The 121,503-nt window shown below is 43.8% G+C and overlaps 1 protein-coding gene across 4 annotated transcripts; it reads left to right on the top strand.

The window, feature by feature from the left end:
* The first annotated feature begins 23,796 nt into the window (after positions 1 to 23,796).
* On the top strand, positions 23,797 to 118,545 carry LOC115153489 (caskin-2). Of its 4 annotated transcripts, XM_029698976.1 has the most exons (22): positions 23,797 to 24,191; positions 30,927 to 31,066; positions 31,282 to 31,501; positions 74,521 to 74,572; positions 77,078 to 77,175; positions 77,575 to 77,720; positions 78,643 to 78,738; positions 88,859 to 88,992; positions 100,786 to 100,894; positions 101,926 to 102,034; positions 102,400 to 102,494; positions 103,698 to 103,815; positions 106,612 to 106,743; positions 108,134 to 108,223; positions 108,591 to 108,745; positions 108,913 to 108,994; positions 113,188 to 113,273; positions 113,604 to 113,714; positions 113,882 to 113,983; positions 114,278 to 114,416; positions 114,676 to 117,106; positions 117,183 to 118,545. In XM_029698976.1, the coding sequence occupies exons 3-22, from the start codon at positions 31,408 to 31,410 to the stop codon at positions 117,277 to 117,279; spliced, it is 4,476 nt and encodes a 1,491-aa protein (XP_029554836.1). In that variant the 5' UTR covers positions 23,797 to 24,191; positions 30,927 to 31,066; positions 31,282 to 31,407; the 3' UTR covers positions 117,280 to 118,545. The 4 variants fall into 4 exon arrangements, with proteins under 4 accessions (XP_029554836.1, XP_029554839.1, XP_029554838.1 ...); XM_029698979.1 differs by lacking the exon at positions 108,134 to 108,223 and having other exon boundaries at positions 23,798 to 24,191; positions 30,927 to 31,501; positions 108,594 to 108,745; XM_029698978.1 differs by lacking the exon at positions 108,134 to 108,223 and having other exon boundaries at positions 23,798 to 24,191; positions 30,927 to 31,501.
* The last annotated feature ends 2,958 nt before the right edge of the window (positions 118,546 to 121,503 follow it).

Raw genomic sequence — 121,503 nt, 5'->3', positions numbered from 1 at the left:
GAACAGGTATAAAGCCAAGGTTAGTGATTTACTGCCACCTGCAGTTATGGAATGTTTGCTCACAAGTATAATTCCTTGGCTGATACCTCCTGGATGAAATGTGATCCTTCCATAACCCATAGGAAGTCCCACCCAGTTGAATACTTCCAAATGCTGAAAGTCCTCAATGGCGCTGCCCATGCTAAAACAGGCTTTTGGGCACTAGAGTCTTCTATCTATTTCTATGGGTGCAGCTCGTCTAGGGTCACCAAGAGCCAGCCACATGAGCTTCAAGGGAGTGTTCAACAAGAGGTGACCCCCCCCCCCCCCAAACCAGGAAGTTTTCACAGGGACTGGATGTTCTAGGCCTCCAGATGCACAACAGTCTCTCACAGGCACTTACAGGAGCTCCATGGTGGGACAAAGATGGGGAAAGAACATGTCATGCTCAGAGATTTTGGATTAGCGCAATGGGTCACTGCCCTTGAACCCAGAAGGAAGTTTTGATGCCAGATCATATGTGAGCCATATGACTATATTGTGCACAGACTATATTTCAATTACTTTTTAAATTAATTTGGTCATTTGTATTTCACCAGCCTGAACTACAATATAATGTATTTTGTAACAAGATACTTTCGAAACCTGTAATTTGTATTTTCAAAATACAAAATACATTTCTATATAATTTTTTTTATAGTGGTTCACAATTTCGTGGCCTCCTTTCACCCTGCATTGGTATCAGAAGTCTGATGGCAGTATGGTCTGATAAGAGTGTCTCCTAAATAACGAAATGTAAATGTTAAAATTAGTATTATTGGGTATTATTCTAAGGAGCTCCGTCCCCGAAACGAGGCCAATAATAACAATAATAATAATACTCAGTGTGCTTTGCAATTGTTTATTTTTACATTTACATTTTGGTCATTTAGCATTCAGTGCATTCAACTAAGGTAGATAAACAACCACATATCACATCAATGGTAAAAGTTTATTTTTTGTTACAGTTACTGAGAATGTTGTTGTAGTGAAGGCGTATACTTGCAAATGTATTTTGTATTTTAGTTTGATACATTGGTCTTTAGAGTATCTTGTATTTAGAACAAGAAACATTTTGATGTATATTTTTCCCATCTCTGATTGTGCATAATATGTTTCCAGAAAAACGATGAACATATGTACTGTGTAAAAATATAGTACTAAATAGTACTATTGTGTATAATATTTGTGGATGATCTGTGGTCCTTTTTGCACTGTTTTCTCACCCACTGCAATCAATGACACAAAGCATTCAAATTAGTTTTAATCCTGTGGTCTAATTTCACAATGAAAGAAACATTACTGGACTGGTCTTATAAATGGTATACTACACACCTCTGCCTTTAAAAGAAATACTGGACAAAGCCTTTTTAAGATCTAGCTACTTGTTTTACACATACTTTTTACAGCAAAATACTATTCTGCCGAAGTCATCTGGAACTTCAAGTCTGCAATTCTTTGGAGAAACCATTTGTGTAATGAATTTGTATGATATGTACAGTTATGGCAATGTTGTTTGATACAATGTATTTTTTTCTGTTATTTGGGTTTGTATTCATTTCCAAGTGTACAGTGATAGAGATTATACTATTTCAGATAGTGACACCAACACCAAAGACTTAGTAGACTGAGGACGTTACTGAACGAACAAGTGGTTTTGTACAGTAAATATCACCACACGGATTTACAATAAACTTCACAAACAGGAACTGTCTTCTCTGCTCAGATAATAATAATTAAAATACAAATAATTGATAGCATTTATATTACACTTTTCCACATGCTCAACGCTCTGTAAGGAGGGAAACTCAGCTCATCTCACTTGATCATGTTTTTACCCACATGTCCCTCATGAAAACCTGAAAACAATTGGTGCATTCCATGTCACCCACTAGCTTTACTAGATAGCGCTTTACAAAGAAGGAGGTATGTGTATTTGTACATACTGTATCTAATGAAGACCTTTATGGTCTCATGGCTGTTTGCAAATGAGGTGTGACAGGCTCAGCCATAGAATAAGAACAGGTACTGTAAATACATTGCTTTTAAAATCTATCAGAAATGCTGAGAAATTGACCCATGAAAAGCTTTCCTGATTATTTTGGTCTTGTCTGTACTCTGGTCTCTTTGTTTATGTGTTGTTCTTCAATGAGAGTGTCAACGAGAGGATCAGCATTCGGTAAGTCCTCATCATAGCAAAGACTCCATAGATCCAGAGTTTCAGAAGACGTTTATTACCGACATACAGCTCTACCTGGACAGAGACCAACTCAGTAGTGTTAGTGAATGGAACCGATTGGCCCATTTCAACAACCCCTTTAGTTTCATGGTTACAACTACATAGGTAATCTCTCTCGCTCTCTCTCTTTGATTGAGTGTGTGTACGCATAATAAATGTTATGACAATTTGCTTCGGAAAAACATACGATTTCTAAGTAGCCAATGTCACTAGGCGAGTGGATGGCAGCAATTACACTTGTTCTTTACGCGCCTCAAACTTGGCAATAGTGGTTACCTTGAATAAATGCATGTTTATCCGTAATGTTGACTAGCAATCTTTTGTATCTTGTTTGACGTTTCTTTCATTTTCTTGAATTTGTTTGCAATAGTTTGATTTCGGTAAGAACCATGAGCTCTCCCACCCTCCACACCCACACCATATGTTCAAGCACCTGCGTGTTTATAGATCACATGATGTGTGTTTACCACCATCTGTCTGCCCCTAGTGGTCTGGAGTGTAATGCCCAAATATTACCATAATATAACGTCAACCCAAATTGGCTCCAACGCTATATGTGTTTCTGTGAATATATCCAGTACTGTGTGTTATACTGTGTTTATAATGTATACCTCTCTGTATTTATGTGTCGTTTTAAAGGCAGCAGTGGATTTGATCCCTACGCCAGCGAGTCACCAGCTCCTGCCATGGCAGCAGGAGGTGGACAGGGTGTGTAGTATTCACATCCCTTGACGTTTTCCATATTTTGTTGTGATACAGCCTGAATTTAACATTTATTCAATTTAGATTTTGTGTCACTGGCCTACACACAACACTCCATAATTATGTTTTTAGAAACTTTTACAAATGAATTAAAAATGAAAAGCTGAAATGTCTTGAGTTAATAAGTATTCAACCCCTTTGTTATGGCAAGCCTAAATAAGTTCAGGAGTAAATAAATAAGTAACTGCCATACAGCAGTTCTACAACATACTACCAAAATAAAGGAAATACTTGAGTAAATGAGGGATACAAAGAATATTTCAAGTAGATGCTTCTGCACAGGTGTGTTTCCTGAGTTAATTAAGCAATTAACAACACCATCATGCTTAGGGTCATGTATAAAAATGCTGGGCATGTCATTATTTTGTCTACTATGGCAATGCCCCAATAGAATGACAATGCTCCCATCCACAAGAGACGCGAGTGGTCACTGAATGGTTTGATGAGCATGAAAACGATGTAAACCATATGCCATGGCCGTCTCAGTCACCAGATCTCAACCCAATTGAACACTTATGGAAGATTCTGGAGCGGCGCCTGAGACAGTGTTTTCAACCACCATCAACAAAACAACAAATTATGGAATTTCTCGTGGAAGAATGGTGTCACATCCCTATAATAGAGTTCCAGACTCTTGTAGAATCTATGCCAAGCTGCATCTATGCCAAGCTGGTGTTTCCTTTATTTTGGCAGTTATCTGTATCATATTTAGTGGTGGACAAAGTACTCAATTGTCATACTTGAGTAAAAGTTAAGATAACTTCATAGAAAATGACTCAATTAAAAGTAAAAGTCACCCAGTAAAATACTACTTGAGTAAAAGTCCAAAAGTATCTGGTTTTAAATGTACAGTGGTGGAAAAAGTACAAAATTGTCATACTTGAGTAAAAGTACAAAGTAAAAGTAAATGCTATACATCAAATTCCTTTTATTAAGCAAACTAGACGGCACATTATTTTTGGGGGGACAGACAGGGGCACACTCCTAAACTCAGGCATCATTTAAAAATGCCGTTTTTGTGAGTCTGACAGATCCAGTAGAGATGCCAAAGCGTTATATTGACAGGTTTATGAATAATTCCGTCTTGCCTGAGCATTAGAAATGTAACAAGTACTTTTTGGTGTCATGGAAAATGTACGGGAGTAAAAAGTACATATTTTATTTAGGAATGTAGTAGAGTAAAAGTAAATGTTGTCAAAAATATAAATAGTAAAGTACAGATACCCTCCAAAAATACTTAAGTGGTACTTACAAGTATTTCTTACTTAAGTACTTTACATCACTGATCATACTATTCTCTGTATATGAGAATATATTATTACCTGAGAATACATTATCATATTTTGTTCTCTCGAGCTAAGATTGGATCCTATAATACTAAAGGATATTCCTGTCTTTTCACTCAACCAGGTGCAGCACCTTAGACCACAAGAAGTACCCAAACTTCTACAACTACAACAAACACCACTCACCAATGGTATTCTTCACCAATCACGATTATATACAGGAGATGAAAATATGGATGAATTTCCATGACAACAAATTAATCAAACTGTACCCGGGGACCCTTATTGGAAAAATGACATGAATTTCACATCTGAAGACGTGATCTCATGTGATCACGTGATTTAATGTGAAGTTAATGTGATAACATTTGACAACATGTGAAGCAACATGTGACATTTGATGACAACATATGAAACGTGACATGTGAGCACATGTGATAACATGATCTCATGTGAAATTAATGTGAAATGTCATTTAGAATATTTTACTTTGAAAAGCACAATTGACATGAATTGGTGGTTCCCTACAGGTTTTATTTAGTTCCTGGTTTGTTCCATCGATTTCCCCCAGTACGTTTTAGGACATTCTTAGAACATTGTGTCAAGGTCCCTGGAGGTTTTTTTCTAGAGGTGAAAATACAATAAATGTACAACTAGTTATCGTATTTTTACAGCTAAATTCAGGTGGTAATGTTGAAGGAGAGTATGCTGATTACTGGGGACAGAACTCATAACATTTTGGTTGCTAGCTACCTTACGTTCCTGTTGCTGCACCAGGTCTGTGGACATAATGGAGATTGACAAGAATACATTTCTGCAGTTTGCCTTAAGTTGCAGTACAAATAAAGTAAATACATTTAAGGTGTTATTTCTATAAAATAAGAGCATGCTGCTGTATTCTTATTTCAATTACTGTAAAATCTTGTACTGTGACCACAGTTGGGACTTCTGGATTTTGGCAATGAGGCCCTTTATTTACTTGCCCAGAGTCAGATGAACTTGTGGATACAATTTTTATATCTCTGTGTCCAGTATGAAGGAAGTTTGAGGTAGTTTCTTGAGCCAATGCTAACTAGCATTAGTACAATGAATTGAAGTCTATTGGTATCTGCTAGCATGCTAGCAGATTCCAATCATTGCACTTACACTAGTTAGCAATTGCGCTAATGCTAGTTAGCAACTTCCTTCAAATTGCACACAGAGACATAACAATGGTTTCCATGAGTTCATCTGACTCTGGGGAAGCAGATAAAGGGCCTCATTGCCAAATTACCAAAGTATCCCTTTAAATAATATTTGAACTCATAACCTCTTGGTTGCTAGCAAACTGAAATGTCCTGCTACAGTGCAGCTACACCACCATAGTGAGTGTGAAATAAATGTGGCCACAGACTTATTGGCAATAATGCATTTCTGCACTTTGCTAAAAGCTGCCTAGAATCAAGTAAATAATTGTCAAATTATCACCACTAACATAACATCAACATAAAACTAGCAGTACTCATGGACACCGAGTATTCCAACCAAGAGGTAGTTAGTTGAAATCCCCAAAGAATGAATGATGATCTCAGGAGGGATTTTGTCCCACTCCTCTTTGCAGATCTTCTCCAAGTCATTAAGGTTTCGAGGCTGACATTTGGCAACTCGAACCTTCAGCTCCCTCCACAGATTTTCTATGGGATTAAGGTCTGGAGACTGGCTAGGCCACTCCAGGACCTTAATGTGCTTCTTGAGCCACTCCTTTGTTGCCTTGGCCGTGTGTTTTGGGTCATTGTCATGCTGGAATACCCATCCACGACCCATTTTCAATGCCCTGGCTGAGGGAAGGAGGTTTTCACCCAAGATTTGACGGTACATGGCCCCGTCCATCGTCCCTTTGATGCGGTGAAGTTGTCCTGTCCCCTTAGCAGAAAACCAACCCCAAAGCATAATGTTTCCACCTCCATGTTTGACGGTGGAGATGGTGTTCTTGGGGTCATAGGCAGCAGCATTCCTCCTCCTCCAAACACGGCGAGTTGAGTTGATGTCAAAGAGCTCCATTTTGGTCTCATCTGACCACAACACTTTCACCAGTTGTCCTCTGAATCATTCAGATGTTCATTGGCAGACTTCAGACGGGCCTGTATATGTATTCTTGAGCAAGGGGACCTTGATTGATTGCTCCGCAGTCTGATTGCTTCTGTGGACAGGTGTGTCTTTTACAGGTAACAAGCTGCGGTTAGGAGCACTCCCTTTAAGAGTGTGCTCCTAATCTCAGCTCGTTACCTGTATTAAAGACACCTGGGAGCAAGAAATCTTTCTGATTGAGAGGGGGTCAAATACTTATTTCCCTCATTAAAATGCAAATCATTTTATAACATTTTTGACATGCGTTTTTCTGGATTTTTTTTCTCTCACTGTTCAAATAAACCTACTACTAAAATTATAGACTGATAATTTCTTTGTAAGTGGGCAAACGTACAAAATCAGCAGGGGATCCAATACTTTTTTCCCCCACTGTATGAACTCACATGATACAGTTCGGTACCTTATAGGTATAATGGGACATTTTTCTACCCAATATATTGAATATAAGGTACGTTCATCACTGTGCTTTGATAGATGGGGGCAAGGTAATCGTGGGTTGTTATGGGAATATAGGGGGTGTGGTCAAATATGTGTATTTGTGCCAGTCATCAGTGGAAGTGTTGTAGCAATTTAAGTGTTTAATGGTTATGCCGATGTAAGTAGAGCATCTCCTTTGACACTGTCTGTTCTGCAAACTTTGTAAGTGAATGTGTCAGTAATGAGCCGCACTGTGAAGCAGTTGTGGATATTCCACTAACTTAATGGTAACTTTTTGCTGTGAATTTGTCATTGCTTAACTGAAAACGACTTGTAAGTTATTGTAAATGTCACAATAGCTTACTGGTAAAATGTTGTCAGTAACCTACAGGGAACTTGATGCCACTATCAATCTTGCTAGTAACCCACTATACCTTCACTGACTCTTCTGTTGACAACATGCACATCACTTGTTGATTGGCAGCATACCGTAGCAGTGGCAGCCTATCAGAAGATTGCAGTAGTGGCATATTCGAGGCGTGGCTTTCATCTACCTCTTTTTGGTCTCCCATGAGAGGGAATGTCATCCTAGTTTAATGCCATCTGTTCAAAGACATCAAGATTGTACACTGCCAGTTCTACAGCCTTGTTAAAGGCTGACATAAGTCCATGTGCTACTAAATAGCCATATGGTATGGAATCTATAGCTAGTCTTCATGTAATTGTAGCACTCACTTTCCTATCATGTGAGTGTGATGGATTAACTGCAGGAAATGACTGTGAATTTTACAATAACTGACTTGTAACTAATTGACAGCAAGGTATTGAAAACTACACATGAACTTTCTGTGAACCAGCTGCCAATAAGCTACTGGAAATTGCACAGTAACCGCTTAACAGTACAGCTCTTGATTGTCACAAGTTCTTACAAAGATTACAAAACTGATCATGTCGAAAGAGATGCTCAACCTTAATCAACATAACGATAAAACCACTGGTAAACTGGTACATTTCCACTGACGGTTGGCATAAATACAACATATTTTACACTGTGCCCCCAAATATGCTAATGACCCCCCCGACCAGCACATCGACATCCTTACATTTCTAAGTGCAGTAATGATTGTACCTAATGCTGCGTCTGAAACCTAGTGGTAAGTGGGAATTTACGGCCCTCCATTTGGTAATTACTAGTGAGAAACATTATCATTCCTGAGCTCTGACATCTCCCACATGCTGACCTCTGACATCACCTACTAAGGAAATGACTTAGATAACAGCATTTTCGGCAGTTAAATGTAACAACAAAACATTATTTATAAAAAACAATCTATTAATGTGTTTTTGAACTATATAAATTGTTTACAAGCATGATAGCTGTACTTTTACTTTATGGTTGACTCAGCTTATTGGCCATTAGCCAAGTGGTGTCTCCAAACGATTTCAAAGCATGCAAATGCATCCAGCTGGTACAGACCAGTACCATGTGAGTTCCTATGTGTACCTCTAAAGGTACCTTATGTGTACCTTTGACCTTTTTGTACACCAGGGAACAACACTGTACTGTAACCATACTCTTATTTGTGAGAGTGTGTGGATGTGTGGAGCAGGAAGAGGAGCATGCACAAGTCTTTGCCGACCTGGTCTGGAGGAGGAAAGAGCAACACGTTTACCTTATTTTGCTATCTGCCAACTACACGGTTTTAACTTTTTAATTACCATTTTATATTTTTATTTTTCCCTCGCTCAACTTTTTTCATTCAACTGTTTCACCCCGGATGCTTTATCTAGACGCGGTTCGTCAGGACCTCCGCCAGCTGAAGCTAAGTAACGTTAGTAACATTAACATTATGCCTTCTAATTGCAGTCGCTGTACTCATAATATACAGGAGATCGCCTTATGGCGAGGATAGCTTCCGAGGTAAAGATATTTTCAGGTTGGATATTCAACGGATATTTGCCTGTATTTTTCCTTACGTCCACCAACAGCAGTTAGGGACCGTCAACATAGTGACAAATCTATTTTTTCAAATTTCAATAGCTCTTTAACCATTACTCCTAAAACTTTAAAAACGGGTTATAGCTAACCCGATGGCATAGACACACATTGCACACCCTTTTTTTTGGTCAATTTACATCTCGCACTAATTTAAATTATGTATTTACATTTTTTAATTTCAATAGCTCTTTTGTCATATGACCAACTGACTTCAAACAAGGTTCAGAATGTCCACTGACCACCCTTCTATATTGCACACCCTTTAGCTTGTCCATTTTCATCTCACACGTTTTTACATGAATTTTTCAAAATTTCAAATTTCAATAGCTTCTTGGTCATGTGACCTACTGACTTGAAACAAGGTTCAGAATGTCCACTCAGTGGGCCTACACATTGCACACCTTTTAGTTTGTCAATTTTCATCTCACAAGAATTTACATGAATTTTTCAAACTTTCAAATTTCAATAGCTCCTTGCTCAGAAATTCATACAGTATGAAGGATTACATTTACGTCATTTAGCAGACGCTCTAATCCAGAGCGACTTACAAATTGGATGAACATAGAAGTACATTAGATGTGCACCTAACCAAGTCTAAGGACATGTAATATCATTATGTAGTTAACTGGAATTGTAGTTGAATGTTTCTGATGACGAACACTTGAATATTTATGGCCCTTAATCTGTCACTTTAAAGTAAATAGTGAAGATGTGTCATCACGTAAACACAGTATTGTCAGCAATAACACACTTTTTGGACTACATAACACCTTATGTATGATACGTAATCTCCCAAACAGGGCATATATATGTGACAATGACCCATTAAATTGCATGTAGCCAGAATAGATTAGACAACAAAAAAAACAAAGGCAAATGTAATTACATTTGTTTTAAATCTCGATAAACAATCCTTCTAACTATTTGTGGTTTTACTTTCTCTCCTTATACTGACAATCGAATGGTACTTTCAAGCAACCACAAAAAGCTGCAATCACGGGACAAAGATTTACATCCTAAATCATTACTCAGCCCAAGTCATTCTAAATGGAGTTTATTGCGCAAGCATAGTCTGCCAAAGGTACTAATACAATCTGTTAGTGGAATTTGAAAGGATTAACTACTGATACATTTTTTGGGGCTTAGTGGCAAGCATGTGAAATTATTTATTTCAGGTGAACTTCGGTAACTACAATGCTGTCATCAGTTTCTTGAACGTGAACCAGAACCACTGGAAGTTCATTGTGAGTAAAATATTTTTTCCAAAATTGATTTAGGTACATTTTTGTGAAGGGGTACGAGGGTTGTGATATGGGTAATTTAATAGTAAAATCATTTAAGGGATCAATACATGTCTATATTGCTTCCCCAGTATCTGCATGAACTATCAGGCCAAGTGTTTTTGGTTGACCCTGTTGGACAGAAAGAGGAGGAATCGGAACACGCTGCATTCAAATTCTGGTCTTAGTGTAAGGGTCCTGTGTGTAGCTGGTGTAGAGAGTCAGGCGCAGGACAGCAGATATGAGTAATCAACGTACTTTACTCAAAAAGACTAATTTACAAAGTAACATCACGAGCCCACAAAGACGGATCGAAATACAATAAACAATCACTCACAAACACAACATGGGGAACAGAGGGTTAAATAATAAACAAGTGATTGGTGAGTGAAGCCAGGTGTGATAAGACAAAGACAGAACAAATGGAAAATGAAAAGTGGATCGGCGGTGGCTAGAAAGCCGGTGACGTCGACCACCGAACGCCGCCCAAACAAGGAGAGGGACTGACTTTGGCGGAAGTCGTGACACTTAGTTATTCCATTGTACTGGATCTAATACATATTAGCATTTTACATACATTCATAAGTGTAATAATTGTTTATGACATACTGTGAAAAACTCTCTTGGCTGCTGGCTCCGTCACTTTCAGAAATGCACAGAGCAGACTTAAAGGGGAAGGGTAGCTCTTGACTTGAACCACAGGGGTTCTCTGTAAAGAGAGAGTAGTCCAAAAGGCACAGACACACCCCTAGACTTTCAATTGGCATCCTTGACCTGTATGTATTCTCTCCTGATTGGCTCCGTGGTGTTTAGTCAATGGGAACTCCGTTGCCGGCCCCATCATAAAGTTTTTACACAGTCTGGCAGTCTGACTAAAGTGCCAAGGTATGAGGAGAGACATCCTCCTTTGTATTTATGGGAACAAATATTTCCTAACACTTTGGATCCTATTCTAGGACAGTTAGAAGACACAATGCGTCAATGCAAAAAAATAAAAATACTAATTACTGTCCACGAGTAACCTCAACCTTGTGGGTGTTTGGGTCTGTGGGTGTTTGGTCCAATAAAGTGCCAACTCAATTCTACCACTGACAAGTCTCTCATGCCCCTATGAACGGGGACACAGGGCAATAGTTTTTAATCTAAACCAGCCCTTTTTTACTGGAGTACACTAACCCCTAATTGGAGCTATTTTCTTGACACACAGTAGCAGTTTATCAGATAAGAAGTGAAGAAGATCAAAAAGTAGATTGTTGTAAGGGTGTATTACGTCCTGTGCTGGCCCCATTGTCATATCCATTCTGGATTCTGAGTGGTAAAATCACAGCTGAAAAATGCCTCTATGTATGTGTATACTGTATGTGGGAATGTCCGTCCTACATGTAGTGTTGGTACATGGAATATTCCTCAACTGCATATATCATAAATTGATATTGCAAATAGAAGTATTATGTTCAACAACTGACATTTTCAGATATTATTTTTACAAACACACTTTAACACACTTTGGTGATTACAATTCATTCTCTATTGTCATAGACTTGATGGGCACTGTCAACTGTGATCTTTGTGATATGACTTTCTTTAAGCACGTACTGATGAAACTGTCACTTACTATTTTTTTCTTAAAGTCTACAAACGCTTTACATTTATTCACTCTGAGATAGGGTTGGATCCTATATGCTACTTTTATTATTGTCCTGTAAATGGTTCAGTGCTTGTAATTTATGCTGTGTGTAGAATGGGGCATAAATGAAATTACCTCTACTACTAAATTACTACTAGATTATAGTGATAAGGACAACAGCATACAATTTTGGCTTATGTATTCATTTGCCTATAACTAATCATAATTCCATTATGTTTACATAAAAAAGAGAAAACATCAAAATGAGAAGATCCTGCCATGGAAAAGACGACTAGGTGGACATAAAGTGGAATTGGAGATCATACTTAAGTAGTTGTTTTTCCCACCTGGGTTTGTGGGAGATTCTGTCACGGTTGTCGTAGGATGAAGGAGCGGACCAAAGCGCAGCGTGTGTATCGTTCCACATTTTATTTATTAAACTGTGAAACTATGCAATACATACAAAATAAACTGAACCAACAAACCAAGAAACCGTGACGAAGAGTTACAACATACACTTACTCAAAAACAATCTCCCACAAACCCAGGTGGGAAAAACAACTACTTAAGTATGATCTCCAATTAGAGACAACGATGACCAGCTGCCTCTAATTGGAGATCATCCCAAAAAAGCCTAACATAGATATACAAAAACTAGAACATAAGAACATAGAAAATCTAAACTAGAAAAAAAAACTGTCACGCCCTGTCCTTCTCTACTCTGTGTTGGCATTGAGTAATTGTCTCTGGCCCCCTCCCAGTTAGGGGGAGTGATGAGCTCTACAGCAGAGTCTCACAACTCAATTGCTGGTTGAAAACTGTTTTCTGCCCTCCCAAAATATATAATTTGTAGATAATTGGCCCTCTTTCTGGGACTTACCCACAAACAGGACTAAGCCTGGCCTGCTGAGGAGTGATGGACTCCATCCTAGCTGGAGGGGTGCTCTCATCTTATCTACAAACATAGACAGGGCTCGAACTCCCCTAGCTCCATGATGAGATAGGGTGCAGGCAACGCAGCAGGCTGTTAGCCAGCCTGCCAGCTTAGTGGAGTCTGCCACTAGCACAGTCAGTGTAGTCAGCTCAGCTATCCCCATTGAGACCGTGTCAGTGCCTCGATCTAGGTAGGGCAAAACTAAACATGGTGGTGTTCGCTTTAGCAATCTCACTGGAATAAAGACGTCCTCCATTCCTGTCATTATTGAAAGAGATTGTGATATCTCAAAATAGGCCTACTTAAAGTTAGATCCCTCACTTCCAAGGCAGTTATAGTCAATTAACTAATCACTGATCATAATCTTGATGTGATTGGCCTGACTGAAACATGGCTTAAGCCAGATGAATTTACTGTGTTATTAAATGAGGCCTCACCTCCTGGTTACACTAGTGACAATATCCCCTGTGCATCCCGCAAAAGGCGGAGGTGTTGCTAACATTTACGATAGCAAATTTCAATTTACAAAAAAATACTATGTTTTCGTCTTTTGAGCTATGCAGCCTACTCAATCACTTTTTATAGCTACTGTTTACAGGTCTCCTGGGCCATATACAGTGTTCCTAACTGAGTTCCCTGAATTCCTATCGGACCTTGTAGTCATGGCAGATAATATTCACATTTTTGGTGACTTTAATATTCACATGGAAAAGTCCACAGATCCACTCCAAAAGGCTTTCGGAGCCATCATCGACTCAGTGGGTTTGGTCCAACATGTCTCCGGACCTACTCACTGCCACAGTCATACTCTGGACCTAGGTTTGTCCCGTGGAATAAATGTTGTGGATCTTAATGTTTTTCCTCATAATCCTGGACTATCGGACCACCATTTTATTACGTTTGCAATTGCAACAAACAGTCTGCTCAGACCCCAACCAAGGATCCAAAAGCTGTGCTATAAATTCTCAGACAATCCAAAGATTCCTAGATGCCCTTCCAGAATCCCTCCACCTACCCAAGGACGTCAAAGTACAAAAATCAGTTAACCACCTAACTGAGGAACTCAATTTAACCTTGCGTAATACCCTAGATGCAGTCGCACCCCTAAAAACAAAAAACATTTGTCATAAGAAACTAGCTCCCTGGTATACAGAAAATACCCGAGCTCTGAAGCAAGCTTCCAGACAATTGGAACGGAAATGGCGCTACACCAAACTGGAAGTGTTCCGACTAGCTTGGAAAGACAGTACCGTGCAGTATCGAAGAACCCTCACTGCTGCTCGATCATCCTATTTTTCCTACTTAATTGAGGAAAATAAGAACAATCCAAAATGTATTTTTAATACTGTCGCAAAGCTAACTAAAAAGCAGCATTCCACAAGAGACAAGTGACACAAGTGATAAATTCATGAACTTCTGTGACGAAAAGATCATGATTATTAGAACGCAAATTACGGACTCCTGTTTAAATCTGCGTATTCCTCCAAAGCTCAGTTGTACCTAGTTTTGCACAACTCTGACAGGACCTAGGATCAAGGGAGACACTCAAGTTTTTTAATACTATATCTCTTCACACATTGATGAAAATAATCATGGCCTCTAAACCTTCAAGCTGCATACTGGACCCTATTCCAACTAAACTACTGAAAGAGTTGTTTCCTGTGCTTGGCCCTCCTATGTTGAACATAATAAACGGCTCTCTATCCACCGGATGTGTACCAAACTCACTAAAAGTGGCAGTAATAAAGCCTCTCTTGAAAGAGCCAAACCTTGACCCAGAAAATCTAAAAAACGATCGGCCTATATCGAATCTCCCATTCTCTCAAAAATGTTAGAAAACAAAGCAGCAACTCACTGCCTTCCTGAAGACAAACAATGTATATGAAACAGTCTGGTTTTAGACCCCATCATAGCACTGAGACTGCACTTGTGAAGGTGGTAAATGACCTTTTCATGGCGTCAGACCGAGGCTCTGCATCTGTCCTCGTGCTCCTAGACCTTAGTGCTGCTTTTGATACCACCAATCATCACATTCTTTTGGAGAGATTGGAAACCCAAATTGGTCTACACGGACAAGTTCTGGCCTGGTTTAGATCTTATCTGTCAGAAAGATATCAGTTTGTCTCTGTAGATGGTTTGTCCTCTGACAAATCAACAGTAAGTTTCGGTGTTCCTCAAGGCTCCGTTTTAGGACCACTATTGTTTTCATTATATATTTTACCTCTTGGTGATGTCATTCGGAAACATAATGTTAACTTTCACTGCTATGCGGAAGACCCACGGCTGTACATTTCGATGAAACATGGTGAAGCCCCAAAATTGCCCTCTCTGGAAGCCTGTGTTTCAGACATAAGGAAGTGGATGGCTGCAAATGTTTTACTTTTACACTCGGACAAAACAGAGATGCTAGTTCTAGGTCCCAAGAAACGAAGAGATATTCTGTTGAATCTGACAATTCATCTTGATGGTTGTAGAGTCGTCTCAAATAAAACTGTGAAGGACCTCGGCGTACCTCTGGACCCTGATCTCTCTTTTGACGAATATATCAAGACTGTTTCAAGGACAGCTTTTTTCCATCTACGTAACATTGCAGAAATCAGAAACTTTCTGTCCAAAAATGATGAAGATAAATTCATCCATGCTTTTGTCACTTCTAGGTTAGACTACCGCAATGCTCTACTTTCTGACTACCCAGATAAAGCACTAAATAAACTTCAGTTAGTGCTAAACACAACTGCTAGAATCTTGACAAGAACCAAAAAATGTGATCATATTACTCCAGTGCTAGCCTCTCTACACTAGCTTCCTGTTAAGGCAAGGGCTGATTTCAAGGTTTTACTGCTAACCTACAAAGCATTACATGGGCTTGCTCCTACCTATCTTTCCGATTTGGTCCTGCCGTACATACCTACACGTACGCTATGGTCACAAGACGCAGGCCTTCTTACTGTCCCTAGAATTTCTAAGCAAACAGCTGGAGGCAGGGCTTTCTCCTATAGAGCTCAATTTTTATGGAATGGTCTGCCTATCCATGTGAGAGATGCAGACTTGGTCTCGACCTGTAAGTCTTTATTGAAGACAAATCTCTTCAGTAGGTCCTATGATTGAGTGTAGTGTGGCCCAGGAGTGTGAAGGTGAACGGAAAGGTACTGGAGCAATGAACCCCCCTTGCTGTCTCTGCCTGGCCGGTTCCCCTCTCTCCACTGGGATTCTATGCCTCAAACCCTATTACAGGGGCTGAGTCACTGGCTTACTGGTGCTCTTCCATGCCGTCCCTAGGAGGGGTGCGTCACTTGAGTGGGTTGAGTCACTGATGTGATCTTCCTGTCCGGGTTGGCGCCCCCCTTGGGTTTGAGCCGTGGGGGAGATCTTCGTGGGCTATACTCGGCCTTGCCACAGGATGGTAAGTTTGTGGTTGAAGATATCCCTCTAGTGGTGTGGGGGCTGTGATTTGGAAAAGTGGGTGGGGTTATATCCTGCCCGTTTGGCCCTGTCCGGGGGTATCGTCGGAAAGGGCCACATTGTCTCCCGACCCCCCCTGTCTCAGCCTCCAGTATTTATGCTGCAATAGTTTATGTGTCGGGGGTCTAGGGTCAGTCTGTTATATCTGGAGTATTTATCCTGTCTTATCCGGTGTCCTGTGTGAATTTAAGTAGGCTCTCTCTAATTCTCTCTCTCTCTCTCTCTCTCTCTCTCTCTCTCTCTCTCTCTCTCTCTCTCTCTCTCTCTCTCAGGACTACCTGACCTGATGGCTCCTTGCTGTCCCCAGTCCACCTGGTCGTGCTGCTGCTCCAGTTTCAACTGTTCTGCGGCTATGGAACACTGACCTGTTCACCGGACGTGCTACCTGTCCCCGACCTGCTGTTTTCAACTCTCTAGAGACAGCAGGAGCGATAGAGATACTCTGAATGATGAAAAGCCAGCTGACATTTACTTCTGAGGTGCTGACCTGTTGCACCCTCTACATCCACTGATGTAAGAAGGGTTTTATAAATACATTTGATTGGATAAACACTGAGTTTAAAAAACATTAAGAACACATGCTTTTTCAATGACATAGACTGACTATCTGGTGGCACTGCTGAGACATTAATGCACTCTGGACCTAAAGGTTGCCAGTTCAAATCCTGAGAGCAGCTACGCACATTTAAGGATATATTCTATCAGATAAGTGCTATCGGACACACACATAGTGGCTATTTTGGCAGTGTCAGAGGTGGAACTACATTTGACCAATCAAATCCACAAGCGTCTCGCAGCATCAACCCTGAAGCGGAAATTGTCATTGGCTGCACGGAGTTGCATTAAGAGAAATCCCATCCAGCCTTGTTTATAAGTTGGAACACTGGAATGTGATATGTAATTGAATAAGATTTTCAATTTGAGTGTCATTATTTCTATATAGCCTACACTTGCTCGTTCTGAACTGCTAACACGAGTGGGACGGGTGTGGCTTTGTGACACTGACCACTTGAGCAGCCGCTCACTGATTTGACAGGTCTAATGCAGTTACAGTGCATTCGGAAAGCATTCAGACCCCTTGACTTTTTCCACATTTTGTTACGTTACAGCCATATTCTAAAATTGATTAAATATTTTTTTCCCCTCATCAATCTACACACAATACCCCATAATGACAACGCGAAAACAGAGTTTAAATTTTTTTTCAAACGTATTAGAAATAAAAAAACAGGAAATATCTTATTTACATAAGTATTCAGACCCTTTGCCTTGAGACTCGAAATTGAGCTCAGGTGCATCCTGTTTCCATTGATCATCCTTGAGATGTTTCTACAACTTTATTGGAGTCCACCTGTGGTAAATTAAATTGATTGGACATGATTTGGAAAGGCACACACCTGTCTATGTAAGGTCCCACAGTTGACAGCGCATGTCAGAGAAAAAAACAAGCCATGAGGTCGAAGGAATTGTCCATAGAGCTCCGAGACAGGATTGTGTCGAGGCACAGATCTGGGGAAGGGTACCAAAACATTCCTGCAGCATTGAAGGTCCCCAAGAACACTGGCCTCCATCATTCTTAAATGGAAGAAGTTTGGAACCATCAAGACTCTTCCTAGAGCTGGACGCCCGTCAAAACTGAGCAATCCAGGGAGAAGGGCCTTGGTCAGGGAGGTGACCAAGAACTAGATGGTCACGCTGACAGAGCTTTAGAGTTCTTCTGTGCAGATGGGATAAACTTCCAGAAGGACAACCATCTCTGCAGCACTCCACCAATCAGGCCTTTATGGTAGAGTGGCCAGACAGAAGCCACTCATCAGTAAAAGGCACATAACAGCTCACTTGGAGTTTGCCAAAAGGCACCTAAAGGACTCTCAGACCATAAGAAACAAGATTCTCTGGTCTGATGAAACCAAGATTGAACTCTTTGGTCTGAATGCCAAGCGTCATGTCTGGAGGAAACCTGGCACCGTCCCTACGGTAAAGCATGGTGGTGGCAGCATCATGCTGTGGGGATGTTTTTCAGCGGCAGGGACTGGGCGACAAGTCAGGATCGAGGGAAAGATGAACAGAGCAAAGTAGATAGAGATTCTTGATGAAAAACTGGGCGCGGACTTGAACCAGATCGAACATCTCTGGAGAGACCTGAACATAGCTGTCCAGCGATGCTCCCCATCCAATCTGACAGAGCTTGAGAGTATCTGCAGAGAGTGATGGGAGAAACTTCCCACATACAGGTGTGCCAAGCTTGTAGCATCATACCCAAGAAGACCCAAGGCTGTAATCGCTGCCAAAGGTGGTTCAACAAAGTACTGAGTAAAGGGTCTGAATACTTATGTCCATTTTATATTTATTTTTTATATATATATACATTTGCAAACATTTCTAAAAACCTGTTTTTGCTTTGTCATTATGGGGTATTGTGTGTAGATTGATGAGAGGGAAAAAATGATTTAATCAACGTCACAAAATGTGGAAAAAGTCAAAGGGTCTGAATACTTTCTGAATGCACTGTACATCTCCGACACTGCCAAAACACCAGCTATGCAAGTGTCAGCTATCGCGTGTTCACCCTCCAATCCAACAGGTCCCAGACGTGCGCAATGGGATTGCTGGCCATGCCAGAACACTGACATTCCTGTCTTGCAGGAAATCAGGCACAGAACAAGCAGTATGGCTGGTGGCCTTGTCATGCTGGAGGGTCATGTCAGGATGAGCCTGCGGGAAGGGTACCACATGAGGGAGGAGGATGTCTTCCCTGTAACGCACAGCGTTGAGATTGCCTGCAATGACAACAAGCTCAGTCCAATGATGCTGTGACACACCGCCTCAGACCATGACGGACCCTCCACCTCCAAATCCATCCCGCTCTAGAGTACAGGCCTCGGTGTAACGCTCATTCATTTGACGATAAACGCAAATGGCAATTTATTGCCCTGGCCACATCTGCAGTCCTCATGCCTCCTTGCAGCATGCCTAAGGCACATTCACGCAGATGAGCAGGGACCGCAGGCATCTTTATTTTGTTATTTTTCAGAGTCAGTAGAAAGGCCTCTTTAGTGTCCTATGTTTTCATAACTGTGACCTTAATTGCCTATCGTCTGTAAGCTGTTAGTGTCTTAACAACCGTTCCACAGGTGCATGTTCATTAATTGTTTATGGTTCATTGAACAAGCATGGGAAACAGTGTTTAACCTCTCTAGGGTAGGGGGCAGTATTTTCACGGCCGGATGAAAAACGTACCCAAATTAAACGGCCTACTACTCGGGCATAGGAACTAGAATATGCATATTATTTTTAGATTTTGAAAGAAAACACTCTGAAGTTTCTAAAACTGTTTGAATGATGTCTGTGAGTATAACAGAACTCATATGGCAGGCAAAAACCTGAGAAAAATCCAACCAGGAAGTGGGAATTCTGGTGCTTGTAGTCCTTTCAAGTCATTGCCTATCGAACACACAGTGACTTAGGGTTCATTTTGCTCTTCCTAAGGCTTCCACTAGATGTCAACAGTCTTTAGAAAGTAGTTTGAGGCGTCTATGATGAACAGAGAGCGAACAGAGGAAGTTGGATGTTGTTGACTCAGGAAAGTACTGCCGTTCATTGGCGCGCATTCACGTGAGAGTTAGCTGTGTTCCAAAACGTTTTTCAAGACATTGCAATTGTCCGGTTGGAATATTATTGAAGTTCTAAGTGAAAAAGGCCCTAAAGATTGATGCTATACAACGTTTGACATGTTTGAACGAACGTAAATATAACTTTTTTTGACTTTTCGTCATGACATTTTCCGCGCTCTTCCTACACTTTGAGTGTAGGTTTGTTAGTCATTGTTCTATAGTAGTATATTTCTATGTTCATTCTAGTTTTTTGTAGTTCTATGTTTAGTTTATTGGGGTTGGACCTTCAATTGGCGGCATCTGGTTATCGTTGCCTCTGATTGAAGGTCCTATAAATAGGTATGTGTTTTTCATGCGGTTTTGTGGGAGATTGTTCTTGTTTAGCTGTTTGCCTGACAAGACTGTCAAGTTCGTTTTGTTTTGTATACGTTTATGTGTTTTCCTTCTTCACCAAATAAAAAAAGAAGATGAGTGTACATTTTCCCGCTGCGTCTTGGTCTCTACCCTACGACACCCGTGACACAATGTGGTTACATTAAGGAGACGTGTACCTATAAAATGGTGTAAAATAGTCGTATGTTTGAGAACTTTGAATTATGACATTTTGTGGTTTTGAATTTGGTGCTCTGATTTTTCACTGGCTGTTGAATAGTGTGAACCGTGGGTGGGACGGTAGCGTCCCTCCTGCCCAAGAGAGGTTAAACCCTTTACAATGAAGATCTGTGAAGTTATTTGGATTTTTACGAATTTACGAAAAAGGGACGTTTCTTTTTTTGCTGAATTTATATAGCAAAACTCTAATACATTATCATATTACTGTAAAAATGTACCTTATAATGACCACAACATTTACCTCAAAATTAATAGCAATGGCTAACAGTGTAGTTTCATGTTATCACATGTTGAACCACATGATTTCACATGTGGAAAATCGCATGATTTCACACGTGAAACATGAAATTTCACAAGGGAAATCATGTAAAAACTAGTTTTTGGAACACTTCTCATGTGACATATCGAATCTAAAATCGTGTGAAAACGTGTTTTTGGAACACGTTACATGCGTTTTTGGAACACTTCACCAGACATTTCAGATGTGAAAGCACGCTTGTGGAACACTTCACATGATATTTCACATGTGAAAAAGTGTTTTTGGAACACTTTACATGTTTTTAAATGTGCAATTCCATGTTATCGCTGTTCAGCTAAAATATTACCCCACCTGTGATTTGAACTCACTCACAACCGCTGGATTTGACATATGCTGATCTTTCTGCAGCACCACAAAGCCTTTAGCAGTCCTTAAAACATTCATTATCTATAATACATCTCTGCACTTATCAGAAGCGTGCCATCTGCACTGCTATTTTAGCTATCAGTTATTCTGACTATTCTCTCATCATTGATTTAATTGACTTATTTCAGAAATGTCAGGGTTTGCTGTACAGGTGTCTAATGTTGGTGTGGCATATTATTCTGTTTTAATTATACTCCTGAATCACTATGATAAATATAATAGTTTTTCTTGAGTGTATTTTTAACAAAGCTGAGAAGTCTAAAGTGTAGAAATATAGGTGAAATCAGTAACTGACATATGGTGGCATCGCAAGAATATTGGCATGAGGTGAACCAAGAGGTCGTGAGTTCAAACCCAAAGTAAAAACATGTTGAATAATGATTACTGTATAATCATACACAATGTAAGTTGAGAGCACTGTGTATATAGCCTTGTTATGTATTGTGTTACATTGATTTTATTTTTTGTACTTTAGGTTATTTTGTAAATATTTTATCAACTCTATTTCTCTAACTGCATTGTTGGTTAAGGGCTTGTAAGAAAGCATTTCACGGTAAGGTCTACATCTGCTGTATTTGGCGCATGTGACAAATAAAATCTGATTTGATCACAACTCTTTTTTATTTGCAGTTCATCACCTGTGAAATGTCATGTGAAAATGTTAACCCACATGTGAAAGGTTTTTGATCACATGTGAAAGTCCATCATATGTGAAGTGTTCCAAAAACACATGGTTTGACATGATTTCACATGTGAAAATCCACATCATCACATGTGAAGTTTTGTGCAAAACATGTGGAAATGTCACATGTGAAATGGTTTTCCATAAGGGGAGGGAACATGTGGAGAACTGATGATGACAGGGAGAATGAAGAGGAAATACCATTCTTCTGTGTGTCTGAAATGGCACCCTATTCCCTTTTGGTGCACTACTTTCAACCAGGGGCTAAAGGAAAAAAGCTGAACATACTGTAGCTCCGGACATTTCTGGACATTTAAAGTTTCTCCTGTTTCTGTGTTGAATACACTGTGAATGGCACTGAAAGAGAAAACAATGAGTCAAGAATATAAGAGCCATTGTAACACTCCCTCCCACTCATGTTTGAGTTCGGGACACAGAACATTCTTTGAGTGATACAAGAACTATTGTTGTTTTAAAAAAAAAAATATTGTAAAATGGTTTAATTAATCTGCTTCTGACCGTTTATTCTCTCTGTAAGAGAAGCTATAAATTAATCATTGTTCAAACAAGATTAAAATACATGTATTTTATTTTGTTACTTTTGTTTGAAAGCACACACTGCAGTATTGTCTGCAACATGTGAATTACTCATGATACCCCGTCATACCAGCAAGTGTCGCTAAAACCAAACACAACTTCAAACTGTGGCCAGGGTCGAATTATGGTTTTTGGGTTACATACACATGAACTCCTTTCCAAATCCTTTCAGACTATTTTAATACCATTTGGAATATAGACGCTGCTTTTGAAGATGTATATACACCGAGTATACAAAACATTAAGAACACCTGCTCTTTCCATTACATAAACTGACCAGGTGAATCCAGGTGAAAGCTATGATCCCTTATTGATGATACTTGATAAATCCACTTCAATCCGTGTAGATGAAGGGGAGGAGACAGGTTAAAGATGGATTTTCAAGCCTTGAGACATGGATTGTGTGTGTGTGCCATTCAGAGGGTGAATGGACAAGACAAAATATTGAAGTGCCTTTGAACCGGGTATGGTAGTAGGTTCCAGGTGCATCGGTTTGTGTTGAGAACTGAAACGCTGAGTTTTTCACTCTCAACTGTTTCCCGTGTGTATCAAGAATGGTCCACCACCCAAAGGCCATCCAGCCACAACTGTGGAAAGCATTTGAGTCAACATAGGCCAGCATCCCTGTGGAACGCTTTTGACACATTGTAGAGTCTATGCCACGACGAACTGAGGCAGTTTTGAGGGTGTGCGTATACTCAGTGTATATAGTAGTGTAACCGATGTGAAATGGCTAGTTAGTTAGCGGTGGTGCGCGCTAATAGCATTTAATCAGTGACGTCACTCGCTCTGAGACTTGAAGTAGGGTTTCCCCTTGCGTCGCGGCTTTTGTGGCGCGATGGGTAACGATGCTTCGTGGGGTGTCAGTTGTTGATGTGTGCAAGGGTCCCTGGTTCGAGCCCAGGTTGGGGCGAAGAGAGGGACGAAGAGAGTGACTGTTACAGTAGCAAACGGAGGGAGTGGGAAGCGAACCCGCATCAGCGTGAAAGGCAAAAATCCTACACATCGTACCAATAGGCTTAACACATTTGGTGGGAAACGTGGCTCATTTAGCGAGGATCAGTACCCTGCCACCTCTGAACCGGAAAGCATGTCACAGTGTATTGACAAACCTCAGCTACCTCACACATACCGGGCTGTGCGCTTCGATGACCCCACGGCCATTGTAGCGAACTGACGGAGCGGGAAGCGAACCCGTGTCTCAAGCATTAAAGGCGTCTGCCTTAGTATGAATTGTAAAGTGGCTCATATCGGTACAATATGGTAAACCGACTTTAGAGACCTTGTCTTCTGGACAACTTCATTCTCTCCCCAATAAATTATCCATATAGCCTAACAACTGATACAGTGTCAGATACCTTTTCACTCCCCTGGTGATTAAGGATAGTACGGGAGTAAGGTAATCCGATCCTAGACCTGTGGTACAGTAGCAGTCGTCTCCCTCCGAAGTTCTTGCCCAGAGTTTTGATGCGTGTGGAGGCGGAGCCAAAATGTGTAGGAGTCGCTCGTTCCGCTCGAGGTCGCAGAGGGATTAGCCTAAATTGAAAAGGTGTCAGACCAGGTCCCCTAGTCGAACTGCCTGGCGAGGATGACATTATTTTATTGACCAGTAAAACAAGGATTAGGAAAAGAGCTGAATGAAGTCAGAGTTTGACTTTCAACCACTTATCAGAAAGTCGTGTGGATATTGTTTCGCTAGCAGCATAAGTTCTTCATACACACGTCTCCTGTGCGGTGTGCTCCTTGAGCCTCGGCTCCAAGCACCTGATAAACGCTAGCTGAGCACTACTCTACACTCCTCCAATCCTTCAACAGGGACCGGACAACCTGTGAACACATTTACAATACTGGTAAGATGTTCTGTCTTTGACCTCTTCGTTTGTTTATTATTGAGCGGTCTTGGAAGACCACAAATCAAAATCGGACTAACCAATTTGCAAATTTGATACAACTTGTCGAAAAAACTAGCCCAAATCTAGCTAGCAGCAACGTCCGACGATCAATTAATTTGTTACTTTCTATCTAGCTATATCTACCGTTATTATAATATAATAATAATTTATATCATGTTCTGTTCTATTCTGTTCATTTGGTTCTATTCTATTGGGGTTCTAGTCTATTCCTTCGAAGTGTAGCAGGGTTTTCAAACCTCTCCTCGGGGACCCACAGCCGTTCCATTTATTTGATCTAACGTTAATGTACCAGTTTGTTTTCCTAACTACAGGGAAGCCCTCTAGCTATAGCAGCTCTGTGTTTGTTTACAAATGGTCATGTGCCTCCCTCAATGGACAGCTGCTCAGTTTGTTATGATGTATGATGTTGTTATGACACCCTCTGAACTCTGTGTACTGGGCTTGATGGCAATCAAGAGGAGGGTCATGTCCTAGCTGGCAGGCAAGGTGACTGAGTCTGTGTCACATTGACATGCATGCCATTACTAGCCACTAGCTATCCAGAACAGAAATCGTATGGGGTAACTTCTGATTGGAATAAAAATGGATTCATGATTGCTGCCTTACATGATGCCTCCTCCCTTCACATAAGTGTAGCGCCTATCATTCCATATTATCATAGCTAATATGATGTGATCTGTTATTGTACTTGACCGTGTCTACTGCCTATTATTGTGTAGCCTATACAATGACAGCATATGTGATAACTTAGTCCCACAACCTGATGGTAAACAGAAGCCCTGCTGTAGACAGAGAGACGCTGTCACGACTTCCGCCGAAGTCGGCTCCTTTCCTTGTTAGGGCGGCGATCGACGTCACCGGCTTTCTAGCCATCGCCGCTCCATTTTTCAAATATCCATTTGTCTTGTCTTGTTTCCATACACACCTGGTTTTCATTTCCACAATTAAACTACTTGTATTTAACCCTCTGTTTCCCATCATGTTTTGTGTGTAATTGTTTCATGTTATGTGGTGTTAGTTTACGCGCTTTACTTTTATGTTCCGTTTTTTGAGCGCGTTTGATTCATGTAGTGCTCTCGTTTTGGAACTATAATAAAAGTGCGCCTGTTCATTATACTCTGCTCTCCTGCACCTGACTTCGCCTCCAATACACCTTTTGACAGAATTACACACCTTCAATGGAGTCAGCAGGAGCAGGTACCCCGGTTAGAGGAGTTGAGGAGCGCGTCCAGGAACATTCGGACATGTTACAACATTTTGGTGCCATGATGGATCGCGTTGTCCAGACCATGGACCGCTGGGAGAGACAGGAAGTCTCTCCAGTGCCTCGACCAGCACAACCGGGGTTGTCTCCATCCGTTCCATCCGGAGAGAGTTCCAGTGGGATGCGTCTCTCCCTTCCCAGGGAGTATGATGGAACGGCAGCACAGTGCCAGGGATTCTTGTTACAACTGGACCTCTACCTGACCACTGTGCACCCAGCTCCCTCAGGAGGGGAGAGAGTGGCCGCCCTCGTCTCCTGCCTCACAGGAAGAGCGCTGGAGTGGGAAAACGCCGTGTGGAGAGAAGGAGACACGGCGCCAGACCACTTCGAGGAGTTCACCCGTTGCTTCAGGGCCGTCTTCGACTATCCACCCGAGGGCAGAGCAGTGGGGGAGAGGCTCTTCCATTTGAGACAGGGGATTTTGCCCTGGAATTCCGGACCTTGGCCGCCGGAGCAGGCTGGAACGACCACTATCGATGCAGCCTACGAGAGGACGTCCGACGTGAGCTGGCCTGCAGGGATGCCACCATTTCCTTCGACCAACTGGTGGATTTGTCCATCCGGTTGGATAACCTGCTGGTTACCCGCGGACGTCCAGAGGGGGCTCTGTCGGTTCCATCGTCCAGAAGCCCCGCTACGGTGCCCATGGAGTTAGGAGGGGCTGCTCATAGGGAGACTGGAGGAGGAGCCATCACGTGTGCCATCTGTGGCTGCATAGGACACACTGCCGGTCGGTGCCGTGTTGGTTCCTCTGGGAGTCGAGGCAACAGGCAGGGCACTCTGGCGTCACCCCAGGTGAGTTTGCACCACACTCATCCAGAGTCCTCTGTTGATCAACTGTTTGTGCCTGTTTGTTTCCCTGAGTTTTTCCCACATTCCCAGCATAAGGCGCTCGTTGATTCAGGCGCAGCTGGGAATTTTATCGACAGAGCATTAGCCATTAGGTTAGGGATCCCTATTTTTCCTATAGTTAGACCCTTCCCGGTACACGCTCTAGATAGTCGACCATTAGGGTCCGGGCTAATCAAGGAGGCTACCATCTCCTTGGCCATGGTTATGCAGGGGAATCATGAGGAGAGAATCAGTCTCTTTCTTATGGACTCTCCTGCGTTTCCTGTGGTACTAGGCCTTCCTTGGTTGGCTCTGCATAACCCCACTATTTCCTGGCAACAGAGGGCTCTCACAGGGTGGTCGCGAGAGTGCTCAGGGAGGTGTGTTGGGGTTTCCGTTGGTGCTACCACGGTGGAAGGTCCAGACCAGGTCTCCACCGTGCACATCCCCCCCCAGAATATGCCGATTTGGCTCTCGCCTTCTGTAAAAAGGTGACTAAATTACCACCTCATCGCCGGGGGGATTGTGCGATAAATCTCCTGGCAGACACTGCGCTTCCCAGGAGTCATGTGTATCCCCTGTCGGAAGCGGAGACGGTGGCTATGGATACATATGTCTCTGAATCCCTGCGTCAGGGGTACATTTGGCCCTCTACTTCACCCGCCTCCTCGAGTTTCTTTTTTGTGAAGAAGGATGGAGGTTTACGTCCGTGCATTGACTATAGAGGTCTCAATCAAATCACGGTGAAGTACAGTTACCCGCTACCTCTTATCGCCACGGCGATTGAATCAATGCATGGGGCGCTTCTTCACGAAACTGGATCTCAAGAGTGCATATAACCTGGTATCCGGGAGGGAGACGAGTGGAAGACAGCGTTCAGTACCACCACAGGGCATTGAGTACCTCGTCATGCCGTACGGGTTGATGAATGCTCCATCAGTTTTCCAATCCTTTGTAGACGAGATTTTCCGGGACCTGCACGGGCAGGGTGTAGTGGTGTATATCGATGACATTCTGATTTACTCCGCTACACGCGCCGAGCATGTGTCCTTGGTGCGCAAGGTACTTGGACGACTGTTAGAGCATGACCTGTACGTCAAGGCTGAGAAATGCCTGTTCTATCAGCAGGCCACCTCCTTCCTAGGGTATCGCATTTCCACTTCAGGGGTGGAGATGGAGAGTGACCGCATTTCAGCTGTGCGTAATTGGCTGACTCCCACCATGGTAAAGGAGGTGCAACGATTTTTAGGGTTTGCCAGGTTGCTGTGCCCATTACCTCACTGCTGAAGGAGGGTCCTGTAAGGTTGCGGTGGTCGGCTGAGGCGGACAGGGCTTTTGGGCAACTAAGAGCTCTGTTTACTTCGGCTCCAGTGCAGGCCCATCCGGATCCCTCTTTGGCATTCATAGTGGAGGTAGACGCATCCGAGGCTGGGATAGGAGCCGTGCTCTCACAGCGCTCGGGCATGCCACCGAAACTCCGCCCCTGTGCTTTCTTCTCGAAGAAGCTCAGCCCAGCGGGGCGTAACTATGATGTGGGGGACCGGGAGTTGTTGGCTGTGGTTAAAGCGTTGAAAGTGTGGAGACATTGGCTTGAGGGGGCTAAACACCCTTTTCTCATCTGGACTTACCACCGTAACCTGGAGTACATCCGGGCAGCAAAGAGACTGAATCCTCGTCAGGCAAGGTGGGCCATGTTCTTCACCCGTTTTGTGTTTACCCTATCCTACAGACCAGGTTCCCAGAATAAGAACTGTCCCGGCTGTATGACACAGAGGAGCGGCCCATGGATCAGACTCCCATACTCCCGGCCTCCTGCCTGGTAGCGCCTGTCGTGTGGGTTCTGGATGCGGACATTGAGCAGGCGTTGCGTACAGAGCCATCTCCCCTCCAGTGTCCCGTTGGGCGTATGTACGTTCCATCTGCTGTCCGTGACCAGTTGATCTCTTGGGCCCACACGTCTCCCTCCTCTGGTCATCCGGGGATCGGTCGGACAGTGCGCTGTCTGACTGGGAAGTACTGGTGGCCCACTTTGGCTAAGGACATGAGGGTTTATGTTTCCTCCTGCTCGGTGTGTGCCCAGTGTAAGGCTCCGAGACACTGCCCAGAGGTAAGTTACATCCCTTACCCGTTCCACAACGGCCTTGGTCACATCTGTCAGTGGATTTCCTAACGGATCTTCCTCCCTCACAGGGAAATACCACGATCCTGGTCGTTGTGGATCGTTTTTCTAAGTCCTGTTGTCTCCTCCCTCTGCCTGGTCTCCCTACGGCCCTACAGACTGCGGAGGCCCTGTTTACACACGTCTTCCGGCACTACAGGGTGCCTGAGGATATAGTGTCTGATCGGGGTCCCCAGTTCACATCGAGAGTTTGGAAGGTGTTCATGGAACGTCTGGGGGTCTCGCTTAGCCTTACCTCAGGTTTTCACCGCGAGAGTAATGGGCAGGTAGAGAGAGTCAACCAGGATGTGGGCAGGTTTCTGTGGTCCCATTGCCAGGACCGGCCGGGGGAGTGGGCAGCATTTGTGCCCTGGGCCGAGATGGCACAGAACTCGCTTCGCCACTCCTCCACTAACCTCTCCCCCTTTCAGTGCGTATTGGGGTACCAGCCGGTTCTGGCATCAGGGTCAGACCGAGACTCCTGCGGTGGACGAATGGTTTAGACGCGCGGAGGAGACATGGGAGGCCGCCGTGTCCATCTCCAGCGAGCCGCGCGTCACCAGAAAGCCAGCTCGGACTGTCACCGCAGTGAGACCCCGGTGTTCACACCGGGGGACCGGGTCTGGCTCTCGACCCGTAACCTGCCCCTCCGCCTGCCCTGCCGGAAGCTGGGTCCGCGGTTTGTGGGGCCATTTAAAGTCCTGAGGAGGGTGAACGAGGTATGTTATAGATTACAGCTTCCCTCTGATTATCGTATTAACCCCTCGTTCCATGTGTCTCTCCTCAGGCCGGTGGTGGCTGGTCCGCTCCAGGAATCTGAGGTGCGGAGGTCCCACGGCACCCTTTGGACATCAAGGGGGCCCCGGCGTACATTGTTCGTTCCATCCTGGATTCGAGGCGTCGAGTGGGGGGCCTTCAGTACCTCGTGGAGTGGGAGGGGTACGGGCTGGAGGAGAGATGCTGGGTTCCAGTTGCAGATGTCTTGGATCCTGAACTGCTGCGCGAGTTTCATCGTCGCCGGCTGGATCGCCCTGTGCCTCGTCCTCGAGGCTGGAGCCGCGCGTGAAGGGGGGGGTACTGTCACGACTTCCGCCCAAGTCGGCTCCTCTCCTTGTTCGGGCGGCATTCGGCGATCGACGTCGCCGGCTTTCTAGCCATCGCCGCTCCATTTTTCATATATCCATTTGTCTTGTCTTGTTTCCATACACACCTGGTTTTCATTTCCCCAATTTAGCTACTTGTATTTAACCCTCTGTTTCCCATCATGTTTTGTGTGTAATTGTTTAATGTTATGTTGTGTTAGTTTACGCGCTTTACTTTTATGTTCCGTTTTTTGAGCGCGTTTGATTTATGTAGTGCTCTCGTTTTTGGAACTATAATAAAAGTGTACCTGTTCATTATACTCTGCTCTCCTGCACCTGACTTCGCATCCAATACACCTTTTGACAGATACACCAATAACAGTCCCTCCCAGCACAACCTTTCAGAAGAATGGGAGGAATTTGAATATAATTGAATAGAATGGGATAGAGTAGAATAGAAAACATTGTCCTTCAGAAGGACATTTCTTTGCAAAGTCTTGCACAGGTGACACAAAAAAAACACATTCAGTTGGAGGTACAATGCCGGTACAATATTTTCGTGTTTTAGCCCAACACTTTGCCTCCCAGCTTCATTGGGCGTCTTAATTGCTGTTTTGTTTTCGCCCAGAAAAACTCCTATTTTAATTGGATCTGGGTGGCTGCAGCTCTGTGTGTGATCTCAGATATGCCTCATTCACTTGCAGCTGTACACAATCCAAAAAATCGGACTAATGTATTTTTCTCCTAAAACATTTATGCTGGATATGTTTTGTCTCGTAAGTGCTGCTGGCTGTGTCCCCTGTGATGTAGAATTCGGGGGATGGTATTAAGATGCGGTCACTTGTGCCTTCCAGTGTACATCCCAAATGTCACCCTATTCCCTATATAGTGTACTAATTTTGACCAGGACCCATAGAGCTTTGGTCAAAAGTAGTAGGCTTATACAATGTAGGGAATAGGGTAACATTTGGGACAGAGCCCCCAGTTTACTTCTGGCGGGAAAAGTTTGCAGCTTTTTCCCCGACAATTGGCAGAGTTCCAGACAGCTCCTAGTGAAAAAGACACTTCCTAGAAGTTGAAGGAAGTGGAAGGAGTTAAGGAGTAGTATTCCGACATGGAATGATCCTAAGATAACATTCCATGGTGAATAGGCTTCCTGAGTGAAAGAAAAACAAACACATTAGATTGGTTTTAGAGAGCCACCCATCCTTAATTATGTTGTAGTTACAACTTGTAATAACACTGAATGCTTTGCTAATGCTTTTATTAAATAGTAGTGAATGCCCAGCTCATGATGACATGTCTGTGTGTTCTAATGGTAGGTTTTACTGTTTCAGGTTGGCGGCAACAGCTGAGAACCCGACACACACCTTGCCCTAAGGACAATTCCAGGCAGACTCCATTTGATTTACATCAGGACAGACAACCAGTCCCCATACACAAACACACACTCTGGAAACCAAGCAACCAACAGAAGGTAGAGGAACACAGCCTCTAACAACCAACTACCCCACCTATCTCACCATCTCACCCAGTTGATGCCTAGCCTAACCTAGGCCCGGAGATAAAAATGTTCTCTACTGGCTGTTCTGGTTGATTCCTATCTGACTGACACAGGCAGGCAGACAGACTGGCTGGTTTGGCTGTTTTGTGACGCTCATCTGTACGTTCATCATCATTGTGTATCCAAAGGAATCAACATGCACCTGACTGGGTAAGGTTGAGGCCTCGACTGCCAAGGACCACTTAGACGCGGTTGAGACAACTGACCTCGTAAGGACCGTGTGTGGTTTCTGGTAACTGGTGTGGTGGTCAGTTATGGGTAAGGAACAGGACTTCCTGGTGGCAGTGAAGAGTGGAGACATCCTCCTGGCACACAAACTTCTGGCCAAGGTTAAATGCAACAAAACCAGTGAGTACCTAGACACGCACACACACACACACACACACACACACACACACACACACACACACACACACACACACACATCTTCTTTCTCTTTCAATTCCTGATGCAGCCCCTGTCTGCCTGCGTTTGTGTTCAGAGCATGTGTATCTGTTGGCTTGATGCAATGTACAGCAGAAGCATTGATAGCCTGTCCCTTATCTGAGTGATATTGTTCTCTGTATCTATATCAAAATAAAAACGTTGTATTTAAAATAGCAGTGTCATGTTCAACCATCCACCACAACCAATGATCCATCTAGGGGTCGGACAATTTGAATTTAAATGTAGTCAAACCCCCAACAATATCACCTACTCTCCAAAACACAGATGCTGGTACTGTACAATATTTCTCAGGGTGTGTCTGGTCAAAAGTAGTGTACTATATAGGGAATAGGGTGCCATTTGGGATGCAACCTCACAGTGTGGAGCTTCAGTGTTGCTTATCTCTATAGATTCCTGTCAAACTGCTCGCGAGGTTAGCCTACCATAGCATTGTTGCTAATCACAGTATTCTTCTTATCCAGGCCAGGAGAAAGTCAAACTTCTCTCTATCTCTCTCTCTATCTATCTAATCTGAAACCTCTTTGTTGCTGTTATGTGCCTGTGCTGTGCTTTCATCGTGGCTGCTGTTCTGCTCTGTTTGGTGGCAGGCTCAGAGGAACAAGGGCCTGTCCGTAGCACATGGGGTTAGCGTTATCCCTACACATCATGACATGCTGCTAATGCCTTTCAACAGTCAAACACTCATGGGCTAAATGTTTCAATGCTCGGGAAAGGAAATTAGTGGCCTAGTTGTTGCATTCATTTCTTAATTTGTAGGGCTGGGAATTGCCAGGGACCTCACAATATTACATTTTCACGATACTTAGGTGCAGATACCATATGTATTGCAATTCTTACGATTGTCACGATTCTATATGTGTTACGATTCAATACTGGGATTTTATTGCAATTCGATGTTCCAAATATATATCTTTTTTTGACCTGACGAAGATCCGTTTCAGACCGAAACGTTGTCAATAAAGCAGTGAATTGGGAGCTTTAACAGTGTGCGGGCCTTCTTTTTCTATGCTAGTATTCTTTATTAGCCCAGCACCTATGTTTTTAAGGATGTGCGTATGACCACAAACTTTTCCAAGTATATTTCTCACCATATGTTTGCTGCACAGGGACAAGAGGAAACCATGAGATTGTTGTTGTTGATCAGTCATGTTAATAAAAGTGCTGAAAACAAATTGGCTACCTTTTTAAAAAAGTATATGGTGAACAAGCCATGAAGAAAAAATACTGGACTGCAGGCACAGCAAACTAACGCAAAAATAATATCGAGATATTGTCAAAACGATACGGTATATCATCCAAAATAATATCCCAATATGTAACTGTTTCGATTTTTTCCCCGTCACTATTCATTTGCAGTGTGATTTATTTCACTTCACCAACTTTCCGGAAATTAGCCAGTTTCACTCTTGGAATATGCTTGTGTAAGTACTCTACTCTGACTGAAAAAATAGGCTACTTTCTGATGCTTTGCAATGGTCCGTCTGTAATATTTTCCATTTGTAAACGAGTAGTTTAGTATCTCAGGACGATAAGATTTAACATTTGAAGGGCTCTATTTTAACAACCTAATGCAATGGTAAATCTAAGCGCAGGCGTTAGCACTATAGGTTCAGGGGTGTGTCCAGAAATCTTTTTGCTATTTTCACAACTACAATTATTGGCGTGAAAGGGCTGGGTTTTCATGAACAAACAAGTTGTGGGTGTGTCGAGGCTTGGCCCCCCACTGGCCAATCAGAACGTGCTCCATGGCTAAATATATGGTTGCTTCAAGTTGTGTATTTCCAGTCTTTTATGTATTGCCTTGGAATCAACTCCAATTCCAATGTTAGTCCGTTTATAGTTTGGCTTACCGAAATGAAATAACAAAATGTAGAGCTATCCTATCTTTGCTAAATACATAAACTTGAACCCATTTTGCAGTCCACATTGTTCTAAGTAATTGCGTCTTCAATAGCATTCACACAGATATAGGGGCTAGGCCTACTGTACATTTCATTATGGCTGACCATGGACATGCCAAACATTGTCAATAAGCAAGATTAAATTCATTATTGATAAGGCCTAAAAAGAGAACGAATAATTCGAATCAAATTCTAAACAAAAATAAACAACTTGTTTTAAATAGTCTATGGCTAAATACACTTACAGGCACCATAGTTTCTCCCTGTGGGTATGTAACATTAAAACAGAGCAGACTATGGAGGGTTGTATGTACAGGACATCCACACTTTTCACAGTAGCTGGATCCAATATAGATCCAATATAAAGAAAAAGGGAGAAGTCTGTATACTGCTCCCAAATATATCTTATGAACATAATCGGATCTTACAGATCAAATCGTATTCACACATCTCCAGGAGTTGCATTGCATGCGCACCACAGAGTTGGCACCATAAAACCAGGACGGTGAATCATTCTAATAAGTTTGGTTGTAATAAAATGTTTCTAAATACGACGTATACAGGCATAAAAAGCAAAATAGAATGCTCTTGTTCCATGCGCGTATGGGCAGTGTGCGTCACAGCTGGATAGGCTGTGTTTCAGCTGTCAAAATTCATGCCATAACCAACTGCTGACGCTAAAACCAGCTTTTGGTTGGTCTTAAATATCCCTATCAGCGTATATAGCTCCACATTGATCTGGTACTGGTACTTCCTGTAAATCGCTCCACATTGATCTGGTACTGGTACTCCCTGTATATAGCTCCACAGTGATCTGGTACTGGTACTTCCTGTAAATCGCTCCACATTGATCTGGTACTGGTACTCCCTATAAATAGCTCCACATTGATCTGGTACTGGTACTTCCTGTATATAGCTCCACATTGATCTGGTACTGGTACTTCCTGTATATAGCTCCACATTGATCTGGTACTGGTACTTCCTGTATATAGCTCCACATTGATCTGGTACTGGTACTTCCTTTATATAGCTCCACATTGATCTGGTACTGGTACTTCCTGTATATAGCGCCGCAGTGATCTGGTACTTCCTGTATATAGCTCCACATTGATCTGGTACTGGTACTTCCTGTATATAGCTCCACATTGATCTGGTACTTCCTGTATATAGCGCCGCAGTGATCTGGTACTTCCTGTATATAGCTCTACATTGATCTGGTACTGGTACTTCCTGTATATAGCGCCGCAGTGATCTGGTACTTCCTGTATATAGCTCCACAGTGATCTGGTACTTCCTGTATATAGCTCCACATTGATCTGGTACTGGTACTCCCTGTATATAGCTCCACATTGATCTGGTACTGGTACTTCCTGTATATAGCGCCGCAGTGATCGGGTACTTCCTGTATATAGCTCCACAGTGATCTGGTACTAGTACTTCCTGTATATAGCTCCACAGTGATCTAGTACTAGTACTTCCTGTATATAGCTCCACAGTGATCTGGTACTGGTACTTCCTGTATATAGCTCCACAGTGATCTGGTACTAGTACTTCCTGTATATAGCTCCACAGTGATCTGGTACTAGTACTCCCTCTATATAGCTCCACAGTGATCTGGTACTAGTACTTCCTGTATATAGCTCCACAGTGATCTGGTACTAGTACTTCCTGTATATAGCTCCACAGTGATCTGGTACTAGTACTCCCTCTATATAGCTCCACAGTGATCTGGTACTGGTACTCCCTGTATATAGCTCCACAGTGATCTGGTACTGGTACTCCCTGTAAATAGCTCCACAGTGATCTGGTACTTCCTGTATATAGCTCCACAATGATCTGGTACTGGTACTCCCTGTATATAGCTCCACATTGATCTGGTACTGGTACTTCCTGTATATAGCTCCACAGTGATCTGGTACTTCCTGTAAATAGCTCCACAGAGATCTGATACTGGTACGCCTTGTATATAACTCCATCCTTGTGTATATTATTCCTCTTGTGTTACTAGTTATTTTATATATTTGTTTAACCCTGCATTGTTGGTAAGGGCTCATAAGCAAGCATTTCACAGAAAAGTCTTCACACATTGTGTTTGGTGCATGTGACAAATAATATTTGATTTGACGCACACACACATACACCATGTCATCACCATTGACCCTAGTGGAGGGGTTAAGGGTGTGGTCAATGCAAACAGTCGTTCATCACCGCAGGAGACCTGTAAGAATGACAGAATCCCAGATGCTCTGGTCTACACTGGCTGGTATAGCCCTGGCTAGGTGTCAATGAAGTTGAATAGTATGCCTATTGATTATGTGGAGCTGTAAAAGCTCTCTCTCTGTGTGTGTGTGTGTGTGTCTGTCTGTCTGTCACCTTATTTCCTATATAGTGCACTACTTTTGACCCGTGTCCTATTGAGAGCCCATAGGGCTCTAGTAAAAAGTTGTGCACTAAATAGGGAATAGGTTGCCATTTTGGATGCAGCCCAGTGGTCAGAGAGCTGATAGATGGGGAGCTGAGGTCTGGCTTTATCCTGAGTCTGACTGACCATCTGCTGACAGGTCCTGTCTCTCTGTCCTCTCCTAGACTAGCCCAGGCTACATCCCAAATGACACCCTATTCCCTACATAGTGCACAACGTTTGATCAGAGCTACATAGGGCACCACTTTTGACCAGGGCCCATAGGATAGTGTACTATGTAGGGGATAGGGTGCCATTTGGTACGCTACCCTAGTCTAGCCGTCCACTAAGACCCGCTATTATTGACCCAAAGAAGGTCCAAAAATGCAGGGACAAAATTTTTGTGGAGGTGGCCGATTCATCATGGCGATAGACATACTCACAGTGAACTCACGGTGAACTATTTTATTCAGTAAGCTGATAGTGGACTATAGGAGAAAGAGTGGAGAGCACGCCCCCAACCACATCGACAGAGCTGTTGTGGAGAAGGACGAGCGCTTCAAGTTCCTTGGCGTCCACATCACTAAGTACTTAATTGTATTTGTCACATGCGCTAAATAGGTGTAGACCTTACCGTGAAACGCTTACTTACAAGCCCTTAACCAACAATGCAGTTTTAAGAAAATAGTTACAAAAATATTTACTAAATAAAGTAAAAAAAATATGAACACAATAAAATAACAATAATGAGGCTATATACAGGGGGTACTGGTACCGAGTCAATGTGCGGGGGTACATGTTAGTCTAGGTAATTTGTACATGTAGATAGGGGTAAAGTGTGCATAGATAATAAACAGTGAGTAGCAGCAGTTTAAAAACAAAGGTGGTCCACACACGCCCACACAGTCGTGAAGAGGGCATGGCAGCGCCTATTCCCCATCAGGACGCTGAAGAGATTTAGCATGGGCCCTCGGATTCTCAAAAAGTTATACAGCTGCACCACCGAGAGCAACATGACTTGCTGCATCACTGCTTGGTATGGTAAATGCACCGCCCTTGACCGCAAAGCGCTACAGAGGGTGGTGCGGACAGCCCAGTACATCACTTGGGCCGAGCTCTCTGCCATCCAGGACCTCTATATCAGGCGGTGTTAGAGGAAGACCCGAAAAAATCCACCCAAGCCATAGAATGTTTACTCTACTACGGTCCGGCAAACTGTACTGGAGCATCGGCTCTCGGACCAACAGGCTCCAAGACAGCTTCTACCCCCAAGCCACAAGACTGCTAAATAGTCCATTTATGGACCCAAACTATCTGCACTGACCCTACGCACACTCACTAGACTATACAGTATATACACACTCACTAGACTATACAGTATATACACACTCACTAGACTATACAGTATATACACACTCACTCATATACACTACATTGACACTCCCGCACAAAACCTACACAGATTCACACACATGCCCACACACACATAACACACACAAGCAGACTGACACAGCACAAACAGACGTACATACACATTACACACACTATTACAGTCATCATTTGCTGCTGCTACTGTTTTTAATTCTACTCTTATTATTATCTATCCTGTTGTCTAGTCACTTTACCCTGCCTTCATGTACCTATCTACCTCAAATACCTTGAACCTCTGCAGATTGATCTGGTACTCCCTGTATATACACTACATGAACAAAAGTATGTGGACACCTGCTCGTCGAACATCTCATTCCAAAATCATGGGCATTAATATGGAGTTGGTCCCCCCTTTGCTGCTATAACAGCCTCCACTCTTCTGGGAAGGCTTTCCACTAGAAGTTGGAACATTGCTGCAGGGACTTGCCTCCATTCAGCCATGAGTGTTATTGAGGTCGGGCACTGATGTTGGCCGATTAGGCCTGACTCACTGTCGGCATTCCAATTCATCTCAAAGGTGTTCGATAGGTTTGAGGTCAGCACTCTTCAGCGGTCCCGTTCTGTGAGCTGGTGTTGCCTACCACTTCGCGGCTGAGCCGTTTTTTCTCCTAGACCAGGGTTCCTGAACTATTGGCCCGCGGGTGGTTTTATTTGGCCCCCCAAGATTTCTGAGCAAATCTTTTTATAATAATATGTTTTAACTTTTTAATTGTTGGACATAAAAGACTGTAAAAACACCAGGAAATCAGCTCCAAGTAATTTTATTTTAAGAAATATATTCCCAAGTATTCCCACGCATAATAGTGGTATATGACAAGTGGTCATATACAAATGTAATCAAGGTTTGAAATGATTATGTTTTCATCTGTTTGGGCTTCTTGCGGTCAATTTGCAGTCTACAAATTATTTGTAATTATGTTCCGGCTCCTCAAACATCCGCTCAACAAAAAATCGTCCCACGGATAAATCTAGTTGATGATCCCTGTCCTAGACGTTTCACTTCACAATAACAGCAATTACAGTTGACCGGGGCAGCTCTAGCAGGGCAGAAATTTTACAAACTGACTTGTTGGAAAGGTCCTATGATGATGCCACGTTGAAAGTCACTGAGCTCTTCGGTATGGGCCATTCTGCTGCCAATGTTTGTCTATGGAGATTGCATGGCCTTGTGCTTGATTTTATGCACCTTTCAACAACGTGTGTGACTGAAATAGCCGAAACCACTAATTTGAAGGGATGTCCACATACTTTTGTGTATATAGTGTAGCTCCATTCTTGTGCATTCTATTTTATTCCTCTTGTGTTACTATTTCATATTTTTTAACTCTGCATCGTTGGGAAAGGCTCGTAAGCAAGCATTTCACACTAAAGTCTACACCAGTTGTATTCAGTGCATGTGACAAATACAATTTAATTTGATTTGAACTTACATGCCCCAGTGACAGCTTGAATTATATGGCTGTGGGAGGTTCTTGCCCCTCATGGGTGCTGTTCGCCCATTGCCCTAACACTCCTCCTTAAAGGAAGACTATTGTTAGTATAGCTCCTCATTATTACCATTTCTATTGTCTTCTAGACACATGCTGGTGTTCGTGCTATATAACCCTAGTAGTCTCTCACTACATCTATACAAATGGCTGAAGTTTCATGCAGAACAGAGGTGAATTTTAAATCTGAAAAACAAAACTTCACAACACAGTCCTTCACCTGCACATTCTTATGCAACATAACCCCACATGTTAAAGCTCACGCTCCTTTACAAACCATCCTGTTCTTTTTAACATCTGCTAGTTCTCTAGCTCCCTCTCTTCATCTTTACCTCCTCCCTCCTTCGCTCCCTCATTCCTCTGCTCAAATCAGGGATATCCCAGATGGCTCAGGGTGAGATTACTGGACAGAGGGGTGTGTGTGGTGTGTGTGTGTTCCACTAATACCACTGTTCCATTGATCCTACAGTATGAAGCTATGGGTCGCCAACTAGAGTACCCTATTAGCTAACAGTAGTTATCTTATTATCAGCTAACAGTAGTTATCTTATTATTAGCTGACAGTAGTTATCTTATTATTAGCTAACAGTAGTTATCTTGTTATTAGCTAACAGTAGTTATCTTATTATCAGCTAACAGTAGTCAGCTTGTTATTAGCTGACAGTAGTTATCTTATTATTAGCTAACAGTAGTCAGCTTGTTAGCTAACTGGGCTAAAGATATAATTGAGGTTGTCGACTCATTGTCTACATGTCAGCCGAACATGCTAGTACAGTACAGCACACACACACACACACACACACACACACACACACACACACACACACACACACACACACACTTTAATCCTGACCCCTTTCTTCCCGGGACAGATGGTGGAGCTTGTCTGGGATTGCCGAGGAATTTAACTGAAGGGGTTAAGTGTGTGTGATCACGTCACTTAATCCAGCATAACTGTTATTTTATTACTTACAGTAGCTAGCATGCAAGCAGTGGATTCATCCATTCAGTCTTCCCTATCTTCTCTTAACCTTCTTTAGTCTCTCTCTCTCTCTCTCATATACATATATAAGAATCTTATATTTAATCAGACAGTAGAGATGTATCATTCAGAAAGTACATGCCAGGAAACTCACAGCACCTTGCCTCCAGGCAGCGTATTCACCCTTCTAGTCTATTTTCTCTCTCTCTTCATTAGGTTAGTCTCACTTTTCTCTCTCTCTCTCTCTCCATTAGGTTAGTCTCACTTTTCTCTCTCTCTCTCTCTTCATTAGGTTAGTCTCTCTTTTCTCTCTCTCTCTCTCTTCATTAGGTTAGTCTCTCTTTTCTCTCTCTCTCTCCATTAGGTTAGTCTCTCTTTTCTCTCTCTCTCTCTCTTCATTAGGTTAGTCTCACTTTTCTCTCTCTCTCTCTCTTCATTAGGTTAGTCTCTCTTTTCTCTCTCTCTCTCTCTTCATTAGGTTAGTCTCTCTTTTCTCTCTCTCTCTCTCTCTTCCTATTGGTTAGTCTCTCTTATCTCTCTATCTCTCTCTCTATTAGGTTAGCTCTCTTTTCTTCTTCTCTCTCTCTCTCCATTAGTTTCGTTTTTCCTTCCCTTCTTTTCTCTCTCTCTCTATCATTCATTAGGTTAGTCTCACTTTTCTCTCTCTCTCTCTATTCTTGCATTTAGGTTTAGTACTCTTCTTTTCTCTCTCCTGCTCTCTTCATTAGGTTAGTCTCCTCTTTTCTCTCTCCTCTCTCTCTCTTCCATTAGGTTTAGTCTCTCTTTTCTCTCTCTCTCTCATCTCTTAATTCAGGTTTTAGGTTAGTCTCTCTTTTCTCTCTCTCTCTCTCTTCATTAGGTTAGTCTCACTTTTCTCTCTCTCTCTATCTTTCATTAGGTTAGTCTCACTTTTCTCTCTCTCTCTCTCTTCATTAGGTTAGTCTCTCTTTTCTCTCTCTCTCTCTCTTCATTATGTTAGTCTCACTTTTCTCTCTCTCTCTCTCTTCATTAGGTTAGTCTCTCTTTTCTCTCTCTCTCTCTCTCTTCATTAGGTTAGTCTCTCTTTTCTCTCTCTCTCTCTTCATTAGGTTAGTCTCTCTTTTCTCTCTCTCTCTTCATTAGGTTAGTCTCTCTTTTCTCTCTCTCTCTCTCTCTTCATTAGGTTAGTCTCTCTTTTCTCTCTCTCTCTCTTCATTAGGTTAGTCTCTCTTTTCTCTCTCTCTCTTCATTAGGTTAGTCTCTCTTTTCTCTCTCTCTCTCTCTTCATTAGGTTAGTCTCTCTTTTCTCTCTCTCTCTCCATTAGGTTAGTCTCTCTTTTCTCTCTCTCTCTCCATTAGGTTAGTCTCTCTTTTCTCTCTCTCTCTTCATTAGGTTAGTCTCTCTTTTCTCTCTCTCTCTCCATTAGGTTAGTCTCTCTTTTCTCTCTCTCTCTCCATTAGGTTAGTCTCTCTTTTCTCTCTCTCTCTTAGGTTAGTCTCTCTTTTCTCTCTCTCTTCATTAGGTTAGTCTCTCTTTCTATCTCTCTCTCCATTAGGTTAGTCTCTCTTTCTCTCTCTTCTCTCCATTAGGTTAGTCTCTCTTTTCTCTCTCTCTCTTCATTAGGTTAGTCTCTCTTTTCTCTCTCTCTCCATTAGGTTAGTCTCTCTTTTCTCTCTCTCTCTCCATTAGGTTAGTCTCTCTTTTCTCTCTCTCTCTCATTAGGTTAGTCTCTCTTTTCTCTCTCTCTCTCTCCATTAGGTTAGTCTCTCTTTTCTCTCTCTCTCTCTTCATTAGGTTAGTCTCTCTTTTCTCTCTCTCTCTCCATTAGGTTAGTCTCTCTTTTCTCTCTCTCTCTTCTTCATTAGGTTAGTCTCTCTTCTCTCTCTCTCTCTCTTCATTAGGTTAGTCTCTCTTTTCTCTCTCTCTCTCTCTTCATTAGGTTAGTCTCTCTTTTCTCTCTCTCTCTCTCTTCATTAGGTTAGTCTCTCTTTTCTCTCTCTCTCTCTCTCTCATTAGGTTAGTCTCTCTTTTCTCTCTCTCTCTCTCTTCATTAGGTTAGTCTCTCTTTTCTCTCTCTCTCTCTCTTCATTAGGTTAGTCTCTCTTTTCTCTCTCTCCATTAGGTTAGGCTCTCTTTCGCTCTCTTCTTCTCTTTTTTCGCTCTCCAGTATCTGACTAGCACTCAGTCATATTGTATGCCAAAAACTAAGTCACCAATTTCTGTAGCCCCTATCTGTACTTGCCCTAGAACTGTTTTCATGATTTGTCTGCCCGATACCGCTGGGGAAAGACAAAGCCAAAACCTTGTCTGTAAGCGTGGTATACAGGGATTTTGGTATTGTTTATGCATGTATGGATGGACTAGGTTTATGTTATTGTCTGACAAAATAGCTTTGATAAGACTGATACGTGTGCGTGTGTGTGTGTGTGTGTGTGTGTGTGCTCCTTAGGGAATAGGGCTGTATCAGTCATTTTAATGAGAATCAGCAGGATGCTGCTTTTGTTGTTGTAGAAGAGCTGCTGCTTTGATCTGCTATGCCCTCTGATTCTTCTGTTACTCAGACTTGATGTTAGATATAGAGACGGAGGTTATTAAAGCGCCGTCATCTGTTTCCAGTTTTAGATGTTTTAAAAGGCTAAACCTCTAAAAGGCTAAACGTTTAAAAGGCAAAATCTCTTGTCTTGTTCTGATAAAGGATGAGAAACATTGGGAGTCTGACTGAAGCCAAATTTATACCCTTCACAAGTACGTAACGCGAGAGTGCAATTAGCTACACAAAATGGCGTTCTGCATAGTTGTGCTGAGTAACATATTGCGGGGGCGACACACTTTTGCTTATTCCCTCAGTCATTTCCAAAGGGGGCGATGGATGGTTTTATCTCTGTGGTAGGCCTAGTACAGTACACACATCATGTACAGTGAAGTCAGGCATTGATGGGAAACCACTCAGGGATCTTCTCAGATTAGACATACTGTATAATTAGGCTACTTTACCTTAGTAAAGGAGAGGGGGCTGAGGTTCTGTTTTCTCCAGGTGTCTGTTTTTCCCCGTCTTCTTATTTTAAAAGTTTTCGTTCACATTTTTTAAATATAGAAAAACCAAGAAATTGGATGTTCTAAGTCCACAACAATGCTTAACCTGTTAGGGTATAGGGGGCAGTATTGAGAATTTTTTGAAAAAAGATGTGCCCATTTTTAAATGCCTCCTACACCTACCCAGTAACTACAATATGCATATACTTATTATATATGGATAGAAAACACCCTAAAGTTTCAAAAACTGTTTGAATGGTGTCTGTGAGTATAACAGAACTCATTTGGCAGGCAAAACCCTGAGACAGATTCTGACAGGAAGTGGATACCTGATGTGTTGAATTGACTTTGAGCCTATGCCATTGAAAAACAAAGGGGGTGAATTATATTCTGGCACTTCCTATTGCTTCCACAAGATGTCCCCAGCCTTTACAAAGTGTTTTGAGTGTTCTACAGTGAGATCTGACCGAATAAGAGCCATGGAACGTGATGGTCCATCATTCACCCTGGCGCGCGATTTGATGGTGGGTACTCTCATTCCGAAACGTTTTAAAAGAAAACCCAATGGTCCGCCTTGAATTTTATTCATGTTCTGGTTAAAAAAGGCCCTAATGATTTATGCGATACAACGTTTGACATGTTTGAACGAACGGAAATATATTTTTTCCGTTCTTGAAGTGAAGTGAAGTCCGGCTGGCTTAGATCATGCGCTACAACACGGAGGTTTTTCGACATAAATGATGAGCTTTTTTGAACAAAAATACATTCGTTATGGACCTGGGACTCTTTGGAAGTGACATCTGATGAAGAGAATCAAAGGTAATGGATTATTTATATAGTATTTTCGATTTTAGATTCCTCCAACATGGCGGTTAGTCTGTATCGCGATGCGTATTTGTCTGGCGCAGTGCTCAGATTATTGCAAAGTGTGATCTCCCAGTAAGGTTAATTTAAAATCTGACAAGTCCATTGCGTTCAAGAGATGTAAATCTATAATTCTTTGAATGACAATATAATATTTTAGCAATGTTTTCTAATATTAATTAATTATTTTGTCGTCATGACTTGACTGCCGGTATTGGAGGGAAACGATTTCCTGAACATCAACGCCATAGTAAAACACTGTTTTTAGATATAAATATGAACTTGATAGAACTAAAAATGCATGCATTGTCTAACAAAATGTCCTAGGAGTGTCATCTGATGGAGATTGTAAAAGGTTAGTGCATAATTTTAGCTGATTGTATGGTTTTGGTGAGGCATGTCTTTGAATCGACAATGCATTGCACACAGCTATTGTCAATGTACTCTCCTAACATAACCTAACTTTATGCTTTCCCCGTAAAACCTTTTTGAAATCGGTAAACGTGGTTAGATTAAGAAGATGTTTATCTTTCAAAGGCTGTAAGTTAGTTGTATGTTTGAGAAATTTGAATTTGTACATTTATTTGGTTTCAAATTTGCCGCTCTTGAAATGCACCTGCTGTTGATAGGGTGCGCCACAGGTGGCACGCTAACGTCCCAGGTAGCCTCAAGAAGTTAAACCACATCAAAATCAAATCAAATGTTAATGGTCACATGTGCCGAATACAACAGGTGTAGACCTTACCGAGAAATGTTTACTTATAAGCCCTTAACCAGCAATGCAGTTTTAAGAAAAATAAGAGTTAAGAACATATTTACGACATAAACTAAAGTTGAAAAAAAAGTAACACAATAAAATAACTATAACGAGGCTATATACAGGGGGTACCGGTACCGAGTCAATGTGCGATGGTACAGGTTAGTCGAAGTAATTGAGGTAATATGTACATGTAGGTAGAGTTTTTTTGTAACAGTATTTTTATTGGAGTTTCACAATTTTCACCCATATTAAGAGATACAACAACAAAGACAAGGCAAAAAAAACAGCACTCACTTACACATATCCGTATGTATGCACGCACGTACACACACACACACACCATTTTCCTCTCGTAGGTAGAGTTAAAGTGACTAAAAATAATAAATACAGTTGAAGTCGGAAGTTTACATACACCTTAGCCAAATACATTTAAACTCGGTTTTTCACAATTCCTGACATTTAATCCTTGTAAAACTTCCCTGTCTATGGTCAGTTAGGATCACCACTTTATTTTAAGAATGTGAAATGTCAGAATAATAGTAGAGTGATTTATTTCAGCTTTTATTTCTTTCATCATATTCCCAGTGGGTCGGAAGTTGTCACGACTTCCGCCGAAGTCGGTCCCTCTCCTTGTTCGGGCGGCATTCGGCAGTCGACGTCACTGGTCTTCTAGCCATCGCCGCTCCACCTTTCATTTTCCATTTGTTTTGTCTTGTTTTCCTGCACACCTGGTTTACATCTCCTCATAATTACTATGTGTATTTAACCCTCTGTTCCCTCCATGTGTCACGAATTATGTCGTGGTGTTGCAGAGAGGACCAAAATGCAGCAGAGTTGTGGATACTCATTCTTTTAATGGGAAAAAACGAAAAGCATCCACAGGAAAAACAAAACAATAAATGATACTCACGACTCACAACAGTGTAGCAGGCTCAATAACGCAGTGCTCACAAACAATCTCCCACAAACGACAAACACAAACACACCCTACTATATGGGACTCTCAATCAAAGGCAAATAGACAACACCTGCCTTCAATTGAGAGTCCCAACCCCAATTAACCAAACATAGACATACAACCAGCTAGATCAACATAGAAATACATAAACAAGGAACAGTGCCCAAAAACCCCCGGAATACATAAATCAAATCCCCTACAACAAACACACCACCCCGAACCACATAAACCAAATACCCTCTGCCACGTCCTGACCAAACTACAATGACAATTAACCCTTATACTGGCCAGGACGTGACACCATGTCTGTGTGGGGTATTGTTTGTTGTCAGGTTGGCACGCTTGCGGCTGGTTTGCGCCGGGTTTTGTTTTACACCCGTGCTTTGTGGCAGCTGGTACTTTGTACTTTGTTATTGTACTTTGTGCTGCCTCACTTGTTCTTTGGGCTTTTGTTTTTTGTGACGCGGTTGCGTTCTGTTCAAATATTGCCTCAGTAAAGTGCTTTGTCCACTCATCTCTGCTCTCCTGCGCCTGACTTCCATGCACCAGCTACACCCAGCATTGACAGAAGTTTACATAGACTCAATTAGTATTTGGTAGCATTGCCTTTACATTGTTTAACTTGGGTCAAACGTTTCGGGTAGCCTTCCACAAGCTTCCCACAATAAGTTGGGTGAATTTTGGCCCATTCCTCCTGACAGAGCTGGTGTAACTGTCAGGTTTGTAGGCCTCCTTGCTCACACACACTTTTTCAGTTCTGCCCACAAATCTTCTACGGGATTGAGGTCAGGGCTTTGTGATGGCCACTCCAAAACCTTGACTTTGTTGTCCTTAAGCCATTTTGCCACAACTTTGGAAGTATGCTTGGGGTCATTGTCCATTTGGAAGACCCATTTGCGACCAAGCTTTGACTTCCCGACTGATGTCTTGAGATGTTGCTTCAATATATCCACATAATTTTCCTACCTCATGATGCCATCTATTTTGTGAAGTACACCAGTCCCTCCTGCAGCAAAGCACCCCCACAACATGATGCTGCCACCCCTGTGCTTCATGGTTGGGATGGTGTTCTTCGGCTTGCAATCCTCCCCCTTTTTCCTCCAAACATAACGAGGGTCATTATGGCCAAACGGTTCTATTTTTGTTTCATCAGACCAGAGGATATTTCTCCAAAAAGTACAATCTTTGTACCCATGTGCAGTTGCAAACCGTAGCCTGGCTTTTTTATGGCGGTTTTGGAGCAGTGGCTTCTTCCTTGCTGAGCGGCCTTTCAGGTTGTCGATATAGGACTCGTTGTACTGTGGATATAGATACTTTTGTACCTGTTTCCTCCAGCATCTTCACAAGGTCCTTTGCTGTTGTTCTGGGATTGATTTGCACTTTTCGCACCAAAGTATGTTCATCTCTAGGAGACAGAATGCGTCTCCTTCCTGAGCGGTATGACGGCTGCGTGGTCCCATGGTGTTTATACTTGCGTACTATTGTTTGTACAGATGAACGTGGTACCTTCAGGCGTTTGGAAATTGCTCTCAAGAATGAACCAGACTTGTGGAGGTCTACAATTTTTTTTCTGAGGTCTTGGCTGATTTCTTTTGATTTTCCCATGATGTCAAGCAAAGAGGCACTGAGTTTGAAGGTAGGCCTTGAAATACATCCACAGGTACACCTCCAATTGACTCAAATGATGTCAATTAGCCTATCAGAAGCCATGACATAATTTTCTGGAATTCTCCAAGCTGTTTAAAGGCACAGTCAACTTAGTGTATGTAAACTTCTGACCCACTGGAATTGTGACACAGTGAATTATACGTGAAATAATCTGTCTGTAAACAATTGTTTGAAAAATGACTTGTGTCATGCACAAAGTAGATGTCCTAACCGACTTGCCAAAGCTATAGTTTGTTAACAAGAAATGTATGGAGTGGTTGAAAAACAAGTTTTAAAACACTCCAACCTAAGTGTATGTAAACTTCCAACTTCAATTGTAAATAAAACCGGAGGGGGGGGTCAGTGCAAATTTTCCAGGTAGCCATTTTATTAACTCTTCAGCAGTCTTATGGCTTGCGAGTAGGTGCTTTAAGGAGACCACTTTTGAAGTCTTTTCATCTCTACCAGAAGGTTATTATTAGCATAATCGAAAATAAACCTTGCTAGAGTTGCTAATTCTAGTCAGGTTGCAGCAGTCTATTTTTTTCACCCCTGGTCTGCAACCTGATTAGCTGAACACGATATGCAACAACCCGGACTTGCATTAGCTACTCTAGCATGGTGGTTGAAAATTGTTTCAATTTGCCTTCTAGTCATTAAATTGACTTATGGAGGGAAATGACTGAATGGAGAATGTTTAATGTACAAACCGGTCCACAGGGGATACAAGTGTATAGCCGGCTGCATGCATTCCCTTTGGATGGTAAGATGAAACAACTCGAAGTCTGAACATCCTCTCGCTCTCTCTTTTCTCTGCTCTTCTTTTCTCTCTTCTCTTTCTCCAATTAATGTCAACTCTCTTACTGACACCTACCCATAAGCCCCCTCTCTTTCAATATACTGTAACCAGCATCTTCACCCACTGAGCACCGACAGACACTGGACGTCCATGGATGTTGAAAAGTAGTTGAAATTGGTTCAGTCCGCCCTGGCCTTGATTTCAACGTCCAAAGATTGTTTTTTGGTCTGGTCCGGAAGCTGCCTTGAAATCAACGTCCACAGACGTCTGGACCGGCCTTAATTTAGCCCAAACATAGACATCCATTATTGTTTTTTTGGTTATTGAGATATGTAGCCGGCCGTGACCGGGAGACCCATGAGGTCTGCGCACAATTGGCCCAGAATCGTCCGGGTTAGGGGAGGGTTTGGCTGGCTGGGATGTCCTTGTCCCATGGGGCTCTAGCAGCTCCTTGTGGCTGCCGGGCACATGCACTTCGGTTGCCAGCTGTACGGTGTTTCCTCCGACACATTGGTGTGGCTGGCTTCCGGATTAATCGAGCAGTGTGTCAAGAAGCAGTGCGGCTTGGCTAGTCGTGTTTCGGAGGACACATGGCTCTTGACCTTCGCCTCTACCGAGTTCGTACGGGAGTTGCAGCGATGGGACAAGACTTTAACTACCAATTAGATATCACGAAAAAGGGGTAAAAAAAAGAAGAATAATATGCAAAAAAGGATATTGCATAGTTATAACTTTCTGTACTTATTTAGGATACATCACCATGAAGAGAATGACAATCCTATCAATAATTATGCATTCACTTACTGTATTTCAATAACGAAAACAAAAAAATCATATCATAGCTGACAATTTCTTTCGGCAGACATATTTGAATCTTAGGAGTAGAGTTTTGGGAAAACGTGGTCACATAAAAAACAGCGGGAGAATTCACCAAAATTCTGTTACCAAACTTTGCATCTGCACAGTTCTTCCAGTAAATGTGTTTTTGTAAAATTGTCACTGTAAATTCTTAAAAGTAGTGCTTGTGGCGTAGAGTTGTATGGTTTGTTGAACTTTGAAAATCAATGATTTTTGTTTGGCATACATTTTAAGGGAAAAATCTGAGTCTACCGTGGATTTGCCCCAAATAGATATTCTAGATACGTCTTATGATAGGATACAGCAGCGTTTCCCAAACTCTGTCCTCGAGACACAAGGGGTGCACGTTTTGGTTTTTGCCCTAGCACTACACTGCCGATTCAAATAATCAACTAATCATCAAGCTTTGGTAATTTGAATCAGCTGTGTAGTGTTAAGGCAAAAACCAAAACGTGCACCGCTTGGGGTCTCGAAGACAGAGTTTAGTTAAATCCTGGGATACAGGGACAATCAATATTCAGAATTGACATCAATGTATAACCTAAAGTCAGATTAGTTCTTATCTGAAGTCCCCATGCAGATGTTATAGCAAACTCTTGGTTTTAACCCAGTTTTGTCTGGGTGGTAGTGGCCCTAGTACTATGACATGATATCTTTCTGTGAGATAAAAACCAGACAGCACTGTTTCACCAGGCTTGTTTACAGATACACTTAGGAAAAACAACCCTATTACAACAGACAGACAAACTATAATAACCAGGACAAGTCCAAACAAGAGTCTGGTAGACAGGTGAACTCTCCTTGAACTCTCTCTCTCTTTGTTCTCTTTGTTCTCTTTCTTTCTTTCAATTTTTCTCTTTCTATCTTTCACTATTTCTCTTTCTTTCTTTCACTTTTTCTCTTTCTATCTTTTCTGGTACTGATGGAGTTATTGTGCTGGAACAAAGCCTGTGCTGCTTGCCTGCAACCATACACAGAGACATGCAGAGGACAATGAGAGGACAATATCTGTGTCTCAAATGGCACCCTATTCCCTATATACCGTGCATTGGGAAAGTATTCAGACCCCTTCACCTTTTCCACATTTTGTTACGTTACAGCCTTATTCTAAAATGGATTAAAATAGTTTTTCCCCCTCATCAATCTACACACAATATCGCATAATGACAAAGCAAAAAACAGGTTTTTAGATATTTTTGCAACCCCCCCCCCCCCCCCCCCCCCCGGAAATATTACATTTGCATAAGTTTTCAGACCCTTTACTCAGTACTTTGTTGAAGCACATATGGCAGCGATTACAGCCTCGAGTCTTCTTGGGTATGACGCTACAAGCTTGGCACACCTGTATTTGGGGAGTTTCTCCCATTGTCCTCTGCTGATCCTCTCAAGCTCTGTCAGGTTGGATGGGGAGCGTTACTGCACAGGTCTCTCCAGAGATGTTCAATCGGGTTCAAGTCCGGGCTCTGCCTGGGCCACTCAAGGACATTCAGAGACTTATCCCAAAGCCACTCCTGCGTTGTCTTGGCTGTGTGCTTAGGGTCGTTGTCTTGTTAGACTGGGGCTAAGGTTCATCTTCCAAGGTCCTGAGCGATCTGGAGCAGGTTTTCATCAAGAATCTCTCTCCACTTTGTGCCGTTCATCTTTCCCTTGATCCTGTCTAGTCTCCTAATCCCTGCCGCTGAAAAACTTCCCCACAGCATGACGCTGCCACCACCATGCTTCACTGTAGGGATGGTATTGGCCAGGTGATGAGCGGTGCCTGGTTTCTTCCAGAAGTGACGCTTGGCATTCAGGCCAAAGAGTTCAATCTTGGTTTCATCAGACCAGAGAATCTTGTTTCTCATGATCTGAGAGTCCTTTAGGTGCCTTTTGGCAAACTCCAAGCAGGCTGTCATGCCTTTTACTGAGGAGTGGCTTCTGTCTGGCCACTCTACCATAAAGGCCTGATTGGTGGAGTGCTGCGGAACTCTGGAGCTCTGTCAGAGTGACCATCGGGATCTTGGTCACCTTGCCCAAGGCCCTTCTCGCTCGATTGCTTAGTTTGTCTGGGGGGCCAGCTCAATGAAGAGTCTTGGTGGTTCCAAACTTCTTCCATTTAAAGATAATGGAGGCCCCTGTGTTCTTGGGGACCTTTGATGCTGCAGAATTGTTTTGGTACCCTTCCCCAGATCAGTGCCTTGACACAATCCTGTCTCGGAGCTCTACGGACAAGTCCTTCGACCTCATGGCTTGGTTTTTACTCTGACATGCACTGTCAATTGTGGGACTTTATTTAGACAGATGTGTGCCTTTCCAAATCATGGCAAATCAATTGAATTTACCACAAGTGGACTCTAATCAAGTTGTAGAAACATCTCAAGGATGATCAATGGAAACAGAATGCACCTGAGCTCAATTTTGAATCTCATAGCAAAGTTTCTGAATACTTATATACAGTTGAAGTCGGAAGTTTACATACACCTTAGCCAAATACATTTAAACTCAGTTTTTCACAATTCCTGACATTTAATCCAAGTAATAGTTCCCTGTCTTAGGTCAGTTAGATCACCACTTTATTTTAAGATTGTGAAATGTCAGAATAATAGTAGAGAATTATTTATTTCAGCTTTTATTTCTTTCATCACATTCCCAGTGAGTCAGAAGTTTACATACACTCAATTAGTATTTGGTAGCATTGCCTTTAAATTGTTTAACTTGGGTCAAACATTTCGGGTAGCCTTCCACAAGCTTCCCACAATAAGTTGGGTGAATTTTGGCCAATTCCTCCTGACAGAGCTGGTGTAACTGAGTCAGGTTTGTAGGCCTCTTTGCTCGCACACACCTTTTCAGTTCTGCCCACAAATTGTCTATAGGATTGTGGTCAAGGCTTTGTGATGGCCACTCCAATACCTTGACTTTGTTGTCCTTGAGCCATTTTGCCACAACTTTGGAAGTATGCTTGGAGTCATTGTCCATTTGGAAGACCCATTCGTGACCAAGCTTTATCTTCCTGACTGATGTCTTGAGATGTTGCTTCAATATATCCACATCATTTTCCTCCCTCATGTTGCCATCTATTTTGTGAAGTGCAGCACCAGTCCCTCCTGCAGCACTTCACCCCCACAACATGATGCTGCCAACCCTGTGCTTCACAGTTGGGATGGTGTTCTTCGGCTTGCAAGCCTCCCCCTTATTCCTCCAAACATAACGATGGTCATTATGGCCAAACAGTTCTATTTTTGTTTCATCAGACCAGAGGACATTTCTCCAAGAAGTACGATCTTTGTACCCATGTGCAGTTGTGAACTGTAGTCTGGCTTTTTTTATGGCGGTTTTGGAACAGTGGCTTCTTCCTTGCTGAGCGACCTTTCAGGTTATGTCGATATAGGACTCGTTGTACTGTGGATATAGATACTTTTGTACCTGTTTCCTCCAGCATCTTCACAAGGTCCTTTGCTGTTGTTCTGGGATTGATTTGCACTTTTCACACCAAAGTATGTTCATCTCTAGGAGACAGAATGCGTCTCCTTCCTGAGCGGTATGACGGCTGCGTGGTCCCATGGTGTTTATACTTGCGTACTATTGTTTGTACAGATGAACGTGGTACCTTCAGGCATTTGGAAATTGCTCCCAAGGATGAACCAGACTTGTGGAGGTCTACAATTTTGTTTCTGAGGTCTTGGCTAATTTCTTTAGATTTTCCCATGATGTCATGCATAGAGACACTGAGTTTGAAGGTAGGCCTTGAAATACATCCACAGGTACACCTCCAATTGACTCAAATTATGTCAATTAGCCTATCAGGAGCTTCTGAAGCCGTGACATCATTTTCTGGAATTTTCCAAGCTCTTTAAAGGCACAGTCAACTTAGTGTATGTGAACTTCTGACCCCCTGGAATTGTGACACAGTGAAATAATCTGTCTGTAAACAATTGTTGGAAAAATGACTTGTGTCATGCACAAAGTAGATGTCCTAACCGACTTACAATAAACTATAGTTTGTTAACAAGAAGTTTGTGGAGTGGTTGAAAAACGAGTTTTAATGACTCCAACGTAAGTGTATGTAAACTGGGAAGCCAAAATGTTTCCAATCTGGAGATTTAAACAATACTGGAGGATCCTCCAAATCGACCGCACCACTCGCCATCGAACAGAACTATACTGAACAAAAATACAAACGCAACATGCAACAATTTCAAAGGTTTTACTGAGTTACAGTTCATATAAGGAAATCAGTCAATGGAAATAAATTCATTAGACCCTTTCAATGGTAATGACGGATCTATAACTTACATTTATTTCTATGTTAATTTGGTCGGGTGCCCAAAAAGTTACATATTGCAGCTTTAAGAGTAATATGTATTTTAAACAGAAATACAATCTCCGACTTCAACTGTAAAATTGTATTTCTTTTTAAAATGTTTAATAAATTGGCAAACATTTATAAAAATCGTGCTTTGTGATTATTGAATATTAAGTGTAGTTTGAGGGGATTAAAAAACAAAAAAAAACATTTTAGAACTGTAACGTAAAAAATGTTGACAAACTGAAGGAGTCTGAATTCTCCGAATGCACTGTTGTGCATGACGTTTGACCAGAGCCCAGGGTACACTACAAGTAGTACACTATATAGGGAATAGGGTGCTATTTGGGACGAATCCAATGAAAATGAAAGAATAATAAAATCATTATAAGATGTAGCTTGTGTACAAGAGTGTATTGTGTATCCTTGTCCACACGATAATCTGCATTTGTCCAAGCATGTTCTAACATGATGATCACTGGAAAAAACACAATGTACTCTCCTTCAACTATTCTTATTGTTGGGATACTAGAGGTCTATGTTTCCATTCGTTCCCCTTGACCTGATGGTGACACGCAGGCTGCCAATCATGGCGATCGATCAGACTCAGAACAACCAGTCCCAGACAGACGGAGGACTCTATCCTAATAATGACTCTAGCTAATCAATGGAGCATAATGAGGCAGAATGGCAATTAGTAAATTGTCAAACTTGCATGGCCTATCTCTCTCCTTCTCCTTGTTTATCTTCCCCTTCTCAGTTTCTCTCTCTCTCTCTTTTATTTCCCTCTCTTTCCCCCTCTCTCTCTCCTGCTATAATAAATATAGGCTAGTAGTTAACTTCACCTATAAATCATATGTTGTATTATTCATTGCAGTCTTAAATCATTGCCGATCACCTGCTTAATCTCTACAGGCCTAAGCACAGCCAGTAAAAACATCACTACTCCCTCTGGACCAATACATATTACTCTGCAATATGTAACTTTTTGGGCACCCGACCAAATTAACATAGAAATAAATGTAAGTTATAGATCCGTCATTCCCATTGAAAGGGTCTAATGAATTTATTTCCATTGACTGATTTCCTTAAATGAACTGTAACTCAGTAAAACCTTTGAAATTGTTGCATGTTGCGTTTGTATTTTTGTTCAGTATAGTTCTGTTCGATGGCGAGTGGTGCGGTCGATTGGAGGATCCTCCAGTATTGTTTTAAATCTCCAGATTGGAAACATTTTGGCTTCCCAGTAGATTACAACGACGATGGGCAGAGAGTTGTGGATAAAACATTAAGTCGCCACGCTCAACGAGAATAGCCTATGCAGCTTCCAACACCCGAAATATGTTGATACATTTACGCCGACATCACCTCGGTATAACTGGAGCAAGACTGAAACGCAAATAAACAACAACACAACATGGTCTCTCCTTGGCAGCTGATTCTGATTAAATTACAAGAGTGATTTGTAGGCTATGTTTGTGTTTTTTACTGTCTTTGGTTTATAGCTGCGGATATTCACCCATTCTCACTTTCTCTGTGGTTGAGAATAGGGCATTTCAACACCTCGTGAAGGTGCTCGAGCCACGTTGTTATGATTTCGGCAAATGGGTAGTACAGCAAACCAAAGCCGAAGCTTTCAATGTATTGTGTGTGTGTGTGTGTGTGTGTGTGTGTGTGTGTGTGTGTGTGTGTGTGTGTGTGTGTGTGTGTGTGTGTGTGCGCGTTTGTTAAGGTTAGGCTACTGAATGATCAAGACTTTGATAAACAATTGATAAAGGACACGTTCTCAATAGAAGCTCATTGTCTCTGGGAGCAGATATTAGACTTGTGTCTCTCTGATTAAAGGCTCCTGTATTTGAAATATCTCTTCTGCCTTCCAAGTGTTCTTCCCGTGGCAGGCCTCTGTTGCTTTCTGGTGTGTGTTTGCGCTTACAAGTCTGAACGTTGCAAAGTGTTCCTCTCTGTCTCTGTGGTGTTAATAGGTCTCTGTCAGTAAAGTCCAGCTGCATCAACAGATCCTCTTCCCCCTACTAGGACTTTCTCTGTTTATACTGACACCATAACAATAACAAGCACACTCACTGGCCTGCCCCTTTTTCCATACACACACATTTTTATATTTACATTTTAGTCATTTACCAGATGCTCTTATCCAGAGCAACTTTCAGTAGTGAGTGCATGCATTTTCATACTGGTCCCCGTGGGAATCAAACCCACAACCCTGGCATTGCAAGCACCGTGCTCTACCAACCAAGCTACACCATGTGCAGGTAAAAGACACGAGGGCTCCGTCTCAAATGGCACCCTTTTACCAGTGCACTGCCTTTTGAGCAGAGCCGAGTCCCTGGTCAAAAGTAGTGCACTATAAAAGGGAATAGGGTGCAATTTGGGGCGCTGACAAGGTAGACGAAGAGCTAGCTCCAGAATCTGCACCAGTTTATCGGACATGTCTCTCCTCAGTGACACTGACACGCCTTACTAAGGCGTTTAAGAGCCACTGCTAGAACAGTCAACAGTTGTGTGTTTTTTATGGGAAATATCTACGTCCCAAATGGCACCCTATCCCTATGGGTCCTGGTCAGAAGTAGTGCACTAGGTAATAGGGTGCCATTTGGGATGCGGCCTGAGCTCATGTAGCGCTGAAACAGGAGCAGTTAAATGATGATCTAGACTTGGCGAAACCTTTACATGTTCATTAAATGGCACTCCTGTTATAGTGTTACATCGATCTGCTCTGGACTAGAATGAGACAGATTGAGATGATCTTGTTATATAAAAGAGACAAGTAAGGAAATCACAGTGGCCATGTCTGAAATCTGGCTTGCCTACTACTTAAACTGTTTACTGTACTGTTAAGAATGTACTAGTCCTGTGTAGCTTGGTTGGTAGAGCATGGTGCTTGCAATGCCAGGGTTGTGGGTTTGATTCCCGTGGTGGACCAGTATGGAAATGTATGCACTCACTACTGCAAATGGCTCTGGATAAGAGCATCTGATCAAATGTAAATAAAATGTGCTGTTTTGTGAAAATGAACTTAGTAAGAAACAAATAACAGCATGTCAGGCTCATCCTACTGAGAATGTGTCATGCCATAGCGTTGATTCCCAACGTTTGTTCATTTTGGTACAGCTGTTGTCAGACACATGTAGCTCTCGAAATATGATTCTCTTCCTTAATAGTGTGCAGCAAATTTACTAAATGAAAAGCCAAAATGAGTATGACATCCTGGCATATAAAGCATACTCAATTGTTTTTAATTTCATAAACTTTATAAAAAAAAATGTTTTGGCTTACCCAAAATGCCTACTATTTAGAATGCAAGTACGAGTATTCAGACACGGCCAGTAATAGAATCAATGATTCTATTTCTACAGAGGAAATGCATGTGAGCCAACTGTTCTAATCGTTTTATTCAGTTCCATTCAGTAGGAGTTCTGTTTGGCTCACAGATATATCCTACTTCTGGAATAATCTAGTTTCCAGATTCCCAGTCAACAGAGTTGATTCATGACGTAACTATTTTATCCTGGTTTGCCTGGTTCTTAGTTTTGGAGCGCCTGTGTAGCACTGAAAAGGTTTTGGGATACTAGAGGTCTATGTTTTCATTGGTCCCCCTTGACCATGGTGACACTCAGGCTGCCAATCATGGCGATCGATCAGACTCAGAACAACCAGTCCCAGACAGACGGAGGACTCTATCCTAATAATGACTCTAGCTAATCAATGGAGGATAATGAGGCAGAATGGCAATTAGGCCATGCAAGTTTGACAATTTACTATCTGTCTCCTTCTCATTCTCCTTGTTTATCTTCCCCTTCTCTCTGTCTGTCTGTCTGTCTGTCTGTCTGTCTGTCTGTCTGTCTGTCTGTCTGTCTGTCTGTCTGTCTGTCTGTCTGTCTGTCTGTCTGTCTGTCTGTCTGGCTGGCTGGCTGGCTGGCTGGCTGGCTGGCTGGCTGGCTGGCTGGCTGTCTGGCTGGCTGGCTGGCTGGCTCTGCATCTCTCTCTCTCTGCATCTCTCTCTCTCTGCATCTCTCTCTCTCTGCATCTCTCTCTCTGCATCTCTCTCTCTCTGCATCTCTCTCTCTCTCTGCATCTCTCTCTCTCTGCATCTCTCTCTCTCTCTCTGCATCTCTCTCTCTCTCTCTGCATCTCTCTCTCTCTCTCTGCATCTCTCTCTCTCTCTCTGCATCTCTCTCTCTCTCTCTCTGCATCTCTCTCTCTCTCTCTCTCCTGCATCTCTCTCTCTCTCTCTCTCTCTGCATCTCTCTCTCTCTCTCTGCATCTCTCTCTCTCTCTCTCTGCATCTCTCTCTCTCTCTCTCTCTCTCTCTCTCTCTGCATCTCTCTTTCTGCATCTCTCTCTCTCTCTGCATCTCTCTCTCTCTCTGCATCTCTATCTCTCTCTCTCTCTCTGCATCTCTCTCTCTCTCTCTGCATCTCCTCCCCCCACTCTCTCTGCTCCCGTCCTTCAATATCCTTATGGAAAGGACAATGTATTGTTCCAATAGAATGTCTGCCTGTATATTGTGTTAGGCTAACTTCTATCCCTTGGTTGAGACATAGCTAGTGCTTTGGTAGCTACACTATATATACACCCCTTCAAATTAGTGGATTCAGCTATTTCAGCCATACCCATTGCTGACAGGTGTATAAAATCGAGCACACAGCCATGCAATCTCCATAAGTACATTGGGAGTAGAATGTCCTTACTGAAGAGCACAGTGACTTTCAACACACGCACACACACACACTCAGTGACTTTCAACGAAGTGGTAGGCCACACAAGCTCACAGAACGGGACCGCCGAGTGCTGAAGCACGTAGTGTGTAAAAAATCTTCTGTCATCGGTTGCAACACTCACTACCGAGTTCCAAACTGCCTCTGGAAGCAACGTTAGCACAATAACTGTTTATCGGGAGCTTCATGAAATGGGTTTCCATGGCCGAACAGCCGCACACAAGCCTAAGATCACCATGCGCAATGCCAAGCGTCGGCTGGGGAGGTGTAAAGCTTGCTGCCATTGGACTCTAGAGCAGTGGAAACGTGTTCTCTGGAGTGATGAATCACGCTTCACCATCTGGCAGTCCAACGGACAAATCTGTGTTTGGCTGATGTCAGGAGAACGCTACCTGCCCCAATGCATAGTGCCAACTGTAACATTCGGTGGAATAATGCTCTGGGGATGTTTTTCATGGTTCGGGCTAGGCCCCTTGTAGTTCCAGTGAAGGGAAATCTTAATGCCACAGCATACAATGACATTCTAGACAATTCTGTGCTTCCAACTTTGTGGCAACAGTTTGGGGAAGGCCCTTTCCTGTTTCAGCATGACAATGCCCCCGTGGACAAAGCGAGGTCCATATAGAAATGGTTTGTCAAGATCGGTGTGGAAGAACTTGACTGGCCTGCACAGAGCCCTGACATCAATTCCATCGAACACCTTTAGGATGAATTGGAACACTGACTGCGAGTCAGGCATAATCGCCCAACATCAGTGCCCGACCTCACTAATGCTCTTGTGGCTGAATGGAAGCAAGTCCCCGCAGCAATGTTCTAACATCTAGTGGAAAGCCTTCCCAGAAGAGTAGAGGCTGTTATAGCAGCAAAGGGGGTAGAAACTCCATATTAATGACCATGATTTTGGAATGAGATGTTCGACGAGCAGGTGTCCACATACTTTTGGCCGTGTAGTGTATAATTGTCCCCCTCTTGGTAGGCAGTGAACTGGCACTGCAACTCTTCTGTACAAGGCTTAGGCTACAGTATAATCACATTGCCAGAGAGCCACAGGGATTTTGTGACTTCTCCAGGCTTCCAGCCAGCCCTGAGACTCAGTCTGCCCACAGTCATGCCAGCCAGCTCAGCACCACTTAGTGCTATCACCTGCTCTGGCGTTTGGCTGGCACTGCCTGGCTGTGTCCTTATATAGGCTGTATGCTACTGTATATAGGCTAGCTACGTGTAGCATTTTAGGTTAGCTACAGTGCATGCAAGGACATAGCCTATTCTCATAAGTAAGGACAACGTCGTCTTAGCTGCTTTGCCTGGCTGAATTCTGAATTTTCTGATCTTCTTGTTAGTGTCTGACCTTCAGTTTCGTTTAGGCTGAAAGTTCTTCATTAATTCACTCAAAGGAGAAGGTATCCTCTTGCTACCTCATAATCCAATCAAGGTGGTTGAGTTGAAGAAATTGAATCTGCAAGAGATATGCAGCAAGCCTGAAGGACGGACCACGTTGTTAGAGCGGCTCAGAACACTTCTTAGACCCTGAGATCTTACAGGTGCTACATCATCTTTTACATGGACTCTTTAGCCATATCTGGATCGGCATATGGCTAAGAGTCTGTATCAGGCTGATATTCAGCTACAGCTGCTCTTGGAGAAGGTTCTTATAGAACAGGGGTTCCCAACCTTTCTCCGCATCGCAGACTGGAGCAGATCCAGAAACAGTTTTGCGAACCGGAGAACACCCATCAATCTAGCTTTAGGAAGCTGGACAGATTCTTGAGGGCTGGTTGGAAAGTGTTTCATCTTTTAGTAGGCTAATCGGTGAAGTTCGATTGATTTGTTAGTCATGTCAATATTAGGAAGGTGTTCCTAATGTTTGGCATTCTCTGTGTAGAAAGGGCTCTGTCGTTTCTGCTTTTGTGGTTTTTCTCTTCCTTAAAACAGCAGAAACCGGAATGGATGTCTGTGTGGTTTACTATGTGGCCAAAGAAAGCCATCCAGTCTATTTTCTCAAACCGTGTGTGTGTGTGTGTGTGTGTGTGTGTGTGTGTGTGTTGGAGCATATGTTTCTTTAGCAAAACCGCCATAATAGAGTCTCAGATTCTTAGTGTGAATGGAGACGACGTTAGACATGAAAACAAGGAATTGGAGAGAACCTACAGAGGCCATATCGAGGCCATACATCCAGGCAGCCCTTCTGTTGTGTACTGTTATTGACCCTGACAGGGCAGCTCAGACATACCCTTAAGGCAAAGAAAAGGGCAAAGGTCAACTGTCTGAGGGCTGCCTGTCTACTTCAGCTGCAGAGCAACAGTTGGGTGCTTCAGTGCTAAAACACGTTTCTGTAGCTAGGCTATCCAGTTTGCCTTGCGCTGTGCCCAAATGGCACCCTATTCCCAATAGTGCACTAGTTTTGGTCAAAAGTTGTGCACTATATAGGGAATAGGGTGCCATTTGGGATGTACCCTTGGTTATTTTTTTGTCTACCCACCTGACAGAGAATGCTGTAGGTCTGAATAGAGAGATGAATGGATAAGAGAGGGATACTTCCGTTTCTTTCCAATGGGTTTTTCCACTCTCTTTCTGCTCTCTGTCAATGTGCCACGATGTTTCAAAGAGTTCTGTTTAAAGATCAAAGTACAGACATATATTTTGTCCAGCTCTGAACACATTTACACCTGTCGTTGTGTATTAAAAACCACAAGGAAGATGATGACAATGATGTATTATAGGCTAGTCTACTAGAATAGTGTAGGGACATAATATGCTTGTTAACATTTTCTGCAACATGTGTTATGACTAGGGCCAATCGTTTTTGCTGACCACGTATTCTGGCAAAGGAAAAACTCCCTAGTTGAGAAACACCCAGTCACTGTAGCCCTATGCAAATTATTTTCTATGATTTCTTTCAATGTGTGGTTGTAGACATGAATAGCATCTCTATGGCTAGTCTCTAGGCTACAGTACTCCTTGCAGGGGCCCCAGTGGTCTGACTGTTTGTGGTGCCCAGTGCTTTTGTGTGTGTGTGGGTGTTAGTAATGTGCTATGCCGTGTTTACAGCCAGGCATTTGCATGGAGAGAAACCAGTGATCTTTCTGCTGCGCCAACATAAAGACTGTGGGTTATACGCACGCACCAACACACACACACACACACACGCACCAACACACACGCACCAACACACACACACACACACACACACACACACACACACACACACACTAGGCTTGGGCGGTATCCAGAGTATCATACCTTAAAACCGACATTGTGCCTTGCCGGGATATTCTGTAATGCCGGCACTGAACACAAGGGGGCGCTACTTTCGAACCCCACTGAGCCTCTGTAATCCCATAGCAAATGCTAGTTAAATGCTAATGAGCGCTTTGCAAACATTTTATACAGTCTCTGCGATAAACTATTTGCAGGACAGACATCTCAGCTCATAAAGTTATACAAGAAACTCAAAAAGCTACTCACAGTTTGTTTGCACAACACAAATGTTAGATCCAGGAGGGGATTCTCTTCTGTTACCAAGAGAAGCTTTATTTTTGCAAGAAGCTAACCACTTAGCTAGATAACTAGCTACTAAATTAGCAAACAAAATGCACAATTGCGGAGCATTTAGTACATTTTTGACAGTTAATTTAATATATATATATAAGATATCTAGCTGGCAAACATTGAGTTATGACTAACATACTGTAACTAGATCATCTGGCGTGTGCTGCACAACAGTGAGTGAGTCACAAGGCTCCGGGTCTCTCGTCTTTGTGTGCTTGTAATCAAACACCATGTGACTGGGGACTACCGGTAAGCTTCATAATGAAAAATAATATGACAGGCGTAATGAACAACTCAATCTGCTTTATCTCCTAACGTATTGCACAAGTTGACTGCAGGAATTTAAAAAGTAGCTACGGAGAAAAAAACGTTCAACGTTATTGAAAAACAATCCTGTGGCTATTTCCAAATCTCTAGGTATACGGTATAAAGGTTATACCGCCCACGTCTGACACACACTCAGCCTTTTAGGTGAGGTGATTGAAGGCCAATCACGCTTGCCTGGGTTACATTTCACTGTCTTGTTATGCGCTACTGTTTGGGGTGCCATCTCTATTGCCCTGTTGTAGACAGTAAGTTATGAATTCAACAGACCTTTTTGATGTTGGATTTCTATTGCTAGTATGTGGGGGCATCTCTGTGTGTGTGTGTGTGTGTGTGTGTGTGTGTGTCTGTCTGAACCCCCTAGTGTTAAACACACCTGGAGGCCATGGTAAAAGAGTGGTTTTGTTGGCAGGGTTTTGCGTTACAGATTATGATATTGGTTGTGTGGTATGTGGGGCATTATAGGGGGAGAGACGGACAGACACACACAGTCTGTCCACATGCAGTAATGTACTGTACTGTGATGTCAGCCACAGTCCACCAACTTTTATTGAGAGGGAAGCAATTGTTTTCAGAGAATGAAGAGAGGGAGTGGATGGAGGGATGAAGAGAAAGAGAGGGGTTGACAGAACACAAGATAGTCATTGATAAAGGGAGGGAATGTGTGTGTGTGAGAGAGAGAGAGAGAGATGAATAGAGGGAGAGAGAAGGAGGTGGTGGTGGAGAGAGAGAGAGAGAGATCAGGAGAGAGAGAGAGAGTAGGAGGTGGTGGTAGAGAGAGAGGGATCAGGAGAGAGAGAGAGAGAGAGAGAGAGAGAGAGAGAGAGTGTAGGAGGTGGTGGTGGGTGTACTATGTCTGGAATGTTAGCACATGTTTGAACTAGAACTCTAAAGGCTCTGTTTGTCCTCTCACTGTCATCAGTTCAGGCCCCACTTGGCAAGCTGCCCAGTGTGTGTGTCTGTGTCTGTCAGGGTTGAGGTTCTTTCGGAATTTAATTCAATTCAAACCATACATTTGAATTGAATTTCAATTGACTACACCCCACAGGAAGCAGAATTTGAATCGAAGTAAATCAAATGTATTCAAAGCGATCCAAATCAATTCAACTGAGACATGAAACTTTTATCAAAAGGATCTGCCACTAATTAATGAATAGAATACTATTACCATTTCAAATATTAGTTTGATTATAACTCAGATGTCAAACAGTTTTTTTTATTGTCATGAGATGTTAGATTGTTCCCTTTCATACTGTAGTGTTTGATCTAATGCATACTGGGGAGAAAGAAATCTGATATTTAAAACATTAAAGGAGTAGTTCACTATTAAATAACTTGATGTTAGATGCTTCCTCGCCCTAAAAGTAGTCTATGTGCCGGATGAAACTGTATTCGATGGTTCAGTTTTCTTTAAACAGCCATTACAAACTCCAGCTAACTTTAGCTGCCGCTAGCTTAAAATCTATTGTAGTGGGGCACGTGAGCATGATTTTAAAAAAGTATGTCTAAATCACCAGAAATCCACTCCATTTTTTTAATGTTTCTTAAAGGTGATTTGGCCATTTTAAAACAAAACATTCTCACATACCCCATCAGTTCCATAGATTATTAGCTAGCAGTGACTAAAGTTAGCTGAAGTTCGTAATGGCTGTTTTTTAAAAATGAACCATGGATTACAGTTTCTCCTGGCCCATAAACTACTTTAAGGGTGAGGCACCATCTAACATCATTTTGCAAAATAGTGAACTATTCGTTTATGAATCATGAATTATTATACACAACCCACAACATGTTTTTAGAATATTTCCAGACCACTTTGTAATTATTTAAAATAGTTTTAGGAGAAAGTTTTAAACCATATGATGTGTACAGTGGTGGAAAAAGTACCCAATTGTCATACTTGAGTAAAAGTAAAGATACCTTAATAGAAAATGGCTCAAGAAAATGTGAAAGTCACACAGTAAATTACCACTTGAGTTAAAGTCTAAAAGTATTTGGTTTTAAATATACTTATGTATCAAAAGTAAAAGTATGAATACTTAAAAATTCCTTATATTTAGTAAACCAGACTAGAGGTCGACCGATTATAATTAGGGCTGATTTCAAGTTTTCATAACAATCGTTAATCATCATTTTTGGACACCGATTATGGCCAATTACATTGCACTCCACGAGGAGACTGCACAGCAGGCTGACCACCTGTTACGCGAGTGCAGCAAGGAACCAAGGTAAGTTGCTAGCTAGCATTAAACTTATCTTATAAAAAACAATCAATCTTCACATAATCACTAGTTAACTACACATGGTTGATGATATTACTAGGTTAACTAGCTTGTTCTGCATTGCATATAATCAGTGTGGTGCCTGTAAATGTATCATCTAATCACACCCTACTTCGCCAAACGGGGGATGATTTAACAAAAACGCATTTGTGAAAAAAGCACAATCATTGCACGAATGTGCCTAACCATAAACATCAATGCCTTTCTTAAAATCAATACACATAAGTATATTTTTTTAAACCTGCATATTTAGTTAAAAGAGATTCATGTTAGCAGGCAATATTAACTAGGGAAATTGTGTCACTTCTCTTGCCTGCATTGCACGCAGAGTTAGGGTATATGCAAAGGTTTGGGCCGCCTGGCTCATTGCGAACTAATTTGCCAGAATTTGACATAATTATGACATATCATTGAAGGTTGTGCAATGTAACAGCAATAGTTAGACTTATGGATGCCACCCGTTCGATAAAATATGGAACGGTTCCGTATTTCACTGAAAGAATAAACGTTTTATTTCCGAAATGATTGTTTCCAGATTTGACCATATTAATGACCAACGGTTCGTCTTTCTGTGTTTATTATATTATAATTAAGTCTATGATTTGATAGAGCAGTCTGGTAGGCGGCAGCGGGCTCGTAAGCATTCATTCAAACAGCACTTTACTGAGTTTGCCAGCAGCTCTTAGCAATGCTTGATCACAGCTCTGTTTATGACTTCAATCTTATCGACTCCTGAGATTAGGCTGGCAATACTAAAGTGCCTATTAGAACATCCAATAGTCAAAGGTATATGAAATACAAATGGTATAGAGAGAAATAGTCGACGCGTCATAATTCCTATAATAACTACAACCTAAAACTTAACTGGGAATATTGAAGAACTGGGAATATTGAACCTACCAGCTTTCATATGTTCTCATGTTCTGAGCAAGGAACTTTACATGGCACATATTGCACTTTTACTTTCTTCTCTAACACTGTGTTTTTGCATTATTTAAACCAAATTGAGCATGTTTCATTATTTATTTGAGACTAAATAGATTTTATTTATGCATTATATTAAGTTAAAATAAAAGTGTTCATTCAGTATTGTTGTTATTGTCATTATTACAAATATATACAGTTGAAGTCGGAAGTTTACATACACTTAGGTTGGAGTCATTAAAACTCGTTTTTTCAACCACTCCACAAATTTCTTGTTAACAAACTATAGTTTTGGCAAGTCGGTTAGGACATCTACTTTGTGCATGACACAAGTAATTTTTCCAACAATTGTTTACAGACAGATTATTTCACTTATACTTCACTGTATCACAATTCCAGTGGGTCAGAAGTTTACATACACTAAGTTGACTGTGCCTTTAAACAGCTTGAAAGATTCCAGAAAATGATGTCATGGCTTTATAAGCTTCTGATAGGCTAATTGACATCATTTGAGTCAATTGGAGGTGTACCTGTGGATGTATTTCAAGGCCTACCTTCAAACTCAGTGCCTCTTTTCTTGACATAATGGGAAAATCAAAAGAAATCAGCCAAGTCCTGATTTATGTAGTCCTTGTAACGCCTGTCGTTAGAATTAGACCAAGGTGCAGCGGAGGATGTGTATTCATTATTAAAGAGTTTAATGAACATAAACACTCTATACAAAACACGAAAAGAAACGACAGCAAACAGTCATGTCTGGTCCCAAAATGAACACCACAGAAAACAATCCCCCACAAAACCCAAAGGAAAAACATGCTCCTTATGTGTGACTCCCAATCAACAACAACGAACTTCAGCTGTGCCTGATTGGGAGCCACACACGGCCCAAAACAAAGAAATACAAAAAACCTAGAAAAAGAACATAGAACGCCCACCCAATGTAACACCCTGGCCTAACCAAAATAAAGAACAAAAAACCCCTCTCTATGGCCAGGGCGTTACAGTCCTCTGGTCTGGTTCATCCTTGGGAGAAATTTCCAAACGCCTGAAGGTACCACGTTCATCTGTACAAACAATAGTACGCAAGTATAAACACCATGGGACCACGCAGCCATCATACCGCTCAGGAAGGAGACACGTTCTGTCTCCTAGAGATGAACGTACTTTGGTATGAAAAGTGCAAATCAATCCCAGAACAACAAAGGACCTTGTGAAGATGCTGGAGGAAACAGGTACAAAAGTATCTATATCCACAGTACAACGAGTCCTATATCGACATAACCTGAAAGGCCACTCAGCAAGGAAGAAGCCACTGCTCCAAAACCGCCATAAAAAAGCCAGACTACGGTTTTCAACTGCACATGGGGATAGATGGTACATTTTGGAGAAATATCCTCTGGTCTGATGAAACAAAAATAGAACTGTTTGGCCATAATGACCATCGTTATGTTTGGAGGAATAAGGGGGAGGCTTGCAAGCCAAAGAACACCATCCCAACCGTGAAGCACGGGGGTGGCAGCATCATGTTGTGGGGGTGCTTTGCTGCAGGAGGGACTGGTGCACTTCACAAAATAGATGGTATCATGAGGGAGGAAAATTATGTGGATATATTGAAGCAACATATCAAGACATAAGTCAGGAAGTTAACCTCTTATGGCTAGGGGGCAGTATTTTCACGGCTGGATAAAAAACATACCCGATTTAATCTGATTATTAGTCCTGCCCAGAAACTAGAATATGCATATTAGCTTTGGATAGAAAACACTCAAGTTTCTAAAACTGTTTGAATGGTGTCTGTGAGTATAACAGAACTCATTTGGCAGGCCAAAACCTGAGAAGGTTCTGTTCAGGAAGTACCCTGTCTGACCATTTCTTCCCCTTGTTGATTCTCTCTATCTATTACAAGGGATCTCTGCTGTTACGTGACACTTCCCACATTTCCAATGGGCTCTCAGAGCCCGGGAAAAACAGGAATGACGTAATTCAAAGCCCTGGCTGAAACACACGAGAGCTTTTGCTAAGTGGTCTATCAGCAGACAAAAGACTTAGGCGCGTGCACTGTCCGCCCCCGTCTTTCTGTTTTTCCCTCAGTTTACAGACACGCAGATTCCCGGTCGGAATATTATCGCTTTTCTACGAGATAAATTGCATAAAAATTGATTTTAAACAGCGGTTGACATGCTTCGAAGTACGGTAATGGAATATTTAGACATTTTTTGTCACGTTATGCGCCATGCGCGGGACCGTGATTTACCATTCTGATAGTGTCTAGAACGCACGAACAAAACGTCGCTGATGGAACATAACGATGGATTATTTGGGACCAAACCTACATTTGTTATTGAAGTAGAAGTCCTGGGAGTGCATTCTGACGAAGAACAGGAAAGGTAAGACCATTTTTCTTATAGGAAATGTGATTTTGGTGAAGGCTAAACTGGGTGGGTGTCTAAATAGCTAGCCCGTGATGGCTGGGCTATGTACTTAGAATATTGCAAAATGTGCTTCATCCGAAAAGCTATTTTAAAATCGGACATATCGAGTGCATAGAGGAGTTCTGTATCTATAATTCTTAAAATAATTGTTATGCTTTTTGTGAACGTTTATCGTGAGTAATTTAGTAAATTGTTAGTCAATTCCCCGGAAGTTTGCGGGGGGTATGCTAGTTCTGAACGTCACATGCTAATGTAAAAAGCTGTTTTTTGATATAAATATGAACTTGATTGAACAGACATGCATGTATTGTATAACATAATGTCCTAGGTGTGTCATCTGATGAAGATCATCAAAGGTTAGTGCTGCATTTAGCTGTGATTTGGGTTTTTGTGACATATGCTAGCTTGAAAAATGGGTGTCTGATTATTTCTGGCTGGGTACTCTGCTGACATAATCTAATGTTTTGCTTTCGCTGTAAAGCCTTTTTGAAATCGGACAGTGTGGTTAGATTAACGAGAGTCTTGTCTTTAAATAGCTGTAAAATAGTCATATGTTTGAAAAATGGAAGTTTTCGGATTTTAGAGGAATTTCGCGCCACGCCCATCATTGGATATTGGAGCAGACGTTCCGCTAGCGGAACATCTAGATGTAAGAGGTTAAAGCTTGGTCGCAAATGCGTCTTCCAAATGGACAATGACCCCAAGCATACTTCCAAAGTTGTGGCAAAATGGCTGAAAGACAACGTCAAGGTATTGGAGTGGCCATCACAAAGCCCTGACCTCAAGCCTTTAGAAAATGTATTGGCAGAACTGAAAAAGTGTGTGCGAGCAAGGAGGCCTACAAAACCTGACTCAGTTACACCAGCTCTGTCAGGAGGAATGGGCCAAAATTCGGCCAACGTATTGTGGGAAGCTTGTGGAAGGCTACCCGAAACGTTTGACCCAAGTTAAACAATTTAAAGGCAATGCTACCAAATACTAATTGAGTGTATGTAAACTTCTGACCCACTGTGAATGTGATGAAAGAAATAAAAGCTGAAATAAATCATTCTCTACTATTATTCTGACATTTCACATTCTTAAAATAAAGTGGTGATCCTAACTGACCTAAAACAGGGAATTTTACTAGGATTAAATGTCAGGAATTGTGAAAAACTGAGTTTAAATGTATTTGGCTAAGGTGTATATGTCTTTGCCGTGTGTGTAGATGGCAGGGAAGTCAGGCGCAGGAGAAACCAACTTGGTATCACTGGAGTTGTTTTAATAAAATAAACAAACAACGAACTCCAAAACCAAAATGTACATAAAATAACATGGGCAACAATACCCGTAGCTCACTACTACAAAATACACGACACAAAATAACATTCAAACAATCTCAGACAAGGACTTGAGGGGAAACAGAGGGTTAAATACACAACAGGTAATGAATGGGATTGGAAACAGGTGTGTGTGAAAACAAGACAAAACCAATGGATAATGAAAAATGGATCAGTGATGGCTAGAAGACCGGTGACGTTGACCGCCGAGCACCACTCGAACAAGGAGGGGCATCGACTTCGGTAGAAGTCGTGACAGTATATAAACTTCCGACTTCAACTGTGTGTGTATATAGTGTGTGTGTGTGTGTATATGAGTGTGTGTGTATGTATGTATATATATATATATATATATATATATATATACATACACACACACACACACACGATTAATAGGCCGCTTTCTTTTTTATATATATATATAAATTAATCGGCCGATTAAGCGGTATCGGCTTTTTTTGGGACCTCCAATTATCGGTATCGGCGTTGAAAAATCATAATCGGTCAACCTCTAAACCAGACGGCACAATTTTATTTTTTATTTTTTTATTTACGGGTAGTCATGGGCACACTCCAACAGCCAGACATCATTTACGAACGATGCATTTAGGTTTAGTGAGTCAGCCAGATCAGAGGCAGTAGGGATGACCAGGGAGGTTCTGTTGATAAGTGTGTGAATTGGACTATTATCTGTCCTGCGAAGCATTCAAAATGTAACAAGTGATTTTCGCTGTCAGGGAAAATGTAAGGAGTAAAAAGTATATTATTTTCTTTGGGAATGTTGTGAATTAAAAGTAAAAGTTGTCAAAAATATAATTAGTAAAGTACAGATACCCCCAAAAAATGACTTAAGTAAAAATACTTTAAAGTACTACTTAAGTACTTTACACCACTGCATGTGTTAAATAAATAATTGTCACAGTTGTCGTAAAGGAGAGACCAAAATGCAGCAGGGATATGTATACTCATCTTCTTTATTGACGGGAAAAGAAGGGAAAAACCAAACAAACACGTATACAAAAATAACAAACCGATGAACGACAAAATAACAGTCTTGAAGGCAACACAGCAATCCAAGAACAATCTCCCACAAACACTTAACCAAACACATACCCATATATAGGACTCTCAATCAGAGGCAACTAGAAAACACCTGCCTCCAATTGAGAGTCCAACCCCAATAAACTAGACATAGAAATACAAAAGACTAGAGACCACATAGAAATACAAACATAGAACATAACCCCAAAAACCCGGAACTAACTAAACCAACACCCTACTAAATAAATCACCACCCCGAACCACATAAACAAAATACCCTCTGCCACGCCCTGACCAAACTACAATAACAAATAACCCTTTTACTGGTCAGGACGTGACAATAAGCCTTTTTAATTTAATTTAAATAAATTCAACATCCTTTAATTCAAATTAAATTCAAATTCTGCTTCCTGTGGGATGTGGCCAAATTAAATGATGTTTAAAAAATGTAATTGGAAATAAAGAGCAATTCACTACTCAGTTCAGAATTGACCCTAACTTTTAAATTGACCCCATCCCTAATGTGTGTGTGTGTGTGTGTGTGCGTGTGTGTGCGTGTGTGTGTGTGTGTGTGTGTGTGTGTGTTAACACATTGTCTTGTCTGGCCTTTAGATTTGGTCCAGATAAAGTGTGAGTGGAACACTGCCCTACATTTGAACTATCCTGTCGCTGTAGAAGCATGAAATCATCATACATGAATGGCTGGCTTATATGACACACCTCATTCATACTGCCGTTAAGAAAATATGATAACCTTTGGTTGGGTTTAGTATTATGGGTCGTCCTATAGCAGTTGGTGAGACAGTAGCCACATTGACAGGGTGAGTCATATGGAGGAGGAATTTGGTTAGTATTCAGATGGAATAGAATAGAAGTTCTCTGTTTCAATGATTGAAACCAATGCTAACAGAGTTTTTCTAACAATCAATCTATTCTACTGTTCACTACTTCTCCCACTCTACTGGGGGACAGATTCACACTGTGATGTGTGTGCGTGCGCATTCTTGTGCATGGTCCAGTGAGGAAGACAGAGAGGCCAGTGGGCCAGGCAGAATGGTCCCTGCCGAACATAAGGCTGGGTTTGGGCTCAGTGAGGCTGGAGCTGGGGTCTGAGAGCAGGGCTAGCAGAGAAGTCTATGCCCAGAGAGAGAGAGAGGCTTCAGACGAGGTGGGAGAGCCTGCAAACGACCCTGGAACTGGAGCTGGGGGGTAGAAAGTAGGACTGGGTGTAGGACAGCAGAGGTGGGACTGGAATGGAGGAATACGGATAACGTGACTAAAATGATTGGCTAAAGGAAGACTGAGAGGAGAAGGCATGGGGCAAGTACTGTCGTTCACCAGACACTTGCACCCAATACCTGTAGACAAGGTTATGGGGCAAGTGGCAATGTGTCTGTGGGGTAAGTCAACTATTAGGACAGTCAGCCTGGTCAAAGATCTGTATGGGCTTTAGCCAATCAGTTCCTCTGACTATTCGTATGTACAGTCACATCCCAAATGATTGGCACCCTTGATAAAGATGAGGGGAAAAGACTGTATAAAAGAAATAATACAAATACTGAGCTATATTGTATGCTCCATTTTATTTTTTTTTTACATTATATTATGTTATACTAATACAATTTCTCAGCTAAAGAGATTTTGTTTAACAAGTAATAACAAAACTTCTCAACAAGATAGGTGTCAAAATGATTGGAAACCCTGTTTTCAATACTAGGGCTAATACTCCTCCTGCGCTGAGCCTTTTTCTAAAATGTTTTATGAGATTTGAGAACACATTGGGAGGGATATTAAACCATTCCTCCAAACAGAATATTTCCAGAAAGAAACAGCCCCATAACGTCAAAGACCACTAGGCTATACACCAACGGTCACCAAACGGTCAATCTCGATTTCTAGTTGATCACCAAACATTTTTGTAAAAAAAAAAACAACGGTAAAGCCTCGCTTTCCTATTTGAATCGCTTCGTGCTGTTGGTTGTAGGGGCACTTGATTCAGCAGCCGTAGCACCTATAGGCCTAACGCTGGCCAATAAGATAGCTCAGATCATCCTGTTTGCACAGTTTCCTCGAGCCATAGACTGGAAAAAGAAGCCTCGAACGCACAGCAAAGGTGATACTGTGAGATTTCAAGACTTTTAAAGCCATGACTAGAGAGACTCAATGAATACAGCAAAGAGCTGCTGTTTTTATGGGTAAGTTTAGGAGGGACGGTGAGTCTGGTGAGAAGCAGCCACACTACTGCTCCCTCCCTGCCCTCAGACTGACCATCAGATGCAGGCCATTAGTCCAGGAAAAATGGAATAAAAAAATATTATGCTCACTCAGCTGTGCCTCACAAGTAATAAACTCAGCAAAAAAAGAAAGAGCCCTTTTTCAGGACCCTGTCTTTCAAAGATAATTCGTAAAAATCCAAATAACTTCACAGATCTTCATTGTAAAGGGTTTATACACTGTTTCCCATGCTTGTTCAATGAACCGTAAACAATTAATGAACATGCATATAATATAATTTCTAAATGGTCTGAGAATAACAACATTGGCAGTGCAATTCATGCATAGTCACGTTACAATGTGTTGGGCCTATAGCCTACTGCACAAACCTCATTGATACAGAACTGTTTTTAATCGGTTAATGTTGCACACGCTTACTTTTTTTAAGTCATGTTTAAAAAAATCTGAGCTGTAGATCTCAGCTTGCATTTTGACTCAGAAAGTGATCTTGACTCAGAATAGCTTGGTGACCACTGCTATACACTGAGTGTACAAAATATTAAAAACACCTGCACTTTCCATGGCATAGACTGGCCAGTTGAAAGCTATGATCCCTTATTGATGTTACTTGTAAAATCCACTTTAATCAGTGTAGATGAAGGGGAGGAGACAGGTTAATCCTTAAGAGTCTATTGACACACCCGTGAGTCAATCTAAGTAACATAATAAAATAATCTCCATAAAAATCCTTCAATTTAAGCTAGAGAAATCAGTTTTTTTCCATGGGCTCAATCCACATCTGCCTATGTGGAGTTACAGAGGTGTTTGTTAGATCATCCCGAAAATCGGTCATTTTACAAAACATCTGTAGCGTCCGAACGGTTTGGCCTACAAACTATTATGAAGGGGAGACTCTCACGAACACAATGTTGTTCTCTGTTTTGCTCTACGACTCCCCACAAGTGTCACGGGATTCGGCTGAAAAAATATATATATTTCCTGAGCTTTCTTTTATCTCCTAAATATAGGACAGACACTTCAAAATCTTATTCCTCATGATAAAATGTTTTACTGTATTGGTTGCCATTTATGAATGTGTTATTCAATGCACACCCCCCTTTTGCCCTCAGAACAGTCTCAATTCGTTGGGGCATGGACTCTACAAGGTGTTGAAAACGTTCCACAGGGATGTTGGCCCATGTTGACTCCAATGCTTCTCACAGTTGTGTCAAGTTGGATGGATGTCATTTGGGTGGTGGACCATTCTTGATACACATGGGAAACGGTTGAGCGTGGGTATATTTTTTGATGCCTAAAGGGGTCGTAAAATTCAAAATCAAATATCCAAGTGTTCCATGGTCTGACCATCTTAAAACAATTCGATATGTTAGCTTCGTAGACACCCCACCCCCACGCTCAACCGTTTCCCATGTGTATCAAGAATGGTCCACCACCCAAATGACATCCAGCCAATTGGACACAACTGTGGGAAGCATTGGAGTCAACATGGGCCAACATCCCTGTGGAACGTTTTCAACACCTTGTAGAGTCCATGCCCCAACGAATTGAGGCTGTTCTGAGTGCAAAAGGGGGGTGTGACTCAATATTAGGAAGGTGTTCTTAATGTTTTGTGCACTCAGCATATGCATTCTTCTTGAGTGAGAAAGTTACAGACGCACAAATATTATACCCCCAAGACATGCTAACCTCTCACCATTACATTAAAATGGGAGGTTAGCATTTTTGGGTGGGTATGATATTGGTGCATCTTTAACTTTCTCACTCATCATTATTTACGAGTAATTCAGGACTATCCGTAATCATGGTAGCATCCACATTAATGTAGGAGTGTTTAGAAACATGCTCTATTCTTATTTACAATAAAAGCGACTCCAAAATGACACTACATGATTTACCATTCATTTCTATTGGGCACAAAATAATCTGAAACAAAACCAAAACAAACAGCAAATGCATCCATTTGTAAATGCATCCAAATGCATTCAAGATTGCGTGCTAGGAATATGGGACCAAATACTAAACTACCCTAAAATGGGGGACTATGTCCAAAAAGTGCTGTAATTTCTAAACAGTTCATGAATGAAAATAGCCTCAGATTAAAGCTGACAGTCTGCACTTTAACCTCATAGTCATTGTATAATTTCAAATACAGATGTGTCACTGTCGCTATACTTTTGGAGGTCACTGTATAATCCACATTTTATGTGCATACAATATAGCTCAGTATTTGTATTATTTATTTCATACAGTCTTTTTTGTTCATCTTTATCAAGGGCACCAATAATTTAGGATTTTACTTTATATTTGTTTGGAATTGTAGCAGATAAAAACGCCAGAGAGGAGTTTGCTTCAGCAACAGATCTGGAGCCAGACTAAAAGCCAAGTAAGAAGGTTGAATTGGTGTGTTTCATTTTCATAGGGAATTACTGAGATTTCATTTGTCAGCTGGCAAATTTTTGTCATAATATCATATGGAATCGAAGAGAGAGAGAAAGAGTTTGGGGAGCATCCTCCAATGATTCTGACTTGTTATTTCAGGAACGAGTGATGGAGAAAAAAGAGAAATGTGCGCAGAGACCTTTCCATGATGGAAGCTCACTAAGGCATTCTGTTGAAAAGACATATGTCCTTATCATGTTCTTCCCTCCCCGTCCTTCCTTCCCTCCCTCCCTCCCTCCCTCCTTTTGTTTTTCAGAGTTGCTGAGTTCCACAAAGAGGCTGAACATCAACTATCAGGACTCAGATGGGTAAGACATCAGTGTGTGCGTTCGTTAGGGTTGGGTGGTATCCAGATTTTCATAACTTTTATACCGTTCCTGTACCATACCAGGGTATTCAGTATTACCGACAGTGCACACAAGGGGCGCTATTTTCTTCTCTTTTTTTGCCACTTGATTTTTTTTTTTTAGCCACTTAGCTAGCAAGTTAACAAACCAAATGTATAGCTGGAACCCTGAGCTGGGGATAACATGACCTGGCGTATACTTCAAAATACCCCAGTATACGGCATACCGCCCAAGCCTAGCAAGCATTAGTCTTTGTTTACTGAGGTGCGTGAGTCGGTTAGATGGACTTGCGGTTTTTCCTCTCTGAACACTTTGTTTGCTCAGAGGAATGCAATCAATGTTTGTAGAGCAAGACTCACTCAATAACATTTAGTTTGATTGACATGGTCATTATCGCTAATGTGACTATTGAAAGTACATGCCTGGTGTGGTCTGTGGTCGGTTATTTAATCGGTATCTTGTGTCAATGTAGATTTACTCACCACCCAGTCACACCTGTACACAGACAGACCAGACTGTGTGTGGGTGTGTATTTGTTTAAGAGAGAGGGAGATGTGATATATGATAGTGGTGCTGAGGGACTGAAAGGAAGAAGTGAGAGGTGAGCTAACAGTGACCAGTCATCATGAGTCAACACTCAGTCAGCAGAGGTGGAGGGAGGGAGGGAGGGAGGGAGGGAGGGAGAGAGAGGGAGGGAGGGAGGGAGGGAGGGAGAGAGGGAGGGAGAGGGAGGGAGAGAGGGAGAGAGAGAGAGGGAGGGAGGGAGGGAGGGAGGGAGGGAGGGAGGGAGAGAGGGAGGGAGAGAGAGAGGTGTTAAGGAGGCAAAGAGAGAGAGGTGTTAAGGAGGCAAAGAGAGAGATGGAAGGATGGAGAAAGAGAGACATAAAACAGACAGATATAAGCTTAGTATCAGTGAAAGTCAAAATGGACACATTTCATTTGTGTATTCCAGTGGTGGAAAAGTACCCAATTGTCATACTTGAGTTAATGTAAAGATACCTTAATAGAAAAGGACTCAAGTAAAAGTGAATGTTGGAGTGAGAGATACACAAGGTTGTAAAGAAATAAATAAAGGAGTGAAAACAGACAGATGAGACATAGTTGGATAGCTGGATGGATGTGTATCTGACTAAGTACCAGGCAGGTCAAAACATTGAGCCTTCCAGTCTGGAAATCAGCAGTCAGATACTGATACACACACTCAGGCTTCATCCCAAATGGTACCCTATTCCCTATGTAGGGTCCTATTTTTCACCAGGACCCTTAGGGGAATAGGATGCCATCTTACACACTCAGACCTTATATGACTGGATCCCATTCCCAACCATCGTCACAGATTCACAGAATATCGTTTTTTAAGTGGTTATGAAACAATCATAGCTTCTGTGCGTGGTCTTCTGTAGCTCAGTTGGCAGAGCATGGCGCTTGCAATGCCAGGAAAGTGGGTTCGATTCCCGGGACCATCCGTAAGTAAAATGCATGACTGTAAATCTCTTTGCATAAAAGCGTCTTCTAATGGCATGTATTTTGGAAGGACAGCTCTGAGCGAGGCTGTATTACTGTCCTTGATACTCCAGGTATTCAGTGAACCAGCACTGAACCCAGTCTCCTAACACACACACATACCTATGCACAAGCACATTTCATAGTACTCTCCCATACTTGAGTTGAAGTACTATTATCCCAAATACATTTCCCCCCCAGCTTATTGATACTAAATTAATAGGTATGTTGTGGTTCTTGGGTTGCATCTTAAATGACACCTTATTACCTGAATAGAGCACTACTTTTGACCAGGGCCCACATAGGGAATAGGTTGCCATTTGGTACGCAGCTTGGTCAGAGTTTGTACCCTGTATAGATGGCTATGTTTGGACACAGGTCCTTGGTTTCAGGTTGGAGCTGGAACAGTGGAGGTGTCTGTGTTCCATGGCTGGCAGTAATTCAACAGTCGACTGTTGTCTAGAACACCCTGCTCTTCAGGAATGAAGGGCCCAAATTTATGCATTTAATTTGTCCCTCGGGGGATATACTGCCCCTGACACACACACACACACAAACAAACACACACGCACACACACCGTCCTGCCATCGTCTGCTAGTGTGTTCTGATGAAGGCTCACCTCCTGTAAAGTCATCAGGTAGATTTATAGCCTCTCTGTCCAGACTATGGCAGACTCATTTCACCCTGGAAAACCTCCACAACTACCTAAGAGGGGAAGGACTCCTTACACCAGGCACTGTTGGACAGTACTGGATATATAGAGTCTGTATGGAGTATGGAGGCTGCACATGCTTCCAGAATATTCCTAGACAATTACTGTAGTAGTAACAACAGAGTGGATGGAACAATATTAATGCTCCATCTCTCTCTCTCTCTCTGTCCCTCTCCCCGTCTCTCTCTCTCTCTACCCCCCCCCCCCCACCTCTCTTTATCTCTCTCTCTTCCCTCTCTCTCTTCCCCAGGTTTTCAGCGTTACACCATGCAGCTCTAACGGGCACCACTGAACTGCTGTCTCTATTACTGGAGGCTCAAGCCACTGTGGACATCAAAGACACCAATGGTGAGAAGTTATAAGCTCTTATAAGTGGGTATAAACACTTATGAACAGTTATAAACAGGTAATACAACAGCACAAGTCATTAAAGGGGCAATCTGGGATTCGAAAAAAACTCCAGAGCGGTCACTCTGCCACTTGTTTTGGCAAACAGAACAAAAGCCAGTCCTGGATTACACCTTACATTGTTTGGCTCCTTCATGAGCTTTCATGGGATTCTTGTTGGGAGTCCCCTCTGTCTATCTCTTTTCAACTCTATATTTTCCTAACTAACCCTCTCTTATACTATTTTTACTCTTTATCTCTCTCTTCTTCCATCTCCTCTCTCCTTCCCTTCCTACTTCTCTCTCTCTCTCCCTCCCTACTTCCCCCTCTCTGTCTCTCGGTCTCTGTCTCTCTCTCTAGGTATGCGGCCGCTCCACTATGCAGCGTGGCAGGGTAAAGCTGACTCTGTGTTGCTGCTACTAAGAGCTGGAGCATCAGTTAACACACCGTCACAGGATGGACAGATACCTCTACACCTGTCTGCACAGTATGGACACTACCAGGTGGTGAGTACACACACATGAACACACACACACACACACACACACACACACACACACACACACACACACACACACACACACACACACACACACACACACACAGTTGACCCTTATCAACTCAGAGACATGGTTCGATATTTGGAAGGATTACACACTGGTAAGAGGCCTCACCACACACACAATCACTCAGTATCAGTGTGTATATAGTGTTTTCAGGTGTGACAGCGTGACACAGATTGCGTACGTTAGGTGTCAGGGTGAGTGAAAGGAGAGGGCAGCCAACCCTACAGAGCTCTATAGTAACTACATGACATGATCAGGTCAGCACTGGGTTCCCTGGGTGACATATTGAGACTAATGGGAGGAAGGAGGAAAATGTGTATTGGGTGTCTTTAATACACAAGTAGGGAGTCTACCTGAGAGGTGTGTTCACGCACCCACACACATGCGCACACACACGAAACGCACAAACATACATGCAGCAGCATAACTGGTCATGGAGACTACTGAGGTATTGTATTGTGTGTGGACAAAGCAGGAACATTAACAAAGCCAGAGGTATTTCTCTGTAATGTATAGGGTCGCAAAATTACAGGAATTTTCTATAAAAGTCCTGGTTGGAGGAATCTGGAATTTATTGACCCTAGTAATGGAAGCCCTGTTAGGACTACTGCTTTAGCCCTGAGCTAAGATCCTGATGCCTCGCTCTGCTTGCTGTGGTGATGAAATGTCAGAATGTTATGTTTATTTATCTCCTTTCTCTCTCTCTCTGTCCCCCCTCTGTCCTCTCCACCCCCCTCTCCTCTCTGTCCCCCCTTTCTCCTCTCTATCCCCCTTCTCCTCTCTGTCCCCCCTTTCTCCTCTCTCTCCCTCCCCCTCTCCTCCTCTTTCTCCCTCCCCCTCTCCTCCCCACTCTCTCCATCAGTCTGAGATGTTACTCCAGCACCAGTCTAATCCATGTCTGTTGAACAAAGCCAACAAGACCCCTCTGGACCTGGCTTGCGAGTTTGGCAGACTCAAGGTGAGTCAGTGAGTGTGTTTGTGTATTTTATGGTAAGCATATGTGTGTGTGGCAGAGGAGGCTGGTGGGTAGAGATGCAGGAGGACGGGCTCATTGCAATGGATGAAATGGATAGTATGGAAAGGTATCAAACACATCTAACTCATGGTTTCCATGTGTTTGATACCGTTCAATTCATTTCATTCCAGCTATTACAATGAGCCCATCCTCCTACATCTCCACCCACCAGCCTCCTCTAAAGGGCATATTTTCATATATGTTAGTTTCAGTTTTTCTCAATCGCGTACAAGCACTTTTTGGATCTGTTGAAACGTATCTATAGCAGAACAGCAATGATCAAATGTTCAAATACATTTACAGAACTTCAGATCCTTTTCTTGCCCTTGTATCTGACTTGCATATCTTAGACCACATTTTGCAAAACATTAAATACAAATGTCACCAGTGACTACAAAATACACTGTTAAGTGTTTTGTTCATAGAATATTAACACATTATTTTCATCAGAAGAGAAATGTGTGCAGTAGTATTCACTGTTTCCGGCAATCAGTAAATACTACTGCATGAAATTCTAAAGCATCCCATCAGTATCATACCAAGTACAATTTATTTTATATTTATTTCTATTTTTATTTTACCTTTATTTCACCAGGTAGGCCAGTTGAGAACAAGTTCTCATTTACAACTGCGACCTGGCAAAGATAGAGCAAAGCAGTGCGACACAAATAACCCAGAGTTACACATGGGATAAACAAACGTACAGTCAATAACACAATAGAAAAGTCTATATACAGTGTGTGCAAATGTAGTAAGATTAGGGAGGTAAGGCAATAAATATGCCATAGTGGCAAAATAATTACAATTTAGCAAATAAACACTGGAGTGATAGATGTGCAGAAGATGAATGTGGAAGTAGAGATACTGGGGTGCAAAGGAGAAAAATAAAAATAAAACTATATGGGGATGAGGTAGTTGGGTGGGCTATCTACAGATGTGCTGTGTACAGGTGCAATGATCGGTAAGCTGCTCTGACAGCTGGTGCTTAAAGCTAGTGAGAGAGATATGAGTCTCCAGCTTCAGATATTTTTGCAGTTCGTTCCAGTCATTGGCAGCAGAGAACTGGAAGGAAAGACGACCAAAGGAGGAATTGGCTTTGGGGGTGACCAGTGAAATATACCTGCTGGAGCACGTGCTGCGTGTGGGTGCTGCGATGGTGACCAGTGAGCTGAGATTAGGCGGGGCTTTACCTAGCAAAGACTTAAAGATGACCTGGAGCCAGTGGGTTTGACGACGAAAATTAAGTGAGGACCAGCAAACGAGAGCGTACAGGTCACAGTGGTAGGTAGTATTTGGGGCTTTGGTGACAAAATGGATGGCACTGTGATAGACTACATCCAATTTGCTGAGTAGAGTATTGGAGGCTATTTTGTAAATGAAAAAGGAGAGTTTACAGTCTAACCAGACATCTAGGTATTTGTAGTTGTCCACATATTCTATATCAATACCGTCCAGAGTATTGATGCTAGACGGGCTGTCGGGTGCGGTCAGTGATCGTTTGAAGAGCATGTATTTAGTTTTGCTTGCATTTAAGAGCAGTTGGAGGCCACGGAAGTGGTGTTGTATGGCGTTGAAGCTCGTCTGGAGGTTTGTTAACACAGTGTCCAAAGAAGGGCCAGATGTATACAGAATGGTGTCGTCTGCATAGAGGTGGAGCAGAGAATCACCAACACCATTGATGTATACAGAGAAAAGAGTCAGCCCGAGAATTGAACCCCGTGGCACCCCCATAGAGACTGCCAGAGGTCCGGACAACAGGCCCTCCAATTTGACACACTGAACTCTGTCTGAGAAGTAGTTGGTGAACCAGGCGAGGCAGTCATTTGAGGAACCAAGGTTGCTGAGTCTGCCAATAAGAATGCGCTGATTGACAGAGTCGAAAGCCTTGGCCAGGTCGATGAATATGGCTGCACAGTATTGTCTTTTATCGATGGTGGTTATGATATCGTTTAGGACCTTGAGCGTGGCTGAGGTGCACCCATGACCAGCTCGGAAACCATATTGCATAGCGGAGAAGGTACGGTGGGATTCGAAATGGTCGGTGATCTGTTTGTTAACTTGGCTTTCGAAGACTTTAGGAAGGCAGGGTAGGATAGATATAGGTCTGTAACAGTTTAGTTCTAGAGTGTCACCCCCTTTGAAGAGGGGATGACCGCGGCAGCTTTCCAATCTTTAGGGATCTCAGACGATACGAAAGAGAAGTTGAACAGGCTAGTAATAGGGGTTGCAACAATTGTGTTGGATAATTTTAGAAAGAGAGGGTCCAAATTGTCTAGCCCAGCTGATTTGTAGGGGTCCAGATATTGCAGCTCTTTCAGAACATCAGCTGTCTGGATTTGGGTGAAGGAGAAATGAGGGAGGCTTTGGCAAGTTGATGTGGGGGGTGCAGAGCTGTTGACCGGGGTAGGGGTAGCCAGGAAAGATCTCTAGGCAATGGGGATCGTCTAATTGTTCTGATTCTTTACAATTGTCCGGACATGCAGAGAATAAAATTGGTTTCTTCTATGTAACTTCGGTTTACTCCTAAGTCATCATCTTCAACATTCCATTACAGAGCTTTGCTTTGGTGTGGATTGAGGCCTTTACATTCATGTCAGTTGTGTTCCTCCATTGTATTCACCTTTCCTTATTTCTATTGTGGATAGTGTTTCCTTGTGCCAATGGAATGTCTACAAAACAATGAGCAAACCAGCCTTTGTATTGAATACATGGAATTGGATTGTGATTAATGAACCCTGCACACAATGTGCTTATTTTTTTATTGGAATAATATTTGATTGGATGTGTATGAAATTTGTTTAGCAAGATATGCAAAAAAGGAGAGTCATTTCCCATAATTCTGCAGCTTTGGATAGATGTACTTCCAATTTTGATCATCATGATTTGGTGACCGCTAAGAAAATGTATTGATCTACTGGGTAAAAGTAGATTTAAAAGGTTGCGTTAATCTTTTGGCAGGCAGTTGTATTCTTTTGATGAATCTGTTATGACGGTATAATATAGTTTTGATGAATGTATTTATTTGAGAAGGCAACTACATTTTGAAAACGCATTTTGTTTTGCAAAAGGCCACAGACTTCTGTGTCTTGTGAACTCTGTTTTGAAAATTGAAAATATTGTTCCAAAACATTTGTGTACGCGATTGAGGAAAAACTGTAGATTATATATGCCACAATACCTCCGTTTAACCCACACTTAACACGCACAACCCATAGACATTACAATGATCAAAGGCCAGTGTAAGTGGTGATAGTGTGTGTGTATGTTTGTCCATGTCTCACAGAGGGTGTGTGATGGATAGAGGGGGTAGGCCTATGTCAAACATCTTACATAGCTTAGATGAATTACCAGCTAAAATGAACTAGCAGCTAAAATAAGCCTGTTTCAGCTAAAGGGAAATGGGTTTCAGTTCTGCTCCCCGGACAGGCACACACAAACGCGCATACACGCACGCACATACACACTCTCTCGCACAAACACACACACACCGATGCATGCACACAGGCGTACACACACACACACACACACACGAGTGAGAGAGATTTTGCAGTGCAGTATGTTTCTCTGTCACAGTTGTCATGAAATGTATAGCTGTGCCTGTTTTTTAGATTTAGCCAAAGTTGAATTCACACACGCAAGACAGACAGACACGTCAGTAATCTTCTGGCCCTGTGAATAGCATAACAACAGGCTTTAGGCTGTAACGCTGAGTCAGTTAAGGTCTTTATTACTGTAGTCTCTCTCTTTTCCCCCTTTCCCTCTCCTTCTCCCCCTCTCAGTAAGCGTCTTTGTTACGGTACTAGGGGTATCTTTAGACACCCAGCGCAGGGACAGTTGCTAGGCAGGTTTTATGTGCACTTAGGTGTCCCCATAAAATGTACATGTATGGAATACACAAGTGGTGTAAAGTATTTAGTAAAAATATTTTAAAGTACTACTTAAGTCGTTTTTTGGGGGGTATCTGTACTTTACTTTACTAATTATATTTTTGACAACTTTTACTTCACTACATTCCTAAAGAAAATAATGTACTTTTTACTCCATACATTTTCCCTGACACCCAAAAGTACTCGTTACATTTCGAATGCTTAGCAGAACAGGAAAATGGTCTAATTCACACACTTATCAAGAGAACATCCCTGGTCATCCCTATTGCCTCTGATCTGAGTGTTGGAATGTGCCCCTCGCTATCCGTAAATTTAAATAACAAGGAATATAAAGAATGTGAAATGATTTATACTTTTACTTTTGATACTTAAGTATATAAACTCAGCAAAAAAAGAAACGTCCTCTCACTGTCAACTGCGTTTATTTTCAGCAAACTTAACATGTGTAAATATTTGTATGAACATAACAAGATTCAACAACTGAGACAAACTGAACAAGTTCCACAGACATGTTTTATTTATTTTATTTTATTTCACCTTTATTTAACCAGGTAGGCAAGTTGAGAACAAGTTCTCATTTACAATTGCGACCTGGCCAAGATAAAGCAAAGCAGTTCGACAACATACAAAAACACAGAGTTACACATGGAGTAAAACAACATACAATCAATGATGCAGTAGAAAAAAATAAGACTATATACAATGTGAGCAAATGATGTGAGATAAGGGAGGTAAAGGCAAAAAAATGCCATGGTGGCAAAGTAAATAAAGTATGGCAAGAAAAACACTGGAATGGTAGATTTGTAGTTTGAAGAAAGTTAAAAGTTAAAATATAAATAATATGGTGCAAAGGAGCAAAATAAATAAATACAGTAGGGGAAGAGGTAGTAGTTTGGGCTAAATTAAAGATGGGCTATGTACAGGTGCAGAGATCTGTGAGCTGCTCTGACAGCTGGTGCTTAAAGCTAGTGAGGGAGATAAGTGTTTCCAGTTTTAGAGATTTTTGTAGTTCGTTCCAGTCATTGGCAGCTGAGAACTGGAAGGAGAGACGACCAAAGGAGGAGTTGGCTTTAGGGGTGACCAGAGAGATATACCTGCTGGAGCGCGTGCTGCAGGTGGGTGCTGCTATGGTGACCAGTGAGCGGAGATAAGGGGGGACTTTACCTAGCAGGGTCTTGTAGATGACCTGGAGCCAATGTGTTTGGCGACGATTATGAAGTGAAGGCCAGCCAACGAGAGCATACAGGTCGCAGTGGTGGGTTGTATATGGGGCTTTGGTGACAAAACGGATGGCACTGTGATAGACTGCATCCAGCTTGTTGAGTAGGGTATTGGAGGCTATTTTGTAAATGACATCGCCGAAGTCGAGGATTGGTAGGATGGTCAGTTTTACGAGGGTATGTTTGGCAGCATGAGTGAAGGATGCTTTGTTGCGAAATAGGAAGCCAATTCTAGATTTCACTTTGGATTGGAGATGATTGATGTGAGTCTGGAAGGAGAGTTTACAGTCTAACCAGACACCTAGGTATTTGTAGTTGTCCACAAATTCTAAGTTAGAACCGTCCAGAGAAGTTATGCTGGATGGGCGGGCAGGTGCAGGCAGCGATCGGTTGAAGAGCATGCATTTAGTTTTACTTGTGTTTAGGAGCAGTTGGAGACCACGGAAGGAGAGTTGAATGGCATTGAAGCTCGTCTGGAGGGTTGTTAACACAGTGTCCAAAGAAGGGCCAGAAGTATACAGAATGGTGTCGTCTGCGTAGAGGTGGATCAGAGATTCACCAGCAGCAAGAGCGACATCATTTATGTATACAGAGAAAAGAGTTGGCCCAAGAATTGAACCCTGTGGTACCCCCATAGAGACTGCCAGAGGTCCAGACAGTAGGCCCTCCGATTTGACACACTGAACTCTGTCAGAGAAGTAGTTGGTGAACCAGGCGACGCAATCGTTTGAGAAACCAAGGCTACTAAGTCTGCCGATGAGGATGTGGTGATTAACAGAGTCAAAAGCTTTGGCCAGGTCAATGAATACGGCAGCACAGTATTGTTTCCTATCGATGTCGGTTACGATGTCGTTTAGGACCTTGAGCGTGGCTGAGGTGCACCCATGACCAGCTCTGAAACCAGATTGCATAGCGGAGAGGGTGCGGTGGGATTCGAAATAGTCGGTAATCTGTTTGTTGACTTGGCTTTCGAAGACCTTAGAAAGGCAGGGTAGGATGGATATAGGTCTGTAGCAATTTGGGTCAAGAGTGTCACCTCCTTTGAAGAGGGGGATGACAGCAGCTGCTTTCCAATCTATGGGAATCTCAGACGACACGAAAGAGAGGTTGAACAGGCTAGTAATAGGGGTTGCAATAATTTCGGCAGATAATTTTAGAAAGAAAGGGTCCAGATTGTCAAGCCCAGCTGATTTGTAGGGGTCCAGATTTTGCAGCTCTTTCAGAACATCAGCTGAATGGATTTGGGAGAAGGAGAAATGGGGGAGGCTTGGGCGAGTAGCTGTGGGGGGTGCAGTGCTGTTGAATGCAGTAGGGGTAGTTAGGTGGAAAGCATGGCCAGCCGTAGAAAAATGCTTATTGAAATTCTCAATTATAGTGGGCTTATCGGTGGTGACAGAGTTTCCTATCCTCAGTGCAGTGGGCAGTTGGGAGGAGGTGTTCTTATTGTCCATGGACTTTACAATGTCCCAGAACTTTTTAGAGTTGGAGTTGCACGAAGCAAATTTCTGTTTGAAAAAGCTAGCCTTGGCGTTTCTAACTGCCTGTGTGTATTGGTTTCTAACTTCCCTAAAAAGTTGCATATCGCGGGGGCAGTTCGATGCTAATGCAGAACGCCACAGGATATTTTTGTGTTGGTTAAGGGCAGTCAGGTCTGGGGAGAACCAAGGGCTATATCTGTTCCTGGTTCTAAATTTCTTGAAAGGGGCATGCTTATTTAAGATGGAGAGGAAGGCATTTAAAAAAAATAACCAGGCATCCTCTACTGACGGGATGAGGTCAATATCCTTCCAGGATACCAGGGCCAGGTCGATTAGAAAGGCTTGCTCGTTGAAATGTTTCAGGGAGCGTTTGACAGTGATGAGTGGAGGTCGTTTGACCGCTGACCCATTACGGGTGCAGGCAATGAGGCAGTGATCGCTGAGATCTTGGTTGAAAACAGCAGAGGTGTAATTAGAGGGCACATTGGTTAGGATGATATCTATGAGGGTGCCAGTGTTTGCGGCTTTGGGGTTGTACCTGGTGGGTTCATTAATAATTTGTGTGAGATTGAGGGCATCAAGCTTGGATTGTAGAATGGCTGGGGTGTTAAGCATGTCCCAGTTTAGGTCGCCTAGTAGCACGAGCTCTGAAGATAGATGGGGGGCAATCAGTTCACATATGGTGTCCAGAGCACAGCTAGGGGCCGAGGGGGGTCTATAGCAGGCGGCAACGGTGAGAGACTTGTTTTTGGAGAGGTGGATTTTTAAAAGTAGAAGTTCAAATTGTTTGGGTACAGACCTGGATAGCAGGACAGAACTCTGCAAGCTATCTCTGCAGTAGATTGCAACACCGCCCCCTTTGGTCGTTCTATCTTGTCTGAAAACGTTGTAGTTAGGGATGAAGATTTCACAGTTTTTGGTGGACTTCCTAAGCCAAGATTCAGACACAGCTAGGACATCCGGGTTGGCAGAGTGTGCTAAAGCAGTGAATAAAACAAACTTAGGGAGGAGGCTTCTAATGTTAACATGCATGAAACCAAGGCTATTACGGTTACAGAAGTCATCAAAAGAGAGCGCCTGGGGAGTAGGTGTGGAGCCAGGCACTGCAGGGCCTGGATTCACCTCTACATCCCCAGCGGAGCAGAGAAGAATAAGTATGAGGGTACGGCTAAAAGCTATAAGAATTGGTCGTCTGTGACGTCCAGAATAGAGAGAAAAAGGAGCAGGTATCTGGGGGCGATAAAATAGCTTCAAGGTATAATGTACAGACAAAGGTATGGTGGGATGTGAGTACAGAGGAGGTAAACCTAGGCATTTAGTGATTATGAGAGAGATATTGTCTCTAGAAACATCATTGAAACCAGAAGATGTCATAGCATGTGTGGGTGGAGGAACTGAGAGGTTGGATAAGGTATAATGAGCAGGGCTAGAGGCTCTACAGTGAAATAAGCCGATAAACACTAACCAGAACAGCAATGGACAAGGCATATTGACATTAAGGAGAGGCATGCTTGGCCGAGTGATCAGAGGGTCCAGTGAGATTCAGACAGCTAGCCGGGCCATAGGTAGCAAGCTGGTGGAAGATGGGAGGGAGGTCTGTTTATAGCCGCCTCGTGCGTTTCCGTCTGTGGGTTAGTGGGGTTCCGTGTGGAAGGGGGGACCTGTCCAAGTTGGCAAAATAGTTAGTTATAGTGGCCCAAGAAAAGTGTCCGACAGACCTATTCAGATCGCAGCCGAAAAGACAGCTAACGATTAGCTGGCCGCAGATGGGCGATCAGGTTACGTCGCGACGGAGGGGCCAGTTGGACAACTCCCTCGGGCAGATAACGTCGGTGATCCAGTCGTGAAGACCCAATGGGGCTCCGCATCGGCAGTAAAACGGGTCAGGATAGGTGAGTTGTAGCCCAGGAGACACTTCAGCTGGCTAGCTCAGGAATAGCCCACGAGTGGCTGACGGAACTTTTCAGCTGGCTAGCTAGCTAGCTCCGTAATAGTGTGTGTTAATTCCGTGACCGACGTTGCCAATAGTCACTCAGGTAGCAGCTAGTTAGCTGCAAGATCCAGGTGTAAATGTCCAGAGCCTGCGGTAGAAATCGAGGAAAGGAGAGAGAATAGGTCCGATATGCTCTGGTCTGAGTCGCGCTGTACAAAAACTGCCGATAGCTTTTCGAGCTAATGGATAGCTGAGGACAGCTAACCGTAGCTAGCTGAACTTCAACGTTAGCCAGTGAAAAAGGCTAACCTCTGGCTAGCTTCTGTCGTGGAATTCAGATGAGGTAAATAATACTTTCTTTTTTTTTTTTTATTGATGAGGCGGGTTGCAGGAGAGTGCTTTGAGGTTGAGTATTTAGAATAAAAAAAAAATGTAAAAAGATAAGTGAAGAAAAAAATATGTAAATATATATATATATATATATACACGGGACACGACAGGACGTCTGAACTGCTACGCCATCTTGGAAAAAAAACATGTGACTAACAGAAATGGAATAATGTGTCCCTGAACAAAGGGGGGGGTCAAAAGTAACAGTCAGTATCTGGTGTGGCCACCAGCTGCATTAAGTACTGCAGTGCATCTCCTCCTCATGGACTGCACCAGATTTGCCAGTTCTTGCTGTGAGATGCTACCCCACTCTTCCACCAAGGCACCTGCAAGTTCCCGGACATTTCTGGGGGGAATGGCCCTAGCCCTCACCCTCCGATCCAACAGGTCCCGAGACGTGCTCAATGGGATTGAGATCCGGGCTCTTCACTGTACCGATCCTGTACAGGTGTTGTTACACATGGTCTGCCACTGCGAGGACGATCAGCTATCCGTCCTGTCTCCCTGTATCGCTGTCTTAGGTGTCTCACAGTACGGACATTGCAATTTATTGCCCTGTCCACATCTGCCTCCTTGCAGCATGCCTAAGGCACGTTCACGCAGATGAGAAGGGACCCTGGGCATCTTTCTTTTTGTGTTTTTCAGTAGAGTCAGTAGAAAGGCATGGGAAATGGTTTATGGTTCATTATAAAAGCATGGGAAACAGTGTTTAAAACCTTTACAATGAAGATCTGTGAAGTTATTTGGATTTTTACTAATTATCTTTGAAAGACAGGGTCCTGAAAAAGGGACATTTCTTTTTTTGCTGAGTTTATTAGCAGTTATATGTACTCTTATATTACTGGGTGACTTTCACTTTTACTTTAGTTATTGTATGGCAATTGGGTACTTTTTCCACCACTGGAATACACAAATGAAAGGTGTCCATTTTGACTTTCACTGATACTAAGCTTATCTTTCTTTCTCCATACTTTCATCTCTCTCTTTTGCTCCTTTATGCTTCACATTTTCTATATCTCTATACCCTTCTCTCTCTCTTTGTCTCTCTCTCTCTCCCTTTCTCTCTCTCTGTGTCTTTCTGTCTCGCTCTGTCTCTCTTTGTCTCACTCTGTCTGTCTCTCTCTCTCTCTCTCTCCCTCATTCTCTCTCTCTCAGGTGGCTCAGTTGTTATTGAGCAGTAACATGGTGGTAGCTCTGTTGGAGGGGGAGGGGCTAGACGGTCTAGACTCTGCCTCCTCCAACACACCCCTTCACCTGGCCGCTCGCAATGGACACAAAGACATCATCAGGTGAGAGGAGTAGCTGTCCTTGACCGTGTGTGTGTGCGTGTGTGTGTTGACATTGCGTAAGTGGGATCTCCACCCTCGAACCCCATAACCTCCAGGGTCTCTTACATGCTGTTAATGATTCCCTTCCTACTTAAATCACCACATTCCCAGGAGGTTATGAGGTTTCCTCTATCCGTGTTACACATTCTGCTGCTGTGGAATTTTACTCCCAAATTAGATATGGAGAAAAGAGAGAGAGGGGTGGGGGGCAGAGAGACAAAAAAGACATATATATATATATATATATATATATATATATATATATATATATATAGTGTCAGCGAATGCTAGGAGTGGTGGTAGGAGTCAGGCGCAGAGAGCAGAGGTAAGGAAAAGATTTATTTATTCCTTAAATACAAAAACGGTCGACACCAACACAACCGGTGTGAAATGCGAAGTGCCCAATTACAACGGGTCGACAGTACGCATATAAAATAATACAAGTAGATCGCCAGCACATCCAACAACAAAAAACACTGACGAAAATAATCCCGCACAAACCTGGGCGGGCTAAACAGGCTGGGCGGGCTAAACCTGGGCGGGCTAAACCTGGGCGGGCTAAACAGGCGCTCGACGACCTCCGAGCGCCGCCCGAGCAGGCAGGGGAGCCACCTTCGGTGGGATTCGTGACAGTACCCCCCTCCTGGCGCGCCGCCACCGGCCTCGAGGGCGACCCGGAGTACGAGGCGCAGGGCGATCCCCATGAAGGCGGTGGAATTCCCTCAGTAGTGAGGGGTCCAAAATGTCCTTCCTAGGTACCCAGCACCTCTCCTCCGCGCCGTACCCCTCCCAGTCGATGAGGTACTGTAGGCCCCCCCCCCCCCCCCCCCGAAGTCTGGAGCCCAGAATGGCGCGTATCTTATACACCGGGGACCCCCCCAATGTCCAGCGGGGGTGGAGGGACCTCCGGCACCTCACCTTCCTGCATGGGACCAGCCACCACCGGCCTGAGGAGAGACACATGAAACGAGGGGTTAATACGGTAGTAAGATGGAAGTTGTAACCGGTAACACACCTCGTTTATCCTCCTCAGGACTTTAAACGGCCCTACACACTGCGGGCCCAGCTTCCGGCAGGGCAAGCGGAGGGGTAGGTTTCGAGCCGAGAGCCAGACTCGATCCCCTGGTGCAAACACAGGGGTCTCACTGCGGTGCTGGTCAGCGCTCTTCTTCTTCCGTCCACTCGCCTTAGTGAGTGCGTCTTGGACGGCTCTCCAAGTGTCCTTCGAGCGCTACACCCACTCCTCCACCGCAGGAGCCTCGGTCTGGCTCTGGTGCCATGGAGCCAGGACCGGCTGGTAGCCCAACACGCACTGAAACGGTGACATATTGGTCGATGAGTGACGTAGGGAGTTTTGGGCTACCTCTGCCCATGGGACGTATCTCGTCCACTCCCTGGGCCGGTCCCGGCAATACGTCCTTAGAAACCTACCCACCTCTTGGTTCACTCTCTCCACCTGCCCATTACTTTCGGGGTGGAAACCCGAGGTCAGGCTGACCGAGACCCCCAACCGTTCCATGAACGCCCTCCAAACTCTGGACGTGAACTGGGGACCCCGATCAGAAACAATGTCCTCGGGCACCCCGTAGTGCCGGAAGACATGGGTAAACAGGGCCTCCGCAGTCTGCAGAGCCGTAGGGAGACCGGGCAACGGGATGAGACGGCAGGACTTCGAGAACCGATCCACAACGACCAGGATTGTGGTGTTCCCCTGAGATACGGGAAGGTCGGTGAGGAAGTCCACTGATAAGTGCGACCACGGCCGCTGTGGAACGGGGAGGGGGTGTAATTTCCCTCTAGGCAGGTGTCGAGGAGCCTTGCTCTGAGCGCACACCGAGCAGGAGGAAACATTAAACTGCACGTCCTTTACCAAGGTGGGCCACCAGTACTTTCCCCTCAGGTTCCGCACTGTCCTCTCGATCCCAGGGTCACCCGAAGAGGGGAGATTATGGGCCCATCGAATCAATCGATCACGGACACCAAGCGGCACGTACTGAACACCTGCCGGACACTGAGATGGTGCAGGTTCCAACCGTAACGCCCGCTCGATCTCCGCGTCCACCTCCCATACCACCGGAGCTACCAAGCACGACGCTGGGAGGATGGGAGTTGGATCGATGGCCCTCTCCTCGGTGTCATATAGGCGGGACAGTGCGTCGGCCTTCGTGTTCTGTGAACCTGGCCGATAAGAGATAGTGAACCGGAAACGGGTAAAGAACATGGCCCACCTGGCCTGACGCGGATTCAGTCTCCTAGCTGCCCGGATGTACTCGAGATTACGGTGGTCAGTCCAGATGAGGAAAGGGTGCTTAGCCCCCTCAAGCCAATGTCTCCACACTTTCAGAGCCTTGACCACAGCTAACAACTCCCGGTCCCCCACGTCATAGTTCTGCTCCGCCGGCCCGAGCTTCCTAGAAAAGAAAGCGCACGGGCGGAGTTTGAGTGGCGTGCCCGAGCGCTGTGATAGCACGGCCCCCACCCCAGTCTCGGACGCGTCCACCTCCACTATGAATGCCAAAGAGGGGTCCGGATGAGCCAGCACGGGAGCGTCGGTAAACAGCTCCTTCAGGCGACTGAACGCTTTGTTCGCCTCTGCTGACCAGCGCAAGCGTGCCGGACCCCCCTTCAGCAGTGAGGTAATGGGAGCAGCCACTTGACCAAAGCCCTGGATAAACCTCCGGTAGTAATTGGCAAACCCTAAAAAACGCTGCACCTCCTTTACCGTGGTCGGAGTCGGCCAATTACGCACGGCTTTAACGCGGTCATCCTCCATCACCACCCCCGAGGTGGAAATGCAATACCCCAGGAAGGAAACGGCTCGTTTGAAAAACACACATTTCTCAGCCTTAACGTATAGGTCATTCTCCAGCAGTCGTACAAGCACCTTGCGCACCAGGGAGACATGCGCGGCGCGTGTGGCGGAATAGATCAGGATGTCATCAATATACACCACCACACCCTGCCCGTGCAGGTCCCTGAGAATCTCGTCAACAAAGGATTGAAACACGGCTGGAGCATTCTTTAACTCATACGGCATGACGAGGTACTCATAGTGGCCCGATGTGGTACTAAACGCGGTTTTCCACTCGTCTCCTCCCCGGATACGCACCAGATTGTACGCACTCCTGAGATCCAGTTTTGTGAAAAAACTTGCTCCGTGAAATGATTCCACCGCCGTAGCGATGAGAGGTAGCGGGTAACTAAACCCTACTGTGATGGAATTTAGACCTCGATAATCAATGCACGGACCCAGACCTACACCCTTTTTCTTCACGAAAAAGAAACTCGAGGAGACGGGTGACATGGAGGGCCGAATGTACCCCTGTCTCGGAGATTCCGTGACATATGTCTCCATAGCCAACGTTTCCTCTTGTGACAATGGGTACATGTGACTCCTGGGAAGTGTAGCGTTTACCTGGAGGTTTATCACGCAATCCCCTCGTCGATGAGGTGGTAATCGGGTCGCCCTCTTTTTACAGAAGGCGATAGCCAAATCGGCATATTCAGAGGGAATGCGCACAGTGGAAACCTGGTCTGGACTCTCCACCGTCGTCGCACCGATGGAAACTCCCTTACACCTGCCTGAACACTCCTCTGACCACCCTCTGAGAGCCCCCTGTTTCCACGAAATATTAGGATTGTGATTGGCCAGCCAGGGAATAGCCAGCACCACCGGAAACGCAGGCGAATCAATGAGGAAGAGAACAGCCGTTCACCCGCCGCCCGGCCCTCCGGTGGGTGGTCGAACACGGCCCGGAAACAGCGGGTGAACTCGGGGTAGTGATCCCTTGCCGAGTCTGGGCCATAACACACTGCGTTGGCCCACTCCAGGGCACGTCCCGTTACGCAGGAGACGAGGACGCTCACGCTCTCCTCTCTCGAGGGAGTCGGACGAACGGTAGCCAGGTACAACTCCAACTGCAGCAGGAACCCCTGGCACCCAGCCGCCGCTCCATCGTACTCCCTGGGGAGAGCCAGGCGTATGGCTCCGGGTCCGGATGCCGGCGGAGGGGTAGCTGGTGGAGGGGGAGTTGGTGCTGGGGATGCGGTAGGGAGGCCACTCCTCTCCCATCGGTCCATCCTCTCCATCATCTGATCCATCGGTGACCCGATTCGGTGGAGAATGCTGGTATGATGGCGGACCCTTTCCTCCATCGATGGGAGAGGAGGTGAGGCTGCTCCTGCTGACTCCATAGTTGGTGTGGGATTCTGTCAGCGAATGCTAGGAGTGGTGGTAGGAGTCAGGCGCAAAAATGTATTTATTCCTTAAATACAAAAACGGTCGACGCCAACACAACCGGCGTGAAATGCAAAGTGCCCAATTACAACGGGTCCACAGTACGCATATAAAATAACACAAGTAGATCGCCAGCACATCCAACAACAAAAAACACTCTGACGAAAATAATCCCGCACAAACCTGGGCGGGCTAAACAGGCTTAAATAACCATAAATCAAGAGACACAAATGAGGAACAGGTGCAAACAATAAGACATACCAAACGAAAAGGAAAAAGGGATCAGCGGCGGCTAGTAGGTCGGCGACGACGACCGCCGAGCGCCGCCCGAGCAGGCAGGGGAGCCACCTTCGGTGGGATTCGTGACATATAGAGAGACAGACATATATATATATATATATATATATATATATATATATATATATATATACTGCTCAAAAAAATAAAGGGAGCACTAATTTAACACATCCTAGATCTGAATGAATGAAATAATCTTATTAAATACTTTTTTCTTTACATAGTTGAATGTGCTGACAACAAAATCACACAAAAATAATCAATGGAAATCCAATTTATCAACCCATGGAGGTCTGGATTTGGAGTCACATTCAAAATTAAAGTGGAAAACCACACTACAGGCTGATCCAACTTTGATGTAATGTCCTTAAAACAAGTCAAAATGAGGCTCAATAGTGTGTGTGGCCTCCACTACAACGCCCGGGCATGCTCCTGATGAGGTGGCGGATGGTCTCCTGAGGGATCTCCTCCCAGACCTGGACTAAAGCATCTGCAAACTCCTGGACAGTCTGTGGTGCACACAGACTGTCCAGTAAAGGATGCCTGGTTGTTCTTTAAAAGTGCTTTCCTCACCATCATAAATAAGCATGCCCCTTTCAAAAAATGTAGAACTAAGAACAGATATAGCCCTTGGTTCACTCCAGACTTGACTGCCCTTGACCAGCACAAAAACACCCTGTGGCGTACTGCACTAGTATCAATTAGTCCCCGCGATATGCAACTTTTCAGGGAAGTCAGGAACCAATACACACAGTCAGTTAAGAAAGCTAAGGCTAGCTTTTTCAAACAGAAATTTGCATCCTGCATCACTAATTCCAAAAAGTTTTGGGACACTGTAAAGTCCATGGAGGATAAGAGTACCTCCTCCCAGCTGCCCACTGCACTGAGACTAGGAAACACTGTCACCACTGATAAATCCACGATAATCGAGAATATCAATAAGCATTTTTCTACAGCTGAAAGAGCTGCAAAATCTGGATCCTTACAAATCAGCTGGGATAAACAATCTGGACCCTCTCTTCCTAAAATTATCCGCCGCCATTGTTGCAACCCCTATTACTAGTCTGTTCAACCTCTATTTCGTATCATCTGAGATTCCTAAAGATTGGAAAGCGCCCGCGGTCATCCCCCACTTCAAACGGGGAGACACTCTAGAACAAAACTGTTACAGACCTATATCTATCCTACCCTGCCTTTCTAAAGTCTTCGAAAGCCAAGTGAACAAACAGATCACCGACCGTTTCAAATCCCACCGTACCTTCTCCGCTATGCAATCTGGTTTCCGAGCTGGTCACGGGTGTACCTCAGCCACGCTCAAGGTCCATAACGATATCATAACCGCCATCGATTAAAGACAGTACTGTGCAGCCGTCTTCATCGACCTGGCCAAGGCTTTTGACTCTGTCAATCACCACATTCTTATCGGCAGACTCAACAGCCTTGGTTTCTCTAATGCCTGCCTCGCCTGGTTCACTAACTACTTCTCAGATAGAGTTCAGTGTGTCAAATCGGAGGGCCTGTTTTCCGGATCGCTGGCAGTCTCTAAGGGGGTGCCACAAGGTTCAATTCTCGGGCTGACTCTTTTCTATGTGTATATCAATGATGTCGCTCTTGCTGCTGGTGATTCTTTGATCCACCTCTACGCAGACAACACCATTCTGTATACATCTGGCCCTTCTTTGGACACTGTGTTAACAAACCTCCAAATGAGCTTCAACGCCATACAACACTCCTTCCGTGGCCTCCAACTGCTCTTAAATGCAAGCAAAACTAAATGCATGGTGCGGTTGGCCCTGGGTTCCTCCTAATGCAAGACAATGCTAGACCTCATGTGGCTGGAGTGTGTCAGCAGTTCCTGCAAGAGGAAGGCATTGATGCTATGGACTGGCCCGCCCGTTCCCCAGACCTGAATCCAATTGAGCACATCTGGGACATCATGTCTCGCTCCATCCACCAACGCCACGTTGCACCACAGACTGTCCAGGAGTTGGCGGATGCTTTAGTCCAGGTCTGGGAGGAGATCCCTCAGGAGACCATCCGCCACCTCATCAGGAGCATGCCCAGGCGTTGTAGGGAGGTCATACAGGCACGTGGAGGCCACACACACTACTGGACATTACATCAAATTTGGATCAGCCTGTAGTGGTTTTCCACTTTAATTTTGAGTGTGAGTCCAAATCCAGACCTCCATGGGTTGATAAATTGGATTTCCATGGATTATTTTTGTGTGATTTTGTTGTCAGCATATTCAACTATGTAAAGAAAAAAGTATTTAATAAGATTATTTCTTTCATTCAGATCTAGGATGTGTAGTTTAAGTGTTCCCTTTATTTTTTTGAGCAGTATATATAAATAGAGAGAGAGACAGAGTAGGAGGAAATTAAATAAAGAATGACCCTGGAACCCCAGGCCAACCCAAAGGAGTCCCACCGGGCAAAAACTGGTTGAATCAATGTTGTTTACACGTAATTTCAACCAAAAAATTGTATTTGATGATGTTAAATCAACTTAGAAAATGTATTGGATTTGCAAAAAGTCATCAACTTAAGGGAATTTTGCTTTTATTTCTACCATCTTTTAACCTCAATCCAATGATAGGGTGAAATTGTTGGTTAATTTCACGTTAGTTGACAACTCAGCCAAACGTAAATTTCAACTTAATGTTGAACTGACATCTGTTCCCAGTGGGGTGTCTCTTTTCCACTATTGACTTGAGCTTGGTCGAAAGGTTCATGTTTGTAAAACCCGTCACTGTATTCCCTTTAGGCGCTGGTCAAAAGTAGTTCATTATATAGGGACTAGGGTGCCATTTGGGATGCACACTTTTGCACCTTCTCTACTACATTTGTGAGACGTTGGTTCCTCATACAGATTCCTCCCACTTTAAGCTGTGTGGGTTGATTATTTTTGTGAATGGGGGGATGGAAGGTCTTAGAAAACAGTCAGTTTGCAGTCTGTTTTCAGCTTCCCTTTTACTTCAGCTCAATGTGATTATTATACTGATTATTATACTGATTATTATACTGATTATTATACTGATTATTATACTGATTATTATACTCTTATAAAGATGTTGAGTAACCAGCTCTCCTCCTCTTTACTCCTTTCTTCATTCCTCCTCTTCTTCCATCTCCTCTCTCCTCTTCTCCTCCACTCTTTTTCCCACTGCTTCCTACGTCTCACCTCCGCTCTACCCTCTCCTCCTCTACCCTCCTCTCCTCTACCCTCCTCTCCTCCTCTACCCTCCTCTCCTCCTCTACCCTCCTCTCCTCCTCTACCCTCCTCTCCTCCTCTACCCTTCTCTCCTCCTCTACCCTCCTCTCATGTCCTCTACCCTCCTCTCCTCCTCTACCCTCCTCATCTCCTCTACCCTCCTCTCCTCCTCTACCCTCCTCTCCTCCTCTACCCTCCTCTCCTCCTCTACCCTCCTCTCATCTCCTCTACCCTCCTCTCCTCCTCTACCCTCCTCTCATCTCCTCTACCCTCTCCTCCTCTACCCTCCTCTCCTCCTCTCCTCCTCTACCCTCCTCTCATCTCCTCTACCCTCTCCTCCTCTACCCTCCTCATCTCCTCTACCCTCTCCTCCTCTACCCTCCTCATCTCCTCTACCCTCCTCATCTCCTCTACCCTCTCCTCCTCTACCCTCCTCTACCCTCCTCTCCTCCTCTACCCTCCTCTCCTCCTCTACCCTCTCCTCCTCTACCCTCTCCTCCTCTCCTCCTGTACCCTCCTCTCCTCCTGTACTCTCCTCCTCTACCCTCTCCTCCTCCTCTACCCTCTCCTCCTCTACCCTCTCCTCCTCTACCCTCTCCTCCTCTCCTCTACCCTCTCCTCCTCTACCCTCTCCTCCTCTCCTCTACCCTCTCCTCCTGTACTCTCCTCCTCTACCCTCCTCTTCTCCTGTACTCTCCTCCTCTACCCTCTCCTCCTCTAACCTCTCCTCCTCTCCTCTACCCTCTCCTCCTTTACCCTCCTCTCCTCCTCTACCCTCTCCTCCTCCTCTACCCTCTCCTCCTCTACCCTCCTCTTCTCATCTTTTCTCCTCTACCCTCTCCTCCTCTACCCTCCTCATCTCCTCTACCCTCCTCTCATTTCCTCTACCCTCTCCTCCTCTACCCTCCTCATCTCCTCTACCCTCCTCTCCTCCTCTACCCTCTCCTCCTCTCCTCTACCCTCTCCTCCTGTACCCTCCTCTCCTCCTGTACTCTCCTCTCCTCCTGTACTCTCCTCCTCTACCCTCTCCTCCTCTACCCTCTCCTCTCCTCCTCTCCTCTACCCTCTCCTCCTCCTCTACCCTCTCCTCCTCCTCTACCCTCTCCTCCTCTACCCTCCTCTACCCTCCTCCTCTCCTCTACCATTTCCTCCTGTACCCTCCTCTCCTCCTGTAACCTCCTCTCCTCCTGTACTCTCCTCCTCTACCCTCCTCTCCCCCCATCTCCTCCTCTACCCTCCTCTCCTCCTCCTCTACCCTCCTCTCCTCCTCTACCCTCCTCTCCTCCTCCTCTACCCTCTCCTCCTCTACCCTCCTCTTCTCCTCTTTTCTCCTCTACCCTCTCCTCCTCTACCCTCCTCTCCTCCTCTATCCTCCTCTCATCTCCTCTACCCTCTCCTCCTCTACCCTCCTCATCTCCTCTACCCTCCTCATTTCCTCTACCCTCTCCTCCTCTACCCTCATCTCCTCTACCCTCCTCTCCTCCTCTACCCTCTCCTCCTCTCCTCTACCCTCTCCTCCTGTACCCTCCTCTCCTCCTGTACTCTCCTCTCCTCCTGTACTCTCCTCCTCTACCCTCTCCTCCTCTACCCTCTCCTCTCATCCTCTCCTCTACCCTCTCCTCCTCCTCTACCCTCTCCTCCTCTACCCTCCTCTACCCTCCTCCTCTCCTCTACCATCTCCTCCTGTACCCTCCTCTCCTCCTGTAACCTCCTCTCCTCCTGTACTCTCCTCCTCTACCCTCCTCTCCCCCCATCTCCTCCTCTACCCTCCTCTCCTCCTCTACCCTCCTCTCCTCCTCCTCTACCCTCCTCTCCTCCTCCTCTACCCTCCTCTCCTCCCTCCTCCTCTACCCTCCTCTTCTCCTCTTTTCTCCTCTACCTTCTCCTCCTCTACCCTCCTCTTCTCCTCTTTTCTCCTCTACCTTCTCCTCCTCTACCCTCCTCTCCTCCTCCTCTACCCTCTCCTCCTCTACCCTCCTCTTCTCCTCTTTTCTCCTCTACCTTCTCCTCCTCTACCCTCCTCTTCTCCTCTACCCTCTCCTCCTCTACCCTCCTCTACCCTCCTCTCCCCTTCTCTCCTCTACCCTCCTCTCCTCCTCTACCCTCCTCTCCTCCTCTACCCTCTCCTCCTCTCCTCTACCCTCTCCTCCTGTACCCTCCTCTCCTCCTGTACTCTCCTCCTCTACCCTCTCCTCCTCCTCTACCCTCTCCTCCTCTACCCTCTCCTCCTCTCCTCTACCCTCTCCTCCTCTCCTCTACCCTCTCCTCCTCTACCCTCTCCTCCTCTCCTCTACCCTCTCCTCCTGTACTCTCCTCCTCTACCCTCCTCTTCTCCTGTACTCTCCTCCTCTACCCTCTCCTCCTCTACCCTCTCCTCCTCTCCTCTACCCTCTCCTCCTCTACCCTCCTCTCCTCCTCTACCCTCTCCTCCTCCTCTACCCTCCTCCTCCTCTACCCTCCTCTTCTCCTCTTTTCTCCTCTACCTTCTCCTCCTCTACCCTCCTCTCCTCCTCTATCCTCCTCTCATCTCCTCTACCCTCTCCTCCTCTACCCTCCTCATCTCCTCTACCCTCCTCTCATTTCCTCTACCCTCCTCATCTCCTCTACCCTCCTCCGTCTCCTCTAACCCTCCTCTCCTCTTCTATAACCCTCCCCTCCTCATCATCTCTCTAACCCTCTCCTACCTCTACCCTCCTCATCTCCTCTAACCCGCCTCCTCATTTCCTTCCTCTAACCCTCCTCATCTCCTCTAAACCCTCCTCATCTCCTCTACCGCCTCATCTCCTCTAACCCTCCGTCTCCTCCGCGAACCCTCCTCATCTCCTCTACCCTCCTCTCATTTCCTCTACCCTCTCCTCCTCTACCCTCCTCATCTCCTCTACCCTCCTCTCCTCCTCTACCCTCTCCTCCTCTCCTCTCCCCCTCCTCCTGTACCCTCCTCTCCTCCTGTACTCTCCTCCTCTACCCTCTCCTTCTCTACCCTCTCCTCTCCTCCTCTCCTCTACCCTCTCCTCCTCTACCCTCTCCTCCTCCTCTACCCTCTCCTCCTCCTCTACCCTCCTCTACCCTCCTCCTCTCCTCTACCATCTCCTCCTGTACCCTCCTCTCCTCCTGTAACCTCCTCTCCTCCTCTACCCTCCTCTCCCCTCATCTCCTCCTCTACCCTCCTCTCCTCCTCTACCCTCCTCTCCTCCTCTACCCTCCTCTCCTCCTCCTCTACCCTCTCCTCCTCTACCCTCCTCTTCTCCTCTTTTCTCCTCTACCTTCTCCTCCTCTACCCTCCTCTCCTCCTCCTCTACCCTCTCCTCCTCTACCCTCCTCTTCTCCTCTTTCTCCTCTACCTTCTCCTCCTCTACCCTCCTCTTCTCCTCTACCCTCCTCTTCTCCTCTTTTCTCCTCTACCCTCTCCTCTACCCTCCTCTCCTCCTCCTCTACCCTCTCCTCCTCTACCCTCCTCTTCTCCTCTTTTCTCCTCTACCTTCTCCTCCTCTACCCTCCTCTCCTCCTCTACCCTCCTCTTCTCCTCTTTTCTCCTCTACCCTCTCCTCCTCCTCTACCCTCTCCTCCTCTACCCTCCTCTTCTCCTCTTTTCTCCTCTACCCTCTCCTCCTCTCCTCTTTTCTCCTCTACCCTCTCCTCTTTTCTCCTCTACCCTCTCCTCCCCTCTCTTATTTTCTCCCAATGGTGTGGGAGTCTGTGGATCATCTCTTTGACATTCCCTCCCCATGCCAGGCATTCCCAGAGGAATGCCCAGATTCCCAGTCTGTGTCCCAAATTCTCCACATAGTGCAGAGCAATGGGCCCTGGTCAAAAGTAGTGCATTATGTAGAGAATAGGTTGCCATTTAGGACGTAACCCCAGATTTCCTCCACCACATCCACAACTGTCTGGATCTGATACCTTAAGCATTCCTACAGCTGGGCTTGTGTGTGTGTGTGTGTGTGTGTGTGTTGTTAGTAATGTATGTTGTGTGTAAAACCTCCTGTCTGTGTGTATTTCGTTGTCAGGTTGCTACTGAAGGCTGGTATAGACATCAACAGAGCCACTAAGGCTGGGACCTCTCTGCACGAGGCTGCCCTCTATGGCAAGACGGAAGTAGTGCACCTGCTGCTGGACGTAAGACTACCATCTGAATCTCCTTAATGCTGCATCCCAAATGGCACCCTATTCCTTATTTAGTGCACTACTTTCAACAGGCTCTGGACAAAAAATAAGTGCACTACTGTATATGGGGCGGCAGGTAGCCCAGTGTTGGACTAGCAACCGGAAGGTTGCAAGATCGAATCCCTGAGCTGACAAGGTAAAAATCTGTTGTTCTGCCCCTGAACAAGGCAGTTAACCCACTGTTCATTGGCAGTCATTGTAAATAAGAATTTGTTCTTAACTGACTTGCCTAGTAAAATAAAGGTAAAATATATATATAGGGAATAGGGTGCCATCCACTGAGGTATCTGCTGAAGAAGCATAAGACTGGATGCGGTTTCTGTCTTATCCAAACATGACACGGACAAAGGAGTTAAGGAATAATGTGAGCTATTTTCAGTCATAAAACTGAAGATTGTTTTTTTTAAATTTTAGTATTGATGATGGGTGTACTGTTGCTTCATGCGTTGTATGCGTGTGCTTACCGTTGCCAGACAGTAGTGCTTGTCAAGCGGGAGCAAAGGGCACTGTGTCCCGGTGTTGTTGCTGTGTAGTTGCTGTTCATGCCCTCCCCATTGACTAATAGACTGTATGTATGTATCAAGGTGACATCTAGATGGTTATCAATATTAGTTATTTCTTGTGTAGGCTGCTTTCCTATTTGAAATAAAATCATATGAGAGAAACAAATTGGCATGTTAGCTACTTCTGGCGACGTGACCGTGATACCCAGTAGGAAGGCAGGCACAACACCGGCGCATCGGTCGCCTCTATCCACTCATAGTGCAGCCCAATCAGCCACCATGGTCTTGAGTGGCAACAAATCTGCCCAATTAGCTGATTCGCTTTCCATACACCCACTCCTTTCGACACACCCACTCACCCATACTCCAGTCGCCATATTGGGCTGCAGCTACCCATCATTTTTAGGGAGTGTGTGCATGCTGTGTCTTGGAGACTAACTGTGTGTGTGTGTGTGTGTGTGTGTGTGCCCACCCATGCAGGCTGGTATTGATGTAAACCTATGTAACACGTACAACCAGACAGCTCTGGACAACGTTAACCAATTCACCACCTCATCAGCCAGCAAGGACATCAAGATACTATTACGAGGTGAGATATAGGCCTCCTCTCCTACATATTACTCTCTTGGATTTCTGGACCTACCACTCCACTGTATATTTCCCCAGGGTGGTGTATTGTTTCCTATGCATTCTCCAGTTCATGCTTTTAGATCTTATCCCCCTGGGAGTATTGCTTTGTTCTGATTTGGTCTATAATATGTCATTCCTCTCTCTCTGTCTTTCTGTCTCTCGCTGTCTCCGTCTCTCTCTCTCTGTCTCACTTTCTATCATCTCTCTCTCTCTCTCTCTCTATCATCTCTCTCTCTCTCTTTCTATCATCTCTCTCTCTCTCTCTCTCTTTCTATCATCTCTCTCTCTCTCTCTCTCTCTCTCTCTCTCTCTCTCTCTCTCTAGAAGCGTTAGGGTCTCTCCAGGTGAGAGCGGTGAAGGACTACTGGAACCTTCATGACCCTACAGCCCTCAACCTCCGAGCAGGAGACCTCATTATGGTACACTAGCGTGCATCTGTGTTCGTGCCTAAAAGTAAACAATCACATTTGTTCCTGCCCTGGAGGCTGAGCTGCTTTCAGGACTAGATTGAATGAGGAGAACTACTATATTGAGGTAGCTGCATTGTGAGGGGGAAATCTGTGTACTTGGGAGTTTGTTTCTAGAGGTTTGTGGTATTTTAGTGTCTGACGGTCATTTGGTGTGCCCTACTGTTAAGCGTGTAAGTCTGTACATTGTGGACGTTTTGTTTGTGGAGTGAGGTGTGGAGTTTTGTGGTAATTTGGTGTACTCTTAAGTTGTCAACGGTTTATCTGTAATTATGGTGTGAGGTATGCTGCTTTGTTGGCGGTATGTCTAGGGTTAATTGACTACACCGTGTAAGAAGTTAGAGTACAGTTGGAGGTTGTTCTGAGGTACCTAGCAGGCAAAGACACGCTCCTGTCAGTCTGTCATTAGTTAGTGCATTCCATAGCTTGAAACATCCCCATTTGCAAGCCATGTGTGTGTGTCATACCTTCAGTGTGCTAGCTACACTGTCTGATATTTGTTTTTGGCCCCTCTGGGCATTTGTTAAGACACGCTCAGAAATTGTGTGTGTTTATGTATGTGCTTGCTCAGAAAGTGTGTGTGTTTGTGTTAGCTCTTCCATTGTAGTGTTCAGTGTTCCCTGGGGCATGTCTTCCATAGATCCACTCAGCTGGCCTGGCACACATACACAGTGAGGATGCTGTGTACTGTACCCTGTCCTGTGCCAACCCTGTCTGCCCTAGCCCTCTCTAACCCTGTACACACACACAAAAGCTTGCACGCATGCACACACACCCTGCCCTCATTGGAATGTTAATTAGCCCATTTCCGTTACTCATACAGAGATAGATTAGGCGTAGAATACTAGATATTATGCATATGTTGGGTTTCATGTGTACAGCACAAGCAGAGTTGTATTCACTCAACAAACAGAAGAAAACGGACTGAAACGGGGAGGGACTACCTGAACTTGTCAATAAGAAACTCTTGTTATCGTTGTAAAACTGTTTGCCACTGTGTGAACTAATGACTACGACCTAGACTTCAATGTAACAGCTCTCACATCAGGTGGCACAACCATTCTGTGGGTAGAAGTTGACCAATAACCACTTATAATCAACACAGTCACACAAATAGCACAACTATAATGCTGAATGATGAATGGTTGATTTCAGGTGTTGGAGCAGCACATGGACGGGAGGTGGAAAGGTTATATCCATGACAACCAGAGAGGAACGGACCGGATTGGATACTTCCCTCCGTCTGTAGTGGAAGTCATCAGCAGGAGAGCAGGTATACACACTCACTCACATAAATCACACATGCCGAAGCGTACACACCAGACACTCACGTGCCTGCATGCAGCCACAAACACATACCTTCACATTTACAGTGGCAAGAAAAAGTATGTGAACCCTTTGGAAGTATCTGGATTTCTGCATAAATTGGTCATGAAATTTGATCTGATCTTCATCTAAGTCACAACAATAGACAAACAAAGTGTGCTTAAACTAAATTATTGTATTTTTCTTGACTATATTGAATACATCATTTAAACATTTATAGGTTGGAAAAAGTATGTGAACCCCTAGGCTAATCACTTCTCCAAAAGCTAATTGGAGTCAGGAGTCAGCTACCCTGGAGTCCAATCAATGAGACGAGATTGGAGATGTTGGTTAGAGCTGCCTTGCCCTATAAAAAAAAAAAACTCACAAAATTTGAGTTTGCTAATCACAAGAAGCATTGTCTGATGTGAACCATGCCTCGAACAAAAGAGATCTCAGAAGACCTAAGATTAAGAATTGTTGACTTGCATAAAGCTGGAAAGGGTTACAAAATCATCTCTAAAAGCCTTGATGTTCATCAGTCCACATTAAGACAAATTGTCTATAAATGGAGAAATTTCAGCACAGTTGCAACTCTCTCTAGGAGTGACCATCCTGCAAAGATGACTGCAAGAGCACAGCGCAGAATGCTCAGTGATGTTAAGAAGAATTCTATAGTGTCAGCTAAAAACTTACAGAAATCTCTGGAACACGCTAACATCTCTGTTGACGAGTCTACAATACGTAAAACACTAAACACAAATGGTGTTCATGGGAGGACACCACGGAAGAAGCCATACGGTCCAAAAAAAATCATTGTTGCACGTCTGAACTTTTCAAAAATGCACCTGGATGTTCCACAGCGCTACTGGCAGAATATTCTGTGGACAGATGAAACTACAGTTGAGTTGTTTGGAAGGAACACACAACACAATGTGTGGAGAAGAAAAATGCACAGCACACCAACATCAGAACCTCATCCCAACTGTAAAGTATGGTGGAGGGAGTGTCATGGTTTGTGGCTGCTTTGCTGCCTCAGGGCCTGGACAGCTTGCTATCATCAACAGGAAAAATGAATTCCCAAGTTTATCAAGACATTTTGCAGGAGAATGTTAGGCTATCTGTCCACCAATTGAAGCTCAACAGAAGTTGGGTGATGCAACAGGACAACAGCCCAAAACACAGAAGTAGATCAACAGAATGGATTCAACAGAAGAAAATATGCCTTCTGGAGTGGCCCAGTCAGAGTCCTGACCTCAACCCGATTGAGATGCTGTGACATGACCTCGAGATCAGTTCACACCAGACATCCCAAGAATATTGCTGAACTGAAACAGTTTTGTAAAGAGGAATGGTCCAGAATTCCTCCTGACCGTTGTGCAGTTCTGATCCACAACTACAGAAAACGTTTGGTTGAGGTTATTGCTGCCAAAGGAGGGTCAACCAGTTAAATCCAAGGGTTCACATACTTTTCCCACCCTGCACTGTGAATGTTTACACGGTGTGTTCAATAAAGACATGAAAACATATAATTGTTTGTGTGTTATTAGTTTAAGCAGACTGTGTTTGTCTATTGTTTTGACCTAGATGAAGATCAGATCAAATTTTATGACCAATTTATGCAAAAATCCAGGTATTTCCAAAGGGTTCACATACTTTTTCTTGTCACTGTAGCTTGGTTCAACAATAGAATACCACACCAACTATACAGCTGTAAATACACATCGGTATACCAAACAGCAGCCCTAACTGAGCTAGAGGTCCTGAAATAAACTCTCAAATAACATACACACACACACGGAGGCACACACACACGGAGGCAGACACACAAACTCACACATACCGTTTAATCAGATTAGCAGGGCCAGATTGGGAAGTGTCAGCTCAGTTCTAAACCCCTGAGACTGCGTTAGGAGTGTGAGTGCACAAGTTTGTGTGTGTGAAGGGAAATCCCAGTTGAAAGCTCAGTTGAGTCGTTGACAGGTCCTTGCTATGAGAGCAAACTTATCAGAGGCGAAGTCAGAAATGTGTGTGTGTTCGCCTTTGAGTGTGTGTGTGTGTGTGTGTGTGTGTGTACTGCGTGATATGTCAGCATCCCATTGCTTTCGTGGACACACACACTGAGAGCCTAGTAAGCCTCCCTCAGCATTAGTGCTGATATGAAAGCCCTCTCTATGGCTCTATGGGAATGAAAGCTCCTGCTGAACCACTTTGCTACCACCATTTTGTCACATTCATTCACTAGCTATTACATAAGGAGCTTGGAGATTCATACATATATTTAGCTGCCTTGGCGGTTTAATGAATCTGTAAGGATAGAACGCAGGATACATATCCTCGGTGTGTACTAGTTGCACACACACACACCTTCTCCATCATTTAATTTAGCCAGTGTTATTCAAAGTCAGGGTACCCCTAGTGGTATCCAAACTAGTGGTATCCTTAGTGAGGTCGCGGGGGAATTGCTGTGCGTTCGACAAAATTATTGTACGAGACAATATACAAACTTTTTTTTTTTTTAAGATAATTTGAAAAATACTATTTTATTGAGTATATGAACTTACTGTTTTATTTTCATGTTGATAAGAGAGATGAAAATGTAATGACTTGTAAAAATGTAAATGTGCTGATTTTAAGGTTGTCATTAGATTTGGGGTGTGTTGGGGTCACCAGAAATTCTGGTGAATAAAATGGCGTACCCACAGAAACAATTTGAAAACCACCGCTTTAAGCTCTGTGGTTGTGTTTTGCTTCTGGTCTGCAGGGGGTACTCTCTCACGTCAGGTCTCGTTGCCAAGCCAACGGCAGCAGCACTTCCTGTCCAGAGCTCCTCCCACCAGTATTGGCTCCACCCCCCAGACTGATGACTCCTACACCTTGTACTACGACCACACAGGTACACACAAGCATGCACACACCCACACGCCAGTGTTAATTCCATCAACAATAACTATGACAAAAAAATGCTTTTCAACTACCAATATTTCCTGACTAAAACTATGACGATTATGAGAAGAGATGCCCTGGAAAAACCACTAACTATTACAAATTACTTTTCATTTTAGTCAGCGAAAATATGACGAGACAATAATTACACGTGAGACTAATGGGCATTTAATTTGACATGAATATCTTTTTCATCTGTTTTACCCAATCATTGAATGCAATCCTCTGATTGGCAGAATTGACATCTGATTTGATTGAGCTGATCTGCACGGCTCTCCCACACAGCTCCCAGGCGTTCTCTTTAGTCAACCCTAAATCTCTTGAGCTGATGCAAAACCAGGACACTTGACTTGTAACTAACCTCAACTAGAAACAATCATGTTTACTCTCTATCTTACTTTCATGTAGGCTATTTTTGCTTTGATCACTTCAGAAGCTCTACTTTCCTACGGGCACTGTTATTCATTCAGATGCGGTTTCTCGTCGTCCACAAACGCGAGTTGCGGTTGCTTTTTTCCTATGGGAAAAACAAATGCTATTTGTTGGATATTAGGAGTACAGTAATACTTCTGGCATTTCTTGAAAGATCAAATTATCCCCTTTTCAAGGAAACCAATGTTATTTACCCCCATGACAGTTATGGGGGGAAAATCTGAGCTGTAAACTGTTTAACCTGTAGCCAAGGCTTTAAAGTATATGGTTAATTATGGCTGGCATTGGTTACAATCTGCCACAATATCAATGTTGCCAGCTAAGGTATACAAGGGGATAGTAGGCCTAGTTGGACAAGGCTATCTGAATGAGCACATGATGGAAGTTAGACGTAACCTAAATATTAATTATTTAATAGAAAATAAATCACTGACCATGAATTTACTAAAATGGCTGTGACTAAGGGAGTGGAAACTATTATGTGCATGTTTGAAGTTAAGTTAGAGGTTTGTGTGAAATCTACAATGCCTAAAATAGGACAGAAATTACTGACTAAAACTAGACTAAAATTGTCCAGAGTTTTAGTCGACTGATAACTAAAACTAAGAAGGGTGAAATGGGACTAAGACTAAAAGGTATTTTAATCATAAAGACTAAATCTAAAATAGGTGACAGTTATTTACAGATGTTCTCGATCTCTACTACTTCTCTCCATCCACTAAGTCAATTCTGTGGAAACAAAGTGGCCTATTGTTTCCATTGGGGCCCTGACAACCCCCCAATACCCCCACCCCCTACTCCATACCCGCTGAGAGACACCCTGGAGCCTCTGACCTCGCTCTCCCCCATGGCCCCCACTCCCCAGCACACCTCCACCAGCCCTGGCTTACAGTATGTGTTTTTGTTAGGTACCTGTACACCTGGCAGTCTCCTTTCAGCCCCAGCTAGTCCAGCTAGCCCCAGTGAGGACATATGGGTCCTCAGGAACTCTCACACTGGTAAGAGTGTGTGTACCCAGCTACCCAATTACCCAGACTACCCCGTGCCCCTCTGTTTACCCACTCTGCTAGATGTACCACCCTCTCCCCCTCAAAGTCCAAATTAATGCCTCCATCCCCACCTAAAGACCCGTGCTGCTGACCTGTTCCCCTCCAAGTGTCCTGTCCAAGTGTCCAGTCCAAGTGTCCATTCCCAGCTGATTCCCTGATCTTGACCCAATCTTGTACTGTACACTTCTCCACTGATCCTCTCTTTCTGTCTTCCTTTCGCTCCCTCCCTGACGAGGGGTGACAGTGCCCATGGAAGCAAACTTTGACACAATGTTATACTCCCTCCCTCTCTCTCTCTCTCTCATTCTCCCTCTAGCAGGAGACAGGAACAGTGTTGGCAGTGCAGGCAGCAGTGCAGGTAGTGTGGGCAGCAGTCGTAGTGCTGGCAGCGGGCAAAGCTCCGAGAACAGCTTTGGACAGAACGGGTCACACACTCGCCAAACCACACCATTGGGTTCCTACATGGCCAAGGTGAGCACAGTGAGCTGGCAATTATTTGTGAAATGTTATAGATATCACTAGCTGAACTAAAGGTTACACTTGGTTGCAGGAAAAAAAATATAGAAAGTATATTCACCTTATTAACAGTCATATGGACCACAAATAGCTGAACAAGGTCTTCCTCTTTCTGTGTGTAGCTGGCTCCCTCTGCTGGTGAATCAGAACAGCAGTTTCGCTCAGTAGGACCAGTCCACAGCAAACAACCTGATGGATCTACAGGTTAGTTACACTACTGTGCACCAGGGTTAGGGTCAATTCCATTTCAATTCCGGAAGTACACTGAAATTCCAATTCTCTTGAATACTTTTCAATTAGCAACATTTGGAATTAGAATTGGAATTTGATTTACTTTCTGAATTGAAGTGGAATTGACCACAACCCTACTTTACACTACTTACCCTTCTGCTCTACCCTCCTCATCTCTTCCCTTTCCCTTCAACTCGTTCTCTATTTATACTCAGCATTTGCCCATGCCAACCCCACAGACATTCTGTCTGTCATTTTCAGTAGATGCAGTATATTCTGTATGCCTTTTTCTCTGTTAAACTAGCTGTATTCAGTCTACGAGGTCAGACGATCCACCTTCTAGCCCAGGCCAGGCATATAGTAGCTAGCTACAGCCACAGGGCAGTGGGGAAATGAGAAAGAAATACAGTGCTTACCCCTCTACATCAACAATTCATAAACCAGCTTTCCACACAGCCGATAAACACAGAAACTTACCTCTCCACAAACCAATATAGACAACGGATCTCCTCACTATAAACCAATAAAATACATGAGGAGATTTCAGCTCCAGCTCACCTCACTGCAAAACATAAAAGACAGAGGTTGAGTCCCAAATGGCATGCCCATAGGTCTCTGGTCAAAAGTAGTGCACTATATAGGGAATAGGTTACCAATTGGGACACGGACAGAAGCTCAGCTCTCTACAGAAGCAATAAAAAGAGACACAGTGAGTCTTTGGTCTCATCTGTGGGTTCGGGATAGGACAAGAGGAAAGAGAGATACAGGTATTCTGTCAGCTTACGGTGTTCTGCTGAGTAAGGCCTGAACAAACCTCTATCAGATGCTCCTGACCTGGAAGGGAGGAGGAAGGGATGGGAGAGAGACCACAACAGAAAGACTTCAACAGGACAGAGAGTGAGTGGTTAAGAGAGAAAGGGGAGGAGACAGACAAAGACAGTGAGAGAGAATAACAAAACATAGTCTGTGTGTGAGAGAGAGCGAGAGAGTCAGAGTAGAGGGAGACATTGGAGATGGGTTGAAAGAGAATAACAGAAGCCAGATGAGAGAGAGAGATGTTTATGACTCAGTTTCACAGAGGCAGAGAGATGAGGTGCAAAAAGACAGGAGCTCCACCACTTTCCTTATTCCAGAGGGGTAAGACTTAGTTCTCCAGGCTATTCCTTGTTATTCTGTAATCTCTTCAGCTATTAATTACTCTTATTTTAGTGTGATTAGAATTTTACTGGAGACGTTTACCATTGTGTGTTGTTTGACCTAAACAACCTGGAGAAACAGGAAAAAACAACCTCAAATGTAGTCTGTCAGAGAGCCAGGGTGAAAAGGTTTAATCTCTATTTTCAGTCTAAATGTAGCAAGTTAGAAGATAAGGTTATTTTGGCAGGTTGACGTTTATTGGGATGAGTCTTGTCCTGGAGGCAGAACTGAGCGATATCCGCTAGATGGGCCAGCTTTTAAAGTAAAAATGGGCTATATTGTAAAAATGTATGAAAACAAAAATCGCTTTTTGGTCTTGATTTAAGGTTAGGGTTAGCAGTGTGGTTAGGGTTAGTTTTCAAATTAGATTTTGTGGCTGTGCCAGCTCGTGACAACTCTGCAGAGCTGCCTCCAAAAGATTAAATGACGAAAAACGCTAACCTTCATTATTGTAGCTAAATACATGAGGTCCATACTTGCGAACATTATTCAAAGTTTGAGATGCTCATTTAGCCCTACGCTGTAACAAATTCCTCATCAGCCTATCAAAGATCTTAGACTTTATATCCACCAACCAATGGCATTTCTTAATAGGTCAATTTGGTCCAGAGGGATATTTTTAAACCTCCACATTCAAGGTTTACTTGGTCTATAAAGTTTAGTCCCAATATTGCCAGATGCATCCTTGACTAGGCTACTAGCGTTAGACACAATTCGAAAGGCATGTTCTCGCATATATGACAAAAGTCGCACCTTTTTGCATAACACACATCCATGTGCTTTTACTGGAAAAACATAAAGGAGATCTACACAATATCTGCCATGTACCACTAATACCATCGCTACTGGATGGCGTATGCCGCTAAGGTGATTGACTGTATCGGCCTTGGTAGAATACAAATTTATCATGAAGTTATTGCGAGACATGTATTCAGCTTTGATCTAAACTTTATTAAAGACCAGCATTCTGAGAAGTGACAGAGTATCGCTCTGGTGCTCTCCGGCAGTTCTACCGTTACACCTCTGTAGGTATCGGTCTACAAGAGGGAAGCTCCTCATTAAATATAATTATATACAAGGTTTTGGCTGAACTTTCATTTTTCAACAAACTATGAAAATAAATGTAATTCTACATTTCAAAGGATAAAGCTATATCTCACCGGGGATTCAAACTTACGGCAAAAAAAGACCATGCGCCAGGCTCGCTACACTGTGAGTTATTGGTCCAGTAGAAATGTGTGCGTCGGTGCCATTTTGACAAGTCTTCTGTCGTGTCCATCTACGTCAACATTTGTAATTGGCTGATGCAGAATTTGTTACCTGACATAATCACTGCCACCTGGTCAGGTTAGCATCATGCTAACTGTGACAGGTTATGTAACGGGAACAGCTATGTAGCGTTTTATCACGTGCAACTAGGTCGACGATTTGAATTGTTAGATGCGCATTTTAAATGGAGAAAAAGTTGAATCTTAACCTTTTTTCTAATGTTCTTAAGTATGGACCCATAGAGTTTTGTTTACTAAAGTGTGTTTTGTTTGTTTACTTCTTCATCTGAGCATTTTTTTCTGCTGTTCTGCGGTGAATATGTATTTACTCCGGGTTTTTGTAGAGAGACAGTGCTGGATAATTAGGATACAGTGTTGTTGTGCCATTGAGCCCCAGAGCCCCATAATGCATTGCTCTTTACAGTACTGTAATATATCATTCCAGTAGCTAACTGTGTAACATTGATGTAAGTTTACAGCAACATTTTTAATGTGGGTATGGTCATGTCTATGTGTAGGACTGGCACAGACCATGTCCTATTCAGTCAGTTCTGCACTGTAGTGCCTTTCATTCAAGCATCATGTTCTGTTTTCAGAACCGGTAGATGTGATACATGAGGAGTGTGTGCTGTTCAGGCAGCATTCTTATAAACAGATAAAGGTGTGATTGCTGTGTTCCACTTCACTGCTACACTACTCAGCTTAGGCCTAGCTTCCAGATACAGTGTATACCTATGGCATTGATATGTCCATACAAGCTGTGTGTGCTGAATGTATGCCCTGTACTCTAGCTCTCCCTGTTTCCAGCTTTTTCTGTCTCTCTCGCTCTCTCACTGTTGCGCTCTCTCTGTGTCTCTGTTTTTGTCAGCCTTGTGAGTAGAAGCATGAGTGTGTTTTGGATGTAGGGGTTGATGGTTGATGAGGTGCGTACAGACACATGGGCCTCTATACCCTCTGGGCCAAATACCTCTCTCTCAGGTGCTTTCTTCACCTCTGGAGGGAGAAGGGGGGATGGGGCCCTGACATGTTTGGAATGAAGGAGAGAGGGGAGGGAGGGAGGAGAGAGGTTGGGATCAAACCATTGCCCCAGGTGAAAGAGGGAGAGACAGAGAGGAATGGTGAAGATGCATTCTTCAGTGAGCTGCTGTAATCTGTTGACTGACCCTACAGATCTACAAGATAATACAGCTTTACCTCAGTCCTTCATTCAGCTTGCTGTTACACTAGGCTGTTAGTGATACATCGCTGAGTATACAAAATATTAAGAACACCTGCTTTTTCCTTGACATAGACTGACCAGGTGAAAGCTATGATTCCTTATTGATGTCACTTGTTAAATCCACTTCAATCAGTGCAGATGAAAGCGAGGAGGCAGTTTAAAGAAGGATTTTTAAGCCTTGAGACAATTGAGACATGGATTGTGTATGTGTGCCATTCAGACAACTTAAGGCTGTTCTGGGGGCAAAAGGGGGTGTAACTCAATATTAGGAAGGTGTTCCTAATGTTTGGTGTACTCAATGTATATGCCATTTTAGCAGACACTTTTATCCAAAGGGACAAAGTAATGCATGCATACATTTTTTACATATGGGTGGTCCCAGGTATCAAACCCACTATCCAGGCGTTGCTATGCTCTACCAACTGATCTGTGGCCTCTGTGCATTGATTTTGGTGATTTTTGAATCTCTCTCTCTTTCCCAGGTGGTCTGCGTCATCAGGTCAGCGGTGGAACTCGGTCGGGGGAGCAGGGTGGCTTCATGCGTCCAGATCAGCTCCTGGAGGGCAGGGTGAGTTGAATATGGGGTGTGTGTGTGTGTGTGTGTGTGTGTGTGTGTGTGTGTGTGTGTGTGTGTGTGTGTGTGTGTGTGTGTGTGTGTGTGTGTGTGTGTGTGTGTCCGTTCGTCCATGTGTGCGTGTGTCACAGGAGGCTGCTGAGGGGAGTGGTAATGGAATGGTATCAAACACATGGAAACCATTTGATTTGATTTGAGTGCAATTACCATTCCATTTATTCCGTTCCAGCCAATACGAAGAGCCCGTCCTCCCCAATTAAGGTGCCACCAACCTCATGTGGTTTGGTTGTGCATGTGTGATAACCTTCTGTTCTCTGTCTATAGGACTCTGAGGCCATCTACCAATGGTTGTGTGAGTTCCAGCTGGAGAGCTACACTGCTAACTTCCTTACAACAGGATACGATGTGCCTACTATCAGTAGGATGACCCCAGAGGTCAGACACTGGCTTGTATTACCCCATTCACACATTTATTGATTAATAACACATTTACCTCTTTTTAGGTCAACAAAATTAACGAGCATGGATGAATGTGTTCTGTAGTCATTTTATCATTGACAGCCTAGTCGTGGTGCTTTCTAACCTGGTGTGTGTCTCTCCAGGACCTGACAGCTATCGGTGTGACCAAGCCAGGCCACCGTAAGAAGATCTCCATGGAGATAGGCAACCTAAACATCCCAGAATGGCTACCTGACTACATCCCTGTAAGAGACTTTCACATGACCTTTGCACTCTGTACACAGTTATGGCTGATAACAACAGGCCTTTGATAGACTGCACATCTCCCTATGTCATTAATAATAATTAGTTATTTGTGTTTCATGTACAGCTTTACAATCAGCAGTAACTGTGTTTTGTCGTACAACCATTGGACAAGAAGCACACCCTCTGTCCCTCTGTCTCTCTCTGTCCCTCTTGTCTTTCTCTCTCTGTCTCACTCTATTGAATAAATGCTGTTTCTTTGTTTCCCTCTCCATCTCTCTCATTCTCTCTGTCAGTCTGAGCTATCAGAGTGGTTGAGTGCGATTGGTCTCCCTCAGTACCAGAAAAGACTGTGTGAGAACGGTTATGACACCATCAGCATTGTCAAGGATATCACATGGGAAGAGTTATCGGAGATAGGAATCACTAAACTGGGTAAGGGATTTTCACACGCACGGGGACACACACTGCAGATGTACAGATGCACTGACACAAAGCAAGGTCATCTGTCTGTCAGCAGTGTGTGTGTGTGTGTGTGTGTGAGAGCTCTTGGACACATTCCCCCTCACCAATATAACAGCCTTGGTGTCGACAACCAATGATCAACCCTTTTAACCACTTTTTATCATCATTATTTTTCATAGTTCTTTTTCTACAATTTGTGTTGAATTTATTTTGTCTCTCTCTCTCTCAGGTCATCAGAAGAAGCTGATGTTAGCCGTGAAGCGTTTATGCGACCTGCATCGTTCTCGTCACCATGCCAATGGCTCCGGCACGCTACGCTGTAGTAAACCCCTCGCGGCTCTGGAGCTGGTGGCTATCGAGCCCCCCGAGCCCCCTGCCGACTGCTGCCCCCCATCCCCCCACACTCCCAGGACACCCCTCCTTTCCTTTCAGGACAGCGAGCTGAGCACAGAGCTACAAAACGCCATGATGGGCAGGGGAGGAGGGGTGGGGATAGGGGGGTTTGGGATGGGTGTGAGAGGTGTGGTGAGGGGTGTGGTGTCGCCGATGTCGCTCAGCCAGGAGAGCATTGGAACGCGCTCACGCGGATCTGGGAATTCTGGGAATTTTTCAGGATATTCCCAAGAGCTTCACCAACAGACTCTGGCATCGGCTGGAGCGTACAGTCGCTCGGACGAGAGCCTGGGGGGAGTGGGAGGAAGATGGGCGAGACAGGGGGGAGGAGGGAGTCCAGAGAGAGACATGCAGAGACCCACAGAGTTGTGGTCAGACCAGCTGCGCCAGCCCCCCACTAAACTACCCATCACCCCTATCACCCCTCCTCTCACCCCCAGCAAGATGCCCCGCTTCGCCTACCCAGCCATGCCCAGTAAACCCAAACCCTGCCAGTCCCCTACCCACCCCCACCGCCCCTCCTTCTCTCCCCAGGCCTCCCCCACACAGAGGACCTTCAGTTACCTCCACACCCAGGGAGGAGGTACCGATCTGGGCCAGCGTGGTCTATCCAAGCCCCATGCTGGAGCTGTCCCCCTCCCAGGACTAGGCCTCAACACAGAGGCGCTTAAGGGCCCTAAGAAACGCACCCAGAGTCTGACCCACTATTCCCTGTCAGATGGAGAACCGGAAGACGATGAGTTATCGGCGCAGGAATCCATTCCCCCGGTGACCATGCCCTCGTACGCCACACTAGGACGCAAACCAGGCCGCGGCCAATCCTCCGCCGTCCAACGCCACATCAGCCGGAGCCACACATTCGCTGTGCGCTCTCGCCGCAAAGGCCCGCCCCCACCGCCACCTAAGAGGTTGAGCTCGGTGAGTGGCAGCCAGGCCAACGAATCAGGAGGAGCGGCAGTAGTGTCAGTGGAGGTGCCAGGGGTGGAGACTGAGAGTGCAGGCAGTGTGAGGAGCATCGCAGCCAGGCTACAGGGGTCCGGGCCCAGGGGCAGTCCCTCTAAGGGGGTAGAGTTACCCTCCCCACGCACCCCCACCCTCGCCTCCCACAAACCTGTACCCGCTCTGGAAGGCCTGAGGAGGATGGGGAGCGAGCGGAGGGATAGAGATGGAGGGATAGAGAGAATCCCAGAAGAGGAGGGGGAGAGAGGGAGGAAGAGTGGTTCAGTATTGGAAAGCTCTACATCGCTTCAGAGGAGCTCCAGTGAGAACCTCCCCTTCGCGGAGGAGGGCAACCTCACCATCAAACAGCGGCCCAGGTTGGGAGCAGGTTGCCGGGCAGAGCCTGAAATCCAACCCCAGGCTTCTCTAGAAGACCCAAAGATGCAGCCCCCAAAGTCCCTGGAGGTCCCAGAGTTCAACCTCAAAGAGTCGGACACGGTCAAACGGCGGCGTCAGCCCAAAGACCGGGACACACACACACTGGACGAGATCTTTACCCCCAGCGAAGATGACGCACACACACAGCCGCACACACACAGCCGGTCCAACGGCTTCCACACACACACAAACAGAGACATACAGAGTGAGGAGGAAGCAGGTGTGAGGTCAGAGCGCAGTTTACAGAGAGTAGGATCGACAGGGAAAAGCCAGAAACCACCTATGTCCTCCAAACCAACCAGCCCTCCCCTCAAACCAGGCAGTCAACAGAAGACAGCAACAACGTCCAAATTAGGCAGCACACACAACCATATAACCACTCCTATACCAGCCAATCAACAAATACACACAACTTCATCAAGACCAGCCAGTCAACAGACACGGGCAACTATCCATATACCAGCCAGCCCACAAAATACACGCACAACCAACTCTATACCAATCAATCCACAGAAACTAGTAACAGCAACCAAACCAGCCAGTCCACAGAAAACAATAACATCCAAGCCAGTAAATCACCAGATGCCTGCTACTGTCTCTAGACTTCCCCAGCGCAGCACATCCATAACGTCAGCCCCTACAGCCCGTTCCCCTGGTGTGACTCTCAATGTGGTCCAGAGTGTGGTTTTCACTTCCCCATCCCAGGCAGCCCCCGTTTCATCCTACCGCACCTCAGGGCCTCCAGGCCAGGTAGGGCGAGCAGTAAAGGCCCAGACTGGTAAGGCCTGCTCGGAGGTACTGGTTCAGAGGAGGCTGGATGAGACCAGCACGTCACTCGAGGAAGCGCTGAAAGATGTAGAGAGGAAACTGGCTCAGGACTACACTGACGGGTAAGACACACACACATGCGGCAGACACATATACACACACACTCACTGTGTTAACACTCTCCTCTCTCTATTCCAGTGGCAGCGGCACAGTGAAAGCAGCAGGGAATATTCTGGATGACATCGGCAACATGTTTGGTGACCTCGCTGACCAGCTGGATGCCATGTTGGATTAAATCCTCTTCATTTCACTCAATGCAAACTGAATAGGATCAGCTGGGTTCAATGGATTGGGTTGCCTAGATACATAGGTTATGACCCAAATGGCACCCTATTCACTATATAGTGCACTACTTTGGACCAGAGCCCTATGTGCCCTGGTCAAAAATATTGCACTATGTAGGGAATTAGGGAGCCATGCAGAACGGTGCCCTAAACTTACTTAGACTGATCTGCATGTTTCCAACATCCACTCTCATAGGGTGGATGACAGAAAGTATGAGGGAGGTGATCAAAGAGGGGAAAGGAAGGGTGAGGGAATGTGAAAGGGTGAGAGAAGGGAGCCGTAGGGTTGAGAGCGTGGAGGCACAATGTGGAGAGCAGATATCTTACACAAACACTTTGTCATCAGAATTTTTAACGCAAGCGCTTACTGAGGGATACACCTTACTGAGGGATACACCTGTAAGTTGTGTTGTTGGAATAGCATCAGTGAGAGGCACACACACCAGGACTTCTAAACTGAAGCACCTAACCCTGGATCAATGGTTTTGCTAGGCAGACAGCACAATAACACAGAAAAGTGTACTGTGATTTATGACATCGAGCACAGGTTTGACAGAGCATGCGTGGCTTTGCTACAGCTTTGCGCTGAGCCAACCAGATTTTGCCACAATGGGAATAAGGGTCCATTTTTAACATGTATGTATTGTAAGTTGTATTATATTCTCGTCTTAAACTTTACCCAATGTTACGTTAAAAAAGTGTCAATATTTTTAGCATGAGATAAATCTTTAACGTTCCTGAAAACTGAGAATTTAGTTTACTTTGCATTTGTTTTAACAAAGGGAGCACCTATCTACTTCAATGTTAAGTGTAACTATGGCATTTCAAAGTACTTTAATTTGTTTCATCTTATGTTATTTAACATGTAATATACTATAGTTTGGTTGATTATTGTTTGAGTTGGGTAAGTATCTATAAGATGACAAATTGTCTGAATTAAATTCCATGCTTATGTATTTTTTATGGTTTACCAAAGTGGAAATCCAGTGTTAGCTCTCCAAAGGCTTCAAAACAACATTGGGGCGGGGGGGCAGTGATACCTTGTAAAGCACTGCTGTCAAAATGAAAGCACAAGTCTTCAGGTCCAGCTCAGCTGTGTAGTAAAGGTGTTGCAGTGATCGAAGTTTTGGTCGCATACACAGCTTAGCGGATGCAGCGAAATACTTATGTTTCTAGCACCTAACAATGCAGACAAATGTTAGACAATTAAAATGTAAGAAGGGGAAAAAGAAAATCAAGAATGGCGGGATGAATCTGATTAACAACCCAAATAGCAGTAATCAACTGTACAGGTGTTTCTACTACTGACATGTACAGTGGCAAGAAAAAGTATGTGAACCCTTTGGAAATATCTGGATTTCTGCATAATATGGTCATGAAATTTGATCTTCATCTAGGTCACAACAATAGACAAACAGTCTGCTTAAACTAATAACACAAACAATACTTTTTCATGTCTTTATTGAACACACCGTGTAAACATTCACAGTGCAGGGTGGGAAAAGTATGTGAACCCTTGGATTTAACTGGTTGACCCTCCTTTGGCAGCAATAACCTCAACCAAATGTTTTCTGTAGTTGGGGATCAGACCTGCACAACGGTCAGGAGGAATTCTGGACCATTCCTCTTTACAAAACTGTTTCAGTTCAGCAATATTCTTTGGATGTCTGGTGTGAACCGCTTTCTTGAGGTCATGCCACAGCATCTCAATCGGGTTGAGGTCAGGACTCTGACTGGGCCACTCCAGAAGGTGTATTTTCTTCTGTTGTTGAGCTACTTCTGTGTTTTGGGTTGTTGTCCTGTTGCATCACCCAACTTCTGTTGAGCTTCAATTGGTGGACAGATAGCCTTACATTCTCCTGCAAAATGTCTTGATAAACTTGGGAATTCATTTTTCTGCCGATGATAGCAAGCTGTCCAGGCCCTGAGGCAGCAAAACAGCCAAAACCATGACACTCCCTCCTCCATACTTTACAGTTGGGATGAGGTTTTGATGTTGGTGTGCTGTGCCTTTTTCTCGACACATTGTGTTGTGTGTTCCTTCCAAACAACTCAACTGTAGTTTCATCTGTCCACAGAATATTTTGCCAGTAGCGCTGTGGAACATCCAGGTGCTCTTTTGAAAACTAAAGACGTGCAACAATGATTTTTTTGGACCGCATGGCTTCTTCCGTGGCGTCCTCCCATGAACACCATTTGTGTTTAGCGTTTTACGTATTGTAGACTCGTCAACAGAGATGTTAGCATGTTCCAGAGATTTCTGTAAGTTTTTAGCTGACACTCTAGGATTCTTCTTAACCTCATTGAGCATTCTGCGCTGTGCTCTTGCAGTCATCTTTACAGGCAGCCACTCCTAGGGAGAGTAGCAACAGTGCTGAACTTTCTCCATTTATAGACAATTTGTCTTACCGGGAACTGGTGAACATCAAGGCTTTTAGAGATCATTTTGTAACCCTTTCCAGCTTTATGCAAGTCAAAAGTTTTCATCTTAGGTCTTCTGAGATCTCTTTTGTTCGAGGCATGGTTCACATCAGACAATGCTTCTTGTGAATAGCAAACTCAAAGTGTGAGTGTTTTTTATAGGGCAAGGCAGCTCTAACCAACATCTCCAATCTCGTCTCATTGATTGGACTCCAGGTTAGCTGACTACTGACTCCAATTAGCTTTTGGAGAAGTAATTAGCCTAGGGGTTCACATACTTTTTCCAACCTACGCAGTGAATGTTTAAATGATGTATTCAATATAGACAAGAAAAATACGATAATTTGTGTTATTAGCACACTGTATTTTCTATTTTTGTGACTTAGATGAAGATCAGATCAAATTTGATGACCAATTTATGCAGAAATCCCAGTAATTCCGAAAGGTTCACATACTTTTTCTTGCCACTGTATAGGCTGTGAGGTGGGTAGTATACACACCGCGTGAAGTTGGTGTGGGGACCGGATCGTGGTAATAGTTGAAGCAGAATCAGTGGAATGGTATCAAATACAGCAAAAGCTCCATTCCAGCCATTATTAGGAGCCGTCCTCCCCTCAGCAGCCTCCACTGACACACCTTAACATTATAACAGGCTTGGATGGCTCTCGCAGGGGTGGGCAATTCCAGTCCTCAAGGGCCTGAGTGGTGTCACAGTTTTGCTCCAGCTCCAGCTAACACACCTGACTCCAATAATCACCTAATCATGATCATCAGTTTGGAATGAAATTTGATTAATCAGCTGTGAGATGGAGAAATTGTGTGACGCCAATCAGGCCCTCGAGGACTGGAGTTGCCCACCCCTGCACGGAAGTGTACTGCATATCCTCACAGTACTGTACATTGAACTGGACTGTAGTAATGTAACCTACAGTAAACCCTGACCTAGTTAAAACAGCAATCAGCAGTTGAAACAATAACAAAGCGCCCCTGTTTTGGTAAAAAGATGAGGGATGGGGCTTGATAAATCTAACCACTCAAATGTATAGACAGAGCTATGGATGGCAAGCACTGACCATCCATTATATCAACATTATACACTGAGTATACACAACATTAAGAACACCTGCTCTTTCCTTGACATAGACTAATCAGGTGAAAGCTATGATCTCTTTATCGATGTCACTTGTTAAATCCACTTCAAGCAGTGTAGATGAATGGGAGGGGACACGTTAAAGAAGGAAAATTGAGACATGGATTGTGTATGTGTGCCGTTGATTGAAGTGTCTTTCAACAGGGTATGGTAGTAGGTGCCAGGTGCACCGGTTTCAGTGTGTCAAGAACTGCAACGCTGCTGGGTTTTTCATGCTCAACAGTTTCCCATGTGTATCAAGAATGGTCCATCACCCAAAAGACATCCAGCCAACTTGACACAACTGTAGGAAGCATTGGTGTTGACATGGGCCAGCATCTCTGTCGAACGCTTGACATCTTGTAGAGTCCATGCCCCAACGAATTGAGGCTGTTCTGAGGACAGGGGAAGGAGTTCCTGTTTGGTGTACTCAGTGTTGTTTTAACCATGTTTTGAGGCTGGAGTGTTTGTTTACATTTACTTTGTTTATAAACATTTGAGTAAAACAAGCTTATATTTTGGATTCTGAAGATAGTTGTTAAAAGCTCATGAGGCATTTATAAGTTATATTCCAGAATCAATGGGTACATACTGTATCATGAATTTATAAGGCCAAAATTGTACG

The sequence above is a fragment of the Salmo trutta genome, chromosome 18 (assembly GCF_901001165.1).
Source record: "Salmo trutta chromosome 18, fSalTru1.1, whole genome shotgun sequence".
NCBI lineage: Eukaryota > Metazoa > Chordata > Actinopteri > Salmoniformes > Salmonidae > Salmo > Salmo trutta.
The sequence above is the reverse complement of the archived record's forward strand: the minus strand, read 5'-3'. Positions and strand labels throughout refer to the sequence as shown.

Bases quoted from the DNA above. Each gene is read 5' to 3' on its own strand.
- LOC115153489 (XM_029698976.1), top strand. From the start codon at position 31,408: ATGGGTAAGGAACAGGACTTCCTGGTGGCAGTGAAGAGTGGAGACATC. The intron at 88,993-100,785 runs GTGAGAGGAGTA...TTTCGTTGTCAG, and splicing joins GGACACAAAGACATCATCAG to GTTGCTACTGAAGGCTGGTA. The intron at 103,816-106,611 runs GTATACACACTC...TCTGGTCTGCAG, and splicing joins AGTCATCAGCAGGAGAGCAG to GGGGTACTCTCTCACGTCAG.